General features: G+C 33.7%; 14 protein-coding genes across 20 annotated transcripts; 6 read left to right on the top strand and 8 right to left on the bottom strand.

Moving 5' to 3' along the window:
- The first annotated feature begins 8,554 nt into the window (after positions 1-8,554).
- On the top strand, positions 8,555-9,690 carry LOC145614965 (uncharacterized). Its single transcript, XM_081670043.1, has one exon. It carries the CDS (start codon positions 8,620-8,622, stop codon positions 9,592-9,594), a length of 975 nt encoding a protein of 324 aa, XP_081526169.1. The 5' UTR covers positions 8,555-8,619; the 3' UTR covers positions 9,595-9,690.
- Positions 9,691-17,431: 7,741 nt separating this feature from the next.
- Positions 17,432-21,455, bottom strand: LOC145615304 (uncharacterized). The gene is made up of 3 exons (XM_081670368.1): positions 21,243-21,455; positions 21,040-21,148; positions 17,432-18,033 (listed from the first exon to the last, which is right to left on the bottom strand). Exons 2-3 carry the CDS (start codon positions 21,143-21,145, stop codon positions 17,831-17,833), a joined length of 309 nt encoding a protein of 102 aa, XP_081526494.1. The 5' UTR covers positions 21,146-21,148; positions 21,243-21,455; the 3' UTR covers positions 17,432-17,830.
- Positions 21,456-22,461: 1,006 nt separating this feature from the next.
- On the bottom strand, positions 22,462-35,991 carry LOC145614432 (E3 ubiquitin-protein ligase BRE1-like 1). The gene is made up of 19 exons (XM_081669491.1): positions 35,452-35,991; positions 33,141-33,302; positions 32,875-32,962; positions 31,483-31,707; positions 31,182-31,343; positions 28,329-28,525; positions 28,172-28,255; positions 27,940-28,059; positions 27,654-27,840; positions 27,418-27,578; positions 27,269-27,340; positions 26,384-26,460; positions 25,539-25,733; positions 24,717-24,789; positions 24,548-24,634; positions 23,643-23,780; positions 23,361-23,563; positions 23,099-23,261; positions 22,462-22,970 (listed from the first exon to the last, which is right to left on the bottom strand). Exons 1-19 carry the CDS (start codon positions 35,566-35,568, stop codon positions 22,839-22,841), a joined length of 2,643 nt encoding a protein of 880 aa, XP_081525617.1. The 5' UTR covers positions 35,569-35,991; the 3' UTR covers positions 22,462-22,838.
- A 2,556-nt stretch (positions 35,992-38,547) lies between these two features.
- Positions 38,548-45,028, bottom strand: LOC145614215 (uncharacterized). Of its 4 annotated transcripts, XM_081669235.1 has the most exons (10): positions 44,890-45,028; positions 43,859-43,923; positions 43,309-43,441; positions 42,342-42,371; positions 42,095-42,230; positions 41,217-41,345; positions 41,086-41,135; positions 40,290-40,387; positions 39,929-40,216; positions 38,548-39,351 (listed from the first exon to the last, which is right to left on the bottom strand). In XM_081669235.1, the coding sequence occupies exons 2-10, from the start codon at positions 43,904-43,906 to the stop codon at positions 38,887-38,889; spliced, it is 1,377 nt and encodes a 458-aa protein (XP_081525361.1). In that variant the 5' UTR covers positions 43,907-43,923; positions 44,890-45,028; the 3' UTR covers positions 38,548-38,886. The 4 variants fall into 4 exon arrangements, with proteins under 4 accessions (XP_081525361.1, XP_081525359.1, XP_081525360.1 ...); XM_081669233.1 differs by having other exon boundaries at positions 42,095-42,371; XM_081669234.1 differs by lacking the exon at positions 44,890-45,028 and adding an exon at positions 44,791-44,857 and having other exon boundaries at positions 42,095-42,371.
- A 1,783-nt stretch (positions 45,029-46,811) lies between these two features.
- Positions 46,812-48,582, bottom strand: LOC145613186 (type III polyketide synthase A-like). Its single transcript, XM_081668249.1, has 2 exons — positions 48,349-48,582; positions 46,812-48,216 (listed from the first exon to the last, which is right to left on the bottom strand). Exons 1-2 carry the CDS (start codon positions 48,533-48,535, stop codon positions 47,243-47,245), a joined length of 1,161 nt encoding a protein of 386 aa, XP_081524375.1. The 5' UTR covers positions 48,536-48,582; the 3' UTR covers positions 46,812-47,242.
- A 789-nt stretch (positions 48,583-49,371) lies between these two features.
- LOC145613185 (putative helicase CHR10) lies at positions 49,372-59,202 on the bottom strand. Its single transcript, XM_081668248.1, has 15 exons — positions 59,124-59,202; positions 58,869-59,029; positions 58,613-58,744; positions 57,936-58,116; positions 56,475-56,610; positions 56,222-56,339; positions 55,229-55,318; positions 54,833-54,940; positions 54,539-54,742; positions 53,403-53,528; positions 52,661-53,322; positions 51,259-51,404; positions 50,386-50,550; positions 49,586-49,700; positions 49,372-49,485 (listed from the first exon to the last, which is right to left on the bottom strand). The coding sequence occupies exons 1-14, from the start codon at positions 59,200-59,202 to the stop codon at positions 49,621-49,623; spliced, it is 2,388 nt and encodes a 795-aa protein (XP_081524374.1). The 3' UTR covers positions 49,372-49,485; positions 49,586-49,620.
- Positions 59,203-62,639: 3,437 nt separating this feature from the next.
- LOC145615178 (carotenoid cleavage dioxygenase 7, chloroplastic-like) lies at positions 62,640-66,197 on the top strand. Its single transcript, XM_081670248.1, has 7 exons — positions 62,640-63,397; positions 63,504-63,632; positions 63,999-64,130; positions 64,431-64,700; positions 65,083-65,168; positions 65,284-65,604; positions 65,771-66,197. Exons 1-7 carry the CDS (start codon positions 62,650-62,652, stop codon positions 65,915-65,917), a joined length of 1,833 nt encoding a protein of 610 aa, XP_081526374.1. The 5' UTR covers positions 62,640-62,649; the 3' UTR covers positions 65,918-66,197.
- A 1,362-nt stretch (positions 66,198-67,559) lies between these two features.
- On the top strand, positions 67,560-72,107 carry LOC145613141 (transcription initiation factor TFIID subunit 14b-like). Of its 3 annotated transcripts, none has more exons than XM_081668206.1 (6): positions 67,560-67,840; positions 67,941-68,029; positions 68,108-68,329; positions 68,514-68,680; positions 68,787-68,905; positions 71,567-72,107. In XM_081668206.1, exons 1-6 carry the CDS (start codon positions 67,754-67,756, stop codon positions 71,651-71,653), a joined length of 771 nt encoding a protein of 256 aa, XP_081524332.1. In that variant the 5' UTR covers positions 67,560-67,753; the 3' UTR covers positions 71,654-72,107. The 3 variants fall into 3 exon arrangements, with proteins under 3 accessions (XP_081524332.1, XP_081524331.1, XP_081524330.1); XM_081668205.1 differs by having other exon boundaries at positions 68,514-68,701; positions 68,799-68,905; XM_081668204.1 differs by having other exon boundaries at positions 68,514-68,701.
- A 156-nt stretch (positions 72,108-72,263) lies between these two features.
- LOC145613140 (WAT1-related protein At4g08300-like) lies at positions 72,264-76,398 on the bottom strand. Its single transcript, XM_081668203.1, has 7 exons — positions 76,030-76,398; positions 75,883-75,945; positions 75,360-75,476; positions 73,999-74,251; positions 73,753-73,911; positions 73,489-73,640; positions 72,264-72,784 (listed from the first exon to the last, which is right to left on the bottom strand). Exons 1-7 carry the CDS (start codon positions 76,227-76,229, stop codon positions 72,541-72,543), a joined length of 1,188 nt encoding a protein of 395 aa, XP_081524329.1. The 5' UTR covers positions 76,230-76,398; the 3' UTR covers positions 72,264-72,540.
- Positions 76,399-84,075: 7,677 nt separating this feature from the next.
- On the top strand, positions 84,076-89,687 carry LOC145614354 (uncharacterized). 2 transcript variants are annotated; one of them, XR_014107094.1, is made up of 4 exons: positions 84,076-85,130; positions 85,211-85,300; positions 87,061-89,026; positions 89,134-89,687. XR_014107094.1 is itself a non-coding variant. In XM_081669404.1 (3 exons), exons 1-3 carry the CDS (start codon positions 84,870-84,872, stop codon positions 87,136-87,138), a joined length of 429 nt encoding a protein of 142 aa, XP_081525530.1. In that variant the 5' UTR covers positions 84,076-84,869; the 3' UTR covers positions 87,139-89,687. The 2 variants fall into 2 exon arrangements, 1 of the variants encoding a protein (XP_081525530.1); XM_081669404.1 differs by having other exon boundaries at positions 87,061-89,687.
- A 331-nt stretch (positions 89,688-90,018) lies between these two features.
- On the bottom strand, positions 90,019-91,617 carry LOC145614743 (transmembrane emp24 domain-containing protein p24delta3-like). Its single transcript, XM_081669812.1, has 4 exons — positions 91,283-91,617; positions 90,988-91,191; positions 90,753-90,829; positions 90,019-90,449 (listed from the first exon to the last, which is right to left on the bottom strand). The coding sequence occupies exons 1-4, from the start codon at positions 91,478-91,480 to the stop codon at positions 90,305-90,307; spliced, it is 624 nt and encodes a 207-aa protein (XP_081525938.1). The 5' UTR covers positions 91,481-91,617; the 3' UTR covers positions 90,019-90,304.
- A 1,625-nt stretch (positions 91,618-93,242) lies between these two features.
- On the bottom strand, positions 93,243-95,528 carry LOC145614495 (UMP-CMP kinase 3-like). The gene is made up of 9 exons (XM_081669549.1): positions 95,377-95,528; positions 94,869-94,940; positions 94,748-94,784; positions 94,520-94,637; positions 94,216-94,372; positions 94,040-94,120; positions 93,843-93,950; positions 93,679-93,738; positions 93,243-93,495 (listed from the first exon to the last, which is right to left on the bottom strand). The coding sequence occupies exons 2-9, from the start codon at positions 94,923-94,925 to the stop codon at positions 93,484-93,486; spliced, it is 630 nt and encodes a 209-aa protein (XP_081525675.1). The 5' UTR covers positions 94,926-94,940; positions 95,377-95,528; the 3' UTR covers positions 93,243-93,483.
- A 2,535-nt stretch (positions 95,529-98,063) lies between these two features.
- LOC145613494 (uncharacterized) lies at positions 98,064-103,891 on the top strand. The gene is made up of 4 exons (XM_081668611.1): positions 98,064-98,958; positions 99,030-99,167; positions 103,190-103,429; positions 103,525-103,891. The coding sequence occupies exons 1-4, from the start codon at positions 98,083-98,085 to the stop codon at positions 103,612-103,614; spliced, it is 1,344 nt and encodes a 447-aa protein (XP_081524737.1). The 5' UTR covers positions 98,064-98,082; the 3' UTR covers positions 103,615-103,891.
- A 3,453-nt stretch (positions 103,892-107,344) lies between these two features.
- LOC145615027 (ethylene-responsive transcription factor ERF012-like) lies at positions 107,345-109,549 on the top strand. The gene has a single exon (XM_081670107.1). It carries the CDS (start codon positions 108,535-108,537, stop codon positions 109,291-109,293), a length of 759 nt encoding a protein of 252 aa, XP_081526233.1. The 5' UTR covers positions 107,345-108,534; the 3' UTR covers positions 109,294-109,549.
- Positions 109,550-111,094: the final 1,545 nt, after the last annotated feature.

The following is a 111,094-nucleotide window of genomic DNA, read 5'->3' as shown; positions in this document are numbered from 1 at the left end:
TAACAAATTTTCCTTAATCTAATGATATCTCGCTTGCCACCCTCTTAAATTGGTATGTTGTTAGATGTCATTTTTTTTTCTTTTTTTTTTGAATAGATATGTATGGTGAGCTTTGTAATAACTATAAAAGTTACTCTCACCCTCCTTATGCATAGATTTTAAATGGGAGTGTATGATATGAATCTGATATCGTAGCATGTACATTACTTATACGAAGTATTATAATACTTCGTATGTGTTATAAATTAGTATTAAATTTTACTATTGTTTTGTGATATGAGGGAATTAATAATGTACTACTTCGTATATATTAGTCATTGAAAACATGGAATGGTTTTACGAATGATATATGAGCATAAATTAAAACAGCTCATCACTTCCCCTCAAAAAAAAAAAAAAAAAAAAAAAAACTCATCACTTTGATATAAATTGAGAAAATTGTAGTGAGCATTAATCAAACCCTAAGCTAGCCAATGGCGCAATATAAATGCATGCTACTATTATTCCATCATAATGCAACCAAAAGAATGAATCTTTTTAGATATCTGCTGCAATTTATCAACAATAGGATAGAATACAACTTATATATTACATCGACTAGAAACTACTATGACGATGTCATTAAAGAATACAAGTATACAACTTCACATGCATTTACTTTCTCTCTTAAAACATGTGTGAATATCGACTATGAATCTATGACCATGCGTCCATGCATATAACTTGACAAATAGTTCTAGGAGGGTGTACTTTTCTTTATTGATCTTTGTTACAACTAATTAAACAAATTAGAAAGACGATCAACCTGCTAGTTAAACAAATGCTTGGAAGTCTAGGTGTCTGCATTTAAAAGTCGACTATGACACACAACAAAGGTATTTGCATTTAAAAGTCGCACAAGACATAAATTGAAGTATGAACTAACATCATTCTTTTAATTTGTAATCTTGTACTACTAATCAATCTGAAATAATTTTTGGAGGCTTTTCCAAGGGGGAAAAAAACCCTACAATAAGGGACAAAAGATGCTAGGGTAGCTTAATTTGTTCTTATTCTTGACGGCTAAAGCTGTGCAAAAAAACGAGTCAAACGTTGTACAACGTATAAGCTCAATTAGCTGTCCTTCCATAGCTTCGAAAATAACATTGGAAAATCTTAATTAATTTCCTGTTTACTTCAATTATTCCATGTTATGTTTTATTTTATTTTTGGCATTGGACCACATTTATATTCTTCTAGTTGACCTATTGATGTAGAGGTTATATTCAATCTTTTCTTGCATTGGTTGTTTATTGAATCGCTAATGGTCCATGATTTAATGGTTCATATTTCTTTTAATAATATTAATTATAAAGCTAAATCCACAAATTGGACTAATATTGGTTCATAATTTGAAAGACGTCTTGAAAAAATAATACAGAGTATCATCAATACAATTATAAAAATAAATAATTTATTCAATAACAGATACATGCTACATATATATCATATGACGAACTTTTAATAGAAATTAATAGAAAATATTTCAGTTATAGTGACTTAGAAATTAAACTATTGTCACACACTAATTAATGACCACACTTGTATTGGGAAACCTAGTCTCATGCAATTACTCATTCCCACCAAATTTGAGTGACCCAACAAAGAGACCTCAAGCACTTCCCACACCACCATTCACATACATTTGGTAAGCTCTAACAAACATTTGAGCATAACTGTCACACTAAAAACACATAACAACTTTGTATATATATTTATACATTTCTGATACTTTGATGACTAAAAGATAAGGAAATTCCTAAATATAATAATATCTTCATAACAAACTTATATAGTAGAGTACTCAAATCAACTTGAAAGAAACAAATGGAGAAAAGATTCGATGGATTCTTATGGTGGCTCGTGTTCTTAGGCTTTTGCCATCACATTAGTTTGGTCATTGGGGTCATTAATGCAAGAATGGTAGAGGACCATAAGAGTTTTGATTTTGGAAGGAAGGATGCACAAAAAGGTATTGCAAAAACAAGCTATACCATGCATAGTGCTTATGGTGGGGATCCTAAACCTAGCTATGGTGGTGGAGGTGATGGTTACGGGGGAGGAGGTGGTGGCGGTGGCTTCAGAGGAGGTTCTGGTGGTGGATTTGGAGGCGGTGGTGGGTTTGGTGGAGGTTGCGGCGGCAATTGTGGTGGAGGTTGGCGGTGGTTTTGGCGCAGGTGGTGGCTTTGGTGGGAGTGGTGGTCCTGGCATGGGCGATGGTGGTCATGGTTATGGGGGTGGAGGTGGTAGTGGTGGCAACTATGGACCCGGATATGGCCATTCCGGACCTGGTCACGTATATGGTCCTGGTTCTAGGCGAGACGCTACACGCACCAAGACTAAAATTCAAGACTAGGAACAATACTTAAACCAAAATAAGTATAGATGGTTATAAGCTAGTTTGCTACCTAAGTCGTAAGCTAAAACATGCCCTATGTTCTAAATAGTATTGCTATATGTTGTTTGTTAAATGTAAGGAAAATTTTAAATGAGTGTTTTTATGCGAAAAATCACAGGGTACTTTGATATATGTAACCTTAATGAAGCATATTGCATTTCTATAATATTGGTCAATTCTAATTAATTTATTGATATCTTGAATGCTACTATAAAGTTTGAATTTTCATGAAAATCAAGGAATTCATAATACAACCAAACAAGTTAATTATATTTTAAACGTCTCCGGTGAAGAAAAAGAGTCATAATTAACAACTACAATCATATAAAAATGTTTAGTGATTCTTATGTAACTTGTAACTGGGTCGATTAGATTTCAAAATTGTTGGCTAAAAATTTTCTGTAACATGGCTGATGACAATACATTAATGGAGTTAGATTAGGGGGTAAGGACCACATGGTGTATTCCGAATTTGATACTAGTATTGCATGCCAATTGTATAAAAATTTGACACCATTATCGCATTATGACTTATGAGATATAAAAGGGGCTGATTCTCTAAAGTCAATGACTTTGGGTTGGACCATATTTTTGTCTTATGTATCAAGATTCGGGCCAAGACTCAACTTGCAAGCCCAACTTACAATTAATTTGACCTGGTTCCTCAATTTATGAAATCAGTGAGCAGCCACCAAGAAATGGGAAAATAAAATATTTTTTCTACTACTTCTTCCGCTTAGTAAGGACCCGTTCTTTTGAACTTAAATTTACTTCAGTTTATTTCAATTCATTTCACTTCTGTTCATATATACTCAACTTAATTCATTTTTACTTCAATTTAATTCTGCTCAATATAGCTAGTGTTACATAAATACATGACATTGTGATGAACTGATGACTATAATTTTTTGGGTTGAGAGATTGGAATAGATCAATATAGCTAGTATTACATAATTGCGTGACATTGTGAGTTTGTGACACTCTAATTATTTTTTACCACCAAACTATCGAATTCAACTTAAATAATGGCTTATATAGGCTTTAAACTATTAAAAAAAAACTTCCTAAGGTGGACTACCTCTTTGTAATTAGAAATCTTTAAAGTACCACTTTGAAATATTCTATGCAATATTATTCCTAGTTCTAATTAATACTTAGTACGGAGTACTTAATAATAATTATAAAACTATTAAAAGGACAATGGCTTAACATCATGTTCAATAATGGTAATTAAGGTCTAACTTATGTTGCAAATGAAGAGTAAGGTATCATGTGCCATAATTAATAAAAGTTAAGACAATCTTAATTAATAAATTAGGGAGAATCGCTATAATTGTGGATTTGTTGTTTGGTTTAAGACTGTATCTTGACGTATGGTCGGTGTATTACCACATACTTGCGGCTACTATACTCTATACGCAACTCCAACCATTTTCAAGGCTACTTGTAACTTGTAATACCATTTTGAAGGGTAGTCGAAAATTAGTAATAACCCTAATAAGTAATGACTTAGAAATCTTTTAAATTATTGTATTGTACAGAGTAGACGAGTAAATGTCTAAGAGATCAACATATAGCCTTTTTATAAAGGGATGATTTATATACATCAACATTTAAACATGCATTTTTATTTTTTTTATTAGTCATACAACAAAATAAAGTAAATTGAGAAAATAAAAAAGAAAATACGAGTAATTTATTTTTAAATCGATTAATAAATAAATAAATGTGAATCATGGATTCCTTCATTGCATTATCGATTTTTGTATTATATGCTGACAAAATGCAAGTAAATGTGGGTTAAAAAACCCTTGATTATATATATGTACCACGCACAACTGCACAAGGTACAACCGTACTACTAGTTATAAAAGAAAGGTGCCTATTGCAAACATAAAAATAGCTAGAATCATATAATCTGAAGTATCTAAGTCTAGATAATCTTATAATTACAAGGCATTCATGGAAAAAACTTTCCAAAAGAATAGAAGTATCTTCTTACTTTTTACAGAGGGATACCAAGATAGTTCTAAATAAAATAATTAAAATAAGTACAAGTAATTAAAACAGCATCCTACTTAAGGATTGTATGTCTTCTTAACTAGCTAACAAACAAAATCTCCAAAAACAAGGCCAAATTCTAGAGTTTTCTATAGATTGTAGACAAAGGAGCATGTGCCATTATAAACCTACATAACTCTTCCAAGTGCCCTTATATTCCAAAGGCACCTATCTCTTATGTACCTACTAAACTGACATTATTAATTTGTATGGCATATACTCACTGCAACTCGCCGGTCACAAATAAATTGTCATGTTAGATTTAGATACGCATATTAAGAAAGTTAGTAACATAGAATCAGAATAATGTGTGATCGAGAGTTAGTTAAACATTAAATTTATATAATTTGAGTGGAAAAAAATTTCATTCTAAATAATTGAAAGATTTTAGTGAGCACATGAATACAAAAAAATCGATTATTTGCCTGTAAAAAAAATTAAAAAGAATAATATTGATTATTTGTGGACAAACAGAGTATATATTTCATTATTTTGTTTATATTTGCATCTAAATTTGATATTAATTTATAATATATGATGCCTTTCTCTTAATAATTGTTGAGGAGGATCAATGTGTCTAAATCTGGGATCATGTGTTGAAAGAGCTGCAAAATTTGTCCATATCTCACCAAGCAAAGCAAGAGCACATGAGATTTTTGCATAACATAAGCAAAACGGTAATATTTTATTAGTAAGTCCATGAGTTATGACTTCATTTTCATTATAAATTTATAACCTAGGTTTTTATGTTAGTCAAACTCCACTTGGTCAAGTTACTTCATTTTTGTTATTTTATTTGATTTTTAATATTTTTGATCCCAAAAATTAAAAAAATGTTTGTGAATGGTTTCAATGTATCTGCCCATGAGAATGAGCATGACTAGCATTTTTTGTAAGGGTTGAATATGGACCCACCTTTCACTCATGTCAATTAATAGACAAATTCTGATTAGAAATTTTTAATTATTATAATCTCTATTTATATATACTACCTACGTGCTTTGATTGAAATTTTTTGCCAACTTCCACGTTAATACAAAAATCCAAACCTTTAATATTAATACATACCCATCTTTTGGAGTTAATACTTGAGTTCCTCTTTGCTTTCATAATCATACTTAAAACAGCATACACCAATCAATAAAAATAAATGAGGTTCTCTATTGCTAATAGTGATTTAATTATGTATGATTAAGACATTAAAAAGTGTGTATATGCATAGCATATACCAATCACAATACAAAATAAGAACTGAGCGAAAAAAATAGCTCTTTTTAATGCCTTCTTAACAAAATTGACTCATGCCCTTATTTACGTATTTTATTATGAAGTACTTGTATATAACAATATTTCGAATTTACGTATATTTGTGAATAGTGATGCAAAACATGAAGCGTTACAGCTAAATTAAAACGAGAATATATGTTAGCGGCTATGGCAATAAAGCTTGTAACGTATGTACCTAACAGTTCAAGAAGAAAAGAAAGTATCAAGTTTCTTTCATATCATAATGAGATTGAAGCATTTAGGTCAAAGTGAAGATGACATATAATAGCAAGTTTAGCTTCCTTTAGTTAAGCTGTCAAAACAAAAACAGTAACATTAGATTATTTATTGACCTGACTTGTACTATTAACTGATATAAAATCAAGGTATATAGTATATAAACACATAATTGGAGTAATGATAAGCAGTTTCTAAGAAAAAAAGAATATATCATATAAATACAATATACTTGAATTTTCTTATGCAATATACAGTATAATACAGCTTGGCAAAATTAAGAAAAGGGAAGTTGAACTAAAATTTGACCTCTAAACCAATCAAATGCTGATTTTTAGAGGTGTGTATAATACTCCTCTATATTATGTCTAATAGTCAATTAAATTAGCTGCTTTGTCTGGAAGTCTTAGTATAATACAGCTTGGAGTTTTAAATTTACTATTATTAATTACTAAGTGAGAGTGTAGTGGAAGGTTAATTAAGATGTTCTTCTCTAAACATAACCTTCTTATTATTCCACTAACCTGTATTATAAGGAGTAAATGCCTAAATAATTTTATACGTACATGTAAATGAGGTCGGGATTGTATTTCAATAAAAAAAAAAAATGTTGACTGCGCAAAAAATTGTCAATTAAGTGACTTATAGCTTATACGATCCGAATACACTCGATCGTACTGGTCGTTTAAAGTGTGATTTTATAGCAATCTCAATAATAATGTGTATTTTCAAGTCGATCATTAATTGCTATATAAATTTAATGTTTTCAAACAAGTGAAACTAAAGTGGACAAAATAGGGTTTACCTTTCTTTGTTATATTTTGCAATCCATATAATCTGACCATTTAACTAACCTTTTCAATGCATATTGTTGTTTATTCCTCAACGCAAAATCAAACTATTTGTTCACGAATAATATCTATACACTCTATATTACCTGCAAAACTTGTACATAACATTAAATAACCGTAATTATAGAATAGGACACGATGATATTAATTGAGTAGATGTGGAATCATATATTATACACGTCTAATATAATTGCATTGGAGAAAAAAGTACCAAAAAAATAGTAGTAGTGATTACATCATTTTTCATGCTAAAAAACGAAAAAAATAATATTTGTAGTAGTACGTAGTACAAATCAATAAAAGGATCATACTAGATTATACAATGTCTACCCTTTAAAAGGCATAGAAATTAAAGTGGAAGCAAAAAATTAGGTAAGTTTATTTAAGTATTAAGTTCATATTTGGTATTTTAGTTAGGTATAAGAATCAATCGTATGACATCAACAAAATGGCTAGCTTGTTAGCTAGGAAGATATTTAATTTAATTTCATCCTTACTATACTTGTACACCGTAGAAAAATTTGGTGTATTATAATTATAATAATTAATATTATTGTTATTGTTATTTATATTTCAATTTATGTGGGACAATTTTTAATCAACAACGCATCAAATACCGTGGGTCTGCCCTAACTTATGGCAATTAACGTGGTGCAAACTAGAAGATCTTATTAGGGGCCCTCGTTCACCATTTAGTCCATGTCTTTGTTTTAAAAATATACAAATAATGAAATTCTAAAGAATTATATTTTCAATCCAAATATTATTAAGTACTTAACTATTTGTAAATATATATGAAAATGACTTAAATCAAGCCCTCATCAGTGGAGTTGATCAAGAGAATCTGATTATGAACGCGTACTCATCACATGAACTTATTAAACTAATTATTAGACCTTATTATAACTACTTAATTTTATTTCACCTTATATTTACGTTTGTTTGGACTTGATCAACCTTAATTACACCAAAAATTCTTTTTAAAAATAGGTAAAGAAAACACATCTTACATACAAAATTCATTAGAATTTCATCTTAAGTTAAAGCCAATTGATAATAGAAAAAGTATCTTACTATCATTTACACGTATCTACCTTAAACAGTTACACATCTTCGCTCTTATTTTTCAAAGTAAGACAATAGTCTCAATTTATACGCGGATTACATCAACAAACCAGCACACAATTTATAATGATGTTCTAACAAAGGAAGCATAGAACAAGAAACAGCTTACACTTTACAAAGAGATCCAAAATTGAGGTCCCCCAAAACCAAGATTTTTTCACACCTGGATTCGAAAATTATACTCCATTACATGAACCAAATTATTACTTTGCAGATATTATTATGATCTAAATTAATATTTTATACGTATGAAAAGATATAATTTATACGTATGATCTATATTAAATACAGGAAAAAAAAAATAATCAAAAACCATAGTTTTCAGTATGAAAAGATATCTAAGAATATTTTATACGTATTTGTACAGTCAAGCATCAATCAAGCTTTTATACATCAATCAAATATGCCACATGGGGTATCTCAACTAGCTCCTCTTAACTGTATACACCTCTAATTTTGCCAAAAGTATGGGCCCCACTTCCCTTTTCTTCCCACTTCCTTAAATTCTTTTCTTTGAGTACATTTTATTTTTATTTGACATCATCATTTTATTTTTTTAATTATATATACCCCCTTCTTCTTTTATTTCCTCACAATCATGTAACAAAATAAATACACACACTCTCTCTAAACTTTCTTCTTATGTTATTTTCTTTCAATTCTTTCCCTCCCATCATGGAAACACATCTACAAAATGAATCTCTAGACAATTTCTTCCATTCTCTATCAAAATCTTCATCTATCACTTCTACTACTTCTACCTCGACCACGACTACTACTGCCTCTACCTCTACCTCTACCTCTTCGTCCTCTGTATCCTCTAATTCTTTTTCAGGTATTGATAAAAAGTCGAAAACCATCAAGAATGGGTCCAAGAGAATAAGATTGGACCCGAATGAGAATAATGAGGCATTTATTAAGAAGAAACTCGTTAATGATAATGATATTCGTCATGATGACGAACATCAAAAGGATGAAAATCTAATGTATAGGGGTGTCCGAAAGAGAAGTTGGGGTAAATGGGTGTCCGAAATAAGAGAACCAAGGAAAAAGTCAAGAATATGGCTTGGAACTTACCCTACGGCTGAGATGGCGGCTCGAGCTCATGACGTGGCGGCTTTAGCCATCAAGGGTGAAAATGCATTCCTTAACTTCCCACAACTTGCACATTTACTACCTCGCCCTGCCTCCACGTGTCCAAAAGACATACAAGCCGCGGCTGCTAAGGCGGCTGAAGCCGAGCTGAGCCGACCTCAAGCTAGTAGCTCATCAAGCTCTTCAACAACAACCAATGTTAGCTCTTCTTCATCAGAAGAAGCTAATAACACTGAATGGTCTAGTTCTGTGGGACCCACTAGAGACCATGATGACCATGACCATGATCATGATGATCATCATGATGATCATCATGATCATGGTCATGGATATAATGTTGTTGATGATGATGAGTCATTGTTTGACTTGCCTGACCTTGTAATTGAAGGTAAAACTACTCAAAGAATTGGAGGGTATTATAGTCATTCTACATGGCAATTGGCTCAAGGAGAATCCATGATATTTGGGCTTGATGATGAACAACACCCTAATTATTTATGGATGGGTTTACTAGAAAAATAGATAATTTAAGTTCAAAATTTTCCTCTTTTTTTTTGTAGTTAATTATAATATATAGTTTAGTTTCATACAAATTCATTCATTACATTATTACAAAAACATATATATAGTCAATATATTAGCCTCAAATTGTTCATGAAGGTCCATAGTCAACATATAAGATTAAGGAGAAAAAAAGGGTTGTTTTATTACATTTACAAATTTCTTCATTTTTTTAAAGGTTAGATTTTTTTTTTGGTTGGTAGCTTGTTGGTTACATTTCATTTTGTGCATAATTACATGAGGTGAGATGTGGGATATCAAAATTTGGGTCCCTCTCGGCTTCCCCACCTTTTTGCAAGGTAATGTAAATTATACAACACATACATTATATATATCTTAATTAATTTTGTTTTCATATTTTTGTTTTCTAGCTAGTGTTTATTTATTTTAGTTTGATGTATTATTATCGTCTCACTTAAATTACCTTCTCTACATATAGCAATTTATGATTGTTATTTAAGGTAAAACTCCAATCTACATTATGTATAACAATATAATTAAGTATGTATACAGAAAAAAGTTAAAGGGGCAAGGTGAATTCCTCATCTGTAGCTGAAAAATTCTACCTGTGATATATTATTCTGTAAGAACGTAACATTATATTATATAAACTCAAGAGAGTCGAGACCCTTAATCAAAACTTGTAAATAATAGGTTGTGCATTTTTGTGATCAAAGCTTGCTAATTTTAATAGGTGTTGTTGATAGCTACCTATAGCGACAATATATAAGTAACTAACACACAAAAATAATGATTGTTTTATCAAAGTATTTTATACAAGTAGTTCTTTTTAGATGGATCTCATCATATATAAACAAAATTATACAAGTATAAATCATAAGAGAATTTAATAATCCAAGTTAATAAATAAGCTTAGAAACTTAAACTTATATGGATCCATTAGAGGTGTGGTAGTGCTTAACAAATTATTTCATTTTCCAAACAAAATAACGTACACCAAGGAATATGTGCCCATAGACTATTTGCTTTAGCTAGAAGTCTTCAAATACAATTTGCGAATCCATAGCTTAGCCCCCTACAATTGACCCTTTTTTTTTTTTTTGGTAACGGTACAATTTTGCTTAGGCCTTGTTTTAGTTTGAATTGGCTTTTGTCTCTTTAACGACTCCAAACTCCATTGCTTTGTAATTTACCAAATGTATAAGTATTCAAATCAAATAGTTTTACGAGTACTAAACATATTCCACTTGAAATTAGTTTTGATCAAACATACATATATTGATATATGCATATTGCATTATTGCTAAGTACAAGTCTACTAAATTAAACACAAGGGCATGTATATGGAGTTGTAAAACTCAACTTAAAAAAAGATGAATTACTATTTAATTAACTTAGAAAATTAACTCCTCCATATACTACGTATCACTAATTACTTTTCTAAAGGTGAGTTTGATGCCCATTTTACACAAGGAAAAGTGCTTTAACTTGTTGAAACTTGAAGCTAATAAACTATGGAGCTAGAAAATTAAAAAATCAATAAAGTACCAATAAAACTGATTATTATAAATAAAATTTTCAACTAAGGCAAAAATTTACGAAGGAGTAAATATTACTTCTTTCATTTCAATTCATAATAACCGCAACAATTTTATTTTATTTAATTTTTCAATAATTTATGTCAAGACTTTTAATTTGTTGCGATTAATCTGAAACGAAAGAAGTACTAATCATATGTGTATTTAATCATTATACAATAATAAAGCAAACAAATCTATCTACTCAAATTATGCACCCTAGCCTTATTACTCAACGTGTGAAAATAATAAGAAAATTATGTGCAATGATACACTACATCACTTATAAATAAAATTAAAAAGTGCAAATGATTTTCAAGGGTGTCATTATCCACCCAACGTAAGTTTACATGTTCTTTTCACCTTTATATATAAAATTTGAATAATATATACCTCATAAAAAATGGCATCTACATGTGAGATTGTTGATGATAAAACCTCCAATATATCATTATCATCATATTTAGAAAAAAGGTAAAAGAAAAATTAAAGTACAAATAAAAATAAGCCAAGTAGGAAGAGTACATACAGAGTTTGTCGCCTTTATGAGCATGATTAATATAACGAGTGAGATTATCTGGAAAAAACTAGAGTTAATTCTTGCTTAGGTGGATTTAACATGCAGATTCCCAGCAAATTAAAGTGTTAAGTATTAAAGTGTTTAGTTGAAAGTTTCTTCCCTTCTAAGTTGAATTACATACACCCTCTTGTCCTCTTGGGGGATGTCTTCTCTTTTGATTTTAGGCCTTGTATGTAGCCATTCAATGTTGGGATCGTGTCCTAAGGGCCGGGGTTGAGTTTGGTCGGGTCATTTACGTTAATTTAAGTGACTCACTCCTTATAATAATGTCTAACGTTCTTGTAATAATCTTTTCCAATCCATATTCTAAAACAATGAGCTAGCTAAGTTTGTCTTATAAAGTTAAGTCATAAACACTACGTTTTCATTTCTGATTTAAAACAAAAAAATGTACAATTTAAGGTCCCTATGCATGCTCTTTACAATTGTAACATGAATTGGACTTTTATTATTCAAAGTCCGATCTTTACTATTCTAATTCTACATGTGAAAGTTACTTGAAATTCCGATACATTTAGGAATTAGGGACAATTCGGATATATATACCTATTAAAATTGTGATATTGTACGGACATTTGTGACTTGCACGCATAGACAAAATGCATCCATCATGAAGCTTTGCATAATTAATCACATAGAAACACTATTCTATATGATAGATGAATCAATCACTACAATTGTATTTCTTTCTTTTTTTTTTTCATACTTTAATCATGTTTTTATCTTTCAAGACACAAATTATTTAGCCATTGAAAAACTAAAGTAAAGACAAAGGAGCTACGTACAAAATTTAGGCTCTACTTATCTTGTCAAAACACTCTACGTACTCTTGAGAAATCCAAATTTCATTTTAGATAATTGTTTTCCACCTTTTATAAATCATTAAACCATACTCCGTACAATAATAGAAATTGAAAAATGTTTTCTATAACAAACGTAATCCCTAGTTGTAGAAATTTAAGTGTCGATGTGATATATAAGTACTATTGTACTACATTGTGAGTATGTGACCTACATTACCAAGCTATTTAAGTAGTATAAGTATTAGAAAGACCCCAATAAATGATATTGAATACGTAAAAAACAAGCACACGAACCTCCAACCTCATGACAATAAACTTACATTGATTACATATATAGGGTAGGGTATTTGGGAATAAATTGGACAAATAGGCAATTATATATTACACAACAAATTGAGTTTAACTCAATTACACCTTGCTTTGAAATTCATAACATCATCGAAGGATCGAAAATCATTTTTTCAACTAAACTAGTTGTTGTGGTAGTTATTAGACCTTAATTGCTCTACTAGTTTTGACCGTACAACTAGTTAAGCTTATATTAGAATTTGTCCCATATATAATGCCATGATTGCTCTATTATAGTATCATATTCAAATTACGTGTCTATTGATTGTACGTTTAATTGAAACATTAATAAGCCTTAGGGTTTATGACGAATTAATAGGCAACTCATAATCATTATGTCATCCATGTTCCTAACCAGGCCAATTACGTATTGATACACGCTTAATAATGCTTTTTTCAATTAATTTAATTTTTTCAGGTGCTTTTCATGATGATGGTTAGATATCCAACATGACAACGTATAGTATGATTATTTGGGAGCACGAATGGTGTGACGGTCTTGGAGTTTATGGCTAATAAGAAGTTTAGAACGAAAAATTTCTTATAAGCTTAGATTCTATATTAGATAACCTTACATAAGTTTACTTAGAAAATGTTAACAAAATTAACAATGTAATGTATATTGGGTAAGAATAATGATATTGAAGCAATAATGATGTATTGTCCAAAAATACCTTGTCAAATAATAAGTATCTCCAATAATTTGTACTCGTATATATTATAGTAAACCGTATAGTGTTCTAGCTTACAAGTTACAACTTGAGCAAGTGTCCTATAATTTGTAATATACGAAGTATCATGTACTATCAAATCTCTCTATCAACCAATCAATGATATTATTCGTGTGTTTGTGTTGACATCGATATCTAAATTATTTGTATGCTCGAACAAGCAATATCCAAATTCTTTATTGTGGTTAGGATCTCCGAATAGATAGAGTGGTGATGTATTAATCCTTGATGCATGCATGCTACGGTTCTTGACCATATAAACCAATTATCATCATAAGTTTGACTAATGCGATAGTAATGCCAACTAGTCTAGTCGGTAAAGTTATAAAATTGAAGATTCTATTCTTATCTATATTTTTAGTTAATTAGTACTTTTAAGTTCTTAAATACATTAAAAATCAGTTATGTTTATTATATAGTACTTGTAAATAATAATATTAGGAGCCAATAAACCAATACAACAAGTAAACTTATTGCAATAAGAAAATTGGATGAGTATACATTCCACAACAGCATGTCTATAATTGTACTAGTTAATTTATCGCATTCTCATTGTACTAGTAGATTTTATATACTGTCAATAGGGCCAATCTGGATTATTAAGGTAGGGTTTGAGTACATGTCATGTGTAGGTTGGATAAATTAGACTTTGGGATTACAATATAGATACTAATTTAAATATTTACTTTCAGTTTGTGCAATATATAATTAATAATGTGTTATCTAAAATTACTTTGAATTGTATTTAAGATACATTTATAGTCGGATTTTAGACTAGATCAACTTTTACCAACTCTACTTTCGATTATTTGCCACTTTTATGATAATAATCAAAATGCATGTAAATTTCAATTCGTTCTATAGAGCATCCTAAGTATAATTAAAACATTGACGTAATCACATACTACTAAAAAAAACAATGATGAATTGGCTTATAATTTTGTCTTTGAAAGTGACAATAACGTTATTTTATTTACGTTGTTAATGACTAGTATGTATTCAATCACTTAGTTATGCACTTATGCATCAGTCATACACAGGACTTAGTAGAAAAAAATGTCTCATAATTTTAGGCCTTAATTTTCAAAGGGGGGCCTAATCTTGATGTTTCAAGAATCGATTGATTTTACTATTGATGAAAACACCCAAAATTAATAATAATTGTGAAGAGAATGGGGATCTGCCGACTGCCCTATTTTCTAAGGGTTCTTTATTAGGATGTGCTTAAGTGCTTTTTCACCTAAAAGTGAGTACTAATTTTAGTAAGGTATAATTAAGCTAAGTAGCTAGATATATAGAAGCATAATATTTATCTAATACGAAGTATGTCATATATGTACGGGAATATATGTTCACATAACTTATACATAAAGTAAAATATGATCATTTTCAATATGTTTTTATAATATTAAATTTATAATTTTACCTTTTACCGAAAAATAATTAAATAAGCTATTATCAAGTTATTCATCAACAAATATAAAATGAGCACTTTGTAATTATAAAAGTTTTGAAAATTTCTTATTTCAACAAAGCCATGCAATGATTTTATTGGCATGTAAACCTTGAGGGAAGCTAAGCGAAATAATTATTAGCTCTAAATTGACATTATCCTATATATTAATGCCTTAATGGGGTTAAAGTATTAAATGGATTTGATCTAATCTAAACTTACGTTAATTAAAAACTTAATTTTGTAATCGAAACACTTGACAGCAGGGAGACAATTTCCATGTGTTATAGTGCAATATATTCACATAATCACACAAGTCCACAAATCGCATTTACATGTACGTTGAAAGAATATGTAAATCATAGAAGGATGGCCAAAATTTTCCCACTTCTTTACTAAAGCAAAGTGACATAACATGACTTGATTTAACTTGGCTTGTAGAAATGCATGTAGATGTCTTTTTAAATTTAAAACACTGCAAAGATTACATAATGACATAATAGATATAGCATGATAGTACAAATTGTTTTGTTTCAATTTCATCCCTCCAACCATGACTTAGGGATTATAATCATCACCTCTCTCCTCGGCATGATACCCGTTGGCTATTTGAAAGGCGTACTAATGGAGGGTCATTGTGATCTAACTAAAAATTTAGATATCACCCGAAAAAAAAAAAAGAGGGATCAGATCGTACCAATATGAATTCATAACACATTTTTTTTTTAAAAAGAATTCGCAAATTTATTACAGCCTTATTTTATCGACTAATGATTCTTTGAATATATTTTCTAAGCACACAAATCTCCCTTTTACTGTATCTTATATTTGCTCAGAGATTAAAAGAGAACATCAAACATACATAACATGAATAGTGATCAAATATAAAGCATGACCATAAACGAGGAATTCTACAACTCATTATCGATCATAGTAACTTTTAGGATTTGAAATCTAGTGCATAATGCTAAATAGATCCCTAACAATCCACATACTCTACTTTACAAAAAACAAAACAATAGAATTCTTCACTAAATTGATTAAATTTTCTTATACCCTACACACACACAATGGATAAAAGTGGAATCCCTAAAAGTCAAATTTCAAGAAAAATTTAATTTGTTTTGAATAAAAGGAGCAAAGAAAAAAAAAAAAAAAGGAGGAAAACATGTGCTCACAAAGTAATAAATAGAGTAGTGGAAAAGAGATTTAGATGCTTCGTCCAATAGATCCTTAGATAGGAGGGTAACCCAAAAAAGAAAGGGACAAAAAAGCAAAAAATAAAATTAAAATTAAAAATAGCCCTTATAATTTTAACATGAATTCTTCAACTTTGTTGCACTAACAAAGATGCCATTGCCTGCCAAATTCATCAACAATTTCTAGTGCTTTGCCACTTTTAAAGGACTAAAAATTTCTAAATAAATATGAGAAAAAGAGGAATCCAATGATGATAACTGTCACAAAAATATATAATAAAAAGCATATAATATATGGTAGTGACCCATTTAAGCCAAAAATTTTGTAGAGTGATTGCACATGATAAATAATAATGTGTTATTGTCATCTTCGTATTGTATAATTGTTTGATTTTGTACTTGTTAAATGATCGCTACTACGAATAGTATAGATAGATATTAGATTGTATGAGATACTTTGGTTTTGGTATAGTCATATCTAATATGATTGTAACACATGGGTGAATGTGAGGTAGCAGACATAAGTTTTCAATTTTTTTGTTTAAGCATGGGTTATGCTTTGCCCCTGTTTTTGGAGACACTCCCATTATTTTATACACAAGGATGTAACTATAATGAGAGAATCCATAATTGAGGAACTATGGAGTTACTATCAAGTCACAGCCATTCCTTCCATTGAGCTCTTTCTAGGGCGTGCGATTACACACGCCTACGAGCTTCCGTGGGTGGAATGGGCGTTTCCTTATCCGGATATATTCCCTACTAATATACTTTTATTAACATTATTACATGCACCAGGGAGTACCCAAAACATACAATGATCCCAATTAGATGCATGCATGAAATGCGAGCGCATACTCGTATAGAGTTACAGGGGTGTCATGGATAGTTCTGACTTATGAGTGCTATAAATGGATCTGAATGAGTGAATGTGAAATATATAAGAAAATAGCTGTGATTACGAGTATAATGTAAGATGTAACCCTTTACCCTTGTACTGTAGAAAGGATTATTTACACAAATTCTGATGATTACTCATTAGAAAGGAGCTATATAGATTGTATGGCAGATAGCAAAATACGAGTAAATCATGAAAAAAACAAGCATAGATCTTTTTTTAACAAAAGCTTGTAATCAAAGATTAGGTGAGAAAAATTGCAAAATCACAAGGCATTACACGATGAATATGAGTTATGTTAAGTCAAAATCAATATGGAGTACATCGTTTTCATGCACACAGGGCTGAGGTGAACTTCCCACATTTTGTTACATGCTCACAGGGAGTAATTCATATTTCTAGATCCCTGAATTATATATGAACCTATCATATTTGGTTAACAATTTAACATCTTGTAAAAATCACTATATTGATCAAAAAAGATTTCCATCCAAGTATGTCTCAGCCACAACGGAAAATTGTGATCGCATGTTTATCTCAGTGATAGGGTGAGCACCTGATAGCCTGCCAATAACCCCAGCACCTCTTTTCTCCAACTTCAGTTGGCAACTGGAGAGTATGCAATTAGTGACTCGCTCCTCCAAGTTCTACTCCTCTTTTTCACCACCCTCAGGTTTGGTTTGGTTTATACTGGCTTTAGCATTGGCAAGGAATGTTGGATCTGGCTCATGCTTGTCTGAAGGCTCTTTCATCGCCATGTATATGTAAAACGCAATTACCACATTGACTGATATAACAGCCAGAAACCCAACCAACAGTGTCTGATAATAGGGAGAAAGGTTTGCCAAACCTGATACATAGGGAAAAAGTACAATTTAAAGATTATTACTAACCACCTGTACAAGAATAGTAAACCTACATCAAATAAAGCATATCAATGAAAAAACAAAGAAAAAATAAAGCATCAAAATAGAACATGATACCAAAAAAGTACAAAAGAAAAAGAATAACTAGCACATGCATTATTCTAAACAAAATTCCACTCAAATCTTGGATTAAGGGGGATTATAAAAAGGCAAACAGGCAATCATAATGAACATAGCTTGACAGTAGTGCACAAGTAAGCAAGTTTATTATTCTCACAATCGCAAATGAAGTGCCACATTTTACTTAAGTTGTCCCAAATAAACTGCAACATTACCATTTTTGGTAAAAATTTCACTTACTATTCTACTAAGGGTAAACCCTCACTCATTTTTTCTATCTACATTTGTTTTTCTTGAAATATGGCGCCAAAATGGTTTGTGGCAAATAAATTGGGATGGAGGGAGTAATTACCAAAGAGAGCACATTACCTAGAAATCTACAATACAGGAGGAATTCAGCCATTATTCAGTAATCAAAGACTGAACTACACAAATACAGCCAACTGCTTGTTTGGTTCTCCTAAGTTCTAACAGCAGGCATAGACAATGCACCATACCATAGGACGTGATTTCTAGCTTGCCAAATTAAATAAATTATAGCTGCAAGGGAAGAACACACAACTTTTTGTTGTTCCTTAGATTTTATAGTTTCCCATTCTTTCCACATGGAATACCATTAATCCAATTTTTGCATCTGATATCCAACCAGCTGCTAATCATCTAATTGCATATTATAATGAAAAGACACCTAAAGAAGATGTGCTAAGTAATCTCATTCTCAAGACAACAGAATAAATAAAAAGCATATGAGCACACATCTACATTAACTAGCCTTTCACTTGTCCAAAAGTTTCCTCAATGCAGCTACATTATGATTATTTCAGTACCTACTCCAAAGTCCAAACCCAATGGAACCATGGTACATTCAGTTGCTCCCCTTTCAACCATTTACAGCCGACTGCAACAGTGAAAATTTCTCAACATATAGTCATCCATCCTGACACACATTGACTAAATTTGATGCACCTTAATTTGGACCTTTCTTTTTCTCAAGCAAGTGCGGAAATAAGTTATTTTTAAATCACCCAAGTTCAGCAAAGTAATTTTTGCCTTCAAATTAAGAAGCTCACCCTCGCACATGAGTACTTTGATAATGAAGCCTAGCATAGTAGCATCCTTTTCATTATTAATAAAGCTCTCTTTTTAGGATCCTTGTTCAACTTTTATTGACACTTGACAACTCCAAACCACCTTAAATAAACCCAGGGGACAACCTACACATTCACTTTAATTTTATGAAAGTATCCCGAAATTGGTCAGAAAGTGTGGATTATAACCTTCAATTTTTGACAATTTTCGACTTTTTGGGGACCGGGAAGGAAAGAGTTCAGAGTGTTTTTCACGGACCCCACAACACCCAAGAACCCCGTTTGGGTGGCTAAAACCGTCCACTTTGCCTATAAACAAACAATTTAGCCGATTACGTACACGTTTCCCTTCATTAATTTAAGGACACCATGGGCTTTTATGTGACCAACTAGTTTTTATATATTGGTTCCAAACAACATTATACAACCCCGGGATGCATCCCCAGCCATCCTATGAGTTTTCGATACTGGGTCCCAATACCTTCGAAAATGGCACAATGCCATATTACCACAAATTTGTGTTCTTTATATCAGATAATAGTTCTCTAACTAACCCCTTAAGCATTTTGGATTTAGAAACCACAATAAACACTAGTCTGCCCAAATTTAAAATGAGGAGCTTTTGTCCACTATTATAAATGCTAAATGGCCTTCCTTCTACAATGCAAGTATTAAAGATCTTAGCCTAATCTTGAGCCAATGACATAACTAGTAGCTACTGGGTTCTTGAGAGTCTAGGGGTTAGCACAAGGCAAAACCAAAATTCATGGCTTGAGGGTCTTATGGTTATTAAGGCTAATTTCTGAAACAACTAGATAATGTATTCTTGAGATTTGAAAATTTATAGATCTCAACTCCTGCAGCTTCCAGGCATCCAGCACACAATCAGAAGTCTCTAAGGCTTCAGGGTGTCTAGGTTTGGTGGTAATTTGTTACAAAGATTACATTGTATCGCAATAATCACATGATCTAGAGACCAAATCTGCAGGATCCTAGACTTAATGAAGTTAAACTGTTGCGGCCTGATCAATGCTTGAATGAAGTTAGATTTCTCCCCCAAAGCTATTAAAGACTTATAAATCCAACAGGAGGACATACTCAATAATACAGACCAACACTCCCAAGGACTTTTATTTCTGTATAACAGAATTATAAACCACGACCCAGCTGACCAGCTGAGCTTGAAGCCGAACAAGCAATCCTCTGATTACACATTGATGGATGACATAAGGGTTCGAGACTAAAGAATCTAGACAGTGCCCAAGCAAGAAACACAGACAAAAGGCTGACTCATATATCTTACTATCTTAGGGCTCCAACAATTTCAAAGCTTCCAAGCACTTCTTTCATCCATCCTCCAAACCTAACGGGGCATCAAAATTAGCATCTACAGACTTCTCTAAGACGAGATTTTCAATAATCAACACTTCTTAAGTATACATTCAGAACTACAAGCTCATCCAACCAGTCGACTTGATAGTAAATTAGTCTCAAAATTTTCCAAATTTATCGTTATCTAACTGAATTTTGGCATTAATCAGTCCAAACTAGGTAACAAAAACATTTAACAGATGATTATGTGTGCCCTAAACATAGTGAGGCAGGAACTAGTCTATGTAAAACATCAAAAATAACAATCAGGAAAGAGATTATATGACATAACAATGCAAGTAAACCAACACCTATACAACAACAAAACTTAGTCCCCTAAATGATTCGGGGTCGGCTAACATGAATCGTCATAAGGAACCGTCAATGAAAATGAAGTATTGAGAGGCTAACCAGGAAACAAATTGTGCTGAAAGCCATAAATAATGGCAATTGGAAACACCCACATCAACACCGATGCAATAAAGAACTTATTCACTACTTGAGCCGATGTCGCCATAGCCTGCAAAACAATAGAAGCAGAAGAATGTCAACTACTATAATTACATTTGAAATTCCAAAAAGTTATGATCTTTACAAGAAATTGAGTGATTTACCGAAGAGCTGAATTCGATTTCCTGGAAAATTGATCTCTAAATCTTCAAAATCGATGAAATTGGAAAAGATGGAAGAGCGTTGATCTGGGTTCTGTGATTTGTTTTTGGTGGCTGAGGAACAAGAAGATTTTTCCGATAGTTTACCCAAGTAAACTTGACTGTTGTAGACTTGTAGTTCAATCTTTTCCGCTTCAACTTTTACTAGTTATGCAGTCATGCAGTCATGCTACCCTAAGCTAGTTTTCGAGGTCCCCCATTTAATCTCCGTGATAAATAAGCTTCGTTTATCAAGGAGTAAAACCGCTACTTGATGATTTCACCTTAAAACTACTACCTCAAATAGCGATTTTGGGATAAACTGATACTTTCCCGGTGATAAACGAAACTTATTTATCAGTGTTTATCACGGAGATAAACTTTGTGTTATTATTTTAAAGGTAAATATTGTTTTCAAACTCTATGTCAAAAACTTTAAAACAGTCTTTAACCATATATACGTTGATTATGTTGAATACTTTTATTCATCTAAGAAGCATCGTGATACACAACTACTTTTTTTTCTTTTTTTTGAATGGAATAGGAAGGGGTGATTTCATCGTGATACACAACTACTTTGTATAAAGGTCATGTCCTGTCCGTATAAATTTTAACATACTTCAATGATTTTTACTAATATGAAACAATTTAAACTAATAAAATCCCTTTTTTGGAGCGTATTTTGACATATTGAATCATCAATACATATATATATGTATACATATATAGGAGGGTTTCCTAATGTTTTCTTTTTTTCTTACCATTATAAAAAAAAAAAAATATATATATATATATATATATATATATATATATATATATATATATATATATATATATGTATACATATATACGGGTGAACAATAGTTCTACAGTTTGCAATTTATTTTGCTCTTTTCACTGTAAAACTCATTCTGAAATTATTAGATTTCTATGAACTTGTCAACTTGCATTTCGTGTGAGCTAAGCTAGGTAGCCCTTATCTTTATTTTTGTCGATGCACATTGACTAAAACTTTTAAGGTGAGGTGAAGAGAACACTGACTGCCTCTAGACACTTAGTCCACAACCAAGGGACAGGTAAATAATACATTCACTGATTCACTAGAGCATGCCAACTCTTTAGATCCAAAAAAATCATAACATTTTAACTCTGACAACAAACTGACCTGAAACCGAGACAGCAATTAAAAAATCAAAAGAATCACAAAATTTCTGCCAAGGACTTCATATCTTTGTGGTTCATTTGGATTGCAATTGACAGTAAGTTCCCATTGCAGCTCCAAGATGTATCAGCTACTAAACACCAATACAGTCAACTACAAAAAAGAGAATTAAAAAAAAAAAAAAAAAAGGAAAAAAGAAGAAAAACAGAGCTCTACAAGTCTACAATTCTATAAATATGCACTTTGGAGGAAAATTTTGAGCATCTCCTTAAACCTAATTGGCTATGGACTAAACACTACAAGAAAAGTTTGGGAATATACAGATGGGTCTTGGACATGCCAATGCAACAGGAAAAAACCCATAAAAATGTCACTGTAGCTGCTTAACAGCTGGCTTATCAGATGTAAACTGGCTTAACATCATTTGGGCCAAAGCTTGCGGCACATACAGGGCACTTGCGATGGCGGGATTCGATAACTTTCTGAACACATGGACTGCATAATAGATGGTAGCATTTTGTGATTACAACCTGAAAAAGTTTGCAAAAAACAGAGTATCAATAGCAGAAAGAAGTCAATTAATTATCGAAGGAGTCTTGACTCTCGACAAAGTTGTATTTTCTATAAAATTGTAAGATCAGGTAACAGGAGCAAGTACCTCCTTTGGTCTATCGAGGCAAACACCACACTTGAGTATTTCCTTGTATTCTTGCAGCTCCTGCTGAAGCTTTTCCGCAACAGAACCCTCTTTTTGCAGTTTAAGATATTCAGCTTTCCTCTTTACTGCTTCCAATTCCTCCTCTACCCTTTTCTTCTCAAACCTGGCGAAAAAAGAGTCAGCAACCCTCTTTTGCTTTATATTGCTAAACGAAAGGCGAAATTTTTGTTAAAGGTATGTGAGAAAATATATAATAATATACCTTTCTTTTTCCAACTCTATTTGTAAGTTAGAAAGGTTTGCTCGGCTATCTTTGACTCTACTTTGCAGTCCATCCAAAGATTCTTTAGCCTGCTGAGAAGATTTTCTTGATTCTAACAGCTTCCTTTGGATATTTTCCAATGAAACTGAGTTTTGACACCTATCTTCTGCGTGTCTATTGATCTGGTCGGAGCACATTTTCACCTGCTTATCATATACAGCTTGTCATGTAATTATATTCATACTAAGATGACATGATACGCATTTAAAAGTCTAAACCTACCTGATCCTCAATTCTTGCAGCTTTCATTTCTAAAAAGTCTTGTGAAACACTGCCCTGCTGTATTTTCTTCTGCAGACTTTGTTTCTCCGCAAGTAGAAGATCATGTGACTGCTTACTGCGCTGGCCTTCCAGTACAAGCTAAATCACAAGAGGGCAACCAAAATTAAAATTTTGAATAAAAATGAACAGACGTCAATGTACTACAATTTTCAAAAAGCCACCATTTAGTTCGCAGATCAGAAAGCAAACTAAGAACACTAAAATTATTGTATAGCACAGGTAAATTAAAATAAGTTAGTATTCCACGTCTAATTTCAAAAATTAAGCAAAGCATTTACCAAGGTCCCAGCCTCTCCTCCGGAAAAGAAATGGCCACACATAAATGATTAGAAACATAATATTTTTGAAGATATTAATCCAGACCAACCTTTAACCAAATTGTTTCATCAACCTACCAACTCACTCTTAGAGATTAATAAAGATCAAGATTTTAAAGGAGCTTAAAGTTAATGTGTACTTATATTCACAACTGTTTGCATGCAAATGACCAGACAAATGTGCTAAACCTGAAGAGCTGCAAAGGGTGTGTCAGCTTCTCCACAAAGAAGCATTTAACCTATGATGAAAAAAATATATTCAAGCGACAATAATAGATTTGTGGGGGATAAAAAATAATTTACCCTTCAAAATGACATTTCTTGACCATTTTACATATAGTCAATTTTCAAGGCTCCAAGTACCTCTCTGATATGCTCAAGAGCTTACCAAATCAGATCACACATCACAAACAGGTAGTACCGTAGTAGATATTGAGTGATGCATAAAATTCATCCAAAGAAATTTTCCACATAAATGTGTAGCCAAGCATTAAAAGGATAAAGTAATGAGTGCAGAATTCCAATCACCTTGATGTTATAGTCGTCTCTCTCAGTAATTTGCTGCAACAAGTGCTGGTTTTGGTTTTGCATGTCATCATAGGCCTGTCCAATAGTCTGAAATGGCATACCAGATGAATATTATATGTACTGAGAAGCTGAATAGATACTAAAAAAACGAAATGAAACAAGAATTAACCTCGATCTCAGATAAGTAGGCTTCATTCTCTTCATGCTTAGACTTCAATGCATTCGAAAACTTTGACTTGTCCCTGAAATACAAGGATATACACAAATTAATAAGAACTCGCAGATCACAAGATATACAAATGTTACAAAGCAATATAGAGTATTATACATGTAGATCTACTCTTGGCTGAGACTGGCTTGATCCTATTCCCTTAACAGTAGATCAGCCAAGAAAAACCCTGTAAAAACCCTAGGGACCCATTACTTTTTCTCCACTATTTTAGGCCTCCCTATCCTTATCCAGTTAGAAACAGGAAAAACAGGAAAAAAAGGATAAGAGAAGCACCTGATTAAGATGAAAGCCTACACAGGAAAAGGCAGCTAAACTTCTACTTGAGAAAGTGAAGGTGCAATTATAAACTATATGTAAGGGATAGATATTAAAGAGACCACCAAGCAGCAATAGCTCAGACTTGAATAAGATATGCAAACAAAACTAACTACTACCTTTGTTTCCTTTAGTTTGCCTCATTGGGGTTTTGTTACTTTTTATTTCTGGCCGGGTAGAGTTAATCAAATGCAAAATTGATAGGACCAAATGTAATGAATGTGAGAGTGAGGTGGTAGGTCCTTCATAGTTATTTGTTGTATGAGAAAAACTCAAACGAACAACCCAAAGTAGAAAAAAAAAAAAAAGGCATCACAGAGAGAGTAAATCATAACCATACATGATTATTCCTTTAAGAAGATCAAAAACTAGAATACTTTTATTTGCATCAGCTCATACACATTGCAACAGCAAGTAATTCTGCACAACCACACAATTCCTAACCTTGCAGAGGATTCACACTTCTCCCTTAAGTCTACAATTTCAGCTTCTGCCGCAGCTAGGCGTTGCTGGGATTGGGCTTCTGCTTCAATAGCTGTTTTCACACGTATTTCCATATTATGTTCATCAAGAGAAGACTTCAGGTTATGCACATGAGCCCATGCCTGGTACTCCCTATCCCTTGCCTCTAAAAATTTTCTGCAGAGCATGTAAACCAGTTGAAAAAAATTGTCATATAATTGTAGCAAATATATATGACATGTCTGAAGGCAATTATACAGAGCTTGAAACAATTTTAAGACCTAACTGCTTCCCACTCCTCACTTTTAAGTTTACACCAAAATATAATGAACAAAAATGTCAAACTTTGAGCTAAATTCTGCACCATTAGCTCACTAGAGTCACTACCTCCCATGTAACTCCTGCAGAAGGTAGGATCTACACAATCTATCAACAATTATAGCAGGGAACTTATTTACATTTCCTTGAATCAAGAACACTAACAAAATCCTACCTCACAAAATTAAGTACAAATAATTAAGGTTTGACGTCACAATTAGTTACTCCTACAAATTAAAAACTTTTCAAGAAAACAGTTTTCCATAGATGATTTACAAAAAGAAACATTATGTTTGGCAATTGGCATGCTGATAATTTTCACTTATACTTTAAATGAACAGAGATACATAAAATTAGATTTAGTTTCTTTCAAAAAAAAAAAAAAAAGGAAATTAGATTTAGTGATATCAGCAGACTGATGGACAAATGAAACCATCAATTTCACAGGAATCACATTACAATATATTTAACAAGATAACTAACAAAATATGACTCTAACATTGTCCAACCTTGGTAAGGCAGATTCACGTCTGTACATCTCTGCAATAAGTTGTAGTTCCGTATCACTCTCTTTCAGATCCTGAACCTGCAAGATTTTTCAATAAAGGCAGCTCAGAGTTTTATCTCAATAATAATCACCGAGGAAGCATAATAGGAGCATATTTTGAGCAGTAAACTAGTAAAGGGTCAAACAATCATGCACATAGGATGAGGATCCTCTATGATACTGGAAGCTCCACAATCTCACAGTTTCCAAGATTAACAAGATCTTGAACTGTTAGAAATTTGGAAACCATCTTATGAGATTGCTGCCACATTACAGACTAACAGGTTAGGGATATATTAGCAAATGAAAAAGAACCAATTTACACAAATATACACGAAATAATAATTTTTAAAAAAAAAAAATAGCAATAAGACACATGAAACCAATAATATCCTTAAAAAAAAGCAGAGATTAAGATTTTGTTAAGTTCAAGTGTCATCAAAACACAATATGACAGCTAAAGTACACACTTAAACACTCCCAAAAAAAAGGTTGTTCAGAAGTAAGAGAGAGGGGGAAGGATAGGGTAGGAATAACTCTAACAGGCTCTAATAACACAATTCAGATTTATTGCCAGAAAAAGGAACAAACTTAGTTCCTTTCCGCTCCCAATCTCCTCTATTCTGTTTTTTCTCAATTCATAAAATTAATTGACTTCCCAGTGAAAGTCATCAAAACATTGTAAAATCTAACAATTCTATGAAATGCCCACATAATCACGTTTACATTACATCAGCAGATCCACAATCCCATAATCTGGCCAAGCATCTCTTTTTCTAAGGTGTCATCACGCTATGCATTTAGAAGAATACAGCATTGATGCCTTAAAATTCACAGCAAGACATACCGCAGCTTGTAGTCTCTGTATTTCGGCATCTTGATCAGCTGATCTACTAGATAATGTCTCCAAATCTTTGGCCTGCCAATAAAATTCACATCACCCTACAGGAACTATCACATATATAAGCAAGCAAGAAATAGTGACGGGATATTCACCTTCCTGGAAAGAACATTGGAAAGGGATTGTACTTCTGCACGCAGAGCATGGACATCAGCAGCTGTTTCCTTGTACTTGTGTAGTTTGCTTTGCATGGAACTCATGTCCTCAGGGAATGAAGAAACAAATTCCTTAAAGTTTGAAATTATTTCTTTCCTTCCTGAACAAACAGAATGTTTCAAGACCATATGCAACTAATGCCAAATACTTCCAACAAATTTAAAACCTCAACTACCTGGTTCTCGAGAAGCTTCTTCCAACTTGGCTTCTATTCGCTTTCTTTCATCATTTTGTCTTTGAATCTCAGATTCAAGCTCATCAATTCTAGAGCTAGCAGTGGTCAAAGTCCTTCGAAAAACATCACCTAGATCATTTCTTACCGCTACTTCTCTTTCTTTCCAAGCAACCTTATCTTTCTCGACCTGGAATGTCCGATGTCAATCAAAAGTCAGCAAAATTATAAATTTACTCCTAAAAGTAGCCAGATGCATGCACATGTATAATTACCGACCAGTAACAACCTGAAGTTTTTCAAATAAGGCTTGATACTGGATAACATCAGCTTTAGACTTCTCAAGTTCTTCTTTCACTAGCTTAAAAGCGCTAGCACAGGATATTAACTTTACATTTTTCAATGTACCCTGTCATAAAAACTATGGAATCAGTAATTTGCTATTTCTAGATTCTGGAACATTAGTCAATACAAAAAATTCAAGAAAAAATTGAGGTAAAGCATTAATGACGCCACCTAACCTGCAAATTGGACAGCTTCTTCAAAATTTCTATCCTTTCCTCATGCAAACTCTTGAGTTCTTGTAGTCGGGAAGATGACTGAGCCTGCAAAAATAGCTACAAGTTTATAAACTGAGCTTAGTCTAATCCAGTAAACACTAAAAAGCCAGTACTATACCAATGACTCCTTCAATGTTGATTCCAAATTTTGCAGATCTTCTTTTTGTTTGTCTTCCGTCCTGTCATTTGAGGTATGCTTATTTCCCATGTTCAAAACTGGGAAAAATGCCCCCTTTGTTGCATCTTTCTCTGCTTTTATAGCTGCCAACTTATGGTTACTTTCTTCTAGCTCTTTGATGACACTCTCCAACTCCTCTGCACAAGGCCACATACATTACCAAACCAGCACATACTAAACATCCAGCCGACAAACCTCCAACAGTAACACCCCCCCCCCCCCCCCCCCCAACAAAACAAAACAAAAAAAAATCAAGAAGAGTTCACAACTATATAACTTGAAAACATTGACAGAGATTGGACTTAAGAGACAATTGCCCTGCAACTTGTTGATATTAATGGAAGTGAAAGAACACAGAGGATATTTATCAAAATTCCATGTGGGTTAATTCACTCCCAAGAGCCAAACAAAACTATAACAGCAGGATAGTAGTTGGTAATCTATTCTTAGAACCAAAGATCCATGTTCCAATTCTTGAACAGGCCAAAAGCTGAGAACAAACTCCCATCTAACTTGCTGCGCTTCTTTGGTGAGAATTGGTACACTCCACAGGTGTTTAACCATGAAAGAAAAATGCAGCAAACTGTCATGCAATAATACCGATATGGGTGGAGTGTGTGGTATTTTTAGTTGAGCTAGTAACTGTTTAGGTTGGAGGGGAGTGAAAAAGAGGATGGTGTGAAGGCTTAAAATGGGTGGTGCTGTAAAAGGTAGAGAAATGGGGTTCATAAGTCTTGGGACTTCGGGGAAATGGGATAATCTAACCCTTTTTTTACCAGAATGAAAGGACCAATCTCATATAATGGATGATTGGATGGACTCGTTATGGTACAGATTATAGAAAGGATAATTAAGCACATTCCTTGCTTGCCTTCTTTAATGGTGGGCCAACCCAATTTGAATCTACATCTTTCATTACTATCATTAGTTTCCTCCTGAGCCACAGGTAAATTTATTTGTTGGGTCACCCATTAGGAAATTGCACAACTGCCCCTGACAAGATATACTAGAATTGCCTTATTCTACGAGGCAATAGAGAATATGTTAGAACTCCGGTTTTCCTTCTCCGCTCCATCTGATGGTCTCTGTAGGAAGCTGCTTTCCCAGAATTTCCACCAGCCTCCTATGCCATTCAAATCTCCCATAACATCACCCTGAACATCATTTGCCAAAGAGGCCTGGACAACACCCAAAACCGCCAGTCCACCCTCAACTTCACTACCAATAAAACAACCTCCACCTGTGTGAAAAACACATAGAAATCTCTTATATCTTCAGATCTGTACTCTCTACCTCTTCATCCTCTTTTTCTTCAATCATCAGATTTTTTTTTTTTTTTGGTTGAAATCATCGGGTTTGTTTGGTTGTCTTCCTCCTCAAGATCCTATTATATTTGCCTCAACTCTAGCTTAATTGTAGAGAGAGCTCCAACAATTATTTTCTCCAAGGTTTTATGAAAGTTCTTGTAACTCCTCATTATTGCCACCATCGTTAAGAGTTTCTCTACTATCTCCTATCCAGCAAACTCCATCATTGCAAATTTTTATTTTTTTTGGAAAATACAGAAATCTATTGAAGCAAATAATTCTTCAGAACATACTCCTTCCTGGTATGAACTAGCATTACCAGACCAGAAATTAGTGGGAAAAGAAGGTGAAGTAGATTAACGAAGCTGAAATTATAGAAAATTTAAGATAGCCATCATTATTTGAGAGATTTAACACTCTCCCAAACTAAGTAAAAGAAAAAATAAACTTCTCAACTCTGCTCGTAATGCCTACTCTTCCTATCCTCCTCTATTTATATAGATTTCTTGTTTCCCTTTCCTTAAAATTATATCCTGCCTTTATCAAGTTTCCTAACTAATTTATTGAGCAAATCCAATTATGATTCTCTAATGACTGGCTATTACACAATTATATGGGGACTACATGATGACTGATAATATTCTAGAAGCTCAAGGAAGCTGATATCTGATGTAAAGTAATGGAAACTTGAGTAAACTGCAATAGCTTACTGCTTGGACAACAGAAGGGCAAGATCATGACTTAATGAGAACCAAAGATTGTCAAAGACACTGCTGAAAGTCAGTAATGTAACATCAAATTAAAATCCAACCACACATTCTTCAAACCTACAGTACCCTAACTATTCAAAGTTGTTAATCTATTAAGAACTACAAAAACTTTGTTAATCGGATGTTCAATTCAAATTTCACCTTAAGTACCCACTTCCCATCCTCGACAGTCCAACTTGGTAAAAAAAACTAGATAGCGTTTAACACACTATTTTGGACCCCAAATATCAAAAAAAATACATTGACTAGCCAAGTCTGATACTTTTCATAATCTTGTGACCTTGTCTAACACAAATACCCAAGTCTGAATGACACATATGTAACCTATCCGACGTATATAGAGCACCTACCATCTTTCAAAGACCATAGCATCCATAACCATTTTAGGTGTAACTTACACGGAAACATATGTGAGCATGGGACAACCACGATAAACAGTAAATGCATCATGTAAAACCAAGTAAACATCACTAGAGTGTCAAATGTCTGATAGATATTACTTGGCTTATAAGATTACCTACTGCAGACAATATAAATGATATGGTAACATAATTGAGTACAATATTATTAGAGATTTAAATTAAAGAGTAAACATGCATTAATTTAGAATATGGATATTATACGTTAATACATTTACACTCTTAACAAATACTACAATTGGAGAGGTCACCTACAATTAAATGAAGATGATAAATATTAGCAGTGGTAAAAGTTACCTCGCAAATAAACCAGTTCGGCTTTATTCTTCAAATCACCATCCTGATGCTTACGCAGTTCATTTGCAAGTGATTTGTGTTTCAAATGAAGATCACTAAGAGCTGAGCGCAAATTCCTAACTTCTGCTACCATATCATTGGATGGTTTCTGCCTGCATGAACCTTAAACACCCAAAACAAATGGAGCGTGAATAGAAATTTAGCATGAAAATATACTCAGCAAGAGGAATACCCAACATATATATATATATATACACACACACACACACACACATATTCAAGCAAAGAAAACCGCACTTACCATCCTCTGGAAGTGCTGTCAATACAGCAGCATATAGTCCATCTTTCATATGACACAAGTCATCAACAGCAGTCCCTATATTACGCACAATATTTCTAGATTTTTCACAAGCTTTATCCCCATCATCTATCATCTGATCAAGGGGATTAGTAGCTAAGCATGGTTTGGGTGAGCCTGTTTTGAGTCGCTTTAAAAATACATCATCAGCAGAGGTGGAAGAACCATCTGATCCACAGTCAATGGAAATAAAATTAGCTACAACAATATTTACTTTACCTCAATGCAAGACCACAAGGCACAAATACTCTGTTCCTCCACACTATAAAACCCCTATCCACATGGAACAATAAATGATAATCTTGATTGACTCTCCATATACAATTAAAATGATTTGTAACTTAATGATTAGTACAAAATTCCCCAAACCAATTACATGGACCTTATTGAGTGGAAAAGCAGGAGTAACATCACATCCTCCAGCATGACAAAGCTAAAATGTTTTATGCCCCGCATTCTTTTAAAATCAGGTGATATATATGTAGGCTTTCAAAGCAGCATAAAGTAAACAATGAAGAAGCACAACAAGCCACTAAAAGCATAGTAGCCTATATAAACAATTAAACTTCCCGCCATAATTACAAGGTGCTTGTGAGATTATCAACTTTGGTGTCTTCCTAATCCTTGATCTTAGTAAGTCAGGCTAGCAAGAGAAGGTAGGGCTACCAGAGAACAAGGAAAAACAAAGGCCTGGTACAAGGTTATTTTTGCAGAAAATAACAGCAAGACAGCTACCAGGGAAGGTGCACTGTTAAGGTACAATGATCAATCCAAGAGTATGGAAAGCATATTCATAGTTCCTCAATGCCACCTCTGACGACCATTTAATGTATAAAAAGGCTGAAGGCTCAAAGAGGGGATGAAGGTCCTGCTGCGCCTAGGCGCGCCTCTTTGAAGTGAGGCGTATAATATAAATCAATTAAAGAAATTTGCCTCAAGTGCGCCTTAGGTGCACAGGTGGGCCTCTTTGAATAGAGCATATAAGGCGCTATATCCTAATCTGCCTAGTGCCTCAACACCTAAGACGCCTTTTTCTAAAATGATCACATTTAAAGCATAGGTCAGAAAAAACAAAAGCCCAATCCTACATAATACCTCCCTACAAAGTTTTGTTTAAGCAGACAAGCAAAAATGAACATGACAGGTTACTAAATTAAAAACGGGATAATCACAGGATGAGACCTCAATAAATTTTGAAGCATTCAAATGAACACCTTGCTTTTTCTTTATTTTACCTGGTAAACTAGACAAGGCTGAAGGACTCCAGACCATAGATCACCAACACAGTTAAAAGAATCCCAAAATGAGAAACAAAAAGTGTTGCTTACGGCTTACCTTCCGTAACTCCTGAAAGAAGAAAATTTCCCCCACTTCTGACCATGCCTTTGATGTGAACAGATCGCGCTTCCACATCATCAAGAAGCTACCCAAAAAATATTTGTAAAATTAGAAATTCAAAATGAAGTCGGGGGCTAAATCTAAAGACATAAAAACAGTGGGCATGATACCTAATAAGAACGAAGCCTAAGCATGATAGCTTGAAAGATGTCGATAAACAAATAATAATAATAATAAAAGATTAAAGCATGACCTAATTTTACCTTATTCCAGCTATTATTAACCACCGCCAACAATTTTTCAAATGACTCTTGCTTCTCTTTCCGCTGCGCCAATTTTTTATCAAGGGATGTTATTTCCATCTTCTGAACCTCGAGCTTCTGAGCCAGCTTCTGATTTTGAAACTGAAGTACAGCGGTGTCAATCTACAACACAGAAGAAGGAGATTATATCAATCAACATGAGCATTATATTCATGACATATTTAAAAAATAAATAAATAAATAAATAAATTGCAAATAGACTATTCCTTCGGCCTCAATATTTTTGTGTTGCTTCTCTAAAAGTAAAACCCAGCCAACAGGCAAATCACCTCAGTAAAAGAGAGTAGAAAAGGCTCAATCCAACAACCACTTAAATCGACAATTCATGTCAAAGATGAAATCATGCAGTATTCAAATATGCTTCATCTGCCAAATCATGCGCATTATTGCAATCCAGACAAAAAAAAAAAACAAAAAAAAAATTGCAGTAAGGTTTATAAATCTTGTAAGGGATGGAAAATTTATCTTGATTGAAAATTAAGAGGGTAATCGATAATGAAGAATTGGTAGATCTTGTATTTTTTTTTTTAAATAAAAACAAATGAAAAAAAAAAAGCCTCAAAAACCATTTTTATCATTCGTGTGTCTATTTAAAACTATGTGCAAGTATATCATTAGTTCCAAAGAGAACAATAAATGATGTAACCATCACATGGAAGTACATCTGAAAGTTCCCTCATTGTTGTCCAAAACTATGCCCAACTTACCAAGTTTCGAGATAAAGAGGGGGAGGAACATAGGACTTATTACTGATAATCTAATTTACTGTAAATCCACTGGCTTGTACTGGCTTCATCACAGAACATTTATTACTACAACAACAACAAAGCCTTTATCCCAAAATGATTTTATCGGCTAACATAAATCATCATAAGGAACAGGCTGACAAAGAATAAAGGACATAACAAGATAAACAGTTGGAAAAGTTTGAAAAGAAGGTGTGTAAAGTGGAAAAAAAAAAAAAAAAAAAAAAAAAAGTAGCATCCAAGAAGGTGTTTAAAAGAATTTTAGAAGAATTACTTTATTATTAAAAAAAAAGCATTCCCAAAAAAATTGCTACAGTCAATTCCACCATTGGCAAGGTCTATGAGGGTTAAGCACATATGACAAGAATTACTTTAATCAAAATGATTATGTGCAATTCAAAGGGACGGCATAAACTAACTGAACAGCGCCACAGACCAGCAAGATTGACCCTGCGGCTTGCAAAGTTATATAAAGTACTTTCAGACAGATAAAATCAAAGATAGGTAACAAAGCAGATAGAATTTAAACACTTTTCCTGCAACCTAGATCCCAAAATCACAAAACAGATAGTCTTGTGAACCACATACAATTAATTTTACACCTACCAATCCAATCAAACTAAGCACATCGCAGAAAGATTACATATAAAATAAACAGGCACATGAGGGAAGCTAATCAATCGAGTAGGCACTGTTAACAGCCACATTCAAATCACATCACAATCTTGGCCTACCTATGACCAGGGATCTGGAAAGGGAGATGTTGAAATGCTTGCAAATAAAACCCTAATCGCCGCCAAGCCAATATACCATCAAAGTTATGCACCAAAAAACCTACCAATTGCCATGAGCCTTGTGGGTGTTTAATGGAAATGTACAATTAATGCAATTTTAATGACGGTTTATGTCTTTCCAAAAAAAACAAAAATCATGTTTAGGGTCATACGTATTCATTACTAACAATAAAATCTTTGTTAAATAAAATCTTGGGGTGATAACCATATGAGGCCATGACCTAAGATCAAATCCCATCTTACTTCCGTGCTAATAAGGTTCCCTATAGTTTTAAAACAAATTAGCATTCATTTTTATATCTTCTTTCTCACTGTTTAACATATCTCAAAATTGAAATCAAAGTAAGGGAACGGAATCCATTTCACTACCATGACATCCTCGGTAGGTATTAATGGGTAAGACTCCGAGATTCAACTAGTAACGTTTCCCTACCAATTCCGACAAAAACTATCCTTATACGAAAACGTGTCATAAGTGCAAACGAATAAGGTAAACTTCAAAGAGCACCCGCAAAAATCATAAACTCAACATGCATAAACCGCGAAGAATACCAAGATTGATAAGAGATTACATTAACATCAATTTAACCAAATCAAACACATAAACTAGAATAAATAGCACAGATAACATCAGGGCAGAAAAACCAATCCAAATTTCTATCAACAAAATGCAAGCAATCATTCAAAAAGGGACTTTGCAATAACAACAACCTTCTTGTCCTCAGAAATAGGCGTGAAAGGCGGCTTCTTGGCCATGGCAGCAGTTGCAGTAGGAGAAATTGAGCTCAAATGACGTCGTTTCCGGTCTGTCTCCCCTGTACTCGCCATTGATGAATACCTCAAATTGCAAAACCTCCCAATAACTATTGAGGGGCTAAGATTCTCATAAAAGGGCACCAAAAAACGAAATTTTCAATCCAAACACCCAAAAATCGATACAATCAGGGCTCATGATTCATCAAAAACCAATTTAATGGAAAATCATGAAAAAACCCTAATTTGAAACCCTTTAAAAAGCTGCGAAACCCTAGTTTTTCAGCGAAAATAAAATTGGGGGAAAAGGGGTAAAATCAAATGTTTATCAACGAAATTTCTCCTTCTACAATTCAATCAGAGTGCTTCAGAGTGAATTGTGAATGATCAATCACTCTTTCTCTCTCCTCAGCAGTGTGCTTGAATTGTGAATAATATCAAAGGAAAAAAATACAGGCTTTTTCAACAAACAGGAGAATTTTTTTTTTTTTTTTTGCTGTCAAAAATGAAAATATGAGCTCACAAAATTAATAATAAGACGTTTTTTTTATTGACAGGTGAGGATATTCCGTTTTCCAGAAACTATTTGGATTTATAATAGGACAGATATGCCCCTAGGTTCTCTCCGGCTAAGAAATGTCTTCTGAATTTCTACTCTGTATTTACAATAAACTATTGTGGTGATTGTTTTGGTTGAACAAACACGATTTTAACTTCTCAATTAGCCTTGATACTTTCGTGTGGTGAAGACAAATACTATTTAGATGACATGACAAATAAGTTTCTAGTTCTCATCAGCTAAAAAAAGTCTTATGGATTCATACTCTGTATTCAAGAAAAACTATTATCGTGAATTTTTTTTTGGCCGAATAAACATATACGAAATGATCTAGTTAAAAAGACAACTTCACCTTTCTTGATTTACTGTGATACTCGGTGGCGATGCTTATTTACATGATCATGACAAGTTGCCCTTGGGTTCTTTTTGGCTATTGTTTCCTGAATTCCTACTTTGTATTTATGATAAACTATTATCGTGATCATCTAGTTGAACAAACATATAATATAGTTAGAATATAATTATAACTGTCGATCTACCTTAATATTCATGTGTGGCTGGTAATGATCTTTCTCTTGTTATCCATTATGAGGCTCTCGCCTTGTTTTTAGTTTATTAACCTTTAATCTTCCAATAGTTGTAACAACACTTTTTTTTTTTTTAGAAGTTACAATAAAAAATAATGCTAATTTATGTTAGCCCCTCCTCAAACCCCTCACCATATATATGTATCGCTTTTAAGTGTATCTACCATGATGTCAGTGGTAGCAAAAAGTCAAAATAGATTATCAATGGTGGTAGCGAAATAAGAAGTAGGTGAAAAGAGTTTATGAGGAGGATGGATGTACAACGGAAGTTTATGAGTGACATTAGATTCAAGTGAGGACAAATTAGAAAATTTAAATATATTTTACAGTTAGATTTATAGTGGAAGCTCAAATGTATCTTGGTAGTTTACACGTACAATGTCGATTTGACATACACAGATAATTTGGTTCTTAAGGAGTCATATTACACCAAATTGATGGAAATTACTAAGGTATAAGTAAAAATAATGTAAAATAATTAGGAATCAAATTTGCCAAAAATGGTACACAATTCAATAATAATATTTTTCTACACATGACATCATCTAGTACCATACACCTTTTAACTTTTAAAGTAATTTAAATTGAGGAATCAAATTTAACATGCACAGTAACTTTAGATCAATTCTCTAGAGTTTGACATATAACTCAATACAGTATAGTAATAAGAGCTAGCTAACGAGTTCACGAGTTATATTCACACATTACATATTTATATTTAACCCGATTCAGATCGTACAACCAATTCTTTAATAATCAAACACGCATTAATAAACATCAAATTAATCTAGTAAATTTCTCGTTAAAAAAAAAACCCTAATCTATCTATATATATATATACCCTAAAATAACAACCGCTGATGTCATTATTGCCTACGTGTCACTTTTTTTATTAATTTTTTCCATCCAAAATACAAGGATGATGTCATTTTTTTTCCCTTTTTAAGCTACTCTATTTAACAGTAACTTTGAAAATATATTCCATTTGCATTTTTAAATTTTAAATTTTGGGTAACTACACATATTATGCTATTTAGTCATTTGCGAGTTTTTAACAATAGTTAATAAATAATAATATAATTTAATTGAAATTTCTAAATTAAATATGAAAATTATGTACTTTCGGGAATTGTATATTCATATTTAATTAGAAATTAGTTAGGAAAAATGAGAAAATTGTTTTCTTTCAGTACGTGTTAAAAGTATATAATTCAATTCTTATTTTAAAATCGTGCATCGCACGGGGTTAATCTAGTAAATTAATCATCTCACTACCTTTTGTACTTAAATGGAGAAAGAAAAAAATATATATATAAGTATTAGCTCAACCTTAATTCAACCCACCTAATAAGCAAATTCTATTTGGTTACCCCTTACTAAAACGTTTAGAAACCTTAACTTGAACCCAAAAGGCACTCATGAAATTTTGAACCAAAATGCACCATATCATGTTAGACTTTATTCTGATATCAACTTTGTTTATAGGAAAGTATATAGTGAAAAACTAAGGGTAATAGAAATAAAAACTAAGTAGATATCAACTTTATTTTGGAGATCATACAAAATATGAGATCAAATCACATAGCATTATTACCCTTTGCAGCTCTTTTTGCACTAACAGATAAAATCTGAAATCACGAATAATATCAATATCACACGTACTTTACTTAAAGATGATCAAAGTTAGTTAGCCTGCTGGGCTGACCCGAAAAAGGGTTTGAGCAAAATCCTCGGGCCTGAAATTTTGGCTTGGCCCAACACAGCTCTTTTTTCTTTTTTCGGTCCTTGGGCACCTAACAATTATTTTTGAAGTTTAAATTTCTAAATGATTCAAAATTTACTACATACATATAAAATCCCCATCAACAAGAGTTTCAACCGGTAAAACAAAAAACTGCAGCATACAGAAGTACGAGTATTAATCACCTTAAACAATTAAACACTTTGGTTTAAAGTTTCATCTACAAATCAGCTGCCAGAAACTAAGAACTCCTTTTCTGATTCAAGTGGTGTATATATACATACGGGGGTAAGATTACATATTGCCCTCTCCTGGGACTAAAACATGGGAGGTGAGAAGCAAGGGTCGGTCTCAGGCCAATGCCAAATACCGCGAGTGTGTCATGACTGTCATCACTAGGCTATCCTCAATGCCTCATAAAGAACAATTCATTAGAAGAAAGCGATGTATCAAACATATCCTTTACAGAGTACTTTTTACAAAGAGCAGAAACACCGTTCCTATCATCATTCCTCTTTCAAACCAAGTTCCTGACTCCTCCGTTGCCCTACTTCCCAGAGCAGCTGTATGAGAGCCTCACACATTTGTGAAGCATTAGCTTCAGTTGGATCATCATTTGATGATGAATACACCATCCATGCATGGTCCAACATTCTTTTTGGGTGAACTACCACCGAGCCAGGGACTTCAGCATCACGACAAGTCACGAGGCCATCACTCTTTTCCCCATACCTGACCTGAAGAAGCTGGGCACATGCAGCCATTGCACCTCCAAGCGGTATCATCACAGGAAGTTTTGCAGCCTGACCTAGTTCTGCATGTGCCACATGAGATAACGTCGCCAGTACAGCAGGGGAGATTTTAGCTTCTGTATGAAATGAAACAACAGGAAGTTCTTTGGGTAATGGATATTTCTTCAAAAATTCCCGTCTTTTATCATATGTCAAGTCTTCTAAAGCTTGCAGATCACCCTTCAAAACAGACACAATATTCAGAAGACTTAAAGTTTAAACTTAACAAAACAAGTTAAATTTACAAATCACCAACAGTCGATCGACATAACGATCAAGAATATGTAAGAAGTCAGCAGGAAAACAGAGCTCACTACTCACTCTTGCATCATGTAGCTAATGCAAGAATAAATAGCTGGATTCCAGCTTAAATTTTATAAATACTAGGAAGAAATCTCATATTTTACACTCAAAGGAAAACTCAAAATTTCTTACCAAATCCCACATGGCCACATCCAACTAAAACATGCTTTTAGTCCAGTCAATCGCATGTCTATTCACGCTTTTCCATTTCCAATTGTCATTAAGGCAGCATTTTACTGCTACTTAAAAATTTCAGAAGACATCTACTGGGATTACTTTAATGTTGAATTTGTCAATGTACTCGTGCATAAATTCATTAAACTAAAAATTTCATCATATCAATGCAATGAAGAAAGGACAAAAGAAAATAAATCCACGGAAGAAAGCACAAATTCACCAGCTCACTGTCAGGTTTTATATTAAAAAGGGATGAAAGAGAACATTATAAGAATACCTTAATTACTTTGCAGATCAGAATTTCCATGAGTTTACGAGCGTTGACATAATCACCAAGTTGCCCTGGCCTTAGAATATCTGAAGCTATTGGACTACCACCGTATGGACTTTGAGCTAATACCAAGCCAGCAACCTTATCCTTCAGCTCTGGCCAATACATAGACAAAGCAGCAGCTGCATCTACTCCTCCTTTGCTATGTCCCAGCAGCATGACACGCTTCTTAGAACCCCAATAGATCTCCTCAATGTATTCTTTCAGTACTCCAGCATTTTTCTCGACTGAAGCCTATCACAAACTTACATAATTAGCAAAGGTGATGTATAATTCAATGCAATAACTTCAACGGAGCAAAAACCACCTCACTATGAATCTTGGCAATATGACATGCTAAACCCATCTTTGAGAAACAGGTTTTTGTGCTGGTAAAATAGAGTGGTCCATGGTTGCTAAAAAGGCCTGCAAACATTAACTGTATTGTTAAGGAGCAGAAATAACCCAATAAGTACTAACCATAAATAAAAGACCCCTACGCCGACTCCACAGCAAAGAAACAAAAATTTAAAAAAATCCACTGCTTTATTAGTGAGAAGAAGTTACAGCTTTACAGGTAGCATATGAAACAAGCAGTGATTAGGGGCAGGAGTAGCTAAAGTTTAACCTAAAAACTAACAGAAAACAGGTGAAAGGAGACTCTCATAAGATAAATTAAGCTATACGGCCGATTAATTGTAAAAGGGCGTGTATGAGTATAATGCAAAAATTCAAGGGTGGTGGTTTCATATTCCAAAAGATTAATTAGTCTTGGAAAATGATTTTTTGGCATAGTGAAGCAAAATATTCAAAAATTTTCCTGATGCTCATAGGACGAAGTCATAGGGAGCATAAAGTTCAGTCATGGACTCATATGTGACATGACCTTCCTATATAGCCTTCCCTATCGATGATTAACCAAAACCCACAGGAGAGAGGTAAAGTATGTCCAGCCACAGAAAAAGAAATAAGTAACAACCCACCTAGTTACACACATCAATAATCCCTTTCTAATAGCCTCCACAAGTCTAAATAAATGGTACCAGAAGAAAAAGTAACCTCAGCCACGAGTCTCACCCAAAACAAGTAAAGTAATCTTTAAGAATGAAAAAAATGTTCGGTACCTGGAACCAACAAATAAATCATTGACTTTGGTAGCCTGTGGACACCATGACTGAGACCAAGGGAAAAAAAAAATCAGCAAAAGAATTAGTTAAATAGCACGAGGGACATCAAAGGCAAATATAATTAATACCTAATACTGTCAAGAATTTCCATAAATCTCTCGGTTCCATTTTCCACTGGTGGCATATTTGGATCACGTTGAAGCCAACCAATATCATCTGCTGATCCACGAACAGTCCTTCGTGCTCGCTCGACTAGCCTATAACATCACATTGGCAAAAAATTGAACATGAGAGAAGCATCACTGAAGCCAAATAACACTACAGAGATGAATTGTGAATAAAAAATAAATTAATTAATTCAATACGAAATTTTATCCATAAAGGCTCTCGACTATAAAGTCAAATTTTCCATTGCTCACCTCGTTAGCATATTCATAAAAGTAACAACCCAGTTAATAACAATTATTAGGGAACACTAGAAGCCCCAGATGACATTAAAGCTAAAATATGTTTTCAGTAGTTGTATTTATGAAAGCCTTTTGGTTTGGCTACAAACATGCATCGGCTTAACATGGCCCATGAGAAGCAAACTAAAGAGATCTAATCTTAAGGAATCATATGCTATAGATATGATATGAGAACAATGTCACCACTATATGAAGCTACTCTTAAGGAATCATATGCTGGTCAAAATTTGACGAATAGCATTCTTTTATTTATTCATTTTCTCCTGTAAGTACCAAACCAAACAAATAAAATGTCTCGATTTCATAAGAGGATATGATGATTGACGGGGGCCTTGGACCACAGGATTTAGAATATATCTTTTATACAAAATCAATATATAGCAGCTAAACGATATGGTGAGCTACAGAAACTAAATATCTGCTAGTCACTTCAAGAGAATATAGATATTATGGGTTTTGATTTCTTCTATGTGCAATAAATCAAAAGTTAACTGCATTTCTGCCATGATCACTTTCTGTTCCCAGTCAAAAAAGCTCACCCTTGAAAGAGGGAAATTCCAGATTGACTGGTACTGGTAGAAGCTGATTGCACTGAAGCATCAAAATTTTCTGATGATATATTTGCTGCATCTCTTTGAACATCTTCTCGTAATTGCAGAGCCCCAGAAGAATTAGCTGAAGCAGAAAGTCCAGAGTTGCTTCCATTAGTTTCATTCATATAAAGGTGACCTGGAGAAAGCGATTCCATTGTTTGCATAGAGATCAAAGGTGCTGTTTCTCGCTCACCTCTAACACCAGCTGCCCTTGTGCTTTGGTCTGCAACAGCATGGAGATACTATAAGCTAGAAAGAAACTGCTCAAAAATCATAATGGTTGAAGAAACATGTTAAGAAAGCCACAATCATTTAGTTTACTATGGTGTGGAAAAACAATTAAATAACAAAGCAAAAAACATGAAACAATTGCTTCTTGCCACTATGCCAGAGCATTGAGATTTTTATTCCTGATATCTGTTTACAGTACAATGACGCAGTTACTAATATAATATGACTAGTACCCTCCATCCAGAATTGATCGCCAATTTGTCCTTACCCCTCGTGTATTTGAGTATTTACCATAAATTTACAAAATACCCAATATAATAGCAGGTTCTTTCTCATCCTCTACCCACCATACAAATTTATTTTTCAAAAAATACTGGCACAGATTGGGAGTAGCAAACTGTAATTTGTATGTTTCTAAAATTTCTGGAAAAAGGGAATAGCAGATTGGCTAACAAAACTCTACAAGTACAATGGCCAATGAAGTGGTTAAACTTTGGGAAAAATATTACTGGTGCTTATTAAAGTTTAGTTCAAAATTGATAATAAGTGAAAGCTAACTATTTTCTACTTTGAATTATATAGGTAGTCAACATATAAACACAAACTATTAAAAGGTGGCCAAGAGAGTAGAGGATTAACACTGAATTTCCATTTTGGGAAACAAAAAAATAAATAAAAGACTCGGAAATCTTGTTAACTCAATAAAACTACAAAATGAAGTTCCAGCCAAGGCCTCTAGCACTTAATTGACAGACAAGTAGCCTACAATAGCAATCTAGACTTCAAAGCTTCCCATGAATCATCCTCATTCAACACCTTCGGCCACAAGCTCTGAATGAGAAACATACCTACAGGCATAATACCATGCTAAATGCAACAACATCAATGACCATGTAAAGAAGAATTGACCCTCCAGAATAGAAACTCGCCTGAAAAATCTGGGAAGCAACTAGTTATGTATGAAGTTGTTTCAGCGATATAAGAAGCAGCATCATTGAGAGCTGGCACAGATGTAAATAGCTGTGGGATAAGACTTCCATTCCCAACATTGTTATTTCGTGCCTATGAAACAAGTAAACAGTTCAGAAATTCAAGAAGTTTGCCAAAAAAAAAAGTCAGACTTCTCTTCCATGGGGAAAGGAAGGTTACAGAAAATTGAGAACAATATTAAGAGACTTGAATACAAATACTACCAAAATTCTTGACGTAATATTTTATTTCTTTGAAATGCTTGGCCTAGACCCATCTTCTTACATTGTTAACACATTCTTATCCAGATAAAAGGCAAAACACTTGTGAGAGAAGCTATAACAAACGGAAGAAACAACAGTAGCCCCCAGAAAAGTAACGATAGAGGTAACAATAATTCAATCATGAACACACCCATACAACTACCAACTACTAAAAACTAAGGGAAAAAAAATGCAAAAATATAATCTTTCATATAAACGATCATATAGAATGAAAATTTCAATTTACCATCACAGATGAGCTTGATTCACCAATTCTGGAAGTCCCGGTGTCCATAAATCAAGCAATAAATCCTAACAAGCATATACAAAAATACTGAGTGTCAAAAACATTAAACTAAAATAACTCTGCACTATTGGTACATAAAAAAAATGCCAAAATTGAACACAAAAATAAGAAATAATAAAAACAGTACTTTTAAGTTTTAACTTGTTCAAACAACAGCATCATAAAATATACATTGGTGTGTTTTTCATGCTTTAGTTATCAACCAATAACTACTCCAATATTAAGAATCCTTAAATCTCACTTCCCAAATTGTATTTAAGAGATGTGATCAACGAGATTGGTCGGTCTGACAAATTGCATTGGATAGTTCAGTACTTCAGTATAAGGCTGTAAATTATGGAAACCTTAATGAGCTATTGAGTAATTTTTACTACAATCCAAACCTCCAAATGGTAATAAGCAGTAACGAAAAGTCGAAAACATATGAAGAACGAACAATTTTGGTACTTCAGTATAAGGCTGTAACCTTAATGAGCTATTGAGTAAATTTTACTACAATCCAAACCTCCAAATGGTAATAAGCAGTGACGAGAAGTCGAAAACATATGAAGAAAGAACAATTTTGATAGCTCATATACATCACCATTGAAATCCACACACAACATGCAATGTAAAACAGCACAAAAATACCAGTGAATATTTCCTTAATTCACATTCAATCAGAAGTCCCAACGAAATAATACTCAAAATTCCACAAATCAAACAAAAACTCAGAAACATTTGTTAATCTTCAACATCACAATTCTAAAGACAGCTAAAAACCATATTATTAGCTAAAATAATCGCACAAATACAAATCATAACAAATCAATTTCGAAATAACATCACCAAAAAAATCAATCAACGAAAAAATCAGCATATTATGAACTTACGGAAACGTTGATCAAATTGGGGAAAAAATCGCAGTTCAAATAATAAACCTAGATTTCAGGATAATATATTTTAATTAGAAAAAGGATTGCACCGCTTACCTCAAAAATATCGGGAAATTGAATTATGAGAAATTGAGAGACGCAAGTCAAAATTAAAGAATAAGATTCTGGAAAAATCTGGAGGGATTTTGGTGGGAAAATTGCAACTGCCAGTGACACGCAATGTGCTAATGATACGGTACCTTTCGTTGAGCCAATCCCGTTGTTTTTTCTTATGGTTGGTCGGTTAATGGGTGTGCGGGTCGGACTCGGTGAAATTGGGTCAGTTGAGTCCATTTTAAATTTGTTTTGCCAACTTGCCAAGTTCCCGTTCTCTTCACCTTAATTTTGCTAAACTGAAATTATTTTTACTGAACTAAAATTATTTTTGCTGAACTGAAATTATTTTACTGATTTTCTATTATAATTCTTTTTTTAAAAAAACTTATTTTTACTGAACTGAAAGTATTTTTACTGAACTGAAATCATTTTTACTGAACTGAAATTATTTTTACTTAGGGCCTGTTCACCTACACTGAACTGAGCTGAACTGAACTGATTAGAGCTGAACTGAACTGAATTGAGCTAAAGTGAATATTTTATGAGAGAAGGAAATTAAGAGCTGAACTAAACTGATTGGAGCTGAACTGAAACTAAGTTAATGTGAACAGGTCCTTAATATTATTTTTAAGGTGAAGAGAACAGGACCTAAATTGTTAGGTTCATAGTTTCAAACTAGTCAAAAACTAATTTTTTTTTTTTAATTTTATTTATTTAAATTATCAAATCTATTTTTGACAAAATTTGAGGATTTGGCTTTTGAAACATCCTTTTAGAAGTACTCCGTAACTCGTCTTTAAATCAGATCTTTAGTATAAGTATCACTTGTGTATTTTTGGTGTAAAAACTTCGTTATTTTTTATTTATTTTTAATACATTAAAAATACCGTGGGAATAAGTTTTTAAACCGACGCAATTAAGGAATAAGGGTATGTTCAGCTCCAATCACTTCAGTTCACTTCAGCTCAGTATATGTGAACAGACCTAAGTTTATATATAATTAAGGAATTTCTACGGTAATCGTTCAAAATTAAAAGAACTCAAACTACTAATAAACTATATTATGGTCCAGAACAAATTTGTTTAATATTAGTAGCATATTTTCACCAAAAAAAAAAAAAAAAAAAAAAAAAAAATATACTACCATAAATCCTAATGATAATTATATCAATACCTACGGATATTTCCTTCAATTCTTCAAACTTTAAAAAAAAAATAAAAAAAAAATCCTAAAGATATTATTATTCTCATAATAATTTCGATATGAAAACTAAATCACGTAAATATATTTTTCGATATTGATTATATCAATATCCAATTTTAATCATCAGCCCAGATCTCCATTAATGATGGATACACCCAAGCCCTAATGATGATGGTGATGATGATGCGCTATTGGTTGATGATGATGATGATGATGTCCATGGTGATGATGATGATGATGTCCATGGTGATGATGATGATGGGGACGGTGGCCGGTATCTTGTTGCTGTTGTTGTCCATTGTGGTGATGGTGATGATCCTTATTGTTGTCGTCGTCTACGACGATGTTCGTTGGGAAATTCAGGATGCCAGACAGGAAAATGTTACTCGGACGTACAGGCCCTGCAGCTGACTTAGTTTTGGAACCTTGGTTTGGCTCTGCATGGGAAGCTTCATCAGAAGATGAATTTTTCTTCTTTTTGCTGGTGATAGATTTCTTTCGTTTAGGAGCACACCCTAATGCTGCCATAATACCATGAATAACATCTTTACAGGTAGCCATTATTGCTTGCTAATTTGGAGCACCAAAGAATTGAATTACGAGTATTTAACTACAAAGCACAAAGGATTATTGTATCTAACGCAATTATAATGGTAAACTCTAGCCAAGGACCCCTATATATAGAAATCTAAAGGACCCAATTATTTACCTTATTTGACTTGAACTAGGGCTTGTTAATATGATACTCAATAATACTCGTATTTGATATTATCATATTACCAAAAGTTATCCTTGATAATACTCCATATATTACCAAAAGTTATTTTCAAATTAAAAATAATTATTTTGTAAATAAATTTTTTATTGTGACGGATTTCCAAATATAATTAGAAATATCCTTATATAATAACCCTAATTAGTACTAATTCCAAACAAAAGGAGAACAAATCTATTAATTTTGATCAATGGGAATAATATAATCTATGAAATTAAAGCCCTTTCCTAAATTAAATTGAACCTAGTAGTTTCTGCTTGAACTACATTCCAAAGCAACAATCACCAAAAAAAAAAAAAAAAAAAAGAAAGTAAACAAGATAATAATCCCCCCAACATTTATTTTGTAGTAACACATAAAAATGTGTTGTTATTTTAAAGGCTACGAAGGAGAATGCCTTCAAAAGTAATCCCAGGTCCAAATGCTAAAGCAAGTCCCCATTCTTCTCCACCATTTTCTTTGTTCTTCAACTCATCCCTCATGTACTCCATCACGTAGAATATAGTGTTGCTACTAACATTTCCGTAATCCATTAACGCTCTTCTACTACAGTTCAGCTTATCTCCAGTTAGTTTGAGAGTATTTTCCACTCTATTAAGAATCGCCGGACCACCAGGATGGACTGCCCAAAACAGTTCATTATACTCTTTCAATCCTTCCTTGCTCATAAGCTTCTTGCAAAACTCTTCGATGTTATCCTCGATTTTGTGGGGTAAGTCCCTACCTAGCTTGAAGTTGATGCCTTCTTCAGTAAGACAGCCATCGATCACGTTATGGGTCCCAGGCAAGAACTGTTGGACCGCGTAGTTGAGCTCCATGAATGGGTTTTCCCGGCTCAAATCTGGGTTTGACCCGATAACTACAGCTGCTGCTCCGTCTCCAAAAAGGGCAGCCCCAACAAGGTCGTAGGGGCGGTCCTTGTTTGGGGGACGAAAGCCCAGAATGGTGGTTTCGGAGGTGGTCAAGAGTACTCTGCTACCTGGGTTGTTCTCTGCTATGTCCTTGGCAACTCGCAAACCTGTCACCCCACCATAACAGCCCAAGAAGTAAAGCATCACCCGGCCCACATCAGGCCTAAGCCCGAGCTCGGCAGAAAGGTACAAGTCACCCCCAGGTAATCTTATCTCACTGGAGGAGACATAAACAATATGGGTTATGTCTTGGGCTGGCCTGCCCCACTCCTTAATGCAAGCAATGCTGGCTTCAAGAGCCATTTCTACCACTGCTGGGTTTGCTATCTCTAACTTTTGCCTGATTGTTGGTGTTCCCTCAGTTGCAAGTTCTGGGTGACTGTCAAGAATCTCTTTCGACATCACTGTGTATCTTGTCTTCACTGTTGTTGTCTTGCCTAATCAAACCAAAAACAAATGGAAAAAAATTAAACAAAATCAGCATACAATCAATTAGTGCAGAAAACACAGGATAAACAATTAAGAGTTTGAGCGTGAATATTTCTAGACATTTGCATAATTTTACTTACATAATCGCTCTAATTTCTCCTTCACAACCAAATCGTGGCAGTTGGTGTCGCGGATGTAACCTTCAACAAGGTGTTCCTGGGGAATGAGTTGCTTGGGGAAAGCCTTACCGATCGCAAGCACAGTTGCCTTGCCTAGAGTGGCAGTGCGATCGCTTGAAGCACCATTACCATTGGTTTTCAACATCATTACAATTTACAAGTCCTTTTCCAGATGGATCTCGTAAATTTGGTGCTTTGTAGGATATATTTAGAAGTTTTGACTAGGGTGCTTATAAATGGGGAGATCAGCTTTAGTCTTGGAAGAAAGTAGGTGAACAGGAAGTGCATGAAAAGAAAAATAATGCATTATTTAAGTCACCTTCTATTTGGTTCACAACAATTAGCATCTTGGGACAAAATGGTGTGAAAAGATTTTCTATATGAGAAACAATCTTTTTCATTTCCTTATCTCTGCTGGTAAGGGGCAAAGATGTAACCTGATTCTAACTTAAAATTTTCTTCTAAAATCCTGCCTTCTGTTGTAGCACAAAAGGTTGCTATTTTGAAACTATGTAAAATGCATAGTAGTCACATTTCCAACAAACCCCACACATTCGATACTTCATCTTTTCCCAACAAACACAGAATTTAGGAAAACGTTATCAATGAAAATTACGTATATATATACCACAAAGTTGCTTACAGTAACTGAAATACAAATAAGTTCTTATTAATACCAGGCTTATTCAGATAGAAAAGGATGGAGATATTTTAGAACATATTTCTGATATATACACTCCAACCTTTCCAAGACAGACAAAGCAATTGACCATCTGAGCATGGCACCCTGTTCGCAAGCAGCAAATTAAAATACAAACAGTAATATTTACTGTAAATGAAAGGTTTTAAAGCACAATCACTTCTACTTCATTCTAAGCGGAAATGAAAAAGGCTTTTTTGGGTTATGGTAGCTAACTGTCTTGCACAACAAGCAAGCAAACGACAGATGGATAAGAACTAAGAAGTACCAGATGAAAGCTTGGACTAATTTTCATAAATTCAACTGACCAGTGACCACCATGTTTACTCATTTCTTCTTCAGCACAAAAACGATAGACATCAACAGTTCACTATCTTGAAGGCTTCCTGTAATAATACCTGTACAGAGAAGCCAGAGGGAAAAGAAATTTCATAATTCAAGTTTAGGTAAAAGCACAACTGGCTACAGGGAAAAAATTGAGAATAAACGGTGACTTACACATAAATCTTGATGCCATATATGGAGGAATATTTTCACAGAAGACGCTCAGTAGAGTACCAAATTGCTCGATCTGATCCATCTTGATACCCAACGCGTGGCATGTGGATAGAGGCTGTTCAAGTAATTTACGAAAGAAAACGTAGTTAGTCACAGATTATCGCATAAAATAATCAGGACTTCAAGTGGACTCGGAACCAAAGGCTAAAAGACAGACTAAACATGATACAGAAACGAGTCTTTGCCAAGGCTTGTTAGGAAATAAATATAATTGAAAAAAAAAGTTCCTGCAAGAAGAATGATCAGATTGAAATGACAAACACTATGAATCTGAACAATGAAAGGCAATCAGTTACAAATGTAATCAGAATCAATAAACCAGTGGCTTGCTGGTCAAGAGCCAGTTAGTTCTAGGACTTAACGGAAATAAGAAGGTTTCAACATATCCAACACAACCTTCAGCTAGTTTTTAGACAATGAAATCAGTAAATAATATTCAGCTGCAGCAACTGAAGCAGCAGGGTCATGATGTCATCAAAGTGGTCGTGATATTAGGAAGACAGTAAAAAGCAGGGTAGATTATGACTATAGTTTCTATAGGACAGATCTACACTGTTGACAGTACACGTGATAACAAATGCACTTAGACAAGGGTTCAACTGTTCAAATCTTTTAACTTCAAGATATGATCATTGTCATCATATTATTACTGATAAATGCATCTTCAAGTTTTGATCAATGATATTGCACCACTGATCCAAGAACCCCTAACAAATCCAACAGTTAGCAATATATATTACCAGATTTTTGGGCAGCAGCAGATGATGCTTTGGATAAGCAAAGTTCCAAATCACTTGTAGAGATACTGCTACGTGGAATTTTACGCCTGGGATTGTACGACTGAACCACAGCTAAGGCAACCCACCAAGGCATCCCACCATCTTTGAGCCGCTCGCTTTCAGCATCTACATGCCACCAAGATGTTATATCACTGACATAGCAATACAGTCATTGTAAACCACCAAACGATGTGCCAAATAGTATGGCCACAGTCTTCAAAGCCATATACAGTGATGAAACACTCAGATTCCTAAAGCTCACGTAGAAGGTAAATCAACTAAATTTGCTATATAGCAAGCACTCAGATCTCAGATGAAACCGCTGATTGAACCAGTAAGAGACCAAAAACAGATAAGTTCACCATCCTATAGTGACCCAGCAGTCAGCAGAGATAAGTTTGGTAGGATTGAGATTATGAAGTTAATAGAATGTTCACAACAGTTCTATAAATTTATTTTTATTTTTATTTTTAAAAAGGAAGAAAATGGTGGTTGTATGCAATTCTTTGCTTCATAAACTACTTAAAATGGCTACCCAGTACAAAAAATAAAAAAATGGTGTCAATAAATTTACCATTAATTAACTCACACATAAAAAAATTCCAATTGAGAATTCAAGTGCACCTTTGCAAGTCAATAATTTTTTTTAATGTCTTCGAGTTTATTCCGCATTACAACTTTGAGAAAGGAACTTAAAGCAAAAAGAGTGAGTGTTTAGGAGACTACAGAGAGAATTTTGAGTATTGGACCATTTTATTGAGAGCCAGCGATAAAAAATTAATAAAATAAAAAGATCACAGTTAAATGCTTAAGAAACTGAACATGAAAACTTACCATCTAATTGTATGAGATGAAGATCTCCAAGATGAAGGTCCCCACATTCAGATGCACGCTCATATGCCTCTGGAATTTTACTGGAGAGTCTGGCCAATGCGTCAAACATGCCACCACGGCCCCAAGTTCCAGAGTTATCAACGCAGCTGATAGACAAACAAATTTATTTCTGATAAAAATCATCATACTGATACCAAAAATAGAGGAAAATAGTGCACCACAGAATTCAATAAAAGTCGAACAATGCATACATAAATTTTGCAATAATGCCTATTTTCAGTATTCCTTTTAAATTTGTGTGTATGTGTGGGTGAGAGGGGGGGGGGGGGGGGGGTGGGGTCATGTCGAACCTAATATAATACGACGTATGAGACTACTGTGTGAAGTTGGCTACCATTACAACAAATCATATAGACTCTAGGAAGGCATTCAAGAGCTTATAAAAAAAAAAAAAAAAAAAAAAAAACTAGAGTATAAAAAGAGGCCACAGAAGGAATAGCCAGAGGACAGATGGATTTGCTTATTTCTTATATGCATCCTCTTCTTAGCTTAGGATTTAAAGTGCCATCGTTATTGGTATTTAATGGCTAATCCCTTATCCCAAGCCCAGCCTGTATTCTAATGTGTTGCCCAGAGTATAGAATTAAGGTCAGGATTGAACCCTTCAATTCCTCGCACATAAACCTTGATATTTCAAAATTTCAATAAGGGCATTCTTTGTCCAACATATTATGTCATATGTCATCAAGTCTCTCATTTCACCCTCAACCTCACAACTCAAAGCACTTCACCCCAGAAAAAATAATAACTACATAAATAAAGGAAGGAAGAGAAATAAAAGGAGAATCTGAAGGAAATGTAACATTGCAGAAGAGATAAGAATAAATTCACAGATTTTCAGCTTAAACATGGACAACTGGGCATATCAGACTTTTATCCTTAACACTTTGTTTTAATAGCAAGATAGAAAGGAAATGAAGGGGATGGGATACAAGGAAGGGAAAAGTGGAGCTCCATCTATCCTCTAAATCACTCCAATACTGGAGGGATGGTATATACTATAGCCTCTACCTCCCTTTCTTCTCCAAGCTCATATCCAAACAAGGGAACTTGTTCCCTTTCCTTTCTCTCCAATATCTCATGTCCAAACAAAGTGTAAAGATATAAACTAACACCCCCCCCCCCCCCCGCCCCATATCATGTCAAAAAAGAAAACCGGTGCCAATGCATGTCACAAACCTCAACTTGATTCTCACTGAATCTTCATACATGGTATCAGCAACTGAAAGGAAATTACTAAACAAATAAGACAAGAAAGGCCACTCATTACTCTTGCAGTCTTGCCCACATATCTCGACTTCATAAATAACAACTGAGCACATATCAAAGACAACAGCTTTACCTGAATATAACAGCCGGCTCAGATGGACAAACAACAGATGGATTTGTACAATCTCCAAAGACAAAATTAACAGCACCCCGGTCTGACATCAAATCAGAATCTACTGGCAGGGTTGGATCAGGAATAGAAAGTGATTGGTATCCAAGCGTTTGCCACTTGGCCAACTTCTTTTCCTCTGCTTTCTTTCTCGCAGCCTCGAGCCTTTGAAATTTTTCCTCGGATGTCACTCTCCTACTCTCCAATTCCACAGGAGTGCTATCAACTGATTCTGATACCTCCTTAAATTTTTCAACCCAAGAACGATATGAAGCTTCATCAAGACCAGGGTCAACATTTATAGTAGCATCAGCCCTCTCCATCCCAAAATCATTTCCACTTAGACTAATTGGAGTCAATGCAAACTTCCCAGTTTCCTCATCAAATTTCTTCACATTGCGCTTGGCAAGCACTCCAGCAGCCAATGTATCTAATTCTGACAACGTTGGCTCACTGGTATTTTCTTTACTACTCTCTTCAGGATCAAATAAGCGCAACCCATATATCATAGACTTCAGGTCGCCAGGCCCTTCCCCAGAGAGTTCTTTCCCCATGTGCTCTGAAGCTTCATCATCAATGACATTATGACTAAGTTGTAATTTCTTTCTTGCTCGCTGCATAATGACCTAACCAGTGAAGAAAACACTTGTTAGACACCTTTGTTAATGCAGTGACTCCAGCACCTTAACTAACCACTTATTCTTACCTCCTCAATAGAACGCCCTGTAACAAGGTTTATTGACAGCACATGGTTCATCTGACCAATCCGATGCGCGCGTTGCAGTGCTTGTCTATCAACTTGAGGATTCCAATCTTGCTCATAAAATCCAACCTGCAATTTTACTTAACGAAGTCACTAAATTTATATCATATACCATGGATACCAAAAAATAAAAAATTAAAAAAAAAAAAAAAAAAAAAAAAGAATAGAAAAAAGCTGCAACACACCAACCCTGCAATTGATGGCACAGAAGACAGTAATCTTAAAGAACTGTACATTGCGGGCTACAGACAGAGTTATTACTTTGCATGTGAATAAATGGAATCTAGAAACTTCCTCAATCAGAAAGCTTTTGCATTATTCAAAACAAAAATAAAAACTAACAATAAGTAGCACTTTGGTTGTCATTGAATACAAATTTGTTATGTAACACTGGAAGGTGTTCACAAAAAGTAAATTCAACATGGGAAGGAGCTGTGGTACTGGGTATACACTATACAGAGTCCTAAGCCCTGTTCCCTCCAACACCCTCTCTAAATCCCCACCCCATAGGAAGAAGAAAATGATTATAATTCTTTAAAGTAAAACCAAACTATCAGGGTTCGTTTGGCATCGTTGTGGTTTTCTGTTTTTAGGTTTTTTGTTTTTTAAAAGTATATTATAGATGTCACATAATGAATCAAAAATTATTTAGACTTATTAAAATCATGATAATTTTGAAAACTGACAACAGAAAAGTGAAAACACCTTTTTCTTGTTTCCTGTTTTTGGTTTTTAGTTTTCAAAAAAACAGGAAACTGAAAACAAAAAATAATGCCAACACAAGCCCTCAACTTTTGATTTCAGATTCACAAGATACCTATTTTCTTAGGAATTTTCCAAGCACACTAACATCTATGAAAAAGAAGCAATTTCAACTTTCAAAGAAGTGACACCATCTTTTACATCTTGGGCATGTACATAAGACCTCTGGAGAGTCCAATAAAAGTTTAACATTCTGAGCAAGCAAATGGACAGAAACACACACAAACGGCACAATGTTATCGCGATATAAAAACATCCCTAGAGAAAAAATACGAAATACAGTAACAATTTCTATACACACTACAGAAAGGACATACAGTGTCAGCAGCCATGAGATTCAAACCTACTCCACCAGCTCTTGTAGATATCAAAAAGACAAAAGCACCTAGTTCACTGGATACTGAGTTCACATTCCCAGAGGTTGATAGATGGCTAAAATTTCTTATTGCAGCAAAACGCTCTTCTGCTCGAACTGACCCATCAAGGCGCTCATAAGAGTAATGACGTAACTCCAAATAATCCTAAATATACAGGAAAAGTATTCTCAATTAATTAACCAATCTAATTAAACAAAATTATGCTTTCTCGTAGTCCTCAAATAAAGGAAAAACCTGTAAAATATCAAGAGTCTGGGTCATCTGAGCAAACAATAGAACACGGTGTCCAGATTCGTGCAGCTTTTGAAGAAGTTGATCCAAAATCATAAGTTTACCGCTAGCCTGAAACAGAGTTAAACCAAATATTTTTTTTATCAATATGTTTGCTCCATATAAAAATGGAAAAAAAAAAAAAGCATTTGCATACATTATCCTATGCAAACCAAAGAAAAAGCCAATTAAAACCGAGACAAAACAAAGATACCACCATGAACACCAAAAAAACTTGTCCAGTGTAGATCCTCTGTTGCACCAAACTTCTTCTTCGTTCTTCCCCAACCCCCAACCAAAAGAAAAGAAAATCCATGCAAGCACAGTGTCAAGCAAAAAAATGAAAAAAAAAAAAATTACCTGAACAAGGTGTTCACCCTCTTCATACGGTTCAGGTTCAATACCGGGGAAGAGATAAGGGTGACTACATGCCTTTCTTAGCTGGACTACCTGAACAAACACAACATGTACAAATATTAAATCTCCAACAACAAAACATAGTCGATATTGAAACAGTATCTTCCCAAGTCCAAAAGTATTCCTATACAATGTCAATTAACAGAAAAGTTTAATTATGTTACTCCCTCCATGTTTTTTTAAGTGTTACAGTTTGACCGGCACATAGTTTTAGGCAATTTAATTGACTTAAATAAAATAAGAGGTAAGTGGGGTAGTTGAAGTATTAAAAAATTGTAAAAGAAATATAGTGGAGTTAATAATTTATTGAAAAATAATGAATGTGAGAGGAAAGATCTAATTAAAAAAAGTAGTAATGGCTTTGGGTGGGGACCATGAGAGGAGAGAGATATAATATTTTAATAAGTAGCTTTTTGCCAAAATCAGAAGTGTAACACTTATTAAAACATGGCTGGATTTGGTAAGTGTAACACTTAAAAAAAACACGGAGGGAGTAATCATGTTAGATTATAGAGAATTTTTCTAGCAAAATTTATTTTCATCTTGAGGAAATTGAACCATATTGAAATTAAAGTCTCATTTTAGCGTGATCAGATAGATATATGTTGGGTGATCAAAAGGAACAACGGATAAGGATTTCAAGCAAGACTCCCAATGCAAAGGATACAAAGATCATGATACTCAAACTCTTCGCTTAAGGGTTATTGTTCTTTTCAGTTCTTATCACAAGCTGCACACACTTTCCTCGGAAAGGATAGCATAACGGCTCAGAGATTGTCTTTGTTTTTATTACAGACCGCATAAAGGACTCTATAGGGAATTCGGGACATAATGCAGCAACATAATCAACCTCTAACAAGGCAATCAACTATCAAAACAATATGATCAGTACTTCAGTCTCAAGAGTATAGTGCTATAGTCGTAAAGATGACTTACAACATTCTGCAATGATGGGACATTTGATGTTCCAGAAGACAAAGCAAGAAGTCTAGGGAGATCTTTCCTTAAAATTGATGTATAAACACTCTTTTGCAAGGCTACTAGTGGTACCATCCTGCAGAATTGCAAAATAGAAGATTCTTTTATGTCATATAATTTAAATCAGCTACCTTACAAAATTTGCTGATGAATACCAAACAAGAATAAATAAATAAATAAGTAAAGGAGTAAGTGGTAATAGAAGACCAACACTGTAATCTCAGTAAGAGGAGGCAACACAAGAGTTCCACATTCAACAAGCTTAGATTTTGTCCTGCGAAGCATAAACGCCCCCAGCAAGCACTTCAAAGTGCTAAGCTGCTCCTTAACTGCAGCACCATCATGGCCTGATAAGGAAATTTCAAGTTAAAATTTTAAAATAAATTTTTTTTTTAAAAAAAAAAAAAAAAAAAAAAAAAAAAAAAAAAAAAAAAAAAAGCACTCAGTCAAATCAGCAGTTCACAGTAAAATTTTTAAACAGTTCTTATTTTATAAGCAAATAGATTAAACTTTGTTTAAATGGTTCATAAGGTCAGCAGATGTGTTCTCAAAGCGATTAGCGATTTGTCTGACCAAGAAAAGTAAAAGATGATAATATTGTGCTTTCGACTGATTTCATTCACCAGGAACTTCTTTCTCCTTATTTGAAGTCAACTGCGCAAGAAAAAAATGAAAGTGCTGTACAGTGTGCATCAGAGCTCAGAACTAGAGAGAGAAAATCATGTACACTAAATTTCTGCTCATAGTTTAACACAGCTAGACAGTGGCCAATTTTCATTCAAACCTGTTAACAATACAAAATCAAACAAAAGAGGAGGCTCATTTTCTGGGAACATATAATGAATAGAAAATTTAAGCCATCAATTGCTTGCTTCATAGACTATTCTGGTACACTCTTTGCCAAGATGCACACGCATAGACGTAACAAGAGTAAATGAGACGCAAGAACTGCAGCCTAAATGCCATGCCCATTTGCAAACAGTAGGAAGCAAAATGAAAATAGAGGCTGAGTGATATTCAGGTCAATGGCATGTAGATCAATCCCAGGGTCATTCAGCCAAATGAGGACACTTGTTAAAACCTCTACCTCTAAGATACACTCTTGACTTATGTTTGACACACACTCCATTCCATAGAACATCCATTTAAAACTATCAATCTCTTTCCAATTCTAATGGAGAAACTAAACAAATTTAACAAAGACATCAAAGCCTAAGAGGCTAAGACCATGTTGTCTCTCACTCTTAAGGATAAATTGCTCAGTCATTTGCTTTGCTAACAGCTAACTTTTATCTAGCTCCTCATATATCATAATGACGAAGATACAATAAGTAGAATAACAATAAATAGAAGATAAAGCAGCCTGACAACTAGTCACTGTCCGTCATCAACATTACAGAGTTTATAAACAGACCAACACAACCATAGTTATCAATGCACACACTCCTCCAAAAAGTCTCAATAGCCATATTTTTTTTTTTTATTGGGGGTGGGGGGAGGTGAGTGATTCCTAGAAAACTCAAACATTGTGCATGCAGAAAAGAGGAAAAATACATTCAATAGTAAGATGGTTAGAATAGCTAGAAAAGTTTACAGAGAAGACAATTCTATATCCTCAAATAGAGGTAGTGGCCAACTGACTAAGCAATGTGAGGTTGTGAGGAAAGAATACCAGCAGAAGCATCTCCTACAGCCTTAAATGTGTGAAGAAACTGCTCCAATGTTCCAAAAACAGATGGCATACAAAAATGCATCAATGCCCAAAGTTCGGTAAGGTTGTTTTGGATGGGTGTGCCTGTCATCAGCAAACGTCGTGGCATTACATACCGCTCTTTGAGAACGCCATACAGAACCTGTGGGTGAGGCACTTTAAATTTTCATAAAATGCAAAACAGCTTAGTATTTGGTATTTAATAGGCATTTGCCAAGAATGGAATAATCTATTAGCTTGCACTAGGGATAGTATAGTATCCACATTCATCACAAACATAGGGAGGAGGGTTGGGAGTTTTTTTTTTTTTTTTTTTTAACAGCATTCCAAGTACGTACTTGGTTTTTATTCTATTTTTACCTAATTTATTTTAGGATGTTTTGAATTAGTTCCATCATTTCCTTTTAATGCTTCAAATGACAACACTACTTATCCCAAACTTCACATATGTTTGTCTCTTAAAAGTAAGCTACAGTCTCTCTCCTGCTCTTTGGCACCCAAAGAAGAAATTGAAAGACAATATGTTCCACAAAGTGAGGACAGACCTTTATGGGTTTATGTATTTGAAAGTTCCAGCATACACAGCATAATTTATTTATTTTTAACAATTAGAAAAAAGCATGAGGTGTCCAACTTACACTTGAAGAATTTTTAAGCCTTTGAGCTTCATCAATCACAGTGTAATGCCATTGAAATTGTGAAAGGAAGTCTTGATCAATCAGCGCAATGTCATATGTCGTTAAAAGGATATCAAAATGTAATGAAGGCACCTGCAATCCATTCAAAAACCAAATTCAACTACCATAACATATATAAGTGTATATTGCATTTAAAAAACAAAGTTGTAGCAGCAATTCACGTGTAATCAAAAGCCATATCATAATCAAAACATACATTAGTAGATGAAGATTGTGCTTGAACATGTTCATACATTGTCCTCCTCAGCATACGCCTGTGATCTTTATCACCCACATAACTAAGAACCCTCAACTTAGGAGCAAATTTCTCTATTTCTGACACCCAACCATCTATCACACTTAAGGGGCACAAGACCACTGCATATATTAGAAAGACATTTGAATCAGCTAAGAAAATAAAAAAAGATAAGTAATGATGTGTGACCCAAAAGATCAAAAGATGTTGACTCACAGAATGGTCCAGGCAATCTTTTGCAGAACTTCAGGTAGCCCAGAAAACTGATGGCTTGCAAAGTTTTTCCCAATCCCATCTGCCAATATTTCAGTCCAGAACAATAAAAACAGAACCAAGGACAAAAAAAAATGCATTAATTTTCTTCAAGATGCTTTGCATCATGGTGATGCCTATTGTTGTCTTTCATTGTCATTACACTGATAAAATAAACATGTAGCGAAATGACATTTGAGTATTTGACATATAGCTGCAGGGTTCCTGAAGGTACCATACCTCATCTCCTGCAAATACATGAGCATATAAAATGTAAGTCGAGAGTAAAAAAGTAATGATCCAAACCCCTTTGTTGTCAAGCATTTTAACACACGGCAACAGTTACTATAAACTGCTATCAGTCCTGATGAACACATAGTTCAAAGTGCTTCAAACTTGTGAATATTTAGTTCATAAATTATGATCATATACTTCAAAAAGTTCAAAAATTATAACGTCATATCAATTCAACTCAAAACCGGGATACACCATCTCGGTCCAACGTGCAGGTAAACAACTGGTGTTTATTTAGTCATACACAGTTCTTACTAGTTAAAGCACACTAGTCCAGAACAATAAAAAAAAACTCCGAACAACTACCTATTAGACATTAGTACAAATTTCGCCAGCATAACACATCCATCAATCTAAGTGATAACCTAATTCAACATTCAATTAATCATCAATTCATCATAGAGCTCTATACTAACTACTGAGCACAATGATCAATTGATCATCCTCATTTCGCCACAAAATGCGATAAAATTAGGGTTGTATACTCAAATTAATCCCATTTTAGCTTAAACAAAGTACACAACTTATAATCAAACAAAAAATCCAACCTAGGTTTACGAATTTTTCTTCATGGTTTAAAAATCAATTAATACGCACCTAAATCAAACAAAAATCAATGAAAAAAGGAGAGAAAATTGTCGAACGAAGATTACCGAGAATAACATTGACGCCGGTAAGATAACGGCGAATAAGCCATGAAACGCCGTCAATTTGGTGAGGTTTAAGGGTGGCCGTAACTCCGATTTCATCACAGTTGAACGGCGCCGGAGAATCATCGGCGGCCGTTATAGTCTTCGCCGCCGCTTTCAGGCGTTGTTCGTACGACATAGCCATTTTCTCTCTCCTCTGAGAATGAGCAGAAGTTAAACGTCAATGGTAGTGAAGATGAAGGAGGAGGGTTTGGCGGGAGAGTTGTATTTTTTCAGTAAGGGGAGACTGTTGAAACTTTGAAAGATGGCCAGAGGCTGATGTTTGTGTTTGCCACGTTGCTTGCTGTTGTGGCAGGTTTTTGTGCTGCTTATTCACTGTTTTTACTTTTTACTGTAGTTTTACTCCACAAATCGGGCTTGTTTGTTATCGTTTTGGTTATGGAGGTTAAGACTTAAGGGTTAAGGTATGTTATTGCTCCGTAATTTTGATATTAAGAATATGGTTGATTGGTTGTTGCCCTTATTAATTTATTCAAACTATACTCCTATTGTGTTAATATGTTAACTTTAAATGACAAATTAATTTTAAGTAAGGACGATTGAATATAGTAATTTCATCATAAATTATACTACCATTTTTGGCCTTAGCAGCAAAAAAAATTATGGCAACCTAGCATTATTCTAGCAAGATGCGAGTGAGGAGGGTGGTGGCTTGGTGGGAGAGAATAGAGTTTTTACTTAGTAATTAAAAACTAACATTGTTAGATTTGTTACCAATGGACCACTAGTTTTTAGAATTGTGCACAAACACACAAAATTACAAAGTAAAAAAGTCTATAAATGTAAATACTTTAAAATTTTGTGTGGTTGATTGATTGTCAACATTAATACAAGGCATCATTGTGGTTTTCTATTTTTTGGTTTTTTATATTTCAAAATCATATGATAAATGTCATATAAAAAAATAGTCAAATTTATTAAAATTATGATAATTTTGAAAACTGGCAACTAAAAAGTGAAAATACCTTTTTCTTGTTTCCTGTTTTTGGTTTTTTGTTTTCAAAAAACAGAAAACTGAAAACGAAAAACAATGCCAAACAAGCCAACATACAACAAATTTAAAAACGTAGAAGTGTGCAATTATTTCAAGGTAACGAAGGTCTAAATACATACAGGTCATACACTTACCTTCAAAATAAATAATTGAAAACTACAAACCAAGAATCACAATTGAATTATTGATTATGCCATACAAAAAAACATACTTCGTATCTTTTCTCACCTATAGATCATATATTAATAGCGTCAACAAATTTATGAGTGCCTAGACAAACAATAGACAACCATCATTACAATTGGCTAAAAAAATGCTTAGACTCCAATTATGGAATAAACCAATAGTATGAAATGCATCCATTAGGAAGCACGACTACAAAGTCAAAATATACAAGGAGAAAGTGCCCTTACACTAACACTTGATTGAACCAAAATTGCTATATAACTTCAATTAACTCTATGATGATGATGATGATGCCAATTGAACGGTTAGTAATACAAGTTTTATTTTATAAACATGATCCTTTCTTGTCATTGCTAGGGACCAAGGCCACATCAACTAGCATTAATACTAATATGATCAAGCATATAATAATTGATAATCATATTACTTCCATTATGTCATATACAAATGTTGAATGATGATCAATTCTTGTTGTGGAAGAATATATATATAGGTGACACTTGAGATCGTTGAGAGTTACCTAGATAAGTAATTAAATTAACTTAGGATGTCACCAGATTTGAAGGGCATTAAACTTGTCAACGTAATTGAATATTCATCACGTCATCACAAACCAAAAAAAAAATTGTTATTAGTTTCTTAATTTTATAATAGGAAAATACTTTTTCTCATTTATGAAACTCTTTCTACTTTGTAACATTTTATTAGTATATTTGCATTTTAATGTGTTTTTAAATACATCTGTATAAGGTTTAAATAAAGATAAATGTCATAATTTTTGTTTCCTAAAATTCAAAAAATAATATATGTGACTGTTATTTTCAGACGGAGAGAATATAAGTGATGATTCTGATGAAGAACCAATTTCAATTTCTACAAAATAATTACCCATACAATTCATAATTTGTGACAAATTTTATTATAATATGATAGGTGATTGACCAAAATAGGGGATTTAGAGTTGTACAAATTACTAAATCAATAATTCAATACAAAAAAATCAAATTCCATTAAGGGCAACAAGCCATGTAAAAGCAACTAACAAACATACTTGATACTTATGGCAAGTGAAACAACTAGTATGTCTGCCATTTGTCCATGAAATTTTTTACAATTATTGTGTGCATTTTCATTGTAGTGCTTGGACCCACCAAGCAAAATTTGCAAAAATGATGTCCAACACCATCGGAGAGTCTTTAATTGGGCCAAAACACTTATTTGGAATGCAATTATATATAGCATTATAGCAATGCCATCCACCACTTACTAGCCAAAGTCTAAAACCCTCTTCAAAATCTCTCTAAAGATGCTAGCTAAGCCTTACCACATAATTACTCCAACTATCTTTCGGACACAAGAAAACTTTGTACCACCACGTAGAATACAATTCCGACGTAATGCCACCACTATCCAACCTATACCCATTTCAATACCCGATAGACGGGTTTCAACCCAAGAAATTATCAACGAGAAGATTGTAGCATTTTGGGACTACCAATTTTTGTTCATGTCACAAAGGTTGGAAGTACCAAATCCTATTAAACTTAAACTCATTGAAGGTGCATTACCAAAAGACTTCCCATTAGGTACATACTATCTTACCGGGCCGGGCCTCTTCATTGATGATTATGGATCAAATATCCACCCGCTCGATGGTCACGGGTATTTAAGGGCCTTTGAAATTAATGGGCCAAAGGGAGAAGTGAGATTCTCAGCTAAGTATGTTAAAACTAAGGCCCAAATGGAAGAATGTGATCCAATAAGTGGGTCTTGGAGGTTTACTCATAGAGGCCCATTTTCTGTGTTAAAAGGTAGTAAGATGATTGCAAATACTAAGGTGATGAAAAATGTGGCAAATACTAGCATCTTAAAATGGGGTGGACGTTTGTTTTGTTTGTGGGAAGGTGGGACTCCATATGAAATTGATCCCCAAACTTTGGATACAATTGGAAGTTTCAATTTTTTCAATGATGATAATGACATCAATGAAGGTAGTATCGATCGATCTCATGCTTGGGATGTTGTTGCCCGTATATTGAAGCCTATACTTCATGGTACGTACCAAAACGCAACAGTTTGAAGTGGGTTTGATTTTAATAAATCAAACTAAAATTACTTCTCTTTTCAATACCTTTTGATTCTCCTTCCCTGAATTTGCAGGAATTTTCAAAATGCCGTCAAAACGATTATTGTCACACTACAAGGTTGACTCTCAAAGAAAACGACTTATCGTTATGGCATGTAATGCAGAAGATATGGTACTTCCTAGAAGTCACTACACTTTCTATGGTATACATCCCAAACTTGTCATATTTTTAGTATGAACTAATTGAACTCATTTTATTTAATGATGGTATTAAAGATATATGGAGTACATTATTATTGCCTAACATGATTTTTGATGGATCATGGTTATTAATTACATTTCCTCGATTATACAAGTATGAAGTAAAAGATACAAACAAAACTAAATACAGAGTACAATAATCCAATATATTTTTCTTTGATCTTTCTCAAATCATACAAATTAAAGCACTATTTAAGTGAGTACATAAATAGAATTAAGATGGGAGACATCAAACAAGACATTGAATAGTGCTACTAACAGTCTAACATAATTGTAACAAGTTAGTAACATTTTTTTTGTTGTTGCAGAATTCGATCCAAACTTCAAATTATTGCAGAAGAAAGAATTCAACATATCCGGTCATTCAATGATTCATGATTGGGCTTTTACCGATACACATTACATACTATTCACTAATCACGTAAAGTTGGACATATTAGGTAATACTTATTACTTGCATAACTATACACACACAGATATGTTTATATATTTATGCCTTGTTTAGTTGTTCTCTTCAATTTTTAGAAAACATTTTAAAATAAAATTTGGAACCTAGTTATAACAATTTTTAAAAAACAATACTCCGTAATACTTGTACATAAAAAAACGTACACGGTACACCATAGTATTAAATTTATAATCAATTTTAATTAGTAAAATTAGTTTAAACTATTGAAACAAGTTTGTTTTTTGATTAATTAGCTAAAATCACTTACGTTATTTTTGATACAAAATCACAGGAACAATGGCAGCTATATCTGGAAAAGCACCTATGATATCAGCTCTTTCAGTAAACCATAACAAGCCAACATCTTCCATTTACCTCCTTCCTCGATTTTCAAGTAATTGTAATTCTGATGAATACTGGAGAAAACCTATAGAAGCTCCACAATTGTGGCTATTACATGTGGCTAATGCATTCGAAAATGTCGATGATGATGGAAACCTAAGGATTCAAATCCATGCTACTGCTTGTGCTTATAAGTGGTTCAACTTTCAAAAGATGTTTGGTAAGCAATTTTTCGTTTAAGCATTATTTATGGGAATCGCTCTATTTTTCATTTTTAAAAAAGTAAAAGCAAAAAATTTTGGGCCATGACATCTAACAATGATTTTTCCTTTGACCCTAACCCCTAATATCGTCAAATTTCATTTTGTATATGATTAATAGTATATTGTATTCCATGTATATATATAGATCAAGTTTTTAATTTCACCAAATACTGAATTAGGGCATGTTTTCATACGATTATTTTTCAGTTCAGTTCAGCTCCTACTTCCTTCTCTTATAAAATATTCAGTTCAGTTCAATTCAGCTGACTTCAGTCAATGAGAACAAACCCTTACTCTCAGTATATAAATACTCATTGTCATCACATTACATTTTGATAGGATACAATTGGCAAGATGACAAATTAGACCCTTCAATGATGAACTGTAAAGAAGGGAAGGAGCAACGTTTGCCTCAACTCATTGAGGTTAGTTTCATGCTTTTATAAATCCCAACATAACAATTAAGCACATTTTACAATCTTTAGCTATAAATTAATTATTACTATTACTAATTTTTTTTTTCCTCACAAATTATTACAGGTGACAATCAAATTAGACAAGAATAGAAAACATCGAGAATGTTCAATAACACGTTTAGACAACCGCGCAAAATCTTCAGATTTTCCAATGATTAATCCAGAATGTTGTGGTTACAAACATAGATTTGTGTATGCAGCAGCTTCTTGTGGTTCACATAAAACATTATCACATTTTCCCTTTGAAACAATACTTAAACGTGATAATTTAACTAAAAAAGTATGTACGTGGTCTCCTGGTATTCGTCGATTTGTTGGTGAGCCAATGTTTGTAAAAAAAGGATCGTTTGGTGATGAAGACAATGGATATCTTCTAGTGGTAGAGGTGAGATTTAACTACGCTTTTCTACTAGTAATAATATGTACGATTTTTTTATGAAAAATTGTGTATCCATTACGATTAAAATAACTAGTTACGCATGTTCAATACGAGTAATATATTATAAACCACTCAATAAAACTAAATTACTTGTATGATTTGTATGTTGCAGTATGTAGTCTCACGGCGAATGTGTAATTTAGTGATCTTGGATTCAAAACAGATTGGTAAGGCAAGAGCAGTTATTGCAAAATTTGAAGTTCCAAAATCGTTGACTTTTCCTTTAGGCTTTCATGGTGCTTGGACTCTTAAGCAATGATCTAGATTGGGATCAAAATACGGGAGATAAGAATTTTGAACAACCTTTTTTTTTTTTTTTTTTTTTTTTTTTGGTAGGTATGTATGGGCTTCGGCCTTTTTTTTTTTTTTTTTTTGGTATGTTGTGATTTGCCTATTTTATGTATATTGCTTATATGTAAATACAATACACTTGTATGTTATACGAGTAATAGTATAAATAGATTTTTTTTTTTTTTTGAAAAAAATAGATTATTTACAATCTCATAAAATTTTGTTGCCACCTATGAGTTAAATATCAAGCTTAATTTCATTTTAATGAACATAATGAAAAACTAAAACTTGTTTGACATCATTTTTTGTTTTCAGTTTCCTGTTTGTTTGAAAATTAAAAACCAAAAACTAGAAACAAGAAAAAGATGTTTTCACTTTTTTATTGTCAGTTTTCAAAATTATTATGATTTTAATAAGTTTAAATAATTTTTGATTAATTATGTGACACATATCATATACTTTTATACAACAAAACCCTAAAAATTAGAAAACTACAGCAATGCCAAATGAACCCTAAAATAAAAAAAATTACTCTATCTTCCTACTCGTTTATAAAAAAGAAAAAGAAAAAAAAAACTAAAATGGACAAGTACTATTGGGTTTAAAATTGAAAATGGGCTAAAGAGGCCATAATCCATAACTTTATTTATTGTTAAGGGGCTGAATTAATGCGAACAAAAGCTTCCATTCATCTCCTCTGCAACGCCCAAAACAACACCCACCACCACTTTCTCTCTCCTCCATAACTGCCATCCATCGTCATTTTAACCCTAACCCTAAAACCTAATTTCCTAATTTCAAATTCAGTTCCTAATTTCCTCCTCTCATAAAATATTCAGTTCAATTCAGCTTCTATAAGTTCAGTTCAGTTCAATAAATCAGAACAGACCCTTAATATCTTCATTTTCGATAACCAATTTCAAGTTTAAGACATGTGACCACATATATAAATTGAGATGTAAAAAGAAAAATTGCCCAAATGACCCGACCTTTGCCTAATTCGCCCAAAATTATCCTACCTTTTTTTTTTTTTTTAATAATCTGACCTTTATACCAATTCGCTCAAAATGGTCCTAAGTGACCTGTAAAAATTACTATTCGGAATCAGTAAATCTATGGAATAATTAGAATAGAGAATCAGAAAAATAAGTTTTACTTCGTAAAATTAACGTCAGTTTAGTCATATTCTCTTCACCGTAAAAATAATACTCGTATTTAGTAAAAATAATTTTATTTCAAAATAAACAAATTTTTTTTTTTTTTTTTGAAAGAACAAACAAATTTATTTCTGTAAAGATAATTTGAATTCAATAAAATAAATTTCAGTTTAATAAAAATCAATATGGAGTAAGTTTAAAGAACAAATAAAATAGGGAATTAGGGCCTGTTCTCATGGACTGAATTTAGCTGAACTGAACTGAATTTAGCTGAATTAAACTGAATATTTTATAAAGAAATGAAATTAGGAGTTGAACTGAACTAAACTGAATTTTAACGTAAGAGAACGGGGTCTTAGTAAAAATAATTTCAGTTAAATTACAAAATTGAAAAAGCTAACCACGGCCCAACTTTGGCTTCTCTTTCTTTCCCTAATTTCTGGTCGGGTTGACCTTTACCAAGTCGGTGTCCTTGCAAACAAAGACGGACAACCCTTCATCATCTTTCATCGTTCTTCTGTTGGACTCAAATTCTTCACTTCAAAAAAAAAAAAAAAAAATTCTTCACTTGATCGAACGTTCATCTGCCGGTTGGTTTCTCTTTCTCTCTCCTTAAGGTGCGTCTCTTTATCTTATTCCGATATGCAATGACTGAAATACCACCAAAAGATGGGGTCGATCACTCTGATGCTGGTGGTAAAGCTGAAAACTCTCTAGAACAGAGAGAGAAAAAGGTAAGAGTAATTAATTTCAACATCTACATTTTTAGGGTTAGGGTTCCATGTATATTTCTACTGCCATCTGATTAAGTTTTAATGAATGGGTGATGTTCAGAATTTGAGTCGAAGAGTCAAGGATGTCGAAATTTCCGTGCCAATTGTTTATGGAACCATTGCGTTTTGGCTTGGTCGGAAGGCAACCGAGTGAGTGACTCACTTTGCATATTTTGATTGCCCACCTAGTGTTTGATAAAATGTCTAAGTGAATTTTTAATTTCTAAGGTCTCAATCACATAAATGGACAGTCTATGTTCGTGGGGCAACAAATGAGGATCTGAGTGTTGTAGTTAAGCGTGTTGTATTTCAACTCCACCCCAGTTTCAATAACCCCATCAGAGTTGTTGATTCTCCCCCTTTTGAATTGTCTGAATGCGGCTGGGGTGAATTTGAGATTGCCATTTCACTCTACTTCCACACTGATGCGTGTGAAAGAAAATTGGACGTGTGAGTAATTTCTCTTACTTTTCTTTGTGCTTTTACTCTAGGAAGAGATCGTTATATACACCCGGGCGTATGAGGAGCAAAAACTAACCCGGGTTTATTGGGTGTATGATATACCCGGGTGTATATAACAAATTCCAACTCAAGGGTAGGCGGGATCTCATTGATTATTTCCACTTCTCAACAGATTCCACCATCTTAAACTATATCCTCTAGAACAGAGTGGTCCACAATCTACCAAGAAGCCTGTTGTTGTCGAATCATATGATGAAGTTGTTTTTCCTGATCCTTCAGACCTCTTTCTTGCTCGCGTGCAGAATCACCCTGCTGTTGTTGTTCCTCGCCTTCCTGCAGGTTTGGAGCTACCACCCTCTGGTATGATGTGATTCTGCTTTCATTTTGTATATTTATTTCTTTTCATTGAAGGACTTTTTGTGAGCTTCTTTAATTGATGCTATAGCTGTGACTGAAGAAAACAGTGATCGCAGAGGGAACACTAAAGATCACCCTCTAGGCCATTGGTTTATGAATTTTTCAGAGGCAGATGAACTGCTCAAACTTGCTGCAGCTCGTCAACAGGTAATTGCACTCATCTGGTTTCTATATTAATCTGTTTGGCATTATTGTTGTTTCTAAGATTTATTTTATTTTAGGATTGGTATTGTTCGGTGTGATAAACTCTAAAGTAGTGCTTGCTTTAAAACTTTTACAGTTTTTGATGTGTGTGTGGCGATTTCTTGATTTGCAATTTTGCACCCATATAGTAGGTTTCTTTTCAGCTTGTTATATAGAACTCCATGCACTTGTATGGTAAGAGGTAGACAATAATGTGGTTGGATTTTTAGTTGACCATTCTCAGTATTTTGTCTTCAAGCTTGGAATTGTTAGAAATAAGCTGTGGCAATGTTCAAACAATAGTTTATCATATTTTCTTCAAGGATGACAGTAGGAGCCTAGAGAGGTGTTTTCCTCCCCCTCATTCGCATGCTAAAAGAGCTTTCGCATATTTTAAAATTCTTGGTACTTTAGGCAATAGTTGACTATTTTTCATAATACTTTGAGATCCTATATTTGTATAAGGAAATGTTGGTGATAGAATGCTAAGTGATTTCATTTGTCATTTAAGTAATTCTTGTTTTGTTAAGTTCTTGGGAAGATATGAAATGGGCCTGGGCACTCATAGATGATGGGAGCTAGATATGTTTGTGGTAGATGTGTATGGGTGGGTGCCTTTTGGTTGGAGGATGCTGTGAATTGAGGAGAATATACCTTGGAGAAGTAATAATGGAACTAGGAGTTTTGGTTGATTTCACCCAACAATAAACTTCCATAGCTCCTTCACCCAACGGCTTTTTATCGTCATTCTGTCACTCTGTGGTAGGCTCTGAGGCATAATGATTGCGGAGAGGGGAATAATTCTTCGAGTAGAAGAGATAGTATTGTTGTCTAAGCTGAAAGCTAATTTACACTATTAGTTCAAAGGGTCCATTTGGGTTTATTCCCCTTTTGATTTTTCGCTGGCAGTAGGAGTATGCTTCATGGTGGTCACTCTATGGTTAATGCTACTAATAACATAACACATCAAAAAATTTGGAGTGATACAATTATCATGACTTTTGATAGGAGAGTATATTTTGGTTCTCAAGACTCGGTTCAAACTTAGGCTGTTTGCAGATTGGATCCTGTACAATCCTACCCGGCCCTGATGAATGATCCTGCAACGTTCCTACATGTATTCTTGCTTCAATGCTTTCGAATCAGATTGTTGTAGGATGACTAGGATCGCACAATCCTACAATCCGAATCACAATTCTATGAGTAACAACAATGGTTGTACAACTCAGCGCATTTTCATTCAATCAAACTCAGCGGTTAGTGATAGAATCTATGTGTATTATACTCTCCCACTTTCCAATGCCCCTCTGTTAAAACTTTAAAAGCCCTTTTTTCTCTCTCCTTTTGTTAAATACTTGTTATATTTGCATCCGTAGTGACACAAAAAGTCTGCAAACCTATGTCCCATTCTGTTTCCTATCTTTTAGAATATCTTTGATTCTTTTTTAAGGTATAAACTAATAATTTAATCACTTTGTATCTCAGTTGTCTGCTTACTAATTACAGATTTAATGCAATTGAATTCAAGCTGTTTGAACAATAGAACGTTATATAATTGCCATTGCATATTAGTGTAGAAGTGTAAGCTATTGTAAGGCATGACTTGTGAATTTGTGACAGTGAATTTGTAATTGCACATGTCCTGAATTATTAGTTATGATTTGGATATTTGATTATGGTATATAATTTTATTATTTGCTTGAAGATTATGATCCAATAAGACCTGCCACTGGCTTGAATATCTTTCTCCATTGTATGCATCTCTTTGGTTGGCCTTTTCCCTCTAGTGAACCAAATGAAGATGGTAAATTCAACATTTTTTGGGCCGAGTTGAGGCACATAATCTACCCCTTTGCCCAATACCACAAGCTAAATAATAAACTATTTAAATGTACCCATGCAGAACTGCATTCCTGCCTGAGTGAGTGCTAGTATTAGGATGTATCTTATAGAAGTCAATCGGTTGTCCCGGTAATTATGGATGACTTTGAGTTACTTGGTCAATTATTACTATGTTGATGATATAGTTATGAACCAAAGTAAAACAATGTCCTCATGCATAACTTTTATGTTGGATATGTCTGACATTTAGAATGTATGCTACCTTGTCTTTGCAATTGAGAAGAGGCTGCCTTGATTAGACTCTATGGGAAAATGCATTGTCTGTGATGCTAAACTACCAAGAACATGGTATACACATGCATAGAAATCCTTTATGCAATTGCAGATATATTGTGATCCAATGTAAAAGTATGTCCCCATATATTTCTACTTTGGACATGTCTGACATTAAATTGTATGCCAATTTATTTTTGCAACTGCAAGGAGGCTGTCTTAGACTCACTCTATGGTGCTGAACTACTAAGAACATGTTATACACATCATATATAGACTGTAGTATATAATATATTTATATTTCTTGTTCATATGTGCATTGTTTTATGCTCATTCATAGAAAAAATAATGTGCTCACTATGTTATTGCTTGTACGTGCTCATTGGGTACCAACTTCATTTTCTCAAACTTGTGTAATGTAACCACTTATGTTGAAGAAGCTATACTTTTCGAAGTTGATTAACAACTAAGATCATATTTTTTTTTAAAAAAATATTGACTTTGTTATAGGTACAAGCTCATATTGTTAAGTTAAGAAGACAGATGAGTATGGTGGAAGGCTCTTCTGGGACTGCAGATCCTGCTTCGGCCTTTTAAATGTAATTTCTGACTAAGAAGAACTAGCTCCTGTACCAGCTTTCTTTAGCTTGAAAGGATTGCTGATGCATGTGGTGAAATATACAACGAAGACTTCGTAGCTTGACATGAACTCTTCTTTTCTTGTAAGTAAGTTCGAAGTATTTTGTATTTGACACAGTTTTAGGTCATTAATTGTTTATCAGGGGTGTTTTGAGGTGGACCAACGCCGGAAAATTAGGTCAACGGGGAAATCCGACCATAGTTAGTACTTGACAACATTTAACCATTTATCAGGTAGTTTTTTTATAACATTATATTAGGCAGTTTCTTGCTCACTTTTTTGAGCAAAAATGGTTGGATTATCCTCCTTCCTTGCCACGGCGAATATGTACAATATATGGTTTGTTTTTATTTTTGTTTTTTTTTTTTTTGTTTTTTTTGTTTTTTTTTTTTTTTTTTTTTTTGTTGAAGATGGATTTTATTAGCTAGCACGCAAAACAAAAATGCAAGTTTGTTAATAGTTGGGGGCTTCAATTTCTGCCATCCAACTTTAATAATGAAAGACAATGAATTAAAGTTTAGGGACTTAATTAATATCAAGCTAGTGTACTAGGATCAGCACTGAGTGTAATTGTATGATAACAAGTGCTCTATTTAGCGAGATAAAAAATCAAATTGATTAGCAACAAGATGACCAAAAAAATAAAAAGGATTTTCTTTCAATCCGACAATATATGGTAAGCTAATCATTTCTCTTCATGATAGTCCCCTTTTATCTCAAAAATTTAGATCAATTGCTGTAAGGATTTTGTCTAATGATCCAAATTATACATATTAACCAACAAACATCCATTTTTTGTTTCCTGTTTAATAATTTTAGGGGGCTCCATCAGAGATGGTGTTAGTTACGCGACATCTTGTGTTGAGGAGATCTTCTTGGTCATCGGGATTTCAGAATGATTGGTTTGATCGTCTGAAGTAAGGGTAGTAATGTCAATAGATTTGGTGGCGGCGGCGGTGGTGGCAGTGTCGGTGACAATGGGCAATTCGGGTAGAGCCTTGCCTTTCTCATCAGGTGTTCGGATATCCTTGCTTTTCCCCCATACCACCGTGTACAGGCCTATGACTATGATCAACGCTCCAATGATGCTGCACCAATTTTTTCTATTAGCTTTAACATTTTTATTTGAACTTACTTTTGAATCACGCAAACACATACATGCAATTAAAGATCCTTTTATACTCATGCAATCAATTTTCATTAAAAGGTCATGGATATACAAAAATGGTAGGCGTAAAAAAAAGGGAAGTTAATGTTACCAAATACATTTTGTGGCCCAACGTGTTTTAGAAAGGGAGGAAGTTTATTTTTTTTTTATTTTTTATTTTTTTTTCTTAAAGAACGTTTAGTACCAATTTTATTAATTAATGGACAATTTGTCCATTAGGACATAAGGAGAAATTATATTTGGGCAAAAATTCTCCCAAACTTGTTCCACACCTATAGGTACTAAACTAGCAAGGTGATCAGCGACAAAGTTCTCATCCCTTATAACATGCGACCAAGATACAAAATCAAAAGAAGAACTAAGAAAAATACGAAGCAGCTTTAAGTTGAAGTTTCTTTTGCTCTATTATTTTGTTATTGGGCAATGTCATGTTCCATAGCAATCTAGCTCTATCTATAGTGGGCTTTAGCTTTATTTTTAATGAGCTAAGCTAGGTTTCCAAGTAAGCATTAATTAATTCTAGTTTTTTTTCTAAAATTTAAAAATGGTGGGTCCATAAATAGCTTTATTATGTGCTTTAATCTGATGATTAAAGTAAAATGAAGTCATTTAATTTGACATTACCTGCCTAAATGAAGTATCTCATGCAAGATAATGGATCCTAAAGCAGCGGTGATGATCATGCAAAGAGGGCTGAAAACTGTCACAAAAACGGGTCCTCTTTCCTTGTTAACAACTCCTTGCACATAATAAGCAATCCCTGAGCATATCACTCCCTGCATCATTCATCAATCATATATCGATTTTTAATTTAATTATTACCATCAAGTATTCCGATGATAAAATGAATATTCATTTCACTAATAGAGTAACATAAAAGATTATTACCGTGTAAACAGAGGCAAGAAGTCTAGAGTCCCAGCCAAGTTCCCAAGCTTTCATGTCCCTTACCATGACAAGCGACACGACTGCTCCTTCTAATGATCCCATGAAGCATATCCATGCTGTCAAAGATAGTTGTGACGGGTACTCCTTCAGAGTAAATGACTGGCCACCAAAATTAATTAAAAATTAGAGATTGATCGTATTTTATAAACAAATATCTACGACGTAATTAATCCTAAGGGACCTTACTTGGAGGATGAAGAAAGCGGCCCATCCCAAGCAGCTGCTAAGGACGCAAATGGTGCCAATAATCCAATGTTGAGTAGATGGGGTAGCAGCAGCAACAGCAGTGGCGGAGTGAAGGTGGTCAATTCCGTGTCTTCCGAAAAGATTGATGATTGGTCCTCTGTAAAGGGTCATTACCATTGCCCCTGATACGGTAACTATGGTTCCTATGATCTTGGCTTGGCTTGGTAGCTTCCTTATGTCAACTTTCTCCAGCCTATAATCATGGTCATTCCAAATTTAATTATTGTAACCTTTGTAGTTGAATTAATCACAATTTCTACTTTAATAGAATAATTTTTCAATTTTTTTACTAATATACTGTAGTATTTAAAGATATAGCTACCAACTGTTCTATCCCGCGTAGAAAAAAAATTGATCAAAGTTATGCTTTTAAAAATGTTAATCTTATTTGAAATTTCAGGCACGCACATCAAATTTTATCGTTCTACTGTAAACATAGCATCCCAGTACACTTCTGCATGACATAAAAAATAAGTGGAATAACAATTATTCGATCACCAGATTAGCTTAGCAGTTTGTCAAAAAAAAAAAAAAAAAGGTTAGTTTAGCCATGATTGAAAATACAAAGGCCTTTACAATTCGAGAGATGGGTTAAGAGGTTTTGTCATTTCATGGTTGCATATAAAGTAAAATAATAAAGTGTCCCCCAATAAAATTGTTGATACTAAAAGTCATTTTGTTGAAACCACATCATCCGCACTAAAGCATTTATAAAATATGCAACCCATTGCAAATAAGCTATTTAATCCATGTGTTAGTACGTAGTACAGTACGATATTATTATACAAAATATGTAGTACGGAGTAATATCTATTAAAAAACCTTTTTTTTTTAAAATCCGTTTTCAGCTATCTTTTTATTTGTAACACAACATTTAACCAATTAACCTCGACACGTTTTTTTTAAGAGTTGCTTAATTTAGATAAATTACCACTTAATTAGAATTATTATAATTTTAATATATACCAAGAATAGAGAAGGGTTAGATATTACGTGTATGTATACTTTACCTAAAATCTCTTCCTCAAAGTGAAGTGTTACAAATAAAGGAAAATAATTTTTTTTTTTTTTAAGGATTATTTTTCAATTAATTATTTTTTATATTCAATCCTATGTAGTTTGTTATATTAAACATTGTTACGTAAGACTTAAATCTTACTTGCATGTAGTTATGTGACATAATAAACGATTAAACGTATCAATATCCAACTTAGAGTTTTAAAAAGATTTCTTTCAAATATTTATTCATCAGAAAAGTCATTAAATATGAATTGCTTCATTAGTTGTGAAGTACTCCATACCTGAAAATTGTTGCCATGATAAAGGTAATTGCCGGGAGGATGTTAACACTGGCTGATGTAAGTGTTGCCGATGTATCTTTTAATCCCACGTAGTATAGATTTTGATCTAGCACAGGCCTGAAATTTATAAAAAAAAAATATGTATTGAGAATTAATTATTCTTTTACTAAAAAAAAAATATTGTTACGTAAGATCTTTTTTTTTTTTTGAAATAACGTAAGATCTTATTTGTTTCAATGTGTAGTTAATTAAAATTCAACAATTATTAGTGTCTTTTTTACAATTGCATAATAAAAGTATATTCGATTCAAATTTTGCATTCACTGGCGTGATAAAAGAAATAATGTGTCAACTAATTTGAAATGAAGGAAGTATAACGTAGTGAACTTTAAAAGATTTATTGTGTTTGATGATCATTAGTTAAAGATGAGAGTCGAATATACTTAGATAGTTAAAATATTGATATCAGTCATGAAAATTCTATTGAGAAAGCTAGGTAGCTAGTGAATTTAGAGAGCTATACTCGAGAAAAGCAAGCAACATAATCTTGAGAAAGATTGAGAGGGTCATCTTGGGCCTAGTTTTCCTGCACAAAATAAAACACATAATTAGTTAAAATTGTTTCTTAAAAAAAAAAAAATACGGAGTAGGCGACGTTGTAGGCACGTACCTTTCAAAAATAAGGGCAAAGGGAGCAATGGCAATGGTGGCAAAAACATGACGGTAGACGGAGAGTATGAAATGGTTCATCCCATGCTTCAAGCAAACCGCGGTTACTATGTACATCCCAGAATACCCAAATTGGAGTGAAATTATAGCCAAGTATGCCTTAATCTTTGCTATACTTGCGGCGACTGACTTGATTCCCATTTTGTAATAAAAATATTGACAAAAACCCCTCTCTTTAATATACTTCCTCGGTTATATTAATATGTATGTATTCTTAAGCTCTAACTAATAAGCTAACTGGTTTAGAATTCTCTCTTAGTAGGTTGTGGTAAGAGAGAAGACAAGCTAAGACAAGTAAGTAATAAGCAAGGGATGAGGAGCACCAAATGTAGAAATAAATGAGGCTTCTTATACACGAGAAAAGTAGACTCACTTGGTGGGATGTGAATCCCCAATACACGTATGCATGTTCCTTAATGCATTATGCATGCATCGGAATTCATCTCGTTTTAGATTTTAGATTCTCTTATCCGTATTCATTTTCCTATTTCTGAATACTACTATACATACGAGTATTTCATTAATCATTTCCCTACTCCTTATTTACTTTAAAATTATAGACTAGCCTTTTACACGCGCAATATGTGCAAGAGTAATACTCCTTCCGTTTTTAAATGCTTGCTCCACTCAATTTTTTTTTTTTTTTTTCGGCTGTTTTTAAATACTTGCTCCATTTCCTTATTTGGAAAGCTTTTACAATATTTAATTAATTTCTTTCACCAAGTGGACCCAATAATATTACTCACATATTCTCTCTCTCCTTCAATTCTCTCCACTACTTTTGATTTTTTTTACAATTTTTTACTCTTCCATCAACCCCACTACTTCCATATTTTATTAGTTTATTCAATTTTTTTAAACTTTGTGCATGGAGAAATGAAACAAGTATTTAAAAATAGAGGGAGTAATAAAGACAAAATATACAGTAATTATCAAAAGTTTAGACCCATGATTTTTAGAGTGTCTCATTACAAATTATTATGAATCCTAATATGAGAAATATGTGTTTTCTTATTTTGTAATTTTAAATAAAAAAAATTTCAAATTTGATATCTTCTTTTTTCCAATTTAAACCATTAGTTCTCATTACAATAAACCATTAGTTATTTGAAGTAATTAATTAATAAATTTCTTTTAAGGCTTTATTGTAGTCTTTGATTGAATATTAAAATAACATTTATTGGCTTTAATAGAAATGATGGGTAGTTTAAAAGTTAGACACCTACTTTTTACTCTTTTGTTTCCCCTTCCCTAGAGATTATAGTACATCTTTGTTTTTCTAAGTGTTACACTTTTATTTGAACGCCACAAATAGTATTAGGAAAAAAATTACCTTTAAATAAAAAGATGTAATAGAAGTAATTGGGGTATTAGAAATTCGATCATAAGAAAAAAAAATAGTAGAGTTAATATATTATTGAAAAGTAATACTGTATAAGAATAAAAAAGATGAAAAAATGAAAAAGGAGTGGTGGATTTGATTGGAGATCATTAGAGAAAAGATATATAATAAGCAATATTAAATTGGAGTGTTTTGCCACAAAGAAAGATGTGTAACACTTAGGGTGTTCACATTTACTAAATTGAACTGATTGTAGCTAAACTGAACTAAACTAAATTGAACTGAATTGATTGGAGCTGAATTAAACTGAACTGAATTGAGCTGAAATGAATATTTTATGAGAGAAGGAAATTAAAAGCTGAATTGAACTGAACTGGACAGAACGTGATTGAAGCTGAACTGAACTGAACAGAAATTAAGTAAATGTGAACAGGCCCTTAGCTATAGTATGTTAGTTTATGTAACATTTATAAAAATGAAAGGAGTCGTTAGTGAAAGTTAAAGGGCTTAAGCTACCTAATTACATTATGGTTATTAGTAAAAATTTTATTAAAAAAAAAAAAAATTTAAGTATTGAAAATTTGTTTTGATATGAATTTGATAAGCCATACATACACAATACTTATTAAACTTATTATGAAATGTACGGTGTACATACAAAATTCAACCTATAAATCTAAATCACTTGCATGTATGGAAATGGTTGAAAACTCGCATTATAGTTTCTTGGATGGTTGTTTGAAATTAGTTTGTGGATTTGTTGGGGTGCAGTACACCTGTTGTATACTGCTTACACTTTGGCGGGTTGGTCTATCTCTTATTGGTTTCTTAATTAAGGTTGGAGTGTTGTTTTGAAAGATTAATTATGCTACTTGAATTAGCTAGAAAGGGAGTTAGGATCATTTTTGTTAAAGGGTCTTGGATTTGTTATAATGATGAGAGAGTTAACATGTTAAGTTGTGTCGAGGGGACGAACAAGAAGTTGGCCATGACTCAGGTGAAATGTGTGTATTATTGTTGCAAATAACACTTGGAATGGTTGTTATTATCATTATTTTCCCTTATGAAAATTACAAATTAATAAAATGCATAATGCTAACAAACCTTACAAAGTTCCACTTGATAGATTTGTTCCTTATAAATTAGCATAAATTTAAGTTATAAGTTTAGTCAAATTAGAAAAATTAAGTTTAGATACGAAAAAATATGTTCAAATCAGATGAGATAAACATAAGTAAGGTAAACTAGGGCATGTTCACATTTACTGAACTGAGCTGAACTGAACTGAACTGAACTGATTGGAGCTGAACTGAACTGAACTGAACTAATTGGAACTGAACTGAACTGAATTGAACTGAAATGAATATTTTATGTGAGAGGGAAATTAAGAGTTGAACTGAACTGAACTGATTGGAGCTGAACTGAACTGAACTGATTGGAGCTGAACTGAACTGAACTGAACTGAACTGAAATTAAGTAAATATGAACAGGCCCTAACCTAACCGGCCAATGTAAGTGCGGCAAGAGAGAGGAGTTGTGCGGGGAGGAAATTGCTTTACTATTATTAGGCATCTTTAAGTGGTATTGTAGTTAGATGGTTTTAGGGGAAATGTAGATTGGAAATCATTGTTGACCACCTAATTGAATTAGCGGTTGGTGTTGGAAGATGATGCAATCCAAGAGAAGAAGAGTGCTTTAAGTAATTTGCCTTTGCCTTTGCCTTTAATTTGCTTGGCTTGTTTGTGTTATGATATGCGACAGCGTTAATGGTATGCGTGGACACCATTATCAGGTGTATCGGGCCCGTATAGTCCTTTATCAATTATCACTAATTCCATTTTCAGGGTTTCTTTTGTTTAATTTTTCTTTTTCACATTTTCAAACTCCTTCAATTCCCCCTCATCCTATCTAATTCTTTATTCCCAACCCTTTACAAATATTTTTCCCACTTTTTACAAGTTTCCCAATCCATATCTTTTAGCAATTGCATTTTTAATCGCTGAATATTACTCCGCAATATTTTTTTTTTTTAATTTGAAACCACATTTCATATGACAATTTAACAAATTTCCACAATAGTATATATTGTCATAGTTAATTAAAGTTTTTAATTCCATATTATTTAAGAATTATGTCGAATGAGACTAAGGTTCTGTTCTCATTGACTGAACTCTACTGAACTGAACTGAACTAAACTGAACTAAACTAAACTGAATATTTTATAAGAGAAGGAAATTAGGAGTTGAACTGAACTGAACTGATTAGAGTTGAACTGAACTGAACTGAAAATAAACGTATTAGAACAAGCCCTAAAAAAGAAGAAATGAATATAGTAATTCAAAGTAGTATATAAATAAATAAACCTCAGCTCCTATATTGTCAAATGTCAATCTTCTACTCTTAATTACAAGAACTTTATATATATATTGTATATGTTATATAGATATTTGTAAATTCACCTACCTTTTATAGTTACTAGGGTAGCTAACGAGCACGATGCGCGCGCATAGCTAGTCATATCTAAAGACTTTTTCGGCTTGGTCTTAAAATCATAAATTTAGTTGTTGACAGATTTAATGACAAAAAATATGTAAACAACTATGTTTATGATTATAAATGTCTAAGACAACTAACATTAAAGCATGAGAGCAAATAATTACATAATTAAATATTTTTAGAGGGTATAATTGTCCAAACACTATTCATTAAAAAACTTGTATACATTAATGAGGATATATATGTAAATACACATTTTAAAGGGTATAATTGACATTACACTATTCATAAGAGTAATTTACTACTTTTTATAAGGTAGGGATATGTAAAATACTAAAATAAGTTGACACACCTTGAGAAGAAGAAAAATACATCAACTCTTAAACAATGAAAGAATAACTTTACCCAATGCATGTCTTTTGATTTAGGGACATGCATGTAACCTCCTAATCTTTTGCATGTAGGCAAATGAAGCCCTAACAATTCTCTTAATATATGTGAGAAGCCCATTTTCGTTTCCACTCTTGTTAGTTTAGCTTCTCTTTGATTTTAACATTTACTCTTTGCACAAATATTACAGTAACAGGAGAGGAAATGTAGATGTCGTGGTGAGTAGGTGTGAAAAAAAAAGGCAACAGAGTAAGGGCCTATTCATTTTAGCTTAATTTCAGTTCAGTTCAGCTCCAATTAATTAAACTCAGTTTCTAATTTCCGTCTCTCATAAAATAATCATTTTAGCTATATGCAGTTCAGTTCATTTCAGTTCAGCTCCAATCAGTTCAGTTCAGCAAATGTGAACAGACCCTAAGTGTAAAATAATTGGCAGGTGTAAGAAATAAGGTAATGTGAAGAAAAAAGTGTAAATAACTACTTAACTAGATATTGTATTATTGTGGAGCAAAAAGGACTAGCATGTTAAAAGGGTTAATATATATTAGTAATAGAGATAGTATGTTTTCTTTCCTTAATTTGCTACCTCCTTATGTAGTAAAACTTTCCCCATGTCATGATTCCTAGTATCTTATAAAATTTCTTAAATAATACAGAGTACTTCATTCGTATATACAATTAATGCACGGTATTTTAAAAGCAATGTTAGGCTTATAGCATGTAATGAGTTAATTTATTTTATTTTATTTTCTTTTATTAGTTTTTTTTGACGGAAATACAAGTAAATTATTAATTTTGATACTTTTCAATATAGAATGGACCATGATCTTGTTATGTTAAGAAGATCCATCTAATAAACATGAACATGATGAACATGAATCATAAAATACCATAAGTGGGGACGTGGGGTGATTTTTTTGTTATCGTTAATCTCAAAACTTTATCATTAAGTTCATCGACACATATCATTATTTTTACACTAATATCTTAGTAGTAGTGTCATAGTGTGTAGTTGGTGGTATAGTAGCTCAGGTTGCAATAACATTATCATATCAATATTATATACTAGGAAGTGGTGAGTGCTACATGTACATCTATATGCGGAGAATCGACGAGCTGCTATATAATTATCCACTACGAAACATTTGCATAATTGAGTTCGAATAATCTATTTGCATAATTAATCAAAGTTGAATAATTTGTTTCTTAAAGTTATCAATAGTTGCAGATATATGAGAAGGGAACAAAATTTAAAGGGGGAATAGTTAGTGCTTTCGTGCTTGGATTCCATTGTGAATCAATTTGGTGGATTCCCACTATTAGATACACAATTTGGGGATACTATTTGAAGATGCCATGGGGATACAATTGTCCGGAGAATTATTTATGTTAATGTATCACAATTCAGGGGTTTTAATTATTTTTTTTCAAAATTGTGTTTTATTATTTGCTTTGTACAAAATAATTTTTTAAAAAATAAAAGTAAAGCGTATTTGTCAAGTTGGGATAGGTTGAGTTAGTATGGGTGCGTGGCATTGACTATTGTTTCTCTTTTATGGTTTGTTAATTTCTCATCAACTTGATAAAGATAATAAATTGATTGGAGCTTTATTCGATGCATATATTGTTTGGTTTTGGCAATTCAAACAATTGGCTGGATAACTAATGTTGGTCATTAATCTCATTATTAATTACCGAATGTTTGTATGGACATTATAACTTGTAATAACTCTAGTTAATCTTCTTATTCTTGCATATAACGCGTTATATAAGAGTTTCCTCATGAGGATGGTTTTCCTAATATTACCTCTTTTTCTTTATTTAGAAAAAAAAAAGGGTTGTTTGCTCCACTATGATGTATATGGATGCTAGCTAATAATGTACAATTAAATTAAAAGGTATGTTATACGTGCATGACAAGATACTTATTATTGCAAGTCCTTGAAGATTCTATCGGTCAAATGCACGAAATAAAGCTTACAATCATACATGTCCTAAGTGATTCCATTATTGAAGGTGAATAAATGATTATTTCTTAATCTTGTTCCTACATTAATATTATTTTTGTACTAAATTGGAAAAGATAAAGACCGGAACGATTGTCTTCATTTGATAAAGCATGGGATGTTAATTGCATACAACAATTAATCACACAAAGCTGCAAATAATTGAAGGGTTTTCTACCAGAAAGATCTTTGTCCTTAGCATCCATCATATCAATTGTGATTTGGTCAAAATTTTACCTCAATCATGAATGTATCTTCCTCCAATAATTAAGACTAGTCTTTTATGTACACGAATCTGCTCTTAAACCAATTAATGAATCTTTTGTGAAAATACCTACTAAAGGGTGGAAATGATAGATTAAAAAATCATTATCCGAATGTGTTGATTAACTTCATTTAACAATTATATGAATATCATCGATATTAATATATTGGCTAATAACTTATGGGGAAAAAAAAACATCTCTCTCTTTCTCCTTTATTTGCTATTGAATATAATTTGGAAGGATTTTGATTTGATAAATTAGTTGATTATTATATTGAAACTTAGTACACTGTATTTGTGTATTATTAATTGATTGTATAAATGGACGTAAACTAAAATAATGTAATATATTAATTTAAGTAACTGAAAGTTATTTTTTTTTGATGTAATTTTTTTATAATTGATTGATATTTTCTTTTCTTTGTTGATTGATAAAAAAAACTATATCTAATACAATTGCAAGCATATTCATATATGCTAAGGTAGGCGCATTTCGCATGACGTCTATATTAGGGCTTTTGGGGAAAGGGGAAACCTAACAACAGTGTAGGGTGGGCAGCTAGTGACGAATCCCAAAAACATATTTAATGGAGTCAAAACACATTCCATAAATTTTAATGGGGTCAAGTGGGTACATTTAATGGCAAAGATATATATATATATATATATATATATATGAAAAAAAATTAAAAATTCATTTATTCATGTTCAAGTGGGGCCACTTGAGTGTATGTGCCTTCGCCCCTGAGGGTGGGGTGGATAAGGGAAGGTGAGGGCGGGGGCTGGGGCCCCACTTGAGTGTATGTGCCTCCGCCCATGAGGGTCGGAGTGGATAAGGGAAGGTAGGGGTGGGGTTGGTAGGGAAGGTGGTGGCACCAGAGATAAGATTACTTAAAAAAATTTGTTACCAATAACCTATCAAGGTTTTAAAGGTAGGATTACTTTTGGATTAATTGAAGGTGAGATTTTATTGGAAGACCATATTATTATTATTTTACATTTTTTTCCAAGTGTTTTTTCACATGGAGAATATATTCACCATTAAGTAAGCTCTCTAAGTTGTTTGGCCGTAGATTTTGGAATAGAGTTATGGGGCTTTTGGCATGTGGAAATGAGATTTTGGGGAATTATGGGTGAGAATCATCTGGGGTTGGGAATAAATGCAAAGGTAATAAAAATCCATAGTTTGGTTGCTAGGAATATGTTGATATTGACTAAAAAATTACATCAATACCGCGTATTCATATATTTCCCATTCCTTTTCACCTTTCTCATTAATGACAATTTGGTCATTTCATACCCTTTCAATTCCCTTTCCCAATAACCAGACCCTTATAGGTAATAAAAATATGGGAATTGCGTGGAAGTTTATTTCCCATTCTCATAAAACAAATAAGGGAATTAGTTGAGGAAATACTTGTTGATGATCAGTCTGATTGACAAGCAATGTAAATCAAGGGGTAAATGAGTAATTTCATTAGTTTAATTAGGGATAATTTTGTAAGTTTCATGAAATCATCCCTTTCTTCCTCCTTCTCCATTCTTCCATTACAACAACCCACCTTCTTCCTCCATGAAATATCTATTGCAGACTGCCGTTGCTGCCACCACCACCACTACCTACGGTGATTAAAATTGCTTCCGCGAAGAAGAGGATTTTCTTAAGGGGTTGATATGGCCCTAATTTACACTTTTTTCTATTAGGGGTATCATTTCGTAATCGCCGCAAAGCGGCTTTGAGGGCATTCCGCCATTGTTGTTGAAGAAGAAGACAAAGAGGAAGGCCTGTGGTGTTAAGGTTTCTCCTCTCTCGTCCTTTTCATTGGTGGAACGGGGAAGCCTTTGTTGCTTGGCGGGAAGACGGAGTGTACTGTCGTGGTGATCGGTGGCCGTCGTAGAAATGGCTGTATAGATGAAGATTTGGTTTTGAGAGCTGACCGTGGCTTCTAGCTCGTGGTGGGCTAGCTGAGGTTTTTTTTTTACTTAATTTAAATTTGGAGACAAGACACAGCAGAGCCCACAAAAGGGACCGATTAACAAATTTTTGTCAATTAGACTAATTGACTATGATAACCCCGAATTAGTCACATTATTCCCATTCCAACCTTCTTAATCTAACAAGTGAAATTACATACCAAGAGCCAAGAGGGTAATCAAAATAATAAACACTACTCAAGTTGAACCGGGCAGAAATCTCCGGAGCACAATTGTTGAACACTTGAACCCTAAAAAGGTGAAGATAGAGAGATAAAAGAGTGATAAAATAGCGACTGAGAGACAGAATGTTAACGACGACGAGAAGGGCAATCAGTGGAATTCCAAGTTCGGTGGTGTCACTGAGCAAGAAGCAAGCATTAGGATTAGCTTTAGCTCCAAAATTCATACAAATATCATGCTGTTCATCTTCAACACCAGAAAATTCCAGAAAACTGATTCTTTATTCAAAACCAGGCTGCTGTTTGTGTGATGGCCTCAAAGAGAAATTGTCTGCCGCATTTTCTCTGTCCTCGCCTACAGATCCCCTCCACGATGTCGACTTGCAGGTAATTGTTTCATTTCATCAATGGCGTTTTCTCTTTCTTCTTATGTTTATCTGACATTTTTGATTAATTGGAATTGATAGATAAGAGATATTACTACTAATCCTGAGTGGGAGAGGGCTTACCAGTACGAGATTCCTGTTTTGGCTAAGCTACAATCTGATGGTACCGAGGTCTGTTTTTTTGATTTATGCTGCGATTTATAGCTGTATGAAGTACATGATAAATTTTGATTTGAAGAATTTAAACCTAAATGCAAGTTACTTGACGAATTTGTAGAAAAATTTAAACGAATCTTTTAACTTATCCAACAACAGATGCAATTAAAATCTGATTGAAAGATTTTTAATTTCAATTGGCTTAAAAAAAGCACAAGTATCCTTCATTATTTGATTAAGGGAGAGTTTAATTGAAAAACAATTCATGTTTGTACTTCTATGGAGGTAGAACAAAAGTAAGGACGGAACTTAGCGAATGACAAATTTAACAGCTTGTATGCTGACATTTTAGTTATTCTTACAGGTTCATTGAATTCATGAATTGTAACTTGTAAAATACGTTCAATGCTCTCAATAGTGGTTTCTAAGTTTGTGTTGCTTGTATAAAAACGTGTCTATAAACAGTATTATTGCGTGCCCCATGCATTTGATGGTCTTTAGGGTATAAGCGATGAAGGTTGGGTATAGATGAACTCCATTATCATTCTCCAGAAACCACCGTCATTATTGTTTTGGCACTTAAGTTCCCTTTCTAGTCCACATTGTGCTTCGATACTCCTAATCCTAGCCACATGCACTATTGCGAGAGCAAAAAAGTATTTGGCACTTCAGCAAGTGGAAGTGATAAGCCGGGGCAATTTTGGTAAACCTTAGATTGCTAGTAGAGCTGTCAAGTAAGAAGTAAGAATAGGAAAGCTGGTGAGCTTATGTAATAACTAGGGAGATGTACTATCTTCTTCTTACCTCAATTGTGGACTTGTTACTTATTCCAATTTTAAAATTTCTTATTACTTAAAACTATTATAATTTTATTATATGGAAAATTCTTCCTCCGTTTCCCAAACATTGCAACATGAGAATGGGATACGATTTTAAAAAGAAGAGAGAGATAGAGAGGAATAAAGATAGAAACACATGTGATGAGGGGAGAGAAAGAGATAAGACATGTACACATCCGAAAATGCTGCAATATTTGTAAAACTTTCTAAAATGGTGATTGTTACAATATTTGTGGAACGGAAGAAGTTCATATAAGGATGAATCGAACAATTCCCCATTTAATAATGTATTCTCTTATATTGTGGTACTATTTCACCCATTTCAGACTAGACAGTTTATTATAGGTGATGAAAACTTATCCATAAAAGCTTAAATACGTTGAAAGCCTAGCGTCCCCATCCCTTCTATTGATCGAATGTCTACATTACCTCACATGTTGTTGGATGCTTACATGAGTAAATACTAACAATGGATTTTAACCCATCTCTTACATAGTTACATCCATTGAAAGTTGAAGACATCTTGTATAGGGAGTTGCTTGCCCAATCACCTCTGTGAACACTTCTGTTGCATACTTGCACTCAAAAGGAAATATCACTTTCAAGTGTTTCATATGTCCACTTATAATCTTTTTTTCAGGACAAATGTGCTTCTTTTAGCTAGTTGTACCAGTGTGCAGTTGCAGGCATTGTCCAACTTATTTTCTTTGTGAAATTTACTATAAAATATTGGGTGATTAATTGGATGTTAAGTGAGATGATTGAGGCTTTGTGCTTGAGAGAGGTTGAATTTCGATGAATTTGTGGATTTGGTGTTATTGTTGGAATGTTGGTCCTAATTATATTTAATATTGTCATTATTTTTACTGGTGCAGTATTCTTGTAAGAGTTCCTAAATATTCTTGTAAGACAATTTTTATTTTTTATTTAATGCAGGTAACACTACCTAGATTATCTCCCCGACTTGGTGTAGAGGTCATTCAACGGAAGATAGGAGAAGCATTTAGGCAGTAACAATGTTTTGGATGCTTGGCATTTAGATGCTTATGCTTTTGAAGCACCATTTATCTATTTTAACAAGTATCTGTGGTTTTTTTGGGGGTATAATTTTTGTAAGCTTTGTATCAAACTCCTATCAGTAATAAGCTTTGTCAGCTTTACAGCTTGCCTTGTTGCTCGGTATATGCTCATCCCTTTGATCTAGCCATCTAGACCATTTTAACACAAAATGTTATGGGCACTTTATAATAACTTTTGCACTAAATGGATTCACATCATAGTGTTGGAGATGTATATTGGAGTGATGATGTACTTTCTGCCTAGTCATTATTTGCTACCTTGGAATTTTTGAGTTGCCAGGATTGGAGGCCTTGATGGATATTGGAGTGTTGATGGTGAAGGATTTGGCATTAATAACTCAACTTTGGGAATTTGGCCTCGGCAACATAAGGTATGTAAAACTTGCCTTTTATTTTTGTATTTGTTTAAATTGTGTTGATTTCATCATATCAATGCTAATTGCTCAATTTTGTATTAGTAATATTGGAGTTCAGATTAAAAATTTGATTTGAAATCGGTTATTTTTTTGTTCTACCATGGTTTTTGGGGTTGACTTTGCATAACATTACAAAGAATGCTCATAATGAGGGTTTTTAAGCTCTAATGTAAGCTAAACTTATCAAAATCCTTTAACAAAATCCTCGTGTCCACTGCCTAGTTCTGTCCAACCTCCATCCTTACCCTGAGTTTCTACCCAACACGCATGCTCTCCTTCATACCCATTTACTGTGGAGAACTAACAATTTCTTATGAATAAACATCACCTCCCAGATTAGATGATTTTTCAATTAGATAAATTGTGGCTACAGATTGTGATGGAGGTTCTTATTGATTGTAGGTTAGGATAGATGAGGATTGAGGATAAAGCAGATGAAAAATTGGTGCATAAAAAGAAGTACGCGCTATGTTTGAAACTCTGAATCAAGGAACTTTATTGTGTCCAATGAACTGATTAAAGTAAAATAATATAAGAAAAAAACCCTCCAACAAAATGATGGTGGCTCTAAATCAGGAGCTGCTATCGCATTTATCTCTGAGAAAAACACGAAAAAATTTGCATCAAGCTAATGCTTCACAGACCACTTCTGCTGCCCTTTTCATCATGCAGTGTAGGATGTTTCAAAGTTGGATTTCTTGTGAGGTTGTATGTTTGTTGATGAAATGTTTTGCAGTAACTCACATGATGTGAGTACAATGCTAAAGGAGATTAAGATTTTTAAGAAGCTTGTTGTCGTCTTGTCACAATGCTAATTGCTAGTTTTGATGTTAATGCTCCCCGCCTATGGGCCTTGAGGAGATTAGGCGATAATTGATTGCAGCATATGATAAGAAAGGCACAATCGCTGTAGATGGAATGGGAAGCAATCCTAGTCTGGGTTTGGGATTGTAGAACCTAGGGATTGAGTGGATCCTGTGTGTTCATGCAGTCATGCTACGAGTGCCATATTGTGTATCAAGACTATAAATAAGGAGCCTGAGTTTTTAGTTTAGTTGGTTGAATGAACTGAAGCTCAAAATTGTTGTAAACAAGGCCAGTGAAGACTCGTTGAGATTGTGAAGAAGAGAGCCAATCCTAATTAACACTGGGCACTGCTGCACTGGTCAGAGAAGTGTTGCCAGCTAAATTGCGCATGGGAATGATGAAAGATATCCCAACCACATCCGTAAGTTTCCAGCCCAGGTAAAGAAATATGAAGGTAATATTATATTTGGAGAAAATATATAGCTGGAAGAGAATTGCTAGGAGCAAAACGAGAACTACAGTATTCAGTAGGTCATGTTTAGAATACTGTAGTGGAGAAGGAAATAAAATGTGAGACAAAAACAAGATTTTACTTTCTAGGTAAACAATGTGTATAATGCTCAATTATCAGGTGACGATAAGCAAGTTTCTACTTCTTTTTTCTTTTCAGATTTTACTAATGTTTGTTTGGAACCTCCAATTGACAGGTGACATAACAAGCTAAGCTAATAAGAGGAAGACTTGCAACAGTTTAGTACAGTAATTTTTTTGGGTACTTTCAGAAAAGATATTACTCTGTTTGGTGTTACTACTTGGAGGGCTATCAAGTATCTATATGGGATGGATGAGCAAACGCATATCAGAGGCAATTTGGTAACTCTGTGCTTAGTGTTGTTTTTTTTATTTTATTTTGGACAGGGTGCTTAGGGTTGTTCAGAAAGCATTATTATGATGAAGAGCAGATGTATGCAAAATCAAAAGTGAAGGGGCATTTGAGGAGGCCGTGATGATTTATAGTTCTGCTGCCATGGTTATCTCAATGGTGCTTCTTCCAGATGGTCTCCTATGTGGCTAATATATGATGATGTGCATTTTTTAGGTTATTCTTTTAATGGTTGTAAGGTTTCTCATTAAAAAAGAGCAGGTAATGTAGTAGCTCACCATGTTGCACGGTGGAATACTAATAGTTGTTTTAAAAGAGTTTGTATGGGATTGTTTTAAAAGAGCAGGTAATGTAGTAGCTCACCTATGTGTCTTTTAACCTCGGCCGAATTCCTTGATCTTATCTAATTAATATACTGCTCTGTAAAAAAAAGAAAAAATTATCAACAAGCTTTGCTGCATTTACTTCAAATGGTAACATACAGGGGACACCCCAGAAGAGGGTGGGGGGGATCGAACCCTCATCACTCGGGGGAAGATGGAGGGACTATGTATCCTTCCACTCTTTGATCCTCACAAGCTTTGTTTTATGTGCCTTAGAGAAACCATTTAATCCTTCTGATTTTTTTTGTTTCCCACTTTTTGCACATTCTTTTTGCACACATTTACAAATAAACCTATGCAATGGCAGATGATTGTGACACAATGAGTAATAGGAGCAAAGATCAATATATAGTTTCTTTACAAGAAATGAGAATTCAATCATGGCAGTGGAAGCACATACTAAAATAGGTTTTTCCAATTAGATGTAGGGAGGTGATACACATAAGAACGAGCTCGACATAACCCATAACCCCTGCGTGTGAGGGGGGAGGATTCTATGCTAAATAAATTTCTGTTGGGGCAAAACTCAAAAAACTATCAACTCTAGTTCTCCTTCGAAGAATGAAGAACCTTCCCCTTAACTTGATTTGATCAGACTCAGAAATGTGATAACTATATAAGTTTCCTCTTCTGAAAGTAGCGCTTCAGATGCCACACCTGGAAAAGTGAAGCCACAATACCCACGCTGAGGGACATAATACTCAACCAGGCAACTCTGGCATTGGTTTTTTCACTCACTTCCCTCATTTCTGCTTCCCTGTGCAAAATCATTCAACAATACTATGTATCAGCCTCAGTTTTTACATTGTTGTATCAAAATTTCTCATAACAATGAACAATCTTAATGCTACATGAGAAGATACCAATCTTTAAAAAAAAAAACAAAAAAAACCAAGGCCTATCACATTAGACAGCAAGTTCATGTAACAGCAGCAAGACTTCATTAAACAAGTCGGGTGGAAAGTTAACCATAAGTACAAGTCTAGTGAAATTAATTAGTAAGGCGCGAAGCCTGAAGAGCATATGAAGGATATACATAAGTGGGTGCTGGGGCACCTACCTGTTCTTCAAATAGAGTAAATTCTGATGAATAGATTCGACAGCAGATTCAAGTTTCCGAAACTCAAGTTCAACACCCTAAATAGAGAATGAAAAAAAAAAGTATTAGTTAGTGTTGAACGAGAACCTCCATTAATTTTTAGTTGCAATTGGGCGACATAAAAAATATTCCTTTGGTGCAACTAAAAATTAACGGAGATAGTAGAATAGGGAGAGGTCGAGTTAAGAGTAATTGCCTCAATATGCTCTTGTTTAGCAACAGAATCCCAATCTTTAGCAGCAATCCCGATTTTCCAATCAAGATTGAGAGTAGCAGATTGATGATCACCATCAACCCAGAAACAAGCAACATAATTACCAATCTCAGTCGTTGTAAACGCAAACTGACCATGAGTCACATTCTCTTTGTGGTATAGATTGTTGCCGTAAGGAGATGTCACCTGTTTTGCAACAATTTACAGGAAATTAAATCCCAAATAGAATTGAAATTAAAATTCAACAATATCCAAGAATAAAAAGAAAGAAAGAGACCTTAGCGGAAACAGTAGGAGACGCGTGACCTTGTTCATCGATTATAACATAATCAGCAACGACAACAACATTATTCAGGATCTCCTCAGAAACGCACTTAGTACCTGTACTTGGTAGATTCAACCATATTCCCTCCGTAAATCGAATATTCATCAGCAGCATCATCATCAAGCTCATGTATATTACGCACCTACCCATCTCTCTCTCTTTTATCTGACTACTGAATTACTGATTCACGAAAATTGATTCAAAACCCTTCTCTGCTCTTTCCCGAACGAAGGAAATTATACGGATTTTCACGCTCCCTGAAGCTGCGCGTTTCATATCTCTTCTTCTTTGTATCAAACACACGCACACTCATCCTCCGTGGCGTATCTTTCTCCAATTATGCCTTGCCACGACTCACTTGCCACGTATACGTGGCCACTAGCTTATTACTGTATATAAACATTTTTTTTTTTTTTTTGGAGAAACTAGGTCCTTTTCATTTTGACTATTTCAAAGCCCTCTCTACGACTTTATCACTCTACCAGAAGAACTCTGTTGACTATTTTAAGATTAAGGAAATAAGGAGTAAGATTTCTTTCAAAAATAGTTTTTTTTTTTTATTTTTTTTTTTTTATTTATTTATTTTTTAAAGTGTAAAGAGAGTTGCATGAGAGATTCGAGCCAAGGTTTTAGGCGGTATCACCCTTGAAAAATTTAACCAATTAAGGTAGTTGATAAGATATATCCACTCCTCCCACCATTTTCTTTAATTGGCAAATTGTAGGATGCATAGGTCAAAGACGGAAAAGAGTAAAGTAATAATTAACTATTATGTTATACAAGTATTATTGTAATTTATATTACATAATTAACTAAAGGGAAAGAGAGCAAATATTAGTGTCCAAATTATTAAATGCCCATAGTAAATCCGGAATTACCCCTTCACTTTATTTATTTATTTGGAAAATAAGTGAGAAGGAAGATATGGGAAGACCTTGACAAAATCAGATTCATAGTTCATTTGACAAATAAATTGACTTTGTGCTTAGAAAACACATTAAGCAATTCAAAAAATTACAATATTATCAAATGTTTAAAATTAGAAAAGATAATCAAATTTAGAGATTTGATAATAATTTATTCCGAAAGGATATGAAGTATACGGAATTTGCATGAGGATGAGACATTGAATTGTAAGCCCGTAGGGATGGAGGAGCAAGAATCTTGTCGATGACTACACGGAATAATAATTTTTGGTTCATGTAATTAACCCCACTTATGGGATTAATACTTTGATTGATTGATAATAATGAATCCCATTTTTCTTCATATTTAAATTGTTCTATAAAAAATTGTATACAAGAGCCATGGTAGCCAATAGCCATGGTAGCCTTTCTTGATTTCCCACCTATCTATATCATGCTTTCATACATGTTACATCTCCGTCCATCTAAGATGATTGCCCCAACTATATTTGATCTTGAGCTAAGCAACAAGTGCTTAAGCTGGTAGAAGAGTTATTCTAGCTTAACTAAGATCTCGGATTCAAAACTTGGGAGCAAACACATGTTAGGAGAGATTTCCCTTAAATGGGGACTGACCAGTTCGAATCTAGAGTCAGAGTCTCATAAGCTCTGGATTACTTGGTATACTTGCAAAATGAACCTAAGAAGCTCTGGATTACTTGGTATACTTGCATAATGAACCTAAGCTAGAGCTACTCTTTTTTGTAGGTAAAAAAATAATACGAAGTATATATCTTTCACCTTTGGACCAACTTTAGAAATGACGATGCTTTTGGAGTAATTGATGGACAAGAAAGTTTTCACTGCTTTAACAACTAGACAAGGAGAGAAGTTTTGGAGTCCAGTTTGTTTCTGATAGATGAGGCTTCCATAAGCTAAGAACTTCAATTGATATACAAAATTCAAATTTGAATAGTGGTTTAGGTTTAAAAAAATAAGCCAATAAATATCAAAATGATCATTGGCAATCCACTAATAAATCAAAATAACTCCAAGATAATTCATCAACTTATACATTTTCTTTAGAAACCAGAGTTCTAAGTATAGGCATCTCCCCTTACAAATCAGGGGAGAAAACAAAAATAGGAATATAGTGTGTTTTCTTATACAATCATAATAAACCTCCAAATCCTATCATCAATGATTAGTACTTCAATAAAAATATGCCTGATATCCTTGGTAAAACATCTAGGCATCAACCTGAAAAAGAATCCATAAAAATAAATCTATCATTACAGTGTATGACTAAATTCATAGTTACAGAAGCAGGGAAATGATCAATAAACAATGGAAGTGGAATCACTCATATTCTTACGACTTACTTAGCAATTCTTAATTCTTAGAACAACTCATGGACAAAATTGTTAAAGTTGATAGTATTACCTTCTCGAATATAGCTTTAACTTCCTCAAATACAACATCTATTGGCTTTGCTGCATCAATCTACAAGATAGTGAAGATTTGAACAGGTTAGATTAAACAAGCCAGCGAGCGAGTGAAGACAAAAGGAAAAAAACTTGTTAATTGACATGGAAACTGGAAATTACCCTTCTAACTTTTCCAAGATTGTCATAGTACTGAATAACCGGGAGACTGGATTCCATGTAGACCTTAAAACGCTTCCTTATAGTTTCAATATTATCATCTTCTCTTCCCTTGAAGCCAATTAATAGGAAAATAGGTCAATAAGGAAAAAATGAAAAATAGATGAGCTAAAAAATTGAAGAGGCCATGTTTCTCCAACCTGGTTTCTGTTAAGCAGGCGCTTCTCCATCTCTTCCTCAGAACAATCAAAAAACAAAACAATTTCTGGCACTATTCCTGTCTGTACAAACACAAATTATTTTAGAAAATAGATTCAAAATGCATAAAAACTAACAAAGAGCACAGAAAATAACTATTACTGATGAGAAGCCTTACAATAGATTCAAAGGATGCGCGATTCTCCTCATTGCGGGGAAAGCCATCAATCAGAAACTTTTCGTTGCCACTTTCCTGAATAGCTTTCTGAAGCAGCTTAATAGTCACCTCAGCTGGCACAATCTTTCCCTCCTTGATCATGTTCTGGATCATGGTACTAGAAAACAAACAGTGATATGCTACTTAGGTCAATCACAATTTTAATAAACGCTTAGAAGCCAATGTGATAACAAATTCGATCTCACTCACAGAACTAGATTAGATCTCAATGCCCAAAAACAATTTAAAGAAACAAGAAGTATACCCATTCTCAGAACCAGATTTGATCTCTGCTCGTAAAAGATCACCAGCACTTAAATGAGTGTACCCGAAATTTTGGACAATATTAGTGCACTGGGTGCCTTTGCCACTGCCAGGGCCACCTGCTCATGTAAAATCCTAACTAATTAGATGATCCTCAACAATACAACTATGTTATGTTATGCAATTCAAATGATCTTGTGGAATATAAGTATGGAAGCGAGACAATTACCCAATACAAAAATGACGGTAACCTTCTTTCCAGATTCCTGCAACATCCAGAACTCATTCATCATTATACTTAAAATGGAAACAAACACACATCTTTAATTCAATTTTCATATTGTTATTACCGTGTTTGTAGTGTCGGTAACAGATCCCATGTTTGCAGTTTCAGTAACAGATCCCATGGTTTTGATAATTTACTGCACCAATGCAAAATATTAGATCTCAGGCCTATCAGACCAATTTTTATGAAAATAAAATTAAATCAATCAAACAAAATTCAACACAATTCTTCCTACATTTGATTTCTACTAATTGGGAACCACAAACCAGCATAAAGTAATTTTCCTTTTCACTCTCTCATTAAGAATTAAAATGAATGATCAGATCAGATCTCTAATATAGAGCAGCTCAATTTTGAAATTACTGGAAAAAAAAACAAACTAATTGCGATCGCTTTATAGATCTAATTTATAAACAAGCAGAAACTGACATTAACAAGATCGGATCCAAAGTAAAAGAAGAACAAACTATTCAGAAAATGGCATTTAACACACCTAAAATTCGATTGATAAATTAGAATTGATGATGAATCATAAGAGGAGGGCTAGAGAAGTGAAATGCAGGGGAATTTACCAGAGAATTGAATTCAGGCCTGCCGGCGGCAATTGAATCCGAGGATCTGCTTATGTATTTTTTGTTATTTAAATCACGGTATTGTTGATGATGTAGAGAAATTTATTTGTTTATATATATAGGGGTTTTAAAAAAATTAAAAACATTGCTTATAATACCCGCTGATTTGTAACGTTCATAACTGCTTTTCTTTCTTCGTCAACCAGCAAAGTCTCATGTAACCATTTTAAATTATTAATTTATTACTTATTTTCATATTAATTATGGAATACTAATTTGCTTTAGCATTTTCTTTCGACAAGTTTTTTTTCAAGCAACTTAGCTTTGCCGACCAAACTAATTACATTTTCTAGCTGATCAAGCTAATGCTATAAACTTTTTAAAATTGCAAGCAAATTCCTAACTACAAACATCAGAGTTGCTCTTAGGGGTTTATCTTATTCAGCTTATTTTCACTTATTTCAGGTGTAATAAATTTAATAGATTTTAGATAAGTTTAGCTAAGAAAAAATTAAGTTCAAATAGGATTACACAAACAAGTAAAAATTACAACTAAAATAAGTTTGCATAAATTCTACTAAGCTCATATGTCATACTTGTATAAAATAAGATAAGTTTACTTAAGTGAAGATTAAGTAAATAGAACAGACTCTAAGGATCGAAAATTCTTTCTTGGGTTCATGATGTGTTTGTTTGTATAAGTTGTACAAAGTACTGGTACTTAGTAGCATACTCTATTTTATATTTTTTTCCCCAATATACTAGCTTCGTTTTTTTGTTCTATTTGCTTTGCTTTGCTATATTTTTGGGTTGTCTCTTTTATCATCTTTTGTTTTCAACCCCACAATAAAATACCCATTTTTGCACACTTTTGTGTATTTACAGTAATTGATTAAATAAAACATACGGATTATACGAATAGAGATAGTATTTAGTGAATTTAACTTGATAAATTGATCTAACAGTTGTTTAACATTAACTCACCAACCATAATCTGATAGACTTTTCATTGGAATTGCGCTTAAGGCTTAACCCTATAAAATAGCACCTTGTTCTATTTTATAATTGAAACATTATTATTTTTGGCACATTTGATGATGAATGCTTTCAAACATTAAAATCTTTATAATCAATATGTGAAATTATACATTTAAATTTAACAAGACCTCACATAATGTAACCGAAATATGAATAACAAAAAGAAACCAATGTAACTAATGCAACCAAAATCAAAATTTATCAATTAAATTGAAATGAATGATTATTTAATAACTACTTGTAGTAACTGTGTATGCTCAATAATAAGAAAGTGAAAAAAAAAAATATAGACTACTGTTTTTTTTCGGTAAGATAAGTTAAATGACACTACTGTATTAAACTGACACTTCTTACCAGTTAAGTGAATTCAGAGTTAAGTATAAAACAGGGGACTCAATTGTTGCAAAGTATGGGGAAAGGGGACTCAATTTATTTTATGGAGGAAAAGGGGATTGAGGTTAAATTTCCAGTTAAAGGGGTGTTTTTAGGTGACTTAACTCACATTTAACCCAAGAAGAATTAAGTCCCTTGTAAAGAATTAAGTCTCTCATTATTGTCTTGATTAAACCAAATGAATTTAATACCTTCATTAATCATTCTTGTTTTTTTTTTTTTTTTTTTTTTTTTTTTTGAAAGAAACGTGAGGCTTAATATTAATCAAGGAGTTAAATTACATCCAGGTCCGCAATAGTGGATACACTATGCGGAAAAGAACTCAGAAACAATTGTTCAACCCCACCCATAGAAACTAGCCTGGCAACTAAGTGTGCAACAACATTCCCCCCTTTCTTCAAGAAAAGGCATTAAAGCCACCATTCAAAACATCAATATCTTTTTTTTTTTTTTTTTTTTTTTTGAAATATCAAAACATCAATATCTTCAAGAACTAGATCATTAGGAGTTCTTCCATTACGAGATAACACTCCCCTCGCTGCACAGTGCACACTCAGCTCTTACACCTCCATGTCCACCCGAGACAGCATCATTATATGATCTGAAATATAATCGTTTGAAATTAAGAGAGTGCAACAACAAAAGCTTTGTTTTTTTAAAATTTGTTATCCAAAAAAATAATTCTTTCAATAATAATTTCTTAACAAAAAAAAACCAAAGCATGTTCTTCATCTTCATGGTTATAGCTTATTTGTCTTTCTTTTGTAGCAGAAGCACACATCAGTAGTTTCAATAAATACTTGCAGAGCCCTGAAATTAAAAATAAATTATGGACTGTATTAAAATAAAAAATTAGGGACTCAATTCTTTACAAATTAAAATATTAACAAAAAAAAAACATACTTTTTTTTAATTGGTTAACCAAAGGGACTCAATTGTTTAACCAAGGGGACTCAATTCTTTCCCCTTAATTAATTAAAACCCACCGATAACCCAAGCCCGTTCTAGCCCAGTCCCCTTTTTCTCTTTAAAATAAATTGAGTCCCCTTTTTCTATATTTTGCAAGAATTAAGTCACCTATTTTAGACTTAACTTAGTGAATTCAACTCCGTAAATTAACGCTTAAGAATAAAGGGTAAAGATTAAGGAATCTCCCTACTCTCAAGTAAAAATACTTGTAGTTGGTGGAGCTCGAACTTTAACTCCATCAAGCTTTTGACTACTTGAAACTCTTTAAACGAGGTTTGGGAGTATCCTTAGTCCAATAGTTGAACGATGGGTGACCTGTACTCTCTCCCCATTTCCATATTCCTCATCTCACTGTTGGTGTTTCCTCTCCTCTCTACTCAACAACAACAACAACCAGAAGAATTCGAAGAAGACAACCCTGCCATTAACCGATTCCAAACCTACCTCCGTTTCAAAACAGCCCACCCCAATCCAAACTACACCGCCCCTGTCTCATTCCTCACTTCCCAAGCTCACTCCATTGGACTCCACACCCGCACGCTCGAGTTCGCTCCCGGGAAGCCCGTACTCATCGTCACCTGGCCCGGTTCAAGGCCCGACCTACCCTCCATCCTCTTCAACTCCCATCTCGACTCTGTCCCAGCAGAGCCCGATAAGTGGGCCCACCCTCCATTTTCCGCCGTACGAACCGCCGACGGCAAGATTTACGCCCGCGGAGCCCAAGATGACAAGTGCATCGGTATGCAGTATCTCGAAGCCATCAGGAACCTTCGAGAATTCCGGGGGTATAAGGAGCCAATCAGAACTGTCCACCTGTCGTACGTACCTGAGGAGGAGATTGGAGGGTTTGATGGGGCTGCTAAGTTTGTGGGCTCGAAGGAATTCGAGGAATTGAATGTTGGGTTTGTGATGGACGAAGGACAGGCTTCTCCGAATGATGAGTTTAGGGTTTTCTACGCTGATCGATCTCCTTGGCATGTCACTATTAAGGCTAATGGAGTTCCTGGGCATGGTTGCAGGATGTATGATAATAGTGCGATGGAGAATTTGATGATCAGTATTGAGTTGATTACTCAATTTAGGGATTCTCAATTTAATTTGGTTAAGAGAGGATTGGCCACAAATTCTCAAGTCATATCTGTTAATCCTGTGTTTTTTGATGCTGGCATTCTTACTTCTAATGTCAGTTCTAATTTCTCCCTACTTTTTGTTGATTTTTAATTTTTGTGACTAATTAGTTGCTTGGTTTGCAGGGGTTTGCTATGAATATGCAGCCATCAGAGGCCTCGGCTGGGTTCGATATTCGGTTGCCACCCACTGTGGATCCAGAGCTTATTAGAGATAGAATTGCTCATGAGTGGGCTCCTGCTTCAAGGAACATGACATTCGAGGTTCTGTTTATATTCTTCACCCAATGTTTTAATTTAATCTGTATCGCGGTTTCTTTTAGTCCCAAAATGTTCACCCCATTGGACTCCACACCCACACAAAAGCAAATGGATTTTCAGTATCAGCTTCCTGTGGCTCTTCATTATCTGTGATTAAAACTAAACTTTTGTATTGCTGCACCAAAGCAAGTATCCTACTTCTTAAGGGAAAAGAGGTGACTGTTATTATGCTGATGTGTAGCTGTCAACATGTTTCACTGCTAGGGGAAGAAGATTAGAAGAGCTAGTTACTCTTGAGTTAAAATTCCTAGAAAACTTTCTTCAGTGACTACTGCTTAGGTTTCTCATTAGAACTTCAGCTCCTGCGCTTTAGAGTTACGGATTTTGTTAGGTTTTTGGGTTCTTAATTATCTATCTTATAGAAATGTCCTTACACAAATTGGTTGACTGTACTTGATTTGCCTCTTAATATCCAATAGGATCAGACATCAAACATGACTAAGGTCATTTGCTATGATTAACACATCCCTTTTGTACAAATTGTAGGGAAATGGATTTAACATTGATCATTTGGGTTATAAATCATATAAAAATATCTCAAAAATCTTATTTTAATAGCTATAGATTATGTTTCCATGACCCTATTGGTGGTTAGTGAATCATCTTGAATGAAAAAGGGGAAAAAAATTCTTGAACTTGGTGGCCACGAGATTTAGATGACATGCTCTTAAAAACTAAGGTCTATTGCAGCACAAATCCCACTTTTTATAGGCCCAAAATTTCTTTCGCAAAATAATCCATCCTTTTCTGGTTTATTGGTTTTATAATGAAAAGTATAGGGTTTTGTGGCCCAAGCACTTATTTGTTCAGGAGGAACTGATCCAATTCGGATTTTTTTTTTCGATATTCTTTTTTAGAATTTCTGTTACTTTACTTTTTAGTTTCTATAACATAGAATAAAAAAATGCCTCAAATTATAGATCTATTAAACAAATTCATTTATTGGGATCATTTCACTTTTTAAAGAAATAAATAAAAGTTTTTCAATTAAGATAGGGGTGCATCAAATTTTGAATGTGTAAAGTGTAAATTAATGCTGCTGGCATAACTTAAAGGCCCTTGTTGGTCTATCGGGGAAAGTTTGATGCCTAATGTTACATGGCTGCCTTGTTTATCTTTGTTTTCTTGAGTTAGTCGTGTGAAACATAGGGGACCCAGTAACTTAATTTGCCTTTGGCCAAGACTTTTCACATTTCACATGCTATAATATGTGATCATGGAACTTTCTAAGGGACACTTTAAATCTCTTTGGAATTTAATGAACACTTGTATTACAACTTTTACATGTGGTAAATGGCATCAGATGCAAAGATTGCTTGTCCTTGTCCATGACTATGAGTCTTAAATGGATGCTCATAGATATCAGTGGAAAATCTCAATTTATATTTATTTATTTGTTCAAAAACCACACTAGCCAACCGAATAAATTGCCCCAAAGCTCCCCTGTTTTTTTTGTTTTTTTCTTTTCTTTAAATCTTTTTTAGATCCTTTTGTGTATGTGAAAAAGTAACATATCAGTTTTAATGAGAGGAAACACCGCTTGTATTCATTCTTATAATCTTATCCAACAATATGGTGTTTTTATCTTTTTTAGTAAGAGCTAGCCACGTACATGGGTCTATGGTTCATGCAGGGTACCTTTTATTTTGTTATTTTGAAATATGATTTGATAACTTAGGTTGTGTTTGGAAATACTGTCAGTCTCTCACTTTTATTTTATTTTTTTCTAGGAATTGGAAACTAATTTCAGTTTTTAGTTTGTTTCTGTTTTCATTTTTAGTTAACCAAAAACTCATACATAAATATATTACTCTTATGTCAGGATCATCAATCTAATCTTCATGAAGTTTAAGCTTCTCTTAAGACTTTCCTCTCTTTGCAATCAATGCATCTTCCATTGATGTATTAACTATTTCCCTTAGTTGCTTTGGATTGATTAATTTTGTTTTAGAGCCCTTCTTCCTTACTTTCAAAAGGGCTTTTAGTGGAAGGGTGTGAAGTAGCACCATTAGTCGTATTATAAAAAAATTGCAGAATTTATCAAAATACTGCCGTGCTGCCGTCTTTTAATTTTTCTTTTAAAAGATTTAAGAGACTTGTATAAATAAGAGATAGAGGTTTATTAGTACAGGAATGCCATCTTCCATAAAAATCAGTAGTATAATCAACTAAAAGAGTAGTAAAGGGATAAAAAGGTGAGGAATAACATGTGAGTAGCACATAAAAATTTGAGAAAACATTAGCAAAGGAATCAAGTAATGTATGCAAGCATGAGCCGAGTAAATAACAATAGTAAATACTAAATTAAAATAAACAAAAAGTATATATATAATATCATATCATGAAACATCTTGTCACGAATATTCTCCTTCCATTTGCCCCTAACCAACACCATATTTTCCTCAATTCTTAAAGCACTCATATCACAATCAGACACCCTGCTTGAAGTTTTCTCCTACCCCTGCGATATAAACACTTTGCCATTGTTCAAGCCTCCTTACCGAAGCCTTGGTTGGTCTCCTTTTTACATGGCCAAACCGCCTTAGGCGATTCTCCATCATTTTGTATTCAATAGATGTAACCCCTACTTTTTCATTCCTTAACTGATACTTTCTGTTGCAATAATACATCTCCGCCACATTCATCTTATATATGTGACAATGCTTCACAACCAACATTCTGTACCATATAGCAATGTAGGCCAAATTGCCGTTCACTAGAAGTTATCCTTCAGTCTATGAGGCACGCTAGGATCACATGAAATCCCCGTAACACTCTTCCACTTCAATCAACCTGTGTTAATCTTATGAGCTACATCTCCATCCATTTGAATTATAGATTCCACCCTTAGAACCTTGGATAATCTTCCCATCTAGAATGATCTCCCTTGTCTCCCTCCATGTTTCTCACTCCGCTAAACTATCAATAAATTATTCAGAGTGGCTTTTTGCATCAGAGATGGCATTGAATTGAGAGTCTGTTGTAGGAATTCCTTTTTGTACTTTCTTGAGACCTTGGATGAAGGCATTCAATTAATTTCAGAGAGCCCTTTAGATCAATAGAAATTCTCAACAGAACATGCTGCTGTATGCGTTTGCTATACAGAACTAATACCATCTGCTGTTTAATTGCTATCAGAATCCCATTTTAGAGATCATACCCATTCACGGGACTAGTAAGCTGTGGGAGACTATAGAGCGAAGATTAATTCACTTTGCAAGACCATACTAAAAGGAAACTTGTAGGTGAATGCCTAGTTCTATAGGGTCTCTAAAGGAATTTCTGTGTTCATATTACCATACATGATAATTTGATATGCCAGGATATGGCAAATTAACACTTAATTTTGTGGACTATAGGAATAAAAGAGTATTGTAAGTTTCTTGTATCAATAGCCATGTGAATGCTTTAGATTAAAGGCTCACAAAGTTATCCTCCAGAGTCCAAAAAGTAATTGAAATGTGGGGCTAAAAATTACTGAGTATATCCCCAGGTAGCTCTAGCTGAGGTGATGTCAAAGAATTGGCAAATGAAGCTTGTGTTAAGAGTATAACCCAAGGCCTCTTGCAAACTACTTGCAAGTACAAATGTATGGTTGGTAAACTTGGTAAGGATTTAAAATACACGATGTTGATGTCCTCATTTTTGGCATTCTGCTTGCTAAGACCTAGGCAGGCACTTTTAGGCTCATGTAGCATTTTTGTAATGATTTACATTTTTTATTTTTTCGGGATGAAGGCAGAAGTGGTAAAAGCCATCTCAATTGTTTATGTATTAGTGATCTTTGTGGAAGCTTGAGAGTATGAAACTGGATTATGTGGATATTTTGTTTTCTCTGCTACTTAAATTCATATGCATGGATTATAGTGCTCTTCCTGTGCCATTTCATTAGCTAATTTGTTTAGTTTCTCCTTTTTATTTGTCCTGTATTTACTTGCTGAAATTAATTTCTTGATTTCATATAGATTGTTGAAAAAGGACCAAATAGAGACTTCTGGGGTCACCCCTTGGTAACGTCAACTGATGATACCAACCCATGGTGGTCTCTTTTTGTGCAAGCTATTACAGCCGCAGGAGGAAAACTTGGGAAGCCTGAAATCCTAGCTTCTACAACTGATGCTAGATTTATGAGACAGAGAGGGATTCCCACTTTGGGCTTTTCACCAATGAAAAATACTCCAATTTTGCTTCATGATCATAATGAGGTCTGATTCTAATTATTCATCCTAAGTCTCGTCCTAGACACACACACACATATATGTTGTGACATCATTCTCTAATTGTGGAAATTTCTTTGCAGTTCCTGCAAGATGCTGTATATTTAAGTGGAATTAAGGTGTATGAATCCATAATAAATCGTTTGAGTTCATTCAAGGGAATTGATGAATAAGACAAATACACATCTAATCCCTGTCTCAATTGGAATCACGAGCTGGACATGGGATTTTGTCAGTATGCAGCATGGCTGGTGTTTCATCTGCATTGTAATTGCCCTTCCCAACTTGTTTCATTTGTTATGATATTATACAATTTCCATTTTTCTTTAATCAATTACATGTATATTTTTGTTAGCTTGATGTTGTATTGAGATTCTTGTATAACATTTTGCCTCATATTTTAATGTATATTGAGGCTAAAGATTGTAGTAATTGTACATATATTTAACAGATTTTTCTTATAGTATGCTCAATATATCGGCCCTGGGTTAGATCTGTAGATTACTGCTACTATCTGTTCCTTTTACCGGCCTGCCAGCACATGACTGTGGTGTCTGAATGCTTCATAGCATGGTGGTTTCATACATTAGTATTTTTTTTATGAGATTGAGGATATATTTCAAGGAGTTAGGTGTATAAAAGTGCTTGGTATGCAAAGTGAAATGAGATAGTGTCTGCTACATCCTTGGAATTATTGTTTGAGGCTAAACAGGGCAAAAGAAAAAAAACCCAGAAAACTCCCAGTAAAAACTAAGCAGCTCTTGTAGTGAAAAATGTTAACAGTTAATGTGAGTTTGGACATTTTTGTACCTGGTTGGTTCAGTTAATGAATGTTTGACATCAGAACTTTATTTCATATTTTCCGATATTAATTGGTTGAACTTGTCACATATGCCAGTGAAATTACATTGTTTTTTTTTTTCCCTGTGATTGTTAATTTGTAGGAGCTCTCTTGGCACCTGATACAAACTTCAGGTCCTTAATTGCTTAATACATGGGCTGATGGAAAGCTTTAAATGGATGCTGGCCATGAAAGGTACCTTTGCACTCTGGGCTTACTTACGTAGATTGCAATTTCATTTTTGACTTATATCAATGGGTATTTTATGCGTTTCCTCAGAGACTATCAGTCGCTGATTCCTTGTCATGCAATTTAGAGATTACCAATCTCAATTCTTCATGTGTGTTTTAGAGTTGTAGTTGCATTTGGAAATATAATGTGGAAATAATAATACTCCGTAAGAATGTAGTACATACTATTGGGCATTAGATTACTAAGTCGACATGATAGGAAAGACTGGAAAGCCGGGTGTGTCAATCTTTTATTCTTTCAAAGGTAAACCTTTCAGACCGGGAAGCCGGGCGGGTGGATCTTCTATTATAGTTGGGAGCATCTGCAATGCGGAATAATAATAAGAAAGTGGTTATTTTGCCTATAAGTCGATGCTGTTTTTGTTGGCATTAGTTAAGTCGGTTCAAGAGGTTTGACTGATATTATGGGATTTTCATTTTTTTGAAAAGTTATGGGATTTTCATTTCTTCTATGGTAAATTTCAAAACTGTTAATACTTGTAGGGAAGTGGGCATCAATAATACAAAATCATCCTTTTCAAAAAATTCAAAGAAATCTCAATCTCAAAGCCCATACCTTTGAAGTCAACTTTGGCTGAATATGTGATAAGCCTCACCTAAGCCATACCTCTGGATAATGGTTTTTTGTACTTCTTTTCCTAGAAGTATCCGTTTCTCATAAATTGGGGAATTGGGGATTTCCTTCATTACTCCATTTAATTTAATTTAATTTAATTCCAATGACAACTAATAATCCTACCCCCTTAACACAAGAAAACCTTGTTTCTCAGAAATGGGGATTTTATTTCTTTAGTCACATTCTGCTATCTGATCTACAACCTTCAAATCAAACAATGGGCCCAACCATTGGCTGGCTTCTTGACTTGGCAACTACTCGTATCTCGAATAACATATGTAACCTTAATTTAATTTTATATCAAGGTCATCACTCATCACACTAACGTACCACGGACTACTGTACTAATGTACAACAGTACAAGTATAGACGAGTACTGCCGATGCTGAAAGATTTGAACCTGGTCTCTTCTAGCTAGGATATTATAGCTGTATATATATTTGATTATTTCAGGAATCAAAATGCGCTCGATCTGTGATATTTTATGTCTCGTGACAGTAGTGCAGAGTATTAGTATTCACCTGAACCTAACTAAGTTCCAAACTTACTATGGGACAGCATAGATTGTTAATATTGGATATGTTTTAATCCAATTCATTTAACTGATATATATAATCAAAATGGATAATAGTAAATTATCAAAATTAAACCAATTCACATACCCTTGAAATATTAAAATGTGTGCTGTAACCTTGGTATACAAAAGATCGTCTAATCATCATAAGATCACCTTATAGATAGGTTGGGCCAAGGGATAAGAGATTGAAATAGAATTACATATTATTTTTTTTTGAAGAAAATAGAATTACATACTTACAGTGGCTCACAAAAGTAGTTTTATAATAATGAGTATAATGTATATAATGTAATAAAATTAAGACGGGTCTAAGAAGGTTCAACATGATTGTGTTTTGAAATATAGAAAATGCTTAAAATAAATTTGGTTTAGATTAAAAATCTTTAATACGGATTACTCAATTGGTGAAGCCTAACGTTTAACTGACGTGGATGCGGCATATAGAAAAATGGTGGTAGGACAAGTATCATTTAAAAGTGAGGTGTGTAGTGTTGGTACCTGGGAGGGGCTGGGTTCAACAGTTAAGACACAAGGTACCATGTAGCCGTACCATTGAAAATCACATCCAAAACCAGCTCAATTTAGGTAACACTGATTAAAGAGTAACAAGATACCTTAAAGTCAAATCATGCGAGCCTCGCGTCAGCAGTTTGATATTCTTTTACTTGCTATTATTTTAATCAAAATCCGTACTAATGTTTCTAAAGTGTTACGTACAACCTCTCTCTCATCACTAACAAGTAAGTACGCGGTTTTTAAGAGACAGATTAGCAACAGCTGGTGTTGCTCTTTTTTCTATAGTATCCACTCTCCCTCTTACTGTTTGTGTTTTGCGCGTTGTCCTGTGTTTCATCTATTTACTGTCCATTTTATTGTATCCTGCATATTCAAGAACCTGCTTGGAAAGTATCATATGCTTCCAAATATTACTTAGTAAATATTATTGTATCCTATTCCATTTTATACAAAGATTTGTTCCATAGTACGAAGTATTAATTTTTGATTTATATAGCAATGCCTCCATGTGGGTTCTCAATCATTCCATCTGCTTTCTACGGCGTATATTCTACATTTGCATTTACATTAGAAATCTTAATACTGTATTATTAAGCTGAAGACGACATGAGTGATAATTTAGTTGCAAATTTATTTTGTTTTACTTGGTATCTATTACTATGATCAATTGCTCATTTCGAACTCCTACATCATTGACCACACTACCATAGCAAGTCATTGTTAAAATCTTAGTGGAGAAGTGGACTATGCTGCAAACCAGTATTTTTAAAAAAAAATTAGTTTTGTTTGTTTGTGAATTGTTACATTACTAGTTGTTTATTAACTCTAGTTGCTTGTTTACTAGTTTACATATGATATAAAGTAAACAACATATAAAATGAGTGAAACAGCTGTAAAATGAAAGTTTTCATATTAGTTACATCACTTTCCTTTTTACTTTATAAACTCTATCTATCTCTCTACTATCACATGGGGTTTTTTTTTTTAATTCTCTCGCTCTATCACTCTTATCTCCAAAAATTACCTAGGAATCTAAGTTTATAAAGTGAAGCAACTAAAAAATGAAAGGAAGTAAGGGTTTTAAATATAAAGCACATGTCATTTTATTTTAATGCATAATTACTCTTTGTTCATAATAGTTAACATAGGAGTATATCTTTGAAAGGAGGGTAAAAAAATTGGGTTTACCGTGTGTACATAAACAAACTAGTGAAACCGGTGCATAGTGCAGAGAAAATCCAGCTGCAACTGGCTTTTGCTTTAATCAAAGTCACATTGTGATTTGGGGTTTGGAAAATGCTTCAAACCATTTTTTCCAGGCAACTTCTGCATTGCTAATTGCATTATACGACTGTAGTCCGTATCTGTTAACTTCACCTACAGCCCTAACCCTAAGACTAAGAAAAAGGGCATCTCATTACTATAATACAATTTCTTTCTTCTTTTAATAACTTAATTAATTAATTAAGTAGTACGGAGTACTCATAGTTCATGGTAAATTAGAAATTGCTAATTATTCGATTTATTAGTCACTTGTATGTGTCGGCATTTTTGCCATTTTCTTGTAGTACTAGTACTACAAGCAAAAACCTACTGTATGATTATCACGTTGCCACTTATTGTTTTTATCAATTTATTTTTTCTAATCACTAATCAGTTATCCCTTAAAAAAAAAAGAAAAAAAAAAAAAAAAAACTTTATTAGTTAACCTTATTACGGAATACTACTGATAGTAGAGAAGCATTTTGACATATTTAAAGTGGATTAGAAAGAACTGTTTCATTACTCCACAACATTAGAGTAATAAATGACTAGTTGATGGGCTATTTTGTGGGAAAGTTACTGATAATTAAAAAGAAGTGAGGGGAGGGAGACAAAGACATTTGATACTACCTACTCTATGTCTATATTTGCCTTTTTTTCTTTGTTTTTCCCAAATGTATCTACACTACACATATACACATTAGAGTTATTTTTACGTATTTATTTATTCATTAAAAAAATAAAGGAAGTAATATCTGTGATCTGTCACCCATTTCCTCAACCTTCTTTGCTTGACTTGAGGGATCTACTACGGACTATATATATATCACTCTATTTTCCCCATTTCTATTCTCCCTCCCAATAATATACTTCCATTCTTAGCCACCTTCAATTCCTCGCTCCATTTTTGCTAAATCAATATAAAGATCGAGAGATCATCAACTACAAAATACTTAAACAAGAAATTAAAAAAAAAAACCATCATCAATACATACATATATATATATATACAAAGGTCGTCGTTGAGTAATGGTGAAGGCAGAGGTGAAGACCCAATCTGAAGCATCCAAGGCAATGTCATCATCATCATCTTTATCACCAACATCTCAACCATCGTCGTCATCGTCGTCGTTGAAGAAGAAGTACAAAGGAGTTAGAATGAGGAGTTGGGGTTCATGGGTATCTGAGATACGAGCTCCGAACCAGAAGACTAGAATCTGGCTTGGCTCATATTCAACCCCTGAGGCTGCTGCTAGAGCTTATGATGCTGCACTCTTATGCCTTAAAGGCTCCTCTGCTAACCTCAACTTCCCTCATTCTGCTTATTCCACTACCTCCCCTCTTATTCCTTCTCATACTACTTCCACTGTCATGTCCCCTAAGTCCATCCAACGAGTCGCCGCTGCTGCTGCTGCTGCGACTACTACCACTACTACTACTACTATTACAGATGAACACGCTACTCAAGCTCACCCGTCAACATCATCTTCTCATTCATCTATGACATCCTCCCCTTCTCAGTCATCCTCGCCGCCACCCTCAGACCAACTCATTGATGACATCATCTCTCTTGCTCAAGATCCCTATCATCCAACTTTTGATGACATTAACAATGCTGCCTCATCCATGGTTATGATGAACAATGATTACCCATGGTTTGATCTATCTCCTAAACACTTGGATTGTGTAATGATGAACTCCATGTTCTTCAATCCTCCATCCATGAATATGATGGATGTCGAGCAGCTATACGATGATGGGGACATTCCCTTGTGGAGCTTCCGCTGATCAATCCGTTCTATTGTTCTTCTATTCTCACATTTCATTATTCTTTTTTCCCCATCTTTCCAATTCATTTCAATCGTCACTAGTTGTTCTCGCGCCAATGGCCAACTTGAGACACCACTAACATTTACATCTTATATATATACACACACATTATATGATAATCTATGTACTGTATTCGTTTAAGGAGTAGCTAGTACTCCTTCGATTTTAGCGTATACAACTAGGCTAGAAAAGAGGGGGAAAAAATATACTTAATTATATACATATATATATTTGTTTAATTACATTTGAGGTCTGGCATTTTTTTCAGCCTCGTATATATACTTGATTTGTAATGTGCAAAGTTTCAAAATAAATTCATTATTTGTAAGAGCATTGAATAAACTTGGTTGTTAATTTTATGAAAGTGTTCATTATACTTTATACATACTCCTCTATTTATTTTTCCTTTGAAGGGAATAGCTTTTCAATAGATGATTCTAATTAATGTGTGCATTTTAATTTATTCCAAAATCATATCTTCCTCAACCATGTCATTATATTTCGTCTATATATATACCAACGAGATCTTTATTTGATGGATGTAAGGACAGTGGGAGTGTCAAATAAATCAAGTACTTGGTATATACTATGGAGTAGTAACTTGGTGTCTTGGTGAAGTACCTGTAACTACTCCGTAGTATGAAAATAGTGGTTTTTTTGTTGTTGGAAGAAGGATGTTTCGTGACAGGTTCAAAGGTTAATAGAAGAAAACGATGTTATTACGCAATTATTTATTTATTTATTTTTTTGGGTTAAAGGGAAAGTACCTAGAACATAGCTATTTGACTAACAGCAACTGGAGATACTGGAATAACTGGATAGCAGGATGATGGTGGCATTTTTTTTTAACTTATGCAAATTTTACGCGTATTTATTGGCTACTTATACTTTTAGAATATAATTAATAGAATGCTCCCAATCATAACCAAAGAAAAAATTACATTCCTTAGAATTTTTTTTTTTTAAAGAAAACAAATTGCTTGTAGTACTGTATAGTGTATATTTTTTAAAAATTATAGCACGATTCAATTCAAAGATCAGTATCACTATATTTTTCATAAATTATAAGAAATTTGTGTGAATAGTATGGAGTACAAAACTTCTAACGCTTCGATTACAAAAGAATGGAAGAAGTATGTTATAGCTCAAGATATCTTATTAATTACAATTTGCATTGAAAACCAGACCTTTCCGTGATTGATTAGTGGCAATTAACGCGTAATTTGTCTATTAATTGTCAATTTAACCAGTTCCAGCATTATTTTTCCAATATTGACCCAAGACTATCATATCCTAGACCTTTAAGTGAATGAGTAATGGCTAGTTGAACACGGTTCCACACATTTTAATGACCTCAATATGCATCACCCATATTATTTAAGTATTTGACATCGGGTGTCAAATTTTTAGGAAATAGTCCGTTTTCATCATGTATTATTATAGGGAATACCTTTTAATTTAAGAAAGTTTTTAACTTTTCAGATCAATAACAATATTAGTCGGACTCATAGTGCATCTCATGACTACTTTTTAGACCCTTGTGGGCTATTTTGACTGTTGGAAACTTCTACATTGCATTTTTTTACCACTCCCTTTGCTTTAATGTAATTGTAATATTTTAACTTTTACTCTTGACAACGCATTGTTTTAACTCTTTAATAATGCAAAGGTAATTAAATGAGAAAACAAAAAAAATTAAAACTTTCAAACATTATAATTAAAAAAAAACGGAGAAAGTATGAAGGGCTGATTAGGAAAA

The sequence above is a fragment of the Chenopodium album genome, chromosome 25 (genome assembly GCF_948465745.1).
Source record: "Chenopodium album chromosome 25, dcCheAlbu1.1, whole genome shotgun sequence".
Taxonomy (NCBI): Eukaryota; Viridiplantae; Streptophyta; class Magnoliopsida; order Caryophyllales; family Amaranthaceae; genus Chenopodium; species Chenopodium album.
Note: the sequence above shows the minus strand (reverse complement) of the source record. Positions and strands in the feature narration are given on the sequence as shown.

Excerpts from the sequence above, each read along its gene's own strand:
- LOC145614965 (XM_081670043.1), top strand. The coding sequence starts at position 8,620 with ATGTTATTTTCTTTCAATTCTTTCCCTCCCATCATGGAAACACATCTA.
- LOC145615304 (XM_081670368.1), bottom strand. The coding sequence starts at position 21,145 with ATGGCGACATCGGCTCAAGTAGTGAATAAGTTCTTTATTGCATCGGTG. Across the intron at positions 18,034-21,039 it reads TCAGCACAATTTGTTTCCTG|GTTTGGCAAACCTTTCTCCC; the intron begins GTTAGCCTCTCA and ends CCTATGTATCAG.
- LOC145614432 (XM_081669491.1), bottom strand. The coding sequence starts at position 35,568 with ATGGCGAGTACAGGGGAGACAGACCGGAAACGACGTCATTTGAGCTCA. Across the intron at positions 31,344-31,482 it reads GACAGCACTTCCAGAGGATG|GTTCATGCAGGCAGAAACCA; the intron begins GTAAGTGCGGTT and ends TGGGTGTTTAAG. Across the intron at positions 22,971-23,098 it reads GCCTCGATAGACCAAAGGAG|GTTGTAATCACAAAATGCTA; the intron begins GTACTTGCTCCT and ends AAACTTTTTCAG.
- LOC145614215 (XM_081669233.1), bottom strand. The coding sequence starts at position 43,906 with ATGGACACCGGGACTTCCAGAATTGGTGAATCAAGCTCATCTGTGATG. Across the intron at positions 41,346-42,094 it reads GGAATTTCCCTCTTTCAAGG|GCTAGTCGAGCGAGCACGAA; the intron begins GTGAGCTTTTTT and ends GTGATGTTATAG. Across the intron at positions 40,217-40,289 it reads TTGCCAAGATTCATAGTGAG|GCTTCAGTCGAGAAAAATGC; the intron begins GTGGTTTTTGCT and ends AGTTTGTGATAG.
- LOC145613186 (XM_081668249.1), bottom strand. The coding sequence starts at position 48,535 with ATGATGTTGAAAACCAATGGTAATGGTGCTTCAAGCGATCGCACTGCC. Across the intron at positions 48,217-48,348 it reads GGAGAAATTAGAGCGATTAT|GCAAGACAACAACAGTGAAG; the intron begins GTAAGTAAAATT and ends TGGTTTGATTAG.
- LOC145613185 (XM_081668248.1), bottom strand. The coding sequence starts at position 59,202 with ATGGGATTGGGAAAAACTTTGCAAGCCATCAGTTTTCTGGGCTACCTG. Across the intron at positions 59,030-59,123 it reads AAGATTGCCTGGACCATTCT|TGGTCTTGTGCCCCTTAAGT; the intron begins GTGAGTCAACAT and ends TAATATATGCAG. Across the intron at positions 49,701-50,385 it reads TGCTGCTGCCCAAAAATCTG|CCTCTATCCACATGCCACGC; the intron begins GTAATATATATT and ends TTACTTGAACAG.
- LOC145615178 (XM_081670248.1), top strand. The coding sequence starts at position 62,650 with ATGCTAGCTAAGCCTTACCACATAATTACTCCAACTATCTTTCGGACA. Across the intron at positions 65,169-65,283 it reads GTTTGCCTCAACTCATTGAG|GTGACAATCAAATTAGACAA; the intron begins GTTAGTTTCATG and ends AAATTATTACAG. Across the intron at positions 65,605-65,770 it reads GATATCTTCTAGTGGTAGAG|TATGTAGTCTCACGGCGAAT; the intron begins GTGAGATTTAAC and ends TGTATGTTGCAG.
- LOC145613141 (XM_081668204.1), top strand. The coding sequence starts at position 67,754 with ATGACTGAAATACCACCAAAAGATGGGGTCGATCACTCTGATGCTGGT. Across the intron at positions 68,702-68,786 it reads TTTGGAGCTACCACCCTCTG|CTGTGACTGAAGAAAACAGT; the intron begins GTATGATGTGAT and ends TTGATGCTATAG. Across the intron at positions 68,906-71,566 it reads TTGCTGCAGCTCGTCAACAG|GTACAAGCTCATATTGTTAA; the intron begins GTAATTGCACTC and ends ACTTTGTTATAG.
- LOC145613140 (XM_081668203.1), bottom strand. The coding sequence starts at position 76,229 with ATGGGAATCAAGTCAGTCGCCGCAAGTATAGCAAAGATTAAGGCATAC. Across the intron at positions 75,477-75,882 it reads ATGTTGCTTGCTTTTCTCGA|GCCTGTGCTAGATCAAAATC; the intron begins GTATAGCTCTCT and ends TATAAATTTCAG. Across the intron at positions 72,785-73,488 it reads GAGATACTTCATTTAGGCAG|CATCATTGGAGCGTTGATCA; the intron begins GTAATGTCAAAT and ends AAATTGGTGCAG.
- LOC145614354 (XM_081669404.1), top strand. The coding sequence starts at position 84,870 with ATGTTAACGACGACGAGAAGGGCAATCAGTGGAATTCCAAGTTCGGTG. Across the intron at positions 85,131-85,210 it reads TCCACGATGTCGACTTGCAG|ATAAGAGATATTACTACTAA; the intron begins GTAATTGTTTCA and ends TGGAATTGATAG. Across the intron at positions 85,301-87,060 it reads TACAATCTGATGGTACCGAG|GTAACACTACCTAGATTATC; the intron begins GTCTGTTTTTTT and ends TATTTAATGCAG.
- LOC145614743 (XM_081669812.1), bottom strand. The coding sequence starts at position 91,480 with ATGGGTAGGTGCGTAATATACATGAGCTTGATGATGATGCTGCTGATG. Across the intron at positions 90,830-90,987 it reads CTAAACAAGAGCATATTGAG|GGTGTTGAACTTGAGTTTCG; the intron begins GCAATTACTCTT and ends TTCTCTATTTAG. Across the intron at positions 90,450-90,752 it reads TTACTCTATTTGAAGAACAG|GGAAGCAGAAATGAGGGAAG; the intron begins GTAGGTGCCCCA and ends GATTTTGCACAG.
- LOC145614495 (XM_081669549.1), bottom strand. The coding sequence starts at position 94,925 with ATGGGATCTGTTACTGAAACTGCAAACATGGGATCTGTTACCGACACT. Across the intron at positions 94,785-94,868 it reads TTACCGACACTACAAACACG|GAATCTGGAAAGAAGGTTAC; the intron begins GTAATAACAATA and ends TGGATGTTGCAG. Across the intron at positions 94,121-94,215 it reads GCGCATCCTTTGAATCTATT|ACAGGAATAGTGCCAGAAAT; the intron begins GTAAGGCTTCTC and ends GTGTTTGTACAG.
- LOC145613494 (XM_081668611.1), top strand. The coding sequence starts at position 98,083 with ATGGGTGACCTGTACTCTCTCCCCATTTCCATATTCCTCATCTCACTG. Across the intron at positions 98,959-99,029 it reads CTGGCATTCTTACTTCTAAT|GGGTTTGCTATGAATATGCA; the intron begins GTCAGTTCTAAT and ends CTTGGTTTGCAG. Across the intron at positions 103,430-103,524 it reads TGCTTCATGATCATAATGAG|TTCCTGCAAGATGCTGTATA; the intron begins GTCTGATTCTAA and ends ATTTCTTTGCAG.
- LOC145615027 (XM_081670107.1), top strand. The coding sequence starts at position 108,535 with ATGGTGAAGGCAGAGGTGAAGACCCAATCTGAAGCATCCAAGGCAATG.